The sequence below is a fragment of the Sorex araneus genome, chromosome 4 (assembly GCF_027595985.1).
Source record: "Sorex araneus isolate mSorAra2 chromosome 4, mSorAra2.pri, whole genome shotgun sequence".
Lineage (NCBI taxonomy): Eukaryota > Metazoa > Chordata > Mammalia > Eulipotyphla > Soricidae > Sorex > Sorex araneus.
The window spans coordinates 94,920,910-95,065,088 of NC_073305.1; positions in this window are offsets into that span (position 1 = coordinate 94,920,910).

The following is a 144,179-nucleotide window of genomic DNA, read 5'->3' on the forward strand; positions in this document are numbered from 1 at the left end:
GACCATATGTGTTTCCGGAGCTCAATCCCAGGTTGGTCACTTGAAAGACAAGTGTCCTACCCACTGTACTAGTTATTGTTTTGCCTTAAAACTGGATTATTTAAACGGGTGTTTTAAATATTTCTCCATGACTTGTAGACTCTTTCTATGGTAAATGGACAAGTGTTGGACAAGGTGGCATTCTTTATCAAGTGAGAGGGGAAGAAAAATGAATAGATTTAATATGTAACATTAATATAATACAATAGAACAACAAGTCAAAGTGTTTACTTATTTCTACATATGTAAAAAAATACTTATGTTTTTAAAAAAGAGAAAACATAGCATAGGAATTATTCAGGTGAATTAATGAACCTAACAGAGCATCACCTTTGTCAGTAAGAGTGGTAGTGGTAGGAGGGTGCCCTTTACCTCAAATATGCTGGTATAACTGATAACTGAAAGGTCTGATAAATATGAAAAAATATAGATGTAAATGGGAGGAGAAAGTTTTTCCTAAAAATGACTATTAAGATCCAATCATGTTCATGTTAACATAGAAGGAAGAGCTTGTCAAAAATTAGATAGTCCAAAAGCAAGAGTGCAGACAAATCTAAATATTGGTAGGGGCCATACCCAGCAATATTGAAGGATTAGGCCACTTTTGATAATACCAGGCCTGACAATTCAATGCTGGCTTTAGTATTCTAGTATTTAGGTCCAAAGCAGAAGTCAGGAGACACTAGGGCTATATTTGGCTGTGTTCTGGAGTTAGTGGCGGAGATCCAATTCAGAGAAAGAACACAGCTCAATATATGCTCTACCACTTGTATTATCCTCATGGCCCCAACAATATATTTATACTTCAATAAGTCTCTGCCCGATCACAGAGAGTCTCTTGCCCTCACGCCTGGCTGTCTTCCCCGGGGCCCCTTGGAGGGGATGGGTTCCAGCTTCCCTCCCTGCCATGAGCAGAGCTCCTGGTGGCTGAAGACCACCGGAACCTAGCCACAGCCATGCTCAAGGCCCCTCTTCACACGTTTGGACAGGCCTCACGCATGAAGATACCAGCAGAGGAACCCAGGTGTGTGTAATCCCATCAAAGGCCAACATCCAGAGACTTAAAAGCAAGCTCCCAGAAGTGTGCGGCCGCAAAGTGGCTGCAAGATATTTTATAACATACCTTTGCCTCTGGGAGAAACTCGCAAGCTACTGAGAGCTTCCTGCCCACATGGGACAGCCTCGCAAGCTTTCCATGGTGTATCTATATGCCAAAGCCAGTAACCAGCTGAATCTCATTCCCCTGACCCTGAAGCCATTAGAGGCTTCTAAAATCTCAGGGATAGTAGAGGTTGCTGAGACTGTTCGAGCCACTCGACGATCAATGGTATTTCGTGATTGTGATTGTGATCGTGATCGTGATCGTGATCATGATCAATAAGTCAGTGCCTCTGAAGGACAGGTTCAGGGATAACATCTTCGAGATCAGCAAGGTGGGTAAGTATTGGGAACAAAAACTAACATCTACTTATGGCAATAACCAGTTATTCCTAGAGAAGAAGGTGGCCCCCACGGGTGGCTTATGTGAGGTAGAGAGGGGAGAGATGGTCATTTTCTCCCGATCTATCTCTGACCAAGGCTCTCTGGGAAGTTTAGGACTGATAAATCTGCAATGAGCCCCCACACAACATGGGCCTGAGCACCAGAAGCCCCAGGAGGTGGCAGTCAAGCAACACCTGATGTCCACTTGGTCTTCTTGGCAGGGGAGTTGATTCCCACCAGCCAATTTCTTGGGAAGCTACAGACTTAAGTTGGGGTGAGGAATTGCTCTTGCAATTGAGGGAAAGAAAAATCAGCCCGTAGACTTACCCAGGTAAGCAGAAAAAAAATGTTAAACATTTTTTTTTTTGTTTGTTTAACAAGAAATTTTTTGTTTAAAAGAATTGTTAAACAATTCTTTTCTTGTCCGCTAGAAAACAATTTCAGGAATAAGTAGTACTGATTTTATTTAAAGGGTTTTAGGAAGGAGAAGGAGGGAAAGAAACTCTGTGTGTGTGTGTGTGTGTGTGTGTGTGTGTGTGTGTGTGTGTGACAGAGAGAAAGATAAAGAGAAAGAGAGAGATACAGAGATAGAAAGAGAAGAAATAGAAAGACAGGGAAAGAGAGAGAGAAAAAGAGAAAGAGAGAGAAGCTCAAGAGAGAATACAGATTTCTTTAGGTGGAAATAGCCTTGAATGGGTTTAGGACTGGCTTTTTATATGAACATTTTCTTGGGTTGCCTAGTTCTGGGATGTTCTGGAATCTGTGGGGGCTGAAACAATCTAAATGAATCAGATTAAAGGAGATGACCGAGGGTCCTCCAGTATTTTCTCTCAGGCCCTTTCTTCTAGGAAATGGTTTCATCTCCTCAGGGTGTGCTACTAGAGAAGGTCTTACCAGGTTTTGCTTTCTGTATTCACAAGGTGGATCTGCCTTACTTCCTCAAAATTTAATTGTTAATGCAAGTCTCTTTATTTTCCAGAAATTTCATTGCCATGGGATCTTTCCCTGTCTATCTGCCAGCCTGTATCACTAGGAAATCTAAGAATTTTGTTTTTAGTAAGTAGAGAAATAGATAGATTTGACTCAGGGCATTTTTGAAGTGAAATTTTTAGACCTCTTAGTGTTTTTATATCTTAAGTAGGTAATAGTTGTTTTCTCCAACTCAAGTTTTTATTTGGAACATTTATGACTTCATTCAGTTAATGACTTTAGAAGAAAAAGGGAGTCTACCAAAGCAGTCTGCTTAACTTTATTATACAGTAAAATCTTATTAACATATGAACCAAGGATGGAGTGCTGAATATAGGCTATAGACTCCATGTCTACTTTTAGGACCTGAGTAAATTTTGAAAGTGATTCAAATTATGCTATTAGTATATTGGTTCTTACTGTCTTCCTTTAAATAAGTGCATAAAAAATAATTTGGTGTCAGTACCCAGTACTATTGAAAAGAGGCAGAACATAAATCAATTGTTTCATATCAAGTAGAATTTTTGGAATGAAATCAATAAATGTAATTGGGATTGAGAATGTAGATTAAGAAAACTCTCGAAGGAAATGATTGCTCTCAGATCAGGATTCTGAGACTGATTCTGTACCCCACACTGAGTTTGACTATGGCAATTTTAGGATTCAGTGTTGTATATTCAACTGGATTTACCATGGTATGTATTTCCCTATGTTTTGTTTTTCATATGCTAAATTTAAATAAGTTTTACTTTAAGAAATTGAGTATATTTATTTAATAAATTTTATTTTAAGATGTGTACAAAAAAGGTTTGCTATAAAAAGTTGACTTATTCTAAATAAAAAGTTGAATTGTTCTATACCTAAATAATTAATAATGTTTATTGAAGCTTGCTTTCCAAATGTGTTGATTCTGAGACCAGAGAAAATAAAGAAACTCTAAATAATGGCATGTTAACCTTAAAACTAACCTTTAAAAAAGTACATTAGTGTAAAAATAAAAATTTAAATATATATGTATATATAGATGTATGTGCGCTTCTGCATTTGACTGTTGACTTATTTATACTTCTTAGCTAGAAATGCTGTTATTTTGCAAAGACTGAGGGATAATAGAAAGCTATGGGGATGGTTTTGATGTGTAAGCATTTTGTAAATGTAGTACAAATCACTGTGATTCATTGTGCTATCTATAAACCATTTTGATTTTCTATCCTCAAAGGGAAGTAAAAGGATTTATAAAGGTCTATAAAATGTTTTGAACATACTTTAGGCACAACATCTTATTATTTAACTTCTCCAGAAATTGTATAAAGTGAATATTGAATTTAAACTAAAAATTCCTAGGCATTATAATTCCTGGATATTTCCTTTGTTTGGGAAAATTGTTTAACAATTTTTTTCTGCTTACCTTTTTTATCAATAAAATAAGCGTAGAACACTGTCATCTGGTGCTTCTTGACTGTCTCATAAACATGCCACATAAAATTCTGATCCTGATTTGAGCTTTAGAAAATTCAAACATTTGCCTTCTGTTTCTATAGCAAAATGTTTGGAAATGTAGTGTGAAAAAATATCCTACATTTAATAATTCTCAGTGGGCATAATCAAAATTTATCATATTTTCTCCTGCCTTAATTATCTCCGCTAACAGGTAGAATGTTTAAAGATATTTTTTAGAAATCCTCGATATTAGTAAATGTGCTATGAGACCTGTGAATCTTCACACTGAACAGGTCAAAGGTCAGTATTGCCCCGCACCTTAAATTAGTTTGTCCTTTTTTTAACCTTTCTTCTCTAAACCTAATCCCTGTCTCATTTTAGAGGAACAGAGAAGGGAAGTGTTTCATTGTTCATTTTGCATCCACTACTTTGGAACTTACTCTTCCTAAGAATATGTTTCACCTTCTCTTTCCTTCTAACAACCCCTTCTGGTGTCCCTTAAGACTAGAGGATTGTTTTGAGGACATACGTAAGTCTTCAGTCTTTGGGCCTACCAGTTTGTTGTAAATAAAGCTCTTCTTCATCTGTCTTTTGTTTGATCACCAGGCAGCCGTGTAATAGAACCTATATGGTTGCAACACTATTAATAGAGTAGGGATAAAAATTATTTTGACTACAACTTTTAATTCCACCCACCTGCATCTGCTAAAGCAACGGGATTATCAGAATCTAAAACTTTATAAATTCTCCAGAGTAAAAGTAGCACTGTAGCACCGTTGTCCCGTTGTTCATCGATTTGCTTGAGTGGGCACCAGTAATATCTCCATTGTGAGACCTGTTGTTTATATTTTTGGCATATCGAATATGCCATGGGTAGCTTGTAAGGCTCTGCCGTGCATGCAGGATACTCTTGGTAGTTTGCTGGGCTCTTTCAGAGGGACGGAGGAATCGAACCCGGGTGATTAGCACAAAATTATGAAATTGATTCTCAAATGAAAAGACAAAGAAATAAGCAAAGGAAAAAAATAAACAAGGGACAGAGGGCTATATAATTTGTTTTGCTGTACAAATATCATGTTATTCATAAAGAAAGAATATTGTTTAGTTTAGTTTTATCTTTGATAGTCTTCTTATCCCGGAAGCGGATGGCCGAAATGCAGCCACATGACATCTAATAGCTGAGTTCTCTCTCTTGGAGAACCTGATAAGCTACCAAGAGTTTATTACCTGCATGGGAGACCCTGGCAAGCTCCCTGTGGTATATTCATATCCAAATGCAGTAACAGATATATACATATCTCTCAGAGAGCCCAGCAAGCTACGGAGAGTATCCCGCCCGCACGGACAGAGCCTGGCAACCTACCCATGGCATATTTGATAGGCCAAAACAGTAATGATAGGTCTCATTCCCTTGTCCCTGAATGAGCCTCCAATCATTGGAAAAGACAAGCAAGGAGAGGCTGCTAAAACCTCAGGACTGAGAGAAATAAAGACGCTACTGGTGCCCACTCAAGTAAATTGATGAACAACGGGATGAGAGAGATAGAGTTTTACAGTCTTCTTATAATAATATGAATAATGAAGATCAGAAAGGTTAACTGTGTTGATTATAATCAGTAGTATTTAGACAAGATTGTTCTGCTCTATATATCTATCTAGGTTTAAACTTGATTTTTATATTAAACAGTAGCTGATCAGGCAATTTTTCTCTTCTGACTCCTTGTCAACTGTATTGATATTTTTTTTTATTTGCAGTAGACAATATTTGACTTACTAATAATAATTAATATTACAGACTCTTTAAGAAAACATATGGATAAATCATGTTTATTTTATCTGATTTTTCATGAAACACTTGTGTCGAGTCTGAATAAGCAATTTAGATAAATTCAATATACAATGGTAATACTTCCAATCATGCCTTATACAGAAAAAGATAATTTAAAACATCTTTAAGAATATTCAGTTATTAATCAGATTCAATATATTAGTCCAAATTAAAGGAACATTAGAGTGATTAATAATTTGTTATTATTTAAATATTTAGAAGAAAACTGCAGTGCACATTTCTTCACTTTATGAATATTTAGGATAATAACATTGATTGATAATGGTAATGTAAACTTTTTTGTCTACGATAATTTTAGCAAAAAGACACAAAGAGTTAGCTTTTTATAAGATGCTAATAAATTAAGAGGGTCATAAAAAATGACAGGTTCCCCCTTCTGTTGCTTGGACTTACCTTGAAGTGATATTGCCTCTATTTAAAATTCTAAGTTTTGAGAATTTATAACCCAAATTTTAAAATATCTTTAAATTATGAAATGGGACAAATTTCATACTTTTGATATCTTATTTTCAATTTTTATAGATTGAAATTATTAATTCAGATCAGGAGGACAAGAGGTAGTGTTCTATTAGAAGCTTTATTTTAGAAAAATAAAGAAGATTAAAGAATTAAGTTCAGTGCTCAGTCATAGTTCATTTCACATAATTGAAATTAAATATTTCTGTGTGAAAATTATTAATTCTTTACTAACTCTTTAAGCACACATAAGACATAATTTACCCTGGTTCAAGGTCTAATATGACTAACAGAAAAGATATTTATAACAGGAATCAGAACGATGTTATAACGGGCAGGGTACTGGCTTTGCACAGAGTCAACATGGGTTCCATCTCAAGCATATGGTCCCCTGAACTCTCCAGGAGTGCTCACTGAGCACAGAGCCAGGAGTAATCCCTAAGTGGCACCAATCAAAACAAAATAAAAAAGATATTTAGGATAGCTTAGAAAACAAACGTTCAACCTACATAAAAGGCCTGAATCCATATGCTATCTAGCTACATAAAAATACATTGCTCATTAAATATCATGTCAGAAAAAGTTAGAAGTGCAATGTATGATTTAAAAAAATCAGTAGGGTTGGAATTTTATAGGAATTTCAATATTTTCCAAGAGATTTTCCTTACTTTAAGACCAAACAACTTCACCTTTATTATTGTAAGTATATTTTTTATTGTCTTATGTGAGACTTTAATAATGTTCTTATGTTTAGCTACTCATAAGAAAATTAGACTCATTTCTATTTTGAACAAAATGTTGACCATGTATGTGTCTGTGTGTGTCATGTATGTGTGTGTGCATAAAAACAAACATGCAAACACAAGTTCACAATACACATACATATATATATACACATATACATGTGTATATATATGTATATATAGAACATATATATATATATATTTGGAAGATCTAGAAAACCATCTGGCTATTCTTGGTTAATTGGGTCAGTCAATTAATAATTCAATGCAAAAGCCTGAATATGCAGTATTGCCTTAGCCCTGTAGTTATAGAGAATACTTTGGCCACCTCAGTGGTACTTGAGAGTTTTTAGGGCCATGACATTATTAAAGCTATATAGAGCAATTCTCAGGGGACCATGTGATGTTAGGGATTGAACCAGATTCTCTGCATGTAAGGCATATGCCTTAACACATATATTACCTCTACAAAGATAAATTCACATATATATTCAAGTCTAGAGTGATTTTTGTAAGTAAGCAATTCTATAAAAACATCCACATAGTGATTTTCAAGTTTTCTGAAATTTTACATCTCTTATTTCTAAGTACTATTCTTTGAATATTAACTAGCTTTTAGCCTCCTCTCTAGTCTATTTGATAAATTGTATCATTTCTTTAAATACAGTTCAAGTTAATATCTTTGTCAATTTGTACAAACTATGAAGTTTATAGTTATGGCTTATAAAAAACTTGCTAAACAATAGTCTGACTAAATAAGAAAATATATTTGAGTAATACCACATATCAGACAAGGGGATGCATATCTAAATCTGTAAATATTTCAGGAAACTAATCAGAAAAAAAACTATGTAAAATCTAAACAGAAAGTTGTGAAAAGACATTTTCTAAAAAAATCATGTGGATAATTATCAGGTATATAAAAAGATGTTCAAAATATTTTATTTCTAGCAAAATACAAAAAATCCCACAAAATATTATAATCACTATTAATGATCGATAAATAATTAAAATTAATAATGAAGATAACATGTTGACAAGAGAATTTTTATGTACTGATGGTGGGAATGAAAATGGCACAGATATTGAAAGGTAGTATGAAATTTTCTCAAAATATTAAATATATAAATTCCATGAGATCCAACTATCAACTATCCCTTGCTTCATAATTATTTAGAGTATAAACACTAGCCTGATATCTGGATATATACATTCATATATACATACATATATATACACACATCCATATATATAAATATATGCACACACACACTTAAGTTTATCAAAATTATTCACAGTACCCTACAGTTAAAAAGTTAAAACAGTTTAAATGTCCACTGACTGAGAAGAAGAGGAAGATTCAGTATATACAATGAATAAATTCTTGCCATTTACAATAACATGGATATACTTACAACATCTTGGTTAGTGAAATAAGTGAAAGGAAACAAATACCTCATGACTTCACTCATACATGGTAAACAAAGTTAAGTCTTAGAAAACAGTAAATGGGTAAATGCTGTCAATTGCATAGTAATAGGTTGAAGTTGAACTTCTTGTGACAAATTTTACATTGAGTACAGATGTTGTATTAATACATTAATCTGCACTGTCCTCCCGTTGTTCACCGATTTGCTTGACTGGGCACCAGTAATGTCTCCATTGTTAGACTTATTATTGTTTTTAGCATATTGAATATGCCACAGAGAGCTCACCAGGCTCTGCCGTGCAGGCAGGATACTCTCAGTAGCTTGCCAGTCTCTCCAAGAGGGATGGAGGAATTGAACCCGGGTCATCCACATGCAAGGCAAATGCCCTATCCGCTGTGCTAAAATCTATAATATAATAAACAAGTATTTTATTAAGAACAAATGGTTTATGAAAATATTCTTAAATTAATGCCTTAATGAAAGTCTAAGTTGGCCTCAGACAAGCAAAAACTGAGAAATTTATATGTATAATAATGTGCATATATAGTTATTCTTTTGGACTGCTATCTATTTTCATATCATTTTGAGGTAAAAACTGAATTCATCTACTAAAAAAGTTTCTCTAATGCTTATTAAATGACTTTATTATAGTTTCCTTTGATTAGAATTTTAGACTTCTAAATTCCAGGTTTATAATAAAATTTCAAAGCCATTTATGTAACACTAATATACCAACTACTAAGTTCAATAATTTTTGTTTTCAAATTTTCTCTCATGCTTTCGATAATACTTTCTTTGGTCCTGTTGGAGTTACCTCATTAATTAATTTCTCATTTTAGGGAGCCTTTTAGTATTGCTGCTTATGGTCTTTAACAAGGCTTTTAAAAACACGGATGTTCTTGGAGTGCTTCTTCGGCCTTTAGCTTTATCCTTCAACACGAGTGAGTTCCTCTATTTCTTCATTATACCTAGTTTAATGTGAAACAGAGAGGCAAGGGCAGAAATCTGGGTTTCATGCTCACTAATTCTAGAGCAGAGACAATGATTCTATGCTTTTGAGCACCTGGACAACTCTGCAATGACTATACCAAACTGCTCCGTGACCCAGGCTGAACTGTTGCTTGTATCTTACAGTGTTTCTGATGCTGAAATTCAGGGAGTGTGGGCATCAACCAAGGCTTCACTATCTTAAGTGCCCCATAGCAACTGTAGCATCTAGAAACTCAGCTTGACCCCAGGGTATCAGTATTTGCATACCTGGCAGCAATTGCCATCCTGTAGTCAAGCAGACCTGAGCAATGTCCTAGAATGCAAAGTTGCAGTTATTTGGAAAAGCCTCTGGTAACAGGTTTCCCTATACTTAATGCAACAAATATTCAAAACAAAAGGCAGTGGGTGCACACAATCATTGAGGATGGTTAGTGTTTCGTCGTCACAACTTTACATTAACAGATCTGTACCAAGCTCAAAAAAAGGCTTGTGAACCTACTTAGTGTACATGATTCTGAACTCCCAGGTCTCCTGTGAAGCAATATTATCAGGAAGTGACTGGTTAAGCAGGGTTCAAGTTTCTCAGTTCCTGGAATACACCATCCTGCCCTACTATGATAACCCAGGCCTGCTCATGTCTGTATTAATCAATGTATGAGGGGTGGGGTGGGTTCAGGTTAAGGTGCGACTTAAGACAGGCTAAATCTTTGGTAAAAGACCAAACATCATACTTTCAATCTGTCAGATGTTTGATAGGAACAAACTAAATATTTTTGGTTTTAAGCCCAACCAAAAAGATTTAATTACTTCCTAAATAAATGTTTATATATGACCCAAGTTGCTCAGTCCTTAGCTTGGGACAGGTGGATCTCACTTAAGAAGTTGGCCCTCAGGACCTGCTTATGTTTCAAAGAGAAAAGATCAGCAAAAGTAACTTCTTTGTGTATATATGTGTGGGGAAGGGTTTAAGTCATACCCTGTGATGCTCAGGAGTTGCTCCTGGCTCTGCACTCAGGAATCACTCCTTGTGGTGCTCTGGGAACCTATGGGATGCCAGGGATGAACCCCAGTAGGACTTGTGCAAGGCAAACTCCCTAACAACTGTACTATCACTCTGGCCCAGCCAGGTGTCTTCTAGCAAAGTTTCAAAAAAGTTCTAAAATTATAGCAAAAGCTGTGCCTAACTCTGACCCCAATATATATATATATATATATATATATATATATATATATATATATATAATATATATACATATATATTGTATATATGTACAATATATATAATATATACATAATATATGTGCGTATGTATATATACATACATATATATGTATGTATATGTATGTATATATAGTATATATACAATATATATAAAATATATATACATAATATATATGTATGTATATATGTGTGTGTGTGTGTGTGTGTGTGTGTGTGTGTGTATTTGCTTTTTGGGTCATACCCGGAGATGCACTGGGGTCACTCCTGGCTCTGCACTCAGGAATTACCCCTAGCAGTGCTCAGAGGATCATATGAGATGCTGGGAATCGAATACAGGTTGACCGCATGCAAGGCAAATGCCCTACCCACTATGCTATTGATCCAGCCCCGAGCCCACTATATTTCATGACTCTCATCAGTGCTGTAAGAGTTGCACCATAGATTTAGGATGATTAATATGTGGCTTAACCCCTACTTCCTAGGGAAATACATTTGTAATTTAGCATTCTCATCTTCACTGTTGGTCTTCACAGCAACATGTCCCTATGTCCTATACGGAGGATGTGGAACTTAGCCTTCCCTTGGGGACTTCAGCTTATTATAATATGACAAGTTTTCTTTCTAGATTAGGATGGATAGCACTTCTTCTGTACCATGACAAGAGAGGATTTTGTATTTTATCAACGTTTTGATGTAGATTTTGTACAATCACAAGAGAGTGATGTCTGTATTCTCCCTTGCTCGTTTCTTTTGGCTTGCCTTCTCTAATATTACTAATTAACAATCATTCAGTTCCAAAATTGACAAATCTTTCCTAACCAAATAACTCTATTGATAAGAATTATATGTAAAATTATGACCAGCTAATAATATAGGTTATGTATATATATGCATATATAAAAATATATACAGTTTATATATACATATAACCTGCATATTATTATATACACATCTATGTATATGTAATGTTCAAACCATATACATAAACATACATATATATGGTTTGAACAATACACATACATAGATGTTATGTACATCCCCTTGCTCATCGATTTGTTCGAGCGGGCACCAGTAACATCTCTCATTGAGAGACTTATTGTTACTGTTTTTGGCATATCCAATACGCACAGGTACCTTGCCAGGCTCTGCCATGCAGGCTCCATAGTCTCAGTAGCTTGCCGGGCTCTCCAAGAGGGGTGGAGGAATCAAACATGGGTCGGCCGTGTGAAAGGCTAACACCCAACCGCTGTAGTATCACTCCAGCCCTGTTATATACATAATAAATATTTATATCTATCTTTTGAACAATACACATATGTGTATATATTTATAGGTTTATGTTTATAATTTGGGCTGGAGCAATAGCACAGCAGGTAGGGTGTAGCCTTGCATAAGCCAACCTGGGTTCAATTCCTCCATCCCTCTCAGAGAGCCCAGCAAGCTATCAACAGTATCCTGCCTGCACAGCAGAACCTGGCAAGCTACCCATGGTGTATTTGATATGCCAAAAATAGTAACAACAAGTCTCACAAACAAGACATTACTAGTGCCCACTCAAGCAAATGGATAAACAATGGGACAACAGTGCTACAGTGTTAGATGTTTATAACTTAAAAATTAGTCTAAAAGCTACCTTGTTATGATATTAGCTATGAACACATGTCTATAAAATTCACCTGGGAAATCCTGCTGCCATTGTTTTAATGTTAGAACTTTAGATTTTTTTCAGATGTATTAGATTTATTACTTCTACTACATAAATTCCTTCTTTGCCTGCAACTTAACTTTATAATCATAAATATTCTCAGATTGGATCATCATCTGCCAAAAGCACTGGCAGAATGGAAGCCACAGGAGTCTCCTTCAAAAGTCACATCCTTTTGCATTTTAGCCTTAAGCAAGTAATTGTGATTGAAAACTGCCTAGCTCACATGACTGTAAATTAGCTTCAGCTGCAGCTAGAAAAGATCCTCAAGTAGTCTGTTCCTTCCCCCTTGGAGAATAGGGATTCATAAGTACGGAAATTTTACAAACATAGAAAGGATGTGCAAAGGGTGCATAATATGGCCCTTCTATAGACTTTGAGAGTTAATTTGGTGATAATGTCTCTGCAAATTCTAGCAAAGAAAACTGGATCTTTGCATGGTCTTTATAGCTGTGTCCATGAGCTCCATCTGAAAGCCTTTACTTACTAACATATTAAAGGTCTCTTGTCCCAAGAAGATGGCACCTTAGATTCCCAGTTTCTTTTTTATATTTTGGGCCAAAGCAATCTTTTCTAATAAAAATACCTCAGCCTGTTTCAAGCTTGTCATTTCACAGATATTCTCCTTAAACCTTAGGACACCGTATGTCTATTTACTTTTGTAAATAATTACTCTTTTATTATATTTAATGGGTATTTATATCGCTCTTTACCTGTCCAGCTTATTTGACTTTATTTCCCAATTAAATCCATATTGTTCTGCCACGTAGCCAGTTTTCTTCTTTTTTCCCCCTAATTCTTCCTTCTGACCTTTCCCTTCTTTCTCTCTCCCTCTGAAGTTGGCGAGTCCCTGCTGGTGACTTAGGTGAAGCAGAGAGGAGAGAGACAGACACTTTCTCCAGATCAGCCTCTGCCACCTAGCTGAGGAGGCGATACTGATAAAAGTCTGGAAAGTCAGTCCTAGGCCTTACACAGGGTCTTTAGGAACTTGTCCGGCAGAAAATATTTTCAGGAGTAGACAGGCAGTGAAATGAGAACATTTTATTTGGAGGGTTTGCAAAGAATGGGAAGGAGGGAGAGCAAAGAGAGAGAGAGTATCACGGAGAACTGGGGCTTTCCCAAAGGCAGAGAGAGCATCAAGAGGGCAAATGCAGGCAGCACATGTGTTGGTCCACGTAGGCACCAGCAGTACATGGGTTCTGGCACCAAATGCATATACATGCCCTTCCTTTCTTCAAGTTGGTTTTTATAGGTTTTTTTCCCACGGTGCCCCACCTGGGGCCAAGGAGGTTAGAGTTAGAAATGGTTGATGGTCCTGTTTGAAATTCCTTCCAGTGGCCTGTGGCCTTTGTTCCTGCTGGAACAAAGGTGGAGGGGTGTGGCGAGGGCAGGAGGCCGAAATCTCCTTCAGGTCCTTCATTGCAGTCTCTGTTTCTGCGATGTTTGTGTCTCAGTGGGGTCCAAACTCCTCAGCATCTGCCACTAGAGGCAGGAAGATCTTATGCAGCCTAAGCCTTAATTCTTGCAGTTTCAAGGCTATTGGACTTATTACTTCTCAGAATTGCTTTGCCATAGGCCCTCTCTTATATATGTATCTGCCCTGATTACCTATAATCTTGCATTACCCTTCTTCCATACAACCCTATTCTTTTTGAAAGGGAACATTCAGTAATTCTTGAGGGCACTCCCAGCTGTGTGCTTGAAGGATAATTCAGGCTGTACCTGGGAACTAAACTACCTGAGGGTCAACTTGGTCCTCCCTTTAAAGCATGCACGCAGCATCTTTCTGGCTCTGTATTTAATTTTCAATATCTAATACTCTAGAAAGATATTAGAATAGTAACAAATTAGCAAGTTGCCCACAAAATACATTTGATTCATTCATTACTGAAAATCAACATCCATACTATTTAAAACTATAAATTATGAAACAAATTTCTATCATCTGTTTTTATTGACCAATATATTTACCAACAGATGCATAATAATATTTAATTTGTAATATTAATAATGTTATTATATATTCAAAATACAATTTCTTTATCCTGAAAGCCACTAGTTTTCAGTAATTAGAGAAGGTGATAAATTGGATAGAGAATATCTAAAATAGTCACATTTGAAATTTTCTATAGGTAATAATTTATTACCTAAATTATTATAATATATAATATAATATTATATATAAAGTTAAAATGTAATATTAATATAATATTTTTATAGTTAGTGCTACTACTAGATAGAAAATATTTGGTTATTTTACTTATATCAAATGGAGCGATAGCACAGTGGGTAGGGTGTTTGCCTTACACGAGGCCGACCTGCGTTCAATTCCTCTTTCCCTCTCGGATAGCTGGCATGCTACCGAGAGTATCCTGCCTGCATGGCAGAGCCTGCAAGCTGCCCGTGGCGTATTCAATATGGCAAAAAGAGTAACAACAAGTCTCACAATGGAGATGTTACTGGTGCCTGCTCAAGCAAATCGTTGAACAACGATGAACAATAGGACGGCAGTGTTACGACAGTGCTACTTATATCAAATATATAACAAACATGCAATATTATATATATACCGAATGTTTTATATTTATTAAATAAACCATATATATGGTTTGTGGGGGCAGAATTGGCATTATTGTGGGATTATTTTTGACTCAGTGCTCAGCAATTACTCCGGGCTGTGCTCAAGGATCACTTCTGGTTGTTCTTAGGAGGGTGTATCTGGTACTGGAGATCTAATTTAGACAGGTTGGTGCAAGTCAAGCCCCGTAACTACCAATGTAAACTTGAGCCATAGCACAGCAGTAGGTCATTTGCCTTTCATGCGGCCGACCCATGTTCGATTCCTCCGCACCTCTCGGAGAGTCTGGCAAGCTACCTGTGGCGTATTGGATATACCAAACACAGTAAAAATAAGTCTCACAATGAGAGAGATGTTACTGGTGCCCGCTCAAACAAATCGATGAGCAATGGGTTGACAGTGACAGTGACAGTGAACTATATCTCTGACCTATATTTAGTTCAATTCTTTTAAGTCCACAAATTTGAGATGCAGAAATATTGTTTTATGTACAAAAATTATCTTCTTGAATGTATATCATTTTACTCAGCAAATACATTAATACCATTAAAGCAAAACAAAACAAAAAAACCTGTGTGCATCTAAATGGAGGATTATTTAACAAGGAAAAACAAAATAGAGGGGGATCTTATAATATAAATATTAAAAAAAGCTACTAAATAAATTGAATGGAATAATAATCATTACATGGACTGTATGTTTGACATCTATAAATGCATATAAAATGGTTTATAGGTGATACTATATGCATATATCATGTATATGCTATAAAATAGTATACAAGTTACATTACTGTTTTATAATATTTATATATATATGTATATATAATAGATCCTTAAAGAAGAGATCAGAGTAATAGCACACAAAATACTTTGTAAAACTTTGCCACTATGGTTGAATTAAAGATAATTTTCTTTAACATCTTTATTCATCACTTTGATATTTATTTTTTCCTTGGGGCTGGAGCAATGGCACATCGGGTAGGGCATTTGTCTTGCACGCTGTTGACCCGGGTTCAATTCCCAGCATCTCATATGGTCCCCTGAGCATTGCCAGGAGTAATTCCTGAATGCAAAGCCAGGAGTAACCCCTGGCTTTGCAAAGCCAGGAGTAATCGCCATATGTGACCCAAAAAGAAAAAAAAATATTTTTGCCTTTGAACACATTCAAATTCTCGTATAAATGGACAGTAAAGAAAGCCAGGGCCAAAAATAAGATCTGATTAATATTGTTACAGGCTTTTAAAAAACTGTCAATATTTCTCAATATTTGCCTAATAAACAGAATTGTTCATGAAACCATTGTTTTGACTTGCATTAGTTCAGTCTATCTTCAAGGATAAACTTACAGCACAATTGTAATTGTTACCTTATAGGCATCCCTTGAATAATATAGGATCCAGATAAATGACAATAAAGCATAATAATGAGAAGCTTATTTCAGTTTATTAACTCCCATATCACAAAATGTACTATTTTATGTACTATTATTTTATGAAGTTGCTTAACCATGCACTAATAGTTGCCTGCTTCCATTCAAGATGTTTGTTTTTAATTCTGGATTTAATTTTTCTTTTAATATGCACTTTCAAAAGTCTCTTGTCTCCGGGGAAGACCTGAACTTGACCTTTACTTTCATTTAAGCTAGCTCTGTCTCCTCACATACGCTCAATTAAACTCTTTGTTCCTCTTATCCATTCCATTATTGTCATCAATTACACCAGAAACTCCCATCTTCATTTTCTCAGGTAATTGAATTGGTGAATTATTTTCACATTAATCTGGATTTTTTTAAATGTACATTCCTTATAAAGCAACTTCCAAACTTAATGCCTTTTATCTTTTTCCCACAATTAAATTGGACATGATTTCTTAGAATCTCAAAAGTAGAAGATTGGAAAAGCACCATTGCTTTTCACGAGGTCAATGAAGTTTACTACCTTTTATTTTGCCAGTAAATTTCTACCTGTCTGTCTTTTTATACTTTCTTAAGAAACTGGAGTTAATGAATGGGAGAATAATTTAGAATCTTTCTACTTTTATTGTACACTTCTTTCAGTAATGATCTATAGTAATATCAACACTTAACCGAAAATTCAATGAGCCATGAAAGTCATAGAATATTTCAATACATTTTAAATAAATAATATTGCAGTTTTTAAATATTTTTGAGGTATTATTATAATAAATGCTCTTACTTATAAGGCAAAGTATTTCGATTAGAATATAGTTCCTTGAATGTTTTAATTTAATACTGATGTGGTCATATTTTCTACAAATGCATATGTAGCATTTATATTACAGTTAAGGGAGTGTTGCTGGGCTGTAAGAAATAATAATAGTATAAAGTAAAAATTTAAAAAGTACATATGTATCTCTCTGTACAGTTTGTATATATTATATAGAGGAATACTTATATAGAGTGAATATACATTTATATACATATAAATATGTATATATACAAAGAGAGAGAATAAGAGAGAGAGAGAGAGAGAGAGCTCATAACTGATTTCCACTGAGACAGTTTCTTCAACTCTTTTCTGCAGAGTTTGTCCCAGAGAATGAGACAAAAACAGTCATTGTATATGTCACTGCCCGGAAAAGGGACATATACAAAGAATCTGGCTTTGATTCTTTATTTAGGACAATTTTCCTCTATTATTCAGCATATAGACAATCTTATAAATGAGTACTTACAGACCATAAGAACAAATATATACAGTATGAATCCATATGATTGATAAGTAATAAATTGTATATTTTAATTCTAGTTTCAAATTTTTAGAACCATTCTATTTTAGTATAGTAAGATGTTTCCTGTTTAAATTGATGTTTTCAGCCCACTTCTTCTAAACTAGTCTAAATTTGCTTTGAAAAAAAAAAACTGCTCAGATATTAGGGGGCTGTTTACTAGATAGTAAATAAATAATTGCACACACACACACAAAGATTAATGGTTTCCCCTGGTTACAGGTGATGTGTTAACTTTTCTAGGAACTTAAAGAAAAAAACAAAGAATTTCAACCAACTGCAAGTCAACTTTAATTTTAATTAGTATCATTTTAAGTGGAGGCTTAAAATGTTCATAAGAAACAAACTAGTTCCTGAAGTTCCATTTGCTCTCAACAAAGGAACATCTCCCAATGTAGCAGCTATGTGTACCTGGGTTGAGAAAACTCAGCACGATGAATGACTTGGTGCCAGAACTGCACAGGAGGAAGAGAGTAGCGTGTATCGCCTTCAGGAGTATCGAAGAAGAACTCCACTGTTCTTACCGATCAAACATACACCTCAGAGACCTGGGCCCTACGAAAACTGGATGAGAATGCTATTCGGGTATCCCAAAGAGGAATCAAAAGAGTAATACTAGGAGTATCACGTTTCATTCAATTGAGAGAAGGAACCCGGGGTTCCAACCAACCTCCATCGCCAGTCTTGTTTGCCAAGGCGTCAAAAATCAGATGGGTCGGACATGTAATGCAATTTAGAGACGACTGCTGGACTAGAGCTGTAACTGACTTGATTCCATGGGATCTCAAAAGACCGAGTGGCTGCCCACCTAAGGAATGGTCAGATGTCTACATCAAAACTCTTAATGAATGGTTTGAGGCTCTTCCTGTTCCTGGAGCAAGTAGATACCATTGGACTACACAAGAAAGGGGCAAATGGAGATGTTACTGGCACCCACTTATGCAAATCAAAGATCAACGAGATGAAAAATGATACACGTGATATATTTATTTATTCATTCATTCATATATGTGGGGAGGGGACATGGAGAGAACTCTGTAAAGCTCAGGGATTACTCCTGGTTCTGAGCATGGTAATCACTTCTGACAGGCTCAAAGGTTATATAAGGTGCCTGTGAGCAAATCCAAGTGGGCCTTATGCAAGACAAGTGTCCTATCTCCAGCCCTAATTATTCTGATGCACTTTCCTCGAACTGTCCTGTATATTTCACATTGAAGGTAAATTATTAGATTTCTTAGAAAAGTATTTCAATATATAGATCTCAATAAAAGTTACATATTTTTATTGATTTAACTACCTTTCCAATTGATACTTAAAAATTTTATCAAAAACATATTTAGGGGACCAGAGCGATAGTACAGCCAGTATGGCATTAGCCTTGTACACGACCAACCCAGGTTCAATCCTCGGCATTCCATATGGTCTCCAAAGCACCGCCAGGAGTGAGTCCTGAATGTAGAGCGAGGAGTAACCCCTAAACATCTCTTGGTGTGACCCAAAAAGCAAATAAATAAATAAATATATATATAAATAAATAAAATCTTCAGATGCAGGAACTATAATCTTCATTTGTTTGTCACTATTGCACCGTCATCCCGTTGTTCATCAATATGCTGGAGCGGGCACCAGTAACATCTCCATTCTGAGATTTTTTTTTTGGCATAATGAATGAACCACGGGTAGCTTGCTAGGCTCTCCCATGTACAGAAGATAGAAATAAATAAATGGATGAATGGATGGATGATGGGTGGTGGATGGATGGATGGATGGGTGGAGGATGGGTGGATGGATGGATGGATGGTGGGTGGATGGATGGTGGGTAGTTTGATAATATCTTTCTCTTTAAAGAGCATCAAATTCATTTGTTTATTTTAAAATAATGAAATGTTACTTTTTCATTTGAGTAAATGATTTAGAACATATGTTTAGTACAAAATGATGAAAATACGATTTTGATGTATGTTGTATTATAGATATACAATTTTGATATTTGCATCAAAGGATGGTGAAACCAACCTCTTCACTTTGTTTATGCTCTATAATCTAAGTGAATTTATATAGATGAATCTATAGGATTTGAAAGCCAATTGTTAACTAAAAATTATAACAATTAAAGTCCATGTAAAATAAAATGTAAATGGAAATATAATTATGAAATATGATCATTTGAATTTAATATGAATATTATAAAACTTCAAAAGTACCTGTAAATAGCATAAAATTGCATCAATATTTTTATTGAAGTAGAAATATACTTTTAAAGAAAAAAACAAAATATTTAATCACAGACATTATGTAGAATTGCTTAACATGATCAGTTGTATCATTGTATCTCTTGTCATCCAGTTGATCATTGATTTGCTCAAGCAGGAGCCAGTAACATCTCCATTAACACTTTCAGTTTGCCAGTGTACCGTCCTCCTGTGCAGTTCTGGCTCCAAGTCTTTCCTCATGTTAAGTTCTCGACCCAGGTAAATATAGCTGCTGCGTTCAGAGATGTTCATTCCAGAGAGCAAATGGAGCAAATTATTCTTTTTCATGAACATTGTTTTGGTGAGATTCAGTTGCAGTCTAACCTTTCCACCCTTGTGGTCAAAGTCGGCCAGCATTTGTGCCTCGTTTCAAATATTTGTTGTTATTAGAACGATGTCATCAGCAAAGCAGAGGTAGTATAGTTGCCTACCATCTATCTTCACTCCCTTTCCTTCGATTCCAGTCATCATATGATGTTCTCGAGGGTAGCACTCAAGAGTTTCTATGAAATGGTATCACCCTGCCAAACCCCTCACATTATGTCGATGATCACTTTCTTGTAGAATGGTGAGATCCTTGTGGTGAATTCATAATAACAGGTCATGGAGGATACTGATGTACTGAGTTTGAACGCCCTGTTTGGTTAGGGCTACTATGACCATTTCAGTCTCAACAGAATCAAAGGCCTTCTTTAAATTAATGAACATTAGACAGAGCGGCATCTTGAACTCTCATGAAATTTCAATGAGCTTGGTTATTGTTGGATATGGTCGACTGTGCTGAATCATTTTCGGAACCCAGCTTGCTCAGAGGGTTGTCCTTCTTCTGGTGTTCTGCCTATTCTATTCAGGATGACTCAAGTTGTAGATGACGGATAATAGGCAGATTGGGTGATAGTTCCCGATGTCGTGGATGTCTCCCTTCTTGTACAACAGAATGTTCATGCTAGTTTTCCATTGCGACGGAAACTTGAATTTGGACAGGTAGCATGTAACAGGCAAGCCAGTCTATTGATGAGTACTGACTGGCAGCAGATTCTTCAAGTGTTTGGGTCTGATCTTGTCTGGACCGGATGCTGCATGCATCTTTATCGATGAAATGGCATGTTTTAATCATAACTTGCACATGCATATCATCCCATTTTAAGCATGTGTGTGTGTGTAATTTCATGACCCACTCATCTATATTTGGACCATGTATGGATTTTATCTGCCAGCTACTTCATTGAGTGCTGCAATGAACAATGATGATCTATTTGTCTTTTGAATCAAGTTTTATTTTGGCTTTGGGGTATATAGAAGAGGGAGTGGTAGGTCATAAGAAAGCTTTTAATTTTTATTTAATTACTTATTTTTAGAAAAATCTATATTGTTTTTCATAGGGGTTTAGCCAGAAAACATTCCCACAACCAGAGGATAAGAGTGATGCAGGCAAGTCAGAAGCAGAGGCGGTGGGTCTCTGTGTTCCTTCAAGATTTTCAAGAATGAAAATATTGAATCATAAAGATGCTCAGACTCAGTGAGAAGGCAGAAAAGTTTATTGAAAAGTAGAAGAGAAAAGTAAAGGAGCTCTCTATGTGGGGAGGAACTTAGTATAGGTTAGACTACATTAACTTGGCTCCTTTTGTGAGATTTTTATAGGAAAGCCATATCTTTGTGTGACAGAGAATTAGGGAATCTACAGGGTGGTCAGACCGGTTTGTCTTTTTTGTCACCTGCATCTGGTATTGTTAATTATCTTAGACTTGTGACTTCTACTTCTGGAACAGAAGAATGTGGTCCTGGGGAACTCCAGGAAAGTCAAGATAGGGCCTTGGGGATGAGGTGTGGTAGGTTGATGGGGAGAAATTGAACTGCTGGCAAGGGAAAACTTTGGGCTCCCCTCTTGTTGGAAAGGTTAAACTGAGGCTTCCTTTTTCACCACTTGCCAGCCAATAACACGTTTTCAGATTTTGATATTTCTTATTCTGATTGTTGTGAGATAGTATCTTATTGTTTTCTTGACTTGGATCTCCCTAATAGTATTCAATGGATGCATTTATATATGTCTTTTTGTCATTTATTGTATTTTACAGATAAATGTCTGTTCATTTGCAATCCACATTATTTTTTTTTCTGATATCTTCATGTTTTGTTGCCAGTGACCATTGTAGAACATTATATATCTTGGATACTAACCCTTTATCTGAAGTGGTGAGTACAAATATTTTCTCCCATTCTGTAGGGATTCCCTTTACTTTTAGTCTATGCTGCTTTTTTCATGCAGAAACCTTGCAGTTTGATGTAGTCCCTTTAAAAAACAAAAAGTTGGTCAGAACAAGTAAATACCAATTAGAGAAAAAAAAAAGAAACAAAGCAGTATCTAGTTATATTGTACATTTTTGGATTCATGTAAAACCTTGTGTTAAATAATAGTACTATCTACTTGTCCAAGTTCCACACAGTTTTGTAATTGAGGAAATAAATTATCATATGCAGATACAATGACATATTTTAATATTTCTATGAAGGTACATTTAAATGATTTTTTCCACTAGTATTTAATGTAAAAATTCAACAGTTTTAAGGATACATATACTTTAATAGAATCTGGGTATACCCTAACCCATATTTTTAAAATATTTTACTTTTTTCTTTGTTATATGTAAATGTTATAATGTAATGTAAAATAATGTAAAGGGGAATACTGTGCATAGAAATAATGTAAAAAGAAAGTCTATGTATAGGAAAAATTTTAACATGGACTAGTTTAAAACTATGAGTAAAGTATATTTATTTTATGCAGTATATGTGATAATAAAACATTCTTAGATTTTGGAGTAGAGTTAGTTTCCCTGATATAGATAAGTTAGTTCTTAGTTATTGAAAGATAATTTGTAGTTAAAGAAATTATACAATAACATATTTTTTCTAAGTCAAGTTACCAGGGAATAAATATTCTGCGTTTCTTTAATAATTGGGTATAGAGAATATTTAGATGATGATAAAGAGAGTTGGCAGTATATTAGCAATTTATTATCAATATAAATATTGTATTGAACATGATCATATAATTTCAGATATAAATTACTAATACATTCATATAAAATCACAAAGTTTAGATAAAATTATTAATTATTAAATCATATAATTTCAGATAAAAATGATAACATATTTGCCTGAAAATAAAAACAGAAAAAATTATAAACCTTTTACTTTTATATTTAAAATATTGTATTTTTAAGAATATAGTATCACATTAAAATATGTAAAGTTACAGCCTGTAGTTGTTCATTAAATCAAATAAAAAAAATGATTCTATCACAATTAATGATTATAGCTATTATTCTTCATATGGTATCATAAAGCAAATGTATACAAAGAATGAGACCTGACAGCTCTAGTTAATTTAACAAAAGTAATATTAATAGAATATTTACATTCATACCACTCTCTCAAATAAAATCTCTAGGGAAACACAGAAGTGGAATGATAAATATTTCAAATAGCCTTTATCTGGTAGTTCTAACAGTTTCTTATTGACAATATAAGGGCTTTAGGGAGGTGTTCTGCATAATAAATGTGCAAATGCAGTTGCATAAAAGGTATTTGAAGGATAATGCCTTTTAATTTAATAGATGGGTTATAGGAAAAGTAGAGAACAGTTTGCCAGGGATTTTAACTCTAGCTAATGAAACAGTGCCAACTCTATGACTCAGAATGTTTGAATGTAAGTTATTCAGAATATTCTGAGAAGTGATCTCTACATAGAAACACCTGAAACTTCAATATTGAATCCATTTGCATAAATCATATCAGGAAGCCTTGTAATCTTAATACATACACCCTGTAATATTCATGCTGAGACCTTGTAGAGGAGGTAGATCATTGGTATTAGCTTTAAATAATGTAATTCTATGTAGGTGAATGATCTTTTAAAAGTACTTGATATATTGACCCAAAAGTTTTAAGCAAAGCATAAGAAAGTTAATAAAGGTAACAAGATCTACCTGTACTATATATATATCTATATAGAATGAGTCACTGTTACTGTCACTGTCACTGTCATTCCGTTACTTATCGATTTGCCCGAGTAGGCACCAATAACGTCTCCATTGTGAGACTTGTTATTGTTTTTGGCATATCAAATATGCCACTGGTAGTATATATGTCATATAACTATATATGTTACAATGTATATTACATGTATTGCAAAGTCTGCATGGTAATTTCCAAATACATTATTTTTTCACAGCTTAACTATCTAATACTATTAACCAACACTATAACTTCAAACAAATTTAAGGAATTCACTGAAAAATGAAAAATCAGTCTTTGGAAATCAAATCACAGTCATTCATTGAAGATAAGTAGGAAACTTTTACACTACAGCCTAAGTTTTGGGAATAGAACTGGATAAAACCTGGTGTTTAAAGCTTCATTCTCAGTTTTCCTTTGTGGTAATATAACAGGAATATGTGGTTGAATATATGTTTATAGTCTAGCATCAGTTATTTTCGACAAGAAAGTTAAATATACTCTATCTGAGTGAAAAAAAATATTTTTAGTCCATACAATGTCTAAGATAAAATAAAACACTTAAAATAGTACTTTAAAAAGTACTGGTCTAACTTTTAAAACTATATATTTTTTCTTCCTGGCATAGTCAAAACAATTCTGGAAAAAAAGTGAAGCATTGTGTTCTAAGACTTTAACTATATTAAAAGTCATAGCAATCAATATTGATAAAGGCTGTTCAATATTGATGAAGGCTGTCCATCTGCAGAGAATTTCTGCAGATGGAGAGATAGCTCAGTGGGTAGAGAGCTTGCCTTAAATGTTACTTCCCTGGATTTTGTTTCTCCCACCCTCTATGGTTCTCAAACAGGAATAATCCCTGAGAAAAATATAGGCAGGACTCTTCATCATACTGTCTTCAAAGTAAACTTCAATGAGATGACTTCACTAGCAAAAACAACAGCAACCTAAAACAGCAGGACAAATAAACAAATGGGGCTTTATTAATGTTAAAAACTTTTCACAGCAAGATATGAGGCCTATTTCTTTAAACAAAGGAAAAACCCCTACTGATTGGGAGAAAATTCTTAAGAAAAAAGATAAGATCTAAGATAAATAAACCACTGAGAACTTTCACATTTAAAAAAAAATGAAAAACTACACTACCATTGAGGAGAAAGGGTGTAGAAACATTTTGTCACAGAAGACATTTTGATGACCAATTGGTATATAAATCAAATTATTCATCAGTTATTATTAGAGAAACACAATCAAAATGATAAAGATGTGTCACTTGTTTCCCCTTTTCCAGCTGCCTTCTGGAGTTTTGTCACAGAAACCTTTTGTCACAGAAACCTAGCTGATCTTTGACCCGCAGATCTTAGGTGCTAGCCAGGCTTGACCTGACATTGTAGATTCCAGGCTCTGACCCAGCCTTTGGGATGTAAATTTCAGGTGTGGTCTAGTTTGTAATTGACATGTAGATTTCTTGCTGCAGCCTAGCCTAGTCTTTGGGATGTAAATCCGAGTGCTTTCAGCCCAATGAAGGCTTTTTTATCTTCTTTCCTGGGGCCTAGATTACCCGCCTGCAGATACAAGAGAATTATGTTGCCTCAATGTTCTTCCTGTAAGATCTTTTAGTGCCTTTGGTGCCGTCAATGTATTGCGCCTTTTGGAAGGGCCATGATCAATAAAAGGGGTTCAGAGAGAAGGTGAGAGGGGCAGAAAGTGTATAGAGGACAGAGAGTGTATAGAGGGAAGATTGGAATAAACTGCAAGTGAGACAAACCATCATGGCTTCGTTCCTTCCTTCGCCTGCCACATCATCGCCACCAACCTCCCCGGGGTGGGGGAAGCGGCCAGAGGCTACCGAACTCTGGCGGGAGAGACAGCTGCTGCCCTAGGCCCTGTGCCTGGCTCGGTGTGGTGAGGCGTCCCTTCCCTCGCCCGCGCCCTTTCTTTTTATTTTTATACATCACTTAATACCAAGAGAATGGTCTATATAAGAAACAGTAGGAACTGGCAAGGATTTAGAAAGAAAGAATGCTCCTTCAATGATAGCAATGGGTTATAATTATAATATGTTTTGGAGACTTGCCAAAGAGTAATCATTAGATCTCTACTTAACATGAGACTATACTCTTGGGAACAGCAAGAACACCAGCATACTTAATCAAAAGCATATATGTTCACCTAACTTCATCACTACATTATTTACAATTGACAAGAATTGTAAATAGTCAAGAGCTTAAAATGGTGCCTTACATACTTCATGAATGCTAGTGAAATATACCTGCATTGTTTAATCATTATGACGAGTGAATTAGATAGTTAGAAATAGTTAGAACATTAGCTGTAAGTCAAGGGTTAGTTATTCTTAAAATGTCCAACACAGTTTTAGAATTCACCAGATATTCTGCAAAAAAGATTTTTCTTATGAGTAAAAATCACTATGTGGTGATGATAATCTCCTCTTTGAATTAGCAATATTTTAGTTTATCTTTAAAAATTTTAAATTAAGAAGTGGCATATTCCTACAAGAGTTTAAATTTTTAATTTAATTTAATTTTAATTTAAACTACAAGAGTTTTAAATTTTTCATATAAGATTATACAACTAAAGGTTATGACAGGACTTGTCTCTTATTCTCCAGAAATAAAATATTTATCAAATAAATCTGTCAGAAAATGGGTCACTTTATATCATGTGTGGGGCTGGTAGAGGGTTCTTTCATGAAAATTTAACTCTGCTTATTATCCATGTACCTTAGTTCATAAAAATACAAAATTGATCTTAATTTGTTAACTAATTTTTGGTGCCCAGAAACAAATCCAGACCTCAGAAATGTGAGACATAATCTTAACTACTGAGCCATATTTCTGGTCCACCCTTGCTAACTGAATTTTTTTTTTTTTTGCTTTTTTCCCTTTGGACCATATCCATCTGTACTCTGGGACTCTATCTTGCTCTGTGCTTGGCACTCATTCCTGGCGGAGCTCAGGGAACCATATGTTGGGTGTTGATACAATAGAGGCAGCAATATGCAAATGCCTTAATATCTTTAATATATAGCTAATTTTTTCAATGCTAATTCATTTTAATATTAACCATTCTTGACTTGTGCTCACTTCAATTCCTCAACCTCTTGTGGTATTTTTCTCTAGGCAGTTTTAAATACTCTTGGAAAGTCCCAGGCATAGGATTTGAAAAACAGCTACTCTCAAGAGTTAGTAACTGTGTTTTTAATGTCCAAAATTCAATTAGTTTTATGCCCTGAATGCCATTAATCATTTATTATGATTTTTGAATAATTTAAACAACTTTATTGTTTTGAGATTTTGATTGGCAAGAAATTATATAGGGTGCTACTAAAATTAGAGATAATAATAGGTGTCTGTGATTCCACTAGGTGTCTATTGTTTGGGTCTCAAAGCAATGCTTTTGGGTCCCAAAGAAAATATATTTTAGTGCAAATAAAATATTCAGTTACTATTTACTTCTATCTCTATTACTTTGCTTAGATGCAAATGCATAGACGTAGATTAGGTACCCATTTATAGACAAACTTTAATGCTCTCAATTCACTTCTTTTAATTACAGGATATGAACATTAAGCTGTCTTTCACACCAAGCTTGTGAAAATTAACTAGTTTCAACAACTTCTCTTCAACACAGAAGCAGGAGAAATCTTATATAAATCCTAGCCAAGAAAAGGGCTTTGACAGAAGTTGTATGTATTGCTAATTGAGCTCTATGAATATCTCAATTTTGAGATTAAAAAACTAGTCCACAATTTTATATGAGATACATTGCAATAAAAAAGATTACCCCAAAGAAGCAGCATAATACAATAGTAGGAGAACACTTCTGGGGCAGGTTCCTCGTATTTAAATTCTAGATAGAGACAACAATAAAGTTACTTAAGCCTTCTGTATATCAATTGTTTCACCTTTAAATATGGAATATCTCGGTTTTTATATATATACAAAACTAACTCAGATTTTCTAAGAATAAATTTGACATAAATTCTCAATGAACAAAAGTTATTAAAATTCCTTTGGTTTTAATATTAACAAATTGCTAACTGATAAAAACTAGGAAATATTTTAAAGCCATTTATAATTGTAGCTTGCTGAGTCTGATAAAAGACAATGAATAGTAAAGTATGAGCAAAATCACTAAAAAATTATGGCAAAATATTTATAAATACAATCTTTGTGATACACTAAACAAACTGATATTTTATCATAGAGATAGCACTGTAGTTGTAGCACTGTCATTCCGTTGTTGTTCATCGATTTGCTAGAGCGGCCACCAGTAACATCTCCATGTGAGACTTGTTACTGTTTTTGGTGTATCCAATATGCCACAGGTAGCTTGCTAAACTCTGCCCTGCGAGCGGGATACTCTCAGTAGCTTGTCTGGCAATCTGAGAAGGACGGAGGAATCCAACCCAGGTTGGCCATGTGCAAGGCAAACACCCTACCTGCTGTGCTATTGTTCCAGTCCGTTATCATAAAGATGTACATATTAATCAAGTATAGAGTCTATTATAAAACAACAAATATTTTATTATTTCATATCATAGCAATACCAGTACACATTTGGGACAAGTATTGATATGTACAATCATATAATATTAGTGTTTATGGGTAGATGTCCTCATTTTAATTTTACTCTTTGATCTTTATATGTTTTTAAATTATATACTGTATGTAATTAGAAAAAGAGTTTTTATTGTACTATAAGGATAAGGGCACTTTTGTGGTGAAATATATCTTAAATATTTTTAAATTATTTTTAATGGCTGTGAGGAAAATACTCTTGTAATAATTAAATATAGCTTATTTAAATTATTTTGTCATAGACAAAATGTCAACATAATAATACAAATGATTGGATTTTATGTAAAAAATACAGAAAAAGTTGTTTTAAATCCAGCTTTTAAGAAAAAAAAACATAACTATTTAATATCCTAAATGCTTCCAACTTCTGTTTTATGAAATGCCACTTCATTTGACAAAAGGTACAGATAAAAAGATTTCATCAGACTTCTAGACTTCTGAAGAGAGTTACTACTGCAAAGAAGCTATAAAGTCTGTATTGCATGTTAGCAGTTCAAGTATTACTTTGAATTACAACATTTTCAAAAGCTGACAAAATCTAATGCAGTCTCTTTGAACTGTAGTCACTAGTAATTCACACAAATATTTTCTGGAGGGCAGATGATCTAGTACAGTTAAAAATTTGGGGCCAAGGACATAATGATTTCTCTCTGGCATTCAGGTATTAAACATGAATTATAGAAAGTGATTATCCTTGTCACCTTGCCTGAAGTAATGATGTTCTGTTTTTTACAGAGCTATCAAAAACCTGCTGTGTCAGAAATGAGTATGATTTCAGGTTATTATCAAGCATACAAATGTAAGGTCTTGATTCAAATCATACTTTGAAGATCACTGAGAGCATATATAGCTAATTTAGAATTCTATACCATAGTTTTTATATTTGATATTAAAATTAGAATTTATCTTTTAGATATTTCACATTATCTAGGGTGACTACTTTTGACATAAACATCTAAAATTGCTAATGTTAAGTAGAAAATTTTAAAAAGATTCTATTAAGTAAATTATTTAAATCATTATGACAGTAGAAGCTTTGCTCAGATTATTTCATAAGTCATTAGACACATAAATTGTTAGGGGCGGCAGATCTCTGCCCGGGGGAGGCTCGGAGAGACAAAAGAACAAAACCAAGGCAACTCTTTCTGCAAATGCATGGGGTTTATTTAAGCCAATATAGCTATATTGGGACCTTCAATTGTGCCTCAATAGCGTGGCATAACTGAAGGCCCCGACCTCCAAAAAGCAGGCTGTATTTATACCCTTTTGGGGGAGAAATGAAAATCTCACATATCAAAGGGAATCACATAGGTCACTTAATTTGCATATCTAAACATTTGTTGACAAATGAAAATCTCACATATCAATGGGAATCACATCTATATATCAAAGGGGATATATTGGGGGAAAATTACATGTATTGAATCAAAGGAGAATCATACATATCAAAGAAAATCACAGGTATTGGATCAATAGGAAAACCATAGGAAACCATAGGAAAACCATACAAAAGGGAAAACCACACCTATTTCACTTAATATGCTAATTTCAACATTTGTTGACCATTCCGAGCAAATGTTTGTTTACAGTTCCTCGGGGCAGTTTGTTGACCCATTTGGTGACAGAGTCCTGCCCAGCGGAAGGTCCTGAAGACATCTTTCAAAGCAGTCAAGTAGTTACAAAGGGCAACTTCAGCGGTTAACCCTTAACCTGCCCTTCAGTTCTTGACTCTTAACTTGCCCTCCTCTTCAAAATAAAAATATGATAAAAATGAGATATTTTTGTTTTATATTATTTGTAAATGTTTGCAACATTTGTTTCATGCTGGAAAAATTGTAAGATGAAAGTAATATTTGCATGTAGTAGTATACACAAATTTCAATTGAAAGTTTGTAAATATTGGTGACTTGCAAGTAAAATATTTAGATTCCCGTTTAGTCATACAATTGTTAGAGTATTTCAATTCTTTTTTGTATCTTACTCTCAGTATTCTGTTTAATTATTTCTTAGGCTACAAGATTTTAATAAATCATATTGTTAAAACATTATCTTTTTAAAATACAATTCAAAAATTTCCCATGAAAGGGAGCTATTATTTTAAGAAAACAAACACATGTTCTTTGATTTTTATCATTTGAACTTATCCTCTACAAAAATATTTTAGAAAATATCATGTTTTGACTACACATATCAAGTTGACACAAATTTAAGAGATATAAATTATACACAAATTAATTATTTAGGGGAGTATGAAATGCAAATTCCTTCAAAATCTTCCTTTATTGTGTTTTTCCAAATACAAATATCATTTGAGGCATAGAAATTGAATAAGTCATTGTAAACATTTTGACTGGCGGGACTGGAGTGATAGCAGAGTATGTAGGGTGTTTGCCTTTTGCGAAACTGAACCGGGTTTGATTCTCAGCATCCCATATGGTCCCCTGAGCATCACCAGGGGTAATTCCTGAGTGCAGAACCAGGAGTAACCCCTGTGCATCACTGGGTGTGGCCCCCAAAGCAAAAAAGACAAAAAAAAAAACAGATTTTGACTGAAAAGATAGTAGGGTGGTAAAGTACTTGTTTGTACATGATTAACCCAAGCAAGATTCCTGCCACTTCATCTAGTCTCATGATCATTATCTTTATTTTTTTCTGTGAAAAAGTTGTTTATATGGTTGATAACAAGGTGTAAGATAATTAATGAAAATGAGAAATAATCCTGGGTATATAAGTCTTTCTCATATATATATACATATATGTTTATATATGTATATGTATATATGTGTGTAAGTATTTACATATATATGTGTATATACATACACACACATATATATGAGAAATTATTAAGTTAAAAATCTATAGAAAAGAAGGCTAAGATGGGTTATCTGTGTGCTTTGACCATATTGACATAACTACTTATAAGAAAGAAGCAGAGTTTTAAAGCAAATGCACAGAGAAGACAGAATTGGAAGAGACAATGTTTAAAACAGAAATGTAAATAGTCATTGATCATCCATCAAGGAAATCTCATGAGCTGAAAAGATATATCGCTTCTTTTTTATTTTAAAATAAGACAATGACCTGTACCTTTCTTAAACATCTTTATAGATGGCATCTGCTAGAATAGACAGTATGGCAAAACATTTTTCTTTAAAAATAAAAAGCTGCTTCTGAAGAAAAGAAAAAAAAAAGAAAAGAAAACAAAATCTCCCTAAAATCAGGCCAGTCCTGTTAACAGCTAAATGTTATGCCCTGCTCTTATTAAAAGCAAAAATTCTATTAAGTACTCATTGTGGTCATTTGTTACAGGGCCCTGGAAAAATACTACAGATTTTAATACCAAAATTACCAAAGTGGAAGTGACTTAGAATTGAATAGTAGATTAAAATCAGAAGGAAATGTAAAGTATGGAAGATAATGATGCTATCATCTCAGAGGATAATGCATATGTCATAAAGAGTTGGTGAGGGAAAACACTCATCAGTGCTCAGTGCTTACTCCTTGCTCTATGCTCAGATATAGTGACTGGAAGGGCTTTATGTGGTATTAGGCAAATGCCCTGTCCACTACGCTCTTGCACTAAACTTTGAGTTTTTGTTGGATTGTGAATTTCATTTTTTTCTCCATCAATTATGCTTCTTAATGAACTATTAATAAATATTTCCTTGTACTTGGAGCACCTCTGTCCAAGATAAACATCACATTTATTTCAAAATAAACCCAAAGGTTCAGAACTTTAGAAACCAAAAGTTTTCAAATTTGTCATAGTTGTCTACTGCAACATCTATAACAACAAACTAATAAAAATAAACCTTAATTTTTTACTGATTTATAAATTATTCCTAATGTATTTAACCTTCTATTAATACTTTATTACACAATGTATCAAATTTAAATAATTTAAACTAATATGGTATAATCTCTATTGCAGTAAATAAAAGAGGTATAAAAAGACAAAATATCATAAGCTATTCACAGCTTTTAAAAATATTACATTAAAATCCTTATTGCCTAAAATTTACTAGAAATTTAAAATTTCTAAAATTTATAAATTTAAAGTTTTATTTTAAAATTTTAAAATTAAAAGTTTTAGTCTGGGAATGTAGCTTAGTGGAAAACACTTGCTTTTCATTTTTGAAGCTTTGGTTTTAATCCCTAGAGAAGGAAAAAATAAAAATGAACATAAAGAAAGAAAAATAATTAAAGGTCTGATATTCCTATTGTCTTCCTACTGATTTTGAAATAAGGACTGATTTAAGATATAACAAATGTTAAACTAGTAGACATAAATTGTAGCTATTTCACAACTGTAGCTATATATTGTAATATGTTAAAATTATCATAAAATAAAATATGTAATAAAATATTTTACTTTTGCATTCCAAATAGTGCAATAGTGACTAAATATAATGATAAATATATCATTTATCATTTTGCTAAATGATATATTGGTGGTTAGAGATAACTGATTTTTTTCTGATATGTGAATTCTTGTCCCTAATTAATTATGAAAATATAGGGTATTATCAAAGAAGAAATCACTAGGAAAATAAATTGAAAATGCAATTTGGATTTTTAAAAGTTTATTAAATAAAATTTTTAATTAACATTGACATTTTGTAAATATTGGTAAAACCAGATTTTACAGTAAAATTGAAAAAATTATATAGCAATTTTTTTGTGAATTCTTATTTTGTGCAGTTAAAAATCCTTGAGAGCAGATGAACCCAACAGATAAACAGCATCCCAAATATATTTGATCATTTACAATGCCTGACTAGTTTATATATTTTAAAATGCTGTAAATAATACCTTTGAGTCCTTTCTGCTTGTTAGGCCATATCCAATTTTCTTGGTCTAGTGTTTTTAGAGATTTGCATTGCTTCCAAATTCAGAATAAACATACTGTTACCATATGCCTCTGAGTGCATATAATTCTACTTTGTAGATTCTTGAAATAATTTCACTTTACTCACAACTTGAGAAAGTTAAAGTGATGATAAACATCTTTGTTTTCTATTTGGTATTTCAAAAGATTTTTCTGCTTTCATAATCATGGAAATAGAGCTCTTTGTTAAATAGAATATTTGAACAATTATATAACCATAAGGGTTTTTTTCCCCAAAACTGTATGAACATCATGTGAAAGCAAGATTTTATGATATACACTTTGCAATTATCTCAACTAATCATGTAATGTGTGCACTTGATTTAATAACCTCATTATCATGTTTTTGTTGGGTCAAAACAATACCATTTCATTAGAATTAGTAAAGAAAAAAGAAAAGAAAAACAAAAAAAACCTTGTCAGCTTGAGAAAGAGAATAATTTAGTATTGTGAATTATCTTTGCATGTGTATGGGAGGGGTGTGGGGGGTGTGTAAGTCTGCATGTGCACATATTGGAAAGTATAAAAAATTATCTCTAATCACTTGGCAAAGTTACAGAAACATATATTTTTAGATATAGACAAAAGAATTGTTGATAAGTGGTTGATAAAGAATATAAATGGTCCCCCAAACTCTGTTATGCTGCATTTTGCTAAAATTCACACCAAAGTCCTAACCCCCAATGCCATAATATGCAACTATTTGTAGACAGGTCATTAAAGAGGGAATTAAGTTAAGATTTCAATAAAAGTTGGGGTTGTCCAATATGAGTGGTGTTAAGCTTTCCTATTAAAACAATGCCACCATAATTTATAAAGTTATTAATAGTTCTCACCTTGCATGAGGCTGACCCAGAGTTCCATTCCTCCGCCCCTCTTGAAGAGCCCAGCAAGCTACTGAGAGTATCTTGCCCACACCACAGAACCTGGCAAGCTACCCATGGAGTATTCGATATGCCAAAAACAGTAACAAAAAGTCTCATATGGAGATGTTACTGGTGCCCACTCGAGCAAATTGATGAGCAACGGGATGACAGTGACAGTGACAATGATTAATAACACAGTTATTTTTGGCATTCAGTGTTCTGATACCACCAAAATGACTTTCCCTCCACCAATGTTCTCAATTTCCCATCCATTCTGAAAGACTGACAAATTAGCAGGCATAGGTAATTTTACTTTATATTACTTGTTACAAAAATAATAGCAAATTATAATATCAGAAAATATATTAATAAAAGTGGATGTGTGATTATTGCTATATCTCACGATGGAATTACTAAAATCACTATCTGAGAATTTACTGAGCCAGTTGGTGCTGATTGAACGTTCTGTGTTATATTTGCTCATAGAGTTTGGTGGCCTACTATGCAACTTGCCCATCAAATTTTTCAGGCTCCTACTGAACTTTTGGAGCTGCAAAATTTGAAGAAGGTGTTGTGCAACCATGGAAGAGACTACATACCCCAGGAGCTGTGTAGCTAAACTGTTTATCTCATGCAGTAGGTAGGGTGTGGGGGCTGCTGAGACTAGATTTAATGGATGGTATCTGCTTATTTCCATTTCAAGAAGTACACAGAGTTTTCAGTCTGAAAAATAATCTCTGGGACAATTTGGCAGCATGGCAGCTTGTTGACTTCCAGTTGTATAGATGGTGCAATGTTAAGAAGAAAACTTTTGATACAGAAAGATAAGGATGGAGTACTATAGGATAACATTGGGTTTTCCCTAGCACTACACTCAGGAATTACTACTGGCAATGCTCAGTGAATAATATGGGCTGTCAGACATGGTGATTCTATAAAAGAATAAAAAAATTAAAAAATATGGGGCTGTCAGGAATTGAACTGACATTGGCTATGTGCAAAGCAAGAGCCCTACACAGTGTACTATCACACCAGGTCCTCTCTTATATTTCAGATTCTTTCTCTTGTTTTTTCCTTATCATAAAAAAAGGCTTTCGACCTTGAGTTTTACATTGTACTAGCTCTTCCTCTGCCCCACTCCCTACAACACACACACACACACACATACATACACACACACTCTCTATCTCTCTCACACACACACACACACACACACACACACTGTTTTTTCCCCTTGTACAATGTTTCCATTACACCAGAAGCTAGGGCAATACTTCACTCAACTCAAAGCACAATCTCACAACTATAAATAGGTTAATAGTTGTGTTCTCTCTCTCTCTGTCTCGCTCTCTCTCTTTCTCTCTCTCTTCTTCCCATTTTAAGTTCAATTCCTCTGAATTGCTTCATCAGTAACAAATTTTAAAGTATTCATTATCATTTGCAGACTAAATTTTTTATTCTGAACTTCAAAAAAAAAACTCCCTTCAACTCCTTTCAAAAGAGTAAATCTTTGCTTCCATTAGAACAGAACTAAATTTCAGTTCTTGTACAAACATAAGTATTTGCAGTTATACCTATTTTGCCACTAGTTGAAACATCTGTACTATTATCTAGGGAGGTATAGCTGCAGTTTTTACCTTGCTATGCCAGCCTAAGAAAATATACTACCATATTTTATAATAGTGTTCTTGAGAGTAACATACACTAAACAATAATTGATCACTTTTCCTTTCTATCAGATGAGGAAATATCTGATCAAAACACCCATAATTATCTCAAGATAGAAATTCAACAGGTCATTGTTTTTCTTTCAATCTGTGTTACCCTCAGTGAGGTATTTTATTTGTGCCAACTAAGCTTATTGGTATTTGTCAACTTGTTAACTGCATCTTTTTACCTAGATAAGCTGACAGTGCCTGATCAAATATTTACCGGTCAAATATTTACCAAATATTTTTCTCACTCTGGCTAGTCTGTTATGACAAATCTAAATTTTCTGAGCAAAACAGAAGTCAGAAACTCAATAATTATGTTAAACCTATAAATTTGAGAAATAAATCTACTTGCGGAGGAGGATATGGATTCCTTGTGTCACCAATTTATAAAATATTGATAGAAATAAAAAAATATAAAGAATAAATGGTGCCAGAAGAGGAAGGACTCTTGCTGGTCTTAAACACAGCTAACTTGGGTTATGATCATCGACAGCACACACATATTCCACCAAGTTTTGCAGAAATAATCCCAAGAGCAGAGCCAGGAGTAAGTCCTCAGTGTGACTGAGTCTGCCCCAAAAATGAATAAAGAAATAAAGAAGAGTACATTAACATAAATAGGAAAACTAATTAAATCATTTGAGTAAGCTAAAAGTGCTAAAATTAATATTTCTTTTTTATGTGATCAAATATCACTATACTATTTCAAAGAAATAGGGATTTTATATTAAACATGGCAATGTTATAATCATTAATAAAGTCATCTATTTTAGTTGATTGAGGTATGTAAAATTTTCTATTGAAAGTAGGAATGTACTTTTTTCTTAATCTTTTAATTAAAATATTTCTATCTCATCAGGATATATTAAAATATTTTAGGTTACCACGTTTTATTTTCACAACTAATTTATATTTTCTGATATCTCACTGGTCACTTAAAGTATGGTAAGATGAATTTTATTTTAATATTTCCAATTTTGTGATGAGGAATAAGAAACTTCATATAAAATTTTGATTTTCAGCATAGTGATTACTGAAGATCATTCAGTGTTTGATAAGAAACTGTACTTTTTTAATCCATTGATATTCTGCCATTTTTTCACAAAATAAATGCATTTAAAAATTTGTTCACTTCAGCATCTGACATCAGACAACATAAAGAATTATTTTCTCTGGAGAGCTATTATGATAAGAACATTATCTTTATTATGATTAATTGCAGATTTTACATTAAAAGGCAAATTTTCTGTTTTAAGACAATAACTTATATCGTACTTAATAATAAATGATTGAGTGACTCTACTTAAATAGACTAGTTTCCCACTTTTCTTTTATAATACCTAGATTTGATTGTGATTTATTTTAGAATCTTGGCTTTAGAACTTTGTCTTAGGAGAGTCTGAATCATCTATAATTAATTTCTGAGTACAATAATATTTTCTCCTCAAGTAATTTTTTTTCAATTAAAATGTTATTAAAAAATTAAAATTTAATTGCACATTGAGTGTATTAGGATATTTGAAAGACTATTTTTATTCTTATTCTGTAATGAAGAGAGAAAAATCATATTAAAAAGTACATACAAAAATGCAATATAACCACAGTAAAATACGATTTAAACCTTGGGATTCAGACATTATAATTTATGATCTGAAATACTGAACTAGAAATTCTACTACTGAAGAAAAAGTAAAATAACTGGTATCAAATGATAATTAAACTAGAAATTCCAGGAAAACACATTATGCTTATTTTCAAAAAATATTAATTCCCTATCTTGTTCTCTTTTTTTTTTTCTTTTTTGGGTCTTTTGGGTCACACCTGGCGATGCACAGTGGTTGATCCTGGCTCATGCACTCAGGAAGTACTCCTGGTGATGCTGGGGTCCATTTGGGATGCTTGGAATCGAACCCAGATCGGCCACGTGCAAGGCAAATGCCCTACCCTCTGTACTATCGCTCCAGCCCTCTTGTTCTTATAATAGTGTCTAATCTCACTTTTCTAGTCTCTAGGCATCATGTGAGATAAATGATGTTGGTTTTTGCTATCTAATTTGATTCTCTTTCACGCTTATATTCTAAAGAGAATATTGTTAGGGTATTTTATTCTCAAATATAAAGAAAAATAAGATTGCATCTGAAACAAATAACTAAAATAAATTGTGGAGTTTCCAATAATTCTAGAGGTAAAAATTGTAAATAACGTTCTATAACCTATATTTTCTTTTTTGACTATAATGCCTGGAAATTGTATGCTCAGTTTATGAATAAACAGAAGTCATAAAAACTAATGGTATCACAAAATAATAAAACAAATATCAAATATGAGAAGAATAAATAATAATAAATATATAATGATGAAATTTGTTGAATTTCATGCATAGAAAAGTTAAAATATTCAGTCAAAAACTAGTGAATAGATTTACTTTTAAAGAAAAAGCAATTATATTGCTGAAGAATGTATACATGTAGCAAAAGCAAAAAGAATAAAAATGCTTCTACCATAAATTAAATAATTATTTATGACCTTGTTTGGGGGACAAACTCAGCTGTACTCAGTATTTATTCCTGACTCTGAGCTCAGGAATCGCTCCTGTTGGGACTTGGGGACCATACATGATGCCAGGAATAGAACCACAGTCAGCTAAGTGCAAGAGAAGTGTCTTACCTTTTGTGCTTTCATTCAGGCTCCACTAATTTTATTTAGAGGCATGAGTGGGGAGTATCTAATTTACAAGGCATGATATTTCATTGTCATTGCTTAGGTTTTTATATAGCAACTGGATTTATTTATAATCAGTTGTTGTTTTCCACTTTCATGATTGCTTTATTGTTCTGCATGTGTTCTGACACAATGAACTAAATACGCAAATTACAATGTACCAATCTTAGTAAGTATACTAAAAATTAAAGAAATAAACATGAACAATGACAGAGAAAGATAAAGAATATTTGTGAAATATGGAGATTTATTTTAGGGAAGAGTAAGTTTGGCTTCATACTACAAACCAGCTTATGAGATTTAATGAAAATACAATACTGAATGTTTAATATTACAGAGGAATTTTTTAAAACAAACCTTTCTAAAATCACATCATACCTTTTCCCTTTCACAAGTACATTTAAAAGATAGTTTATTTACTGAAGGTTTACTCACTAATTGATTTTGATTGTGTGTATATTTTGCTCCACTGCATGCAATATCTGTTTTAGTAAGCTATGGTGCCAAACAAAATACCACAAAAGTAGTGTTTTAAAAAAATTCAGATGATCAAAGATTTGAAGAATAGTGGTCATTAAATAGATTCGATTATTTAAAATGCTGTGGCCTCTGACTGACATTTTAACTTATCTGATAATATATGTTCCTTTCTTCATTTATATCCCCAAATAAAATTAGTACAAAGTTTTCATCTTATATGTTCTATTATTGCATACCCTAAAGGCATAATAATATCTTTAATTAGTATTGCTATTAGGTTAAAAATAAATTATAAGCCATTTTATTTAATGTATAAAATATGTACTTCCTGCTTAATTTATTATACTTCTGAATGGTCAAAAATGATAGAGATGTTATTTTATTAATTTTACGTTTTCAGCAAGTTTATTACAGTAAATGTTTAACATAAATAATCACTGTATCACTATATCACTATATCATCTTGTTGCTCATTGATTTGCTCAAGAGGACACCAGTAACATTTCCATTGTGAGACTTGTTGTTACTGTTTTTGGAATATTGACTATGCCATGGGTAGCTTGCCAGGCTTTGCTGTGGGGGCGGGATACTCTCGTTAGCTTGCCGGGCTCTCCAAGAGGGACGGAGGAATCAAACCTGGGTCGACCACGTGCAAGGCAAACTTCCTATCCATTGTGCTCTCACTCCAGCCATAATAATAATAGATAAAATTTATTTTACCCATTTTTGTATGGGTCAGTCCAACCATCACTGGAAATGTGTTTCTAAATGGTAATTTCTAAAAGCCTCTTATTGACTTATTTTTACTAATGATATTTAAAAAAAATCACCCAAATATCTCTTATCACATTAGATTGAAATTGTATATTAAGTTTATGCTTATGAACATTTTAATCTTTGTTTAACAATTTGCCTTGTGCACTGAGTCTGTCTTGCTTTTTAATTCAAGACAATCAAAAAAATATAATATGAAAATGATAGCAGTGCCTACTTTGCAAATATTTTTGTAACATATTCAAACATTACAGTGAGATAGAGTATTATTCAATTATTTTACTTCACCATTATATCTAAGCTTTATTAATTTGCAAGTAACATATCTATTATAAGATGTAATGTACCCAATCCTCGTTTTTATTGATTGTTCAATACTGTTCAACACTTCAAATTTGTAGTTATAAAATTATCTAAAAAATTTAGAATTTTAAAACCTAGTATCAATATTAATAATATTCAAATCAAATGTGCATATGGAATATATTTTATGTAATATGTGTAACTGGATTTGGTAAAGAGTGGGTTATGTGTGAACATAATAAAAGATTGTCTAAGATTTTGAGTCAGTGAATTGTGATTCACTCTTTTTATTACATATAATGCTTATATTCTTGCTATGAATATGATGCTCTACTAGATACCATGGATTCAATAGTATGCAATTCACACACGTTCTCAGTCAACTTGGGGGACTGGCAAGACAATTATATCAGTGATCAAATAGGCATAGGTGACTAATAACTTTATTGGCAGTGTATTATGAGATAATTTTAAAAATCTATAAATATGTTCAACCAGGTATTAAAAAGTAACAGAAAGATAATCTTCCATGTACCAAAGCAGTAAAATCATTGAATATTGTCTTTTCCTTGTTTTAAATTATAATGTCTAACTAGAAACTATAATTAGAAATAATAATTACCAAAAAAATTAAAGAGTCAATTATTTAAGTTGAGTTTTAGTAATAATTTGGTTTTAAGGCACAGTTCAGCAATTACATAGTAATTGCAAATATTAGACTTTAATAGGCAAAATTCACATTAATGAATCTTCAAACATTTTAACTTTTGTCAAGCAATTTAACCCTCAATTAACTTAATTTTATCAATATTTCTTTATAATGCTCAGTGCCAAGTGTATATTTTTAAATTCTTTATGCATTAGAAGGTAAACTATCATTTATTGATGAAGTTCCACTCATATCAAGATGCAAAAACTATAATACATGAGTATGTTATATTAAAACTGAAGTTAGATCAAACATTCCTAAACACTCCTGGCAAATTTGTCCAATCCAGATATCCAAGATAATTACGTTTATAATTTTGTCATCAAGATTATATCTATCTTAAAAGTTGTTTAGGGTAAACAAAAACCTAATATATATGGAATAGAAACATTTACAAGTGTTTGCACTAAATGCATTATCATATAATATAATATAATATTTAAGCAAAAGTGAACTTTATTCCAAAAATTTTGTGTATTTATTTTACTACATATAACTAAATATAAGCAAAAATGACAATAATAATACAGAGTTTTATGAGGCTAGAAAGATAGTACATTGAATAGGGCAATTTGCCAACCTTACTCAGGTCAAATACTTTCCATCCCATATGTTCTCCCATGACCCACTAGGAATAATCGCTGAGAACAGAATCAGGAGTAAGCCATAAACACTACAATGTGTGGCTCCAAAACTCAAATAATGTCAATATTAATAAAAATAATAAAAGGAATTTTTGTTTTTCACTTTAATCAATGAATGGATAAACCAAACAGAAAAGTAGCAAAAAATGTTGCATTTGAACTATATACTATATCAAATGCAGCAGAGCTATGTGAAACTTAGCACTCTAGAGCTGCAATAGCACAATTTTAATTATTTTAATTACTAAAATAATGTATAAGATTTATTTTAAATTTGAATCAAAGTAGTCACACATTAACACATAACAAATGGCTTAGTATTTGTATAGGAATATGAGGAAAATAATTTACTTTTGAAGGAAAGAAATCATATTTTATATATATGTACATTGAAAACCCATGTTTTTATATTTTCCCTCCCAGAATAACATGTAAGAAGCTTGTAAGTCATTGAGCTAAGCTGCCAATAAATAAAATGCTGAACTGAATGAAAAATAAACAACTCTGGAGGGACCTATAAAGGAGAAAGGACACAAGGCAAAATACTACTCCCAAGATTGGAGAGACAGGCTTAGAGAAAAAGAGACTCATGCAAAAACCTCCTGGGAACAAGTGTCAGGGTAAAAAACCTGAACTATAATTGATGAATTGCTGCAGGCTCAGTGGGGACAGTATGAAAGTTACTAAGATACATGGGGACCTAGTAATAGGGAGCCCTGTATACCTCGTACCCATAACACACACCACGTTGTGAAATTTCCTTCCAGGATCTTGACTACATTTTTATAGTAAATGCCTGATAAAAAAAATCCCCTGGTGCTCCCAGCAAGCACAGAAATTAAAAAAAAAAAAAAGCATTTACAGAAATATTTCAAAGCACTTTGTAGTTCTGAAGAAATCCTGTCCTTAAGGTTAAATCAGTTAATCAGATACTATCCCACCGGGGTATTATCAGAACCAAACTGATCTGGGAGAAGAAAAATATGGAATCCCAGTCCCCTCTAGCCATCCTGTCTCTTGTACAGAAAAGAAAATAAGTAGGAAACTATGAAGCGTATGCCTCAGAAATAGACTGTCAATTTTGGCTTAATTATTGGACTAAAAAATCACAGAACATAAGAAACATACTGTGATATTTGACATAGACCATCAAATCTTAAATACAATTATATTAGTCACAATTAAAACTAAAGATACTTGTAAGATTTGTTTAAAATAATGAGGGGCCAGGTAGGTACTACAGATATCAGGGAACATTGCATCAGCATGAGTAACCCATGTTTGATCCCAGCACTACTAGTTCCACGAGCAACTCCTGGGTGGCCTCACAGAATTGAAGGGGCTGAGTAGAACAGCCTACTCAGGTGCCCAGGTCAGCGAAGTGGCCAGCTTTGTCAGCATTACCAGGAATTATTTCCGGATCCCCTGAAAACTTCTTGAGAGTGCCCTCTTTCACCAAACAAGCATTCCAATACTTAAAATAATACTTAAAAAAAAGATACATACTCAAAAGTAGGTAAAATAATAATATGAGTGAAAACATTTTGATTGCTAAAAACCAGCAAGTTCAATTCGCTCAAATATGACAGAAAGTGGACTCTCAGAAACTTGAATATTTAGCTACCTAAACCCTCCCATGAATGTTGGATATTTTTTCTCATACATAATAAGATTTGTGAAGATAAAATTTCAGGAAATTTTATGAATATTGTTACTACTCTGCAAAATTATCTCATTTCAATTTCACAGTATAGTTATTAATAGTAGGGTTTTTTTTAATGGGTATATACTATGTAATGTTTTGAGCACATTACAGTTTTATACTAGTAGAAAGGCAGGCACAAAATTGAGCCAACTCTGAAATAAGTTTAATAACAGAAATAAGAAAGACATGGATGGGTTGGAAATGATAAAAAGTTATCAGTAGAGGAAGGAAGACATATGACAAGAGTGAAAGCCAAAAATAAGAGGATTAAGAGGATTAGTAAGCAAAGCTGAGTTTATAAAAAGCTAAAGTGACAACAAGCAAAAACAGTGTTGTAAAGAATGCCAAAATAGACACCGGGATCTGTTGCAGTTACATTATATTCAGTTTACATGTACCCTTAGCTTTAACTATTTTGTTATTAATTTATTAGCTATTAGAAAACTTCTGATTTCTATTAGCTCTATTACCAAAATTGTCAAGATTTTTGTTTGCTTCATTGAAAGCTAGTTTTTACACACTCTGACCTCTGTGTATTTTGTGAAATGAATAGGTACAGTTTTCTGTTTTAATCATTTCTATGTGGTGGTTGCTATGTTAATTTGGGGTTTTTGATCCAACTCTTAGTAACTTCTAATTGAATTGATAAGACATGTGGCAGTTTACTAACTTGAGGCCCAGTTTCCCCCACTACTTCCCAGCTTCATTCTCTCCAGTAACATATTTAGGACTACATATTTAAAGATACTTATTTTAAGTACTCTAATTTTTTTCCATAAAAAAAAGGCAGAGGCAATGCTACACTTTTTTTTAATAGTATCAATACAACTATTGCTACAACTACTTAATATTTCTGTTATTGCTATGCCATTTAAGTAACTGGAAAATAAAAAATATTTAAAATAATAATTCTAGAAAACTCACAGGACTCAAGGAAATCTTCTGGACATTTTATATACAATACAAAGTGAATATAATATCATCCTAACAGGGTAAATTTAGTAAGTGAACAGAAATGTCACAGAAATACATGGTTGGTGGAGATTATTAAAGGTCATTTGGCTCATATTCTCTTTTCTTTAGAAAAAATTATACCTAAATCTTCCCAGATGACTCACATCTTTAAAACCACCTTGGAGTTCCATGACCTCACTGTAAAAAAATCACAGAGGCTCCATCTGTGATTTAAAAAAAAAAAAAAAAAAAAAAGTCTTTATATCTCTTCACTCAAGAAACACCTATTTAAATTTACAATGGATTGAAAGGAACTGGATTAGTCCTGTTTATATTGATGAATAATGCTTTTTTTTATTCACTTTAAGTCAAATACACTTTAAAAGTTTCAAAAATAATTTGAATGACAAAAAAGAATTTAAGAATAGATGTGAAAGAACAGACTCTTGAGCAAGATAAGTTTTAAAAGTTATTAACTAAAATGTGTTATTCATCTAAACAGAACTTGGTCCATCATTGACTAAAACTTACCAAAATAAACAAAATATTTAATTTTGAGAACTCTAGTAAGCAGTGATTTTCTATGGCACAAAAACTAAATGAAATCTCAAAACAAACAAAAATACTTATTTTCACTGAAGCCAAACTATATGCTGAATAAATCACAAACTTCAGAAATAAGGCCATTGAAGGAACAACAAGTATAATTTTTTTTGGCATCTTTGATGTTAATGATAATTCAGTATGCATAATCAGAAGATAAGTTAATAACAATAGGGGAAAAAATAAATCTTTCCTAAGTATCTGAGCTTATGACACGTTGGGAAATAAATGAAAAACTAATATATCTAGAAAACTTAGGGTATGTCCTAAAAGATTGAAGATATATTTTAAATATACGACACAAGGACCACAAGGACTGGAGCGATAGCAGGTAGGGCATTTGCCTGGCACGCAGTCCACCCAGGTTCAGTTCCTCTGTCCCTCTCGGAGAGCCCAGCAAGTTACCAAGAGTATCCTGCTCGCACGTCAAAGCCTGGGAAGCTACCTGTGGCATATTCGATATGCCAAAAACAGTAATAACAAGTCTCACAATAGAGACATTACTGGTGCCCACTCGAGCAAATCGATGAACAACAGGACGACAGTGCTACAGTGCTATATGACTCAAACTTTCTAAAAATATTACTTGATCATGCTAACCTTTCTTTCTTTACTTTCTACTTCATTATCTACATGCTTTACTATCTACATTCATTATTCATGAATCAGAAAACCCTAATGTCTCTCTTATCAAAACATAGCCCACATATTACTACTCATTAGTCATATCTATTGTGAATATCTGTTCAGTCACCATCATTTATCTCCAAGTTTATTTTTGTCTGTTTGTTTGGGGGCTATACCCTACTGTGCTCAGGGCTTATTCCTGGCTCTGGGTTGAAGAATGATTCCTGGTGTGCTTGGGGGGCCATATATTGTGCAAGGGATTGATCTCGGGTGTGCCACATCCAATTCAAGCACCCTACTCTTTCTATGGACACCCTGGACACTTTTGTGATCCATTTTATGCAGAATTACAACTGGTCGTTTCATTATATTTGAAAAAAAATGCCTTCCATATTGTGATATCTCTGACTTCTTTGACTTCAATTATTACTAGTCCCTTCATTAAATCCTCATTGCTTTAATAAAACATCTGCAGTTCTTCAGGCTTTTTTCCTTTATTTTCTTGCCAGCATGTCTGCCTAAGATGAATACTCTTTAAATAGGTGTGTGTTTGTGTGTGTGTGTGTGTGTGTGTGTGTGTATGTGTGAAAGAGACAAACAGACATACAGACTGACAGACAGATGCTTGACAGGAGAGTAATGGCAAAAATGCCTTAAGGAAGGACTGCTCAGATGTTGAGAAACCTACAAAAATGAAAAAAAAAAACCATATTCTTTACCCATTTATATTATCTTGGAAGTTATAACAGCTTACAGAATAGTGACTTTTCTTTCTCTTATTTTAGAGTTTAGAAAACTGAGATGAAGAGAATAACATGAATGTAGCAATAATGAGTCCAAGATGTCAGTAAAGTAAAGCAAACTGAAAAACTTTACTTTTTTCCTAGTGCATCTTTCTGTTTCTTACTTAATATTAAGTTTTCACTGCATCTGAAAAGTAAGAACTTTTTTTTTCAAATGTAGAGTGTTAGTTAACTAACTAATATATCAGTTTCCTGAAAATCATCTGTTTTTCCCCCACGGTTAGCACAAATGATGTAAAAATTATATGATATATGAAAAGGAAAAATTTATTTGTTCACAGTTCAATAATCCAGAAGACCCATATTATGTAAATTTATTGAGTCCACAAGAATAACCCTCCATTATCTCTTACAGTTTCTGTTGAATACAACATCTGTTTCAGTGGAATAGTAGTAGTATTTGCTTTTATAGTCAGAAGACCATTATGCTTAAATCTTTCTGAGCCTTTTCTATTAGATTTGGAACCTCCATATTACAATATGATTACAGCTTTGTACTTTAATTACATTTAAAGAGATTTATTTCTTTACATTCTTTGTCACAAAAAAAGTCAAAATCTGCATTTTAGGGTGGACTTCAATTGAAGGGTAATTATTCAAGTTTTTTTTTTTTTTGCTTTTTGGGTCACACCTGGCAATGCACAGGGGTTACTCCTGGCTCTGTATTCAGGAACCACCCGTGGCTGTGCTCAGGGGATCATATGGGATGGTGGGAATCCGGCCCACCCGGGTCGGCCGCGTGCAAGCAAACGCCCTACCCGCTGTGCTATGGCTCCAGCCCTATTTAAGTTTTTAATTAAAAAATTTTAACAACCAGAATTTTGTTGTAATTTTAAATTTTAAATCTAAATATCAGTGAGAATTAAATTCCAGGATTAATCAATATCTCTAGGACACGGACTCCATATTATGCTATTACCTGAATTCCTTGTATCACTTGGTGATTCAAGTGATACCATCCATACTACTATTCATTCTGGCATTAAACTTGATTCGCACACCAATAAAGATCCAAAATGAAAATTCATACTTAAAAATATAAAATTCATAGTTAGTACTTTCATTTTTAACAAAAAGTTGTGAGGTTTAATAATTCATTCAACTAAACTGAACTCTTACATATTTGTTTGCGGGGCATTTAATTACTGACTCCTAGCTCTGTGCTCAAGGAACATAGGTAGAAGGGCTCTGGGATAAATATGTGATGCAAAGAATCAAACTGTTATTGACCATGTACAATACTTTTTCATGACCCAGTACTAAAAGTTTAGCTCTTAGAAATTTCTTAATTTTTGGAAGCATAATTTTTTTAGTATGAAAAGTTGAAAAATATTAAAAAGTCAAAGTAAAATCTTTTTCTTAAATCTATGAAATGTAAATAAATTCTGAATGTGGGACATGTCTTGGGAGCACAATGATTTTGAGTATGGCAGAAATTTCATTTTAATTATTGAAAGAATAAAAAAGATAAAACGTAGGGCACTTGAAATCAAGAGGAAAAACGATTTTGTGATACCTGGGGGAAATTGACCTCTAGATTCTATAATTCTCAGTTAAACGATTAAACAATTAGCAAGATGTTATGGCACAAAGCAGATGATGTAAATTCTTTGACTATATATAATCTTAATCAAGTCCTATATGTATATCATAATTTAGCATTAAAATATAGTTTCAGTACACTTAATGGACATTTGATTATGAAACGCGGCCAAAGAACTTTGAATGCATCAAAAATATTGGCACATATCTAAAAATATTTGTACATAAAATAAATTGAATCAGTCTATTTCTAAGTTGAATAATGGTTGGATAAATTGCAATATGAAATTTTAAAAGACTGTGTAAAACAGCATTGTGGAAAGAAGAATGAAGCCCTTATTTTCCAGAACAGATACATAAAAAATACAATCTAAAGTTATTAAATTAAAGAGTCTCATGGGGTTCTGAAGATGAGTAACTTTGTCATCATGTGGATAATTACATTAGACAGCAAAATCTGTCAACACTCAGAAACCATTAATTACAATGTGGACACAAAGTAACTGAGCTGCTCCAGCAGACAGGGACAGAAATCCACAGAAGTCCTCAGCTTTGTCAAAATCCTCAATCCAGGACAAGTTGGAACTTAATTCAATTCTCCATATGACGGTATTGGAAAATAAGGAGCCATTAGAAGAGAAATTCAAGCAATTCAAAGAAAAAATTATTCAGAATATGAAATAATCAATTTAAACAGAACTAAAGGAGTTTAATACTGAATGGCAAGGACAAAATACAAGTCATAACACAATCAGTATGAAGTGAAAGAAAAGGACAGATTAAAATAGAAGAAAATGTAAGCTGCTTGAAGGACAACAGTTAGAATAATAGTCTCCAAATTATAGGAATACCAGAGAGAGAGGAAAAAGATAAAGGGGAAGAATGATTGGTGGAAGATATAATAGCTTAGATAATATCTCAGTTACTGGAAGGAATTTTCTGCACTGATTCATAAGTACCAAAAAGTCCCCAAAAAATAGATTCAGACAGAAATAATCAACAAGTCAACAAGTCATATTGTAATCAAAAGTACAAGAACCAAAGAAAGAGATAATCTACTTATACAAAAAAATAATGAACACCATGAAATAGAAGGAATCTGATATAATAAATCACAACTAATATCCTATAGGAAACAATATAAGCAAATAAAATGGTTCATTTAAATGTATGGGAAAAAAAGAAGAGAAAAAATTTCAATCCCAGCATCTACTAACTACCCTTGAAAAGGTATTACTTAGTTTTGATGGAGGTATAAAAATATTATCAGACGAGGAAAAACTAACATTTATTACATATAGAACATTCCTTTCATGCCTGCCTGAAAGGCAACCTAGAAAAAGTAAACGATCAATTGCAAACAATGCAATACCAAATAGAAAATTGGCAACAGTCCCTTATATCAGTAATCTCTCTGAATTCAATGGTCTCAATCCCATATAAAAATTAATATATTAGAAACATCATACTGCTGCTTACTCGAAATGCACATTAATTTGTAAGATGAACAAGTTCAGAGTTAAAGATAGAAAAAAATGATATGAACTAATGGTAGGGATAGAAAGACATGAATAGTTATATTATGTCAGGTTAATAGCATTCAAGCTATGCAAAGTAATAAAAATTTGGGATAGCCAATATGTACTAAGACACCAGTACAGCAGTTTGTCTGACATATAGCTCTTATCTATCTATCATCTCTCTATCTATCTATCTATCCATCTATCCATCCATCCATCATCCATTCATATGAAATGAAGGACAGAAGACATCATAAAAATACTATTCACAGAACCAAATGCACATCTTTGGAAACATAATAGTAGTTGAATATCCCAGCACCATATTTTGCCCTTGTACATACAAACTAAGGAGAATATAACAAAAGAAACAAGATGAAATGAGGAATTAAAAGAACTGAGATTATCAAGACATAAAACCCTTTCCACCCTCTGAATCACATATATATACACATCTTATCTGGTGCATATGGGAGATTTTTAATTGTAGATTACATAATAATTTGTAATGCCAGCACACATAAAGTAAAAAATATAGAAATTTTATCTAAAATGTTCTGAGACCACATGCGGTCAAGTGGACGATGAAGAGAAGCTCCAACTCTTAGAAACTGAATAGAAATTTTGTTAAATAACAACTATGTCATATATGAAATCAAAGAATAGATTAAAAAGTTTCCTCAAAATAAATGAGAATGAAGAAACAAACTACTACATATGGGACAAATAAATAAATGTACTCATATGGGACACAGCAACAGCAGCATTAAGGGAGAACTACAAAGCAAAGCAGGCCAACATTATTCCGCAAGACAGTAATAGATACTTGCAGCAAACCCCAAAATAGCCTTATACAAATTCTGTAAGGCAGGAGGTAAGGATGTCCAATTTTCTCCTATTATTCAATATAACAGTGAAGACCTACAAGCAGTAACCATGCAAGAAAAAGAAATTGAAGGATTCCAAAATCTGAATGTGAAACAAAGTTAAATTTTTCACTGCAGATAACATGATTTTATAAAATATAGAGAAATTATATATTATATACTATATGTATAAGTACATTATATATAAATATATATATACATAGAGAGAAAGAGATAAAACCTAAAGACCTTCTGAGAAATAAGAAATTGGGAGATATTGCATTTCCTGACATGAAATTATTTTATAAAACAATAGTAATAAAAAAAAGCATAGTGCTGGAAGAACAATAGACTTTCTAACCAATATGTTAGACTGAGAATAAAATGATAATCCCTCAGTTATATGAAAATGTAGATTATGACAAAGAATATGGTCCCATAAATTTGAATAATGATAGTTTTAATGCATGGTATTGGGAACATGGAAAACTACATAAAATATGAAGATAAATTCATATATCCATGTTATATAGCATAAATTTAAGAGTAATCACCAACCTTAATTTGTCCACAATTCCATTAAATATATTTAGGAAAACATTGGAATAAAATCCAATATTTGGAACTCAAATATATTTTGAATAATATAATCCTATTGAGAAAAACAATAAGGATAGGAATAGACATACAGGACTACATAAAATTAGTAATTTCCTTCATGATAGAAGAAATGTGGGTTAAAATAAAACTATACCCTACTGAATGGAGAAAATATTTGTACACAATACATCAGGTAAAGGATTACTATCTAAGACATAGAATCTCTCACTAAATAAATCCCAAACTCTATATAAATGGATAGAGGAAATGAACACATTATTTTCTGAAGAACATAGATGGAAGGATAGTAGGTATATGAAAATGAGTTAATTGTCAGGTAGGTGTTGGAAAATTGTGAAACTAATTCTAAACAACTTTACAACTATATCTCATGATGATTCAATTAAAAATTGTTAGTTGTCACTATTATAAGATACATCAAAATTTAGATGACAATGAGATAAAAATCTCAAAACAGTGATAATGGCACATAACAAAATAGATAAGAACACATTTGCTAGGATTGGGTTATGTGTTGAAAAGGAACCACCATTTTCCGCTGGTTGGAATGCTGTATCTATGTATCAGTGTCTATGGAAATCATCTGCAAATTCCTCAAAAACTAAGACTACACCTCTCATAAAACCCAGTAATCCCAATGATTAGTGTCTATCTCCAACACACACACATACACACACACACACACACACACACACACTTCAGTCAAAAATATTTGCATACTGATACTCATTTAAGCACTTAATATAGTCACAAAGGAATGGAAAAAACCCAGTTGACTAGTGACAGAAGAATGAATAATAATGGTATGGTATAGAACACACAATAAATTCTCTGCAGAAATGAAACAATTTATACAGTTCTCTGCAAATTTCATAAAACTATACAAACAACCACATCAAACAGTGGGAAGAGGAACATGCCAGGAACTTTATCAAACAAAATATAAATGTGGCCTAAAGGCTTATGGGAAGCTGTTAATTATAATTGATTATCAATAAGTGAAAATGAAATGAGAGTGAGATACATCTCACATAAGTTAGAATGTCCTACAATCAAAAAGAATGTAAATGAAAAACACTAAGTTTAATCCAGTATAAAGCTATATATAACCCAGTATAAAGCTACATATATAATATATATATATACACACATATATATATACAGTATCACTCTACCACTGCCATCTCGTTGTTCATCAAGTAGGCGCCAGTAACGTTTCCATTTGTCCTGTCAAGTGCTAATGTAGCCCTATGGTACATTGGGAGCTCCTTCAGGATCAGGGGAATGAGGACCATCATTATTACTGTTTTTGGCATATCGAGCACACCACAAGTAGCTTGCCAGTCTCTACTGTGCAGGCAGGATACTCTCGGTAGCTTCCCAGGCTCTCAAAAAAATGTATACATTATTTCTAAATTTCAGAGTATTTGGCTGACTTATTTAATGCATAAACAAATTATTCAATCCAATTTACAGATGCACAAATCTGAACTTAAAATAACTGTTTCATAATAAATTCTCACATGTAATTTAAAAAAATAATTAAAATATAAAATGTTTAATTTAGGTCATTGAATGCTTATTTTAAAAAATTGTGTTTCTATGAATGAGTGTTCCCTTTGTTAACATAAAACATCAGTGAAGATTAGACATTACTTCAAAATAATATCCTTCTGCTTGTAATTTATGGTGTTATTTTAGCATTTTGTAATTCTTTGTTTCCAATCAAGAGAAAAGGCAGAAAATGAGTATGAAATATAAGTCTCTTTTACTTTTTGGTGGAAGCAGACAACCTTTTAATCAATTTTTATTACTTCTGGGTACATTTTATTTGCTATATAATCTTATTTAATAGTGCAAATCCATATACAAGAGATTAAAAATTGTAATCAGATGAAGAAGAATTAAGATTTGTTAACATATAGATAATATTTATCAAGCAACTGTAATTTTCTGCTTCCATCCTAACACCAGATATAGGAAGTGCTTATTTGCTGCAGAAGTTCTGTGTGATTTAAATATGGATCAGAGATTTACATTATTCTTCAATATTAGTATACTATATAGTTTAGTACAGGTTCCTATAAAATCTTTCTCAATTTTAAAATGTGTGTTTTATTAGAGGAAATATACAAATAATATATTTTTCATAGAGTGGGAGCCTGCATATTTATTTATAGTGAGGTCATAGAACCTCAAGGCCTTTTTAGAAATAAAAGTCAGCTAGGAAGATTTAGGTACAAATTTTCCTTGTACCTTGGGCCAGCTGACCTTTAGTAATCTTTGCCAGCCTTGTAAGCCTGTGAAATTTATGTTAGCTCTCTAAATTTGCCTTGTTAGGTTTATATTCATGAATATATATATATATATATATATTTATATATATATAGTATTTTTCTGTGGTTCTAGAAGTTTTTCTTACCCTTTTAGGGAACTTCTTGTAATAACAGATTAGCAGAGTATTTGCATTTGCTTTAGTGTCATCATCATCATCATCATCATCATCATTATCATCATCATCATCATCATCATCATCATCATCATCATCATCATCATTATCATCTGCACCATCATTACCATCACCATCATCATCACAGTAATGATAACAATGTTAATGAAAAATCTGTAGAGTGTGTCCTTGCCTTGGTCTCCCTATTTAAATTTCTAAACCACCAATAACAAATGCCCTAAAATAAATAGAAATAAATCTCTCAATGGAAAATATGTGCTTCAGAGAATTTCGCCTTCACAAGATCCACTTTTCATTAAATTATTAAGGAAATAAAAATAATAATCTATCCAGTCTTAATCACAAACTTTTCAGAATTTAGCTAAGCCACAATTACTTAGGATTATATATGCACTTTGTATTTTAAACCATTTTATGTAGATTCTGGGATTTACAATATTGTCATTCAGACTTTTGATTAACCCATCTTCCTAACACCATACCGAGACCAGAGAACCCACAGACCTCAACTGGTGTCCTCTTATACCCAACCATGTAAGATCAGTACTATAGACAAAATGTTGTGTTCTGATTATTTTTACCATTTGTTATTTCTTTTTTATTCAAAGCTAATTTTTTAGGTATACAGATTCTAAATTAATATTATGACTAATTGTGTGAATACATTTCAATATTTTCGTGAACTAAATATACCCTGCAAATGCCAAATTAGTAAGAATAAAGAGAGTTAATAAAAAAATTTAAGAGGAGAATCTTAAGAGTTCTATAGTAGTATAAAAGTGTGTTTTAGGGGCTGAAGTCACAATACAGTGTATATGGTGTTTGCCTTTCATGTGGCTGAGCCAGGTATGATCCCCAACATCCCATATGGTACTGCAGTATTGCCTGTAGTAATTCCTTAGTGCAGAGCTAAGGGAAATACATGAGCATTGTTTGGTGTGACCAAAAAACAAGTTTGTTTTATCCTAGAAACGAAGAGATAACAGAGAAGACAGGGCATCTGCCCATGTGACCTACTAGGTTCTATCTCTGACACAGCCAGTAGTGATCCCTGAGATCTCAGTCAGGAGTATGCCATGGACATACTCATAAAACAAACAAAATGTATTTTATTCTAAGGAAAAAAATTGCTCTCATGTTTGAAAATATTACACTATAATGCTTCAGTGCCACATTAATAAACTTAAGATTATAATTCTAAAAAACCTCTTGATGTAATAAAACCTGATCAGACATATAATAATAATAATTTTACATGAGATATTAATTCATTATTGAAAAATGTATATAATCCCTTAACAAGATAGAAGTAAACATACCTTTCTTAATCTAGTACAATGCAAAAATATGCACCAATGATGAGTGCCATAGTCACTCATATGTGATATATGTGCAGATGTTTGTCCCATCCATTAAAATAGTTCTTTTCACACTTTTTTATAAAACTGGTTTCAAGACTATCACTTCACTACGCTGTTGCCTGTCCATGAAATTCTGTATGGTTCCTTAAACAATGAATGATAATTTAGTACTCTTTGTGAGGTGTTCATTTTGTTGAGTTTTTGTTTGCTTGTTCATTTTAAGTATGTCCCTCAATTTTCTTCTGATTGTAGAGTTGTAGAGTCTCACTTGATAGGTGTGCTGTGCATCTTACAGACTTTCCTTTGTATGTAGTTTTCTTTCTTGATCTTGAGGTTTCAATATGGTGTCTCTTGTTTTATATTTGGTAACTTTGCGTATGAGCTAGCTGCAGCCATGCTGGAGGCCCCTCTCCACATGTTCCGAGAGGCCTCATGCATGAAGGTACTGGCAGAGGAACCCAGGTATGTGTAATCCCATCAATGGCCAACATCAAGAGACTTTAAAGCAAGCTCTCAGAAGAAAGTGATGCAGAGAGTCTCTTGCCCGCACACCTGACTGTCGTCCCCGAGGCTCCTCGGAGGGAATGGGCTCCAGCTTCCCTCCCCACCCCGAGCCGAGCTCTCAGCGGCCGAAGACCACCGGATCTAGCTGTAGCCATGCTGGAGGCCCCTCTCCACTCGTTCGGACAGGCCTCATGCATGAAGGTACCGGCAGAGGAACCCAGGTGTGTGTAATCTCATCAACGGCCAACATCCTGAGAGACTTAAAAGCAAGTTCTCAGATATCTTTAGCCTACTTCTCTCTCTGGGAGAAACGAACAATCCTCTGAGAGTTTCCTGCCCACATGGGACAGTCTTGCAAGCTTCCCATGGTGTATTCATATGCAAAATCCAGTAACAAGCTGGATCTCATTCCCCTGACCCTGAAGAGCCCCCAGTGCAACATCTTTAGGAGGGCCGAGTCGAGATAGACTTCTAAGATTTCAGGGGAAGGACGAAATGAGATGTTACTGAGCCCACCCGAGAAATCAGTGATTAACGGGATATCGTGATTGTGAATTTTGAGTATAATTTGTCTTGGAATTTTTATCATTCCATGATGAATTTTTATCATCATGATCACCATGATCATCATCATCCCATTGATTGTTGATTTTCTCGAGTGGACTCAGTTATGTCTCCATTCATCCTAGCCCTGAGATTTTAGAAGCCTCTCTTTATGCGTCCTTCCCATCATTGCCACATTGGAGGCTCTTTCAGGGTCAGGGGAATGAGACACATCATTGTTTCTGGTTTTGGCATATGAATACGCCACGGGGAGCTTGCCAGGCTGTCCGAGAGGGAGAACTAGGCTATAAGATGTTCCGGGAACCTGGTTTTATAGTCTCTGGATATTGGCCGTTGATGGGATTACACAGTGCCAGAGGCAGTTTGTGGGTGTGAAACAGGGGATCTGGGTGGAAAAGGCCCAGGTCCCAATCTGAGCAGGTTTGGAGATCTCAGCCCTGAGTTCCACACACCCGGGTTCCTCTACCGGTTCCTTCATGCATGAGCCTCGTCCAAACGTGTGGAGAAGGGCCTTGAGCATGGCTGTGGCTAGGTTCCGGACGTCTTAGGCGGCCGGGGCTTTGCTCAGGAAGGGGAGGGAAAGTCAACCCGCCCCGCTCCGAGAGGCCCCAGTGAAGACAGCCAGGCGTGGGGGCAAGAGACTCTGCAGAGTTATTAAAAAGGATACAAATATTTCTAGAAAGGCCTTTTTCAATTATTTTAATATGTAACTGACCATAAGGATCATCAAATTATGTGACAATTTTATTTGGGAGTTTAATGTCAAACCCAGTGTTGCTTGAGGGCTGGTCCAGGCAGTGCTCAGCTTAATCTGCAGTGCTAGGCATGAACCCAATCCTCTTATATGCAAAGCATACTCTCAACCCACTGACAACTCTCACTCGCAAATTCATTTTTATTTAAGAAGCCACCTTAAAATTACTTTCTTTTCCATTGCCATTTTTAATTTTTTTAATTTGTTTTTTAAATTTTTTTAAATTTGTTTTTTTAAATTTCTAACAGCTTGTAAGAATTCTAAAGTCCACACATCCTTGCCAACACGCTGTTTTGTTTTATTTGGGGGCCACACCTAGACATAATCAGGGCTTACTCCTGGCTCTGATTACAGGGACTCATCACTTCTGTCTGGGCTCAGGGGACTGAGTTATAACAATGCAGGGTGATGACAATAGAACTGGGCTCGGCCATGTGTAAGGCTTACCTACTCTACTATCTCTCTGGTCTCTCCAACATATAATTTTATTGTTACTATGTGTGTTGGCCTTGGGATCAACAACCAGCAGACAGCCAGGGACTATCTACTGCTGGGAATTGAATTTAGTGTTCCAGCATGCAAAACTGGTATCCCATTTTAATTCTGATTTGTAGTTCACTGAAGATAAGTGATGTTAAACATCTTTAATGTACTTATCAGGTATTCATATAACTTTGGAGAAATAAACCTCTCTCCATTTTTAAAATTGTGTTGCTTGCATTCCTATGGAGTTTGAGAATTTGTACATACAGTCTAGATATTAATCCCTTAACAAATCTATAATTTGAAAATATTTTCAGCTGTTCTATGGGCTTGCCCTTTTACAATGGGAAAATTATATTTGGAGGCAAATCTCTTTTTAAATTTCATGAAGCACAACTTATTTATTTTTAATCTTAGTACAAGGTCTTTGATGCTTACACCAGGAAAAAAGTAATACAGATTTTAAAGAAAGAAAAAAAAAAGTGACTCTTTCTTGATGATATGACTTTATTTTTTGAAAATCCTGTGGTTTACACATAAGCAAACAAATCCTTCAGAACTAATGATGAATGAATTTTGTAAAGTAAAATGGTACAAAAGCAATTTTAAGAAGTACTGTGCTTGAGCAGTTCTGAAAATCACAAAAGTAGTTTCATTTCATCAACATATGAAAGATTAAAATACTTTGAAATTAACCATGATGAAAGGTTTATATAATGGAAAATGAAAGCTATAAAATGTTAAAATATATATATAACATTAGAACTGACCTAATATTCATGGGTTGGGTTATTTAAAATTATTAAAATGTCAATACCCAAAAAACCTCACAGATTTAATATGTTGTTTAAAATCCCAAATATCTTTGAGCATAGAAAAGCATTCAAAATTTAAGCAAACTCCAAAAGGACCTTATACATTTATTTTGGGATCACATCTGGTAGTACTCAAGGTTTATTCCTGACTGTGCTTAGGGATCAGGCCTGGCAGGCTTTGGGTACCATATGGGTTGCCAGAGATTGATTACCCAGGTATTTGCATGTGAAGCAAACACCCTATCCACAGTATTATTTTTCCATCCCCCATCCCTTAGTTAATCTTACAAAAGAAGAATCAACCTTGAAAATTCTTATTTTCTGATTTCAAAACTTGCTTTAAAGCTACAGTAAACAAATCACTATATTACTAGCATAATGTTAGATGAACAAAATGATAGAAAATAATAGTATCCAGAAATAAACCCTCTCATTAGTGCTCAAATGATTTTTGACAAGGAAGTCACTATTCCATTGGGAGTTTCTGAAGCATAGGTCAAGATAGAGAAAGGGCCCTGGTGAATTGTACTAGTACATGAAATGATCGGAACAGAAACAGCATTCAGTTCTGTAAGCATCCCGATAGAGAAAAGAAGTATTATTCAATAGGGGAAAACAGTCTTTTCAACAAATTGTGCTAAAAAAACTGAGTGGTGACATTAAAAAAAAATTAAAAATGATTCTTACCTAACAATGCACAGAAATTAAATCAAAATCGATCACAAGTTTACACATAACCAAGCTGTAGTATTTAGAAGAAATGCTATAGCTTTTCACCAAGCTATAACATTTAGGAGAATCTAGCACAGGATAAAAGTTTCATGCTACTGAATTTGATAATAACTTTTTGGATGTAGCAGCAAAGACTTTGCAAATTTTCTAATTAAGTTAATTTTCTAGCACTGTTCTGGGCTGGAGCAATAGCACAGCTGGTAGGGCATTTGCCTTGCACGCTGTCGATCTGGGTTCAATTCTTCTGCCCCTCTTGGAGAGCCCAGCAAGCAACTGAGTGTATCTTGGCCGCAAGACAGAGCCTGGCAAGCTATTCATGGCATATTCAATATGCCAAAAACTGTAACAACAAGTCTCACAATGGAGATGTTACTGGTGCCTACTCGAGCAAAATAATGAGCAACGGGATGACTGTCAAATTAATTTTCACTTGCACCCTTTAGGCCTCCTGAGCAAATTGATGAGCAACAGGATGACCGTGATACAGTGATACAGTGATTTATATACATAATCATTGCTTAAGTAATACATTTACAAGAGTCACTATAACATATATAGTGATATATACAGAAACAATTTTTTTTTCTTTTTGGGTCACACCTGGCGATGCACAGGGGTTACTCCTGGCTCTGCACTCAGGAATTACCCCTGGCCGTGCTCAAGGGACCATATGGGATGCTGGGATTTGAACCCGGGTCGGCCGCATGCAAGGCAAACGCCCTACCCGCTGTGCTATCTCTCCAGCCCCACACAGAAACAATTTTTTAATAAAGATGATGTTGTTTTCTTCATATATAAAAAAAATTCTTAAGAAAGTCTGAAGTATTTTATCCCATGCTTCTTTATCCTCCCAGAACAATTCTAAAGCTATTGAAAGACAAGAGTTTATACTATTTATCTCATGATGTGTATAAGTTTTAATTGTTATAAATTGTCACATTTTTGTACTCTTAAAATTGCAAGCTACATTGTATTATAATTTCCATAAATAGGAAATCAAACATAAGCAAATTTTCACTTCTTGTCAGGTTCTCATCTGGGTGAAATCAAAAAGCTATGATCTCTTCTACTCTGTTCTTTTCCAGTTTTTCAGTGTTATCCATCTTTAGCTCTTTGCAGTGATATGATCAATGCCTCATTTTCCTTCTTATACTTGTTCAGAGAACAAGTATGCCTACACTGCCATTCTCTTTATTCATTCTCTCAGCATATCAGTTAACTTCTTCAGAGCTGAAAGTACAGTCTTCATTTTGGCTAGTTTGTTATAATTTGGAGGTTTAGTGCACAGCACTTTCCACATATAACTTGAACAAATCAAAGAAGTACCCATCCCATTTTACTCACAGATTGACTCAAAGTAGAAGTTTCTCCATGGTACCCTGAGAGCACAGATATTGAGGAATATTTTATAATTCTTCCCAACACAGAATTTCTTAATGTATTAGGTGAACTACAACCAATACTAATGAGGGTTCTTTTCAAAAAATTAATAAAACATTTACAATTTTAGTAATATTGATTGTTTAATGACATTTTTAGAATGTCTTAAGATACATAAAATGTAGAAAATATGTTGCAATTTAAGCACTGCACTGTAGTATTTTCTTCCTGTTCTTCATCGACTTGCCCTTGCAGGCACCAGTAACATCTCCATTGTGAGACCTGTTGTTACTGTTTTTGGCATACTGAATACACCATGGGTAGCTTTCCAGGCTCTCCTAAAAGGACAGAGGAACCGGACCCAGGTCAGCTGTGTGCAAGGCAAACACCCCACCCACTGAGCTATGGCTTTAAGGACGAGTCAGTTTAAATAAACAAGAAAGTTAGAGCAGAGGAAATGCTACATAAGATTCTAATTTAAAATTTTTATTTCAATATATTTAAGTCTATATAAACTAACCATTCTTTTCCATAAAATATTAATAATTATTTTTGCATTGGCATGCTTAAAGAAAATTAGTTAAATGATATCATAATGTAAAATAATGAAAGGTAGTTGAATTCTTGAAATATTTAGAAAAATTATGGGTTTTAGACACATATTCTAAAATGAAATAATAACATTACACTTAAGAGTGGGAATTGGTCTCCTCCCCTGCCCCAACAAGATCCCCAAGATGCTGCCTATGAATGGCCCTGTCGCCTGATTCTTAGGCTCCTTAACGATCATGATCCCAGAAGCACACAAACAAATATCAGAACCCAGCGGCTTTTGGCAGAAATCTCTTCAGACTTAATTATTAAAATTTCAAAGTTCCAAACATCATATGCTACTCATCATAAGCAATACAAAATAAATTGTCTATTGTTGTCTTTTCAGCAGGTCTGAGCTTTGGGGAAAAATTCCAAATAATAATGGTGGGACTGGTTTCAAAATATTGAATGTAATCAAAGTAGAGAGTGAGAGTAATGTGGAAATTATCTTCGACACAGTAGGAGTTGGGGGAGGGGGATGGGGTATACTGGGTATTTTGTTGGTGAAAAAAGTGCACTGGTGAAGGGATGGGTGTTGGATCATTCCATTACTGAGACATAAACCCAAAAGCTTGGTAACTGTTCTCACAGTGATTAAAAATAAATTTATAAAAATAAAAAAAAGAGTGGGAATTGGGGGACAGGACAATGGTACAGTGGGTTGGGCTTTTGCCTTGCATGCGACTGACCTAGGTTTGATCCCTGGCATCCCATATGGTCTCCAAGCACACCAGGAGTGATTCCTGAGTACAGAACCAGGAGTAAACTCTGAGCATCACTGGGCATGACACACAAAATCAAAAAAATAAAGGGGGGGGATTGAAAAACACCATTGTAACTGCTAGTTTTAAATCTTCTTAAAGTTTCAATAAGTGAAAATATTTCAATTTCAATAAGTGAAAATATTAACTGAATATTTTGACCAACATCTATGCATTAAATACTTATATTTGAACTTCATATTCTTATGAATCTGAGCTTCTCATAACTAAAGTATAGTAAATATATTCTGATTTCTTTAGGTTTAAATAATATTATTTACACTTTATATTCAAATGCGGGCTTCAAAAGTAGGTTATTTTGTTTTTTTTTCTTTTTGGGTCACACCCGGTGATGCACAGGGGTCACTCCTGGCTCTGCACTCAGGAATTACCCCTGGCGGTGCTCAGGGGACCATATGGGATGCTGGGACTTAGACCCGGGTCGGCCGCGTGCAAAGCCTACCCACTTGCTATCTCTCCAGCCCCTATTTTGGTTATTTTTAAAGACAAACATGTAAAAAATATCTAATCATTTCTGATTTACTTTTGCACTTCTCTAGGAAATTAAGTACATGTTTAAAATATTGATAGCATTTTAAACTGTAGTCAATGTAATATTTTGATTGACCCTCTTTGGCTTTCTTATTTTGTTAAAATATATGCAGCATTTTAACATATAATCATTCTATAGGTGCCATTTAAGTAACACTGTAGCACTGCACTGTCACCCATTGTTCTTCAATTTGCTTAAGCAGGCACCAGTAACACCTCCACTGTGAGACTTGTTACTGCTTTTGGCATATCAAATATGTCACTGGTAGCTTTCCAGGCTCTGTTGTGAGGGCAAGATATTCTTGGTAGCTTGCCAGGCTCTCTGAGAGGGACGGAGGAATCGAACCTGGACCGGCCATGTGCAAGGCAAATGCCCTACCTGCTATGCTATTGCTCCAGCCCACCATTTAAGTACTAAAAATAAATATTCAGAAGGCTGGACATGTGGTTCAGTGGGGAAGTCACTTTTATGTGCCCTGGTTTGGCAAGGGTCAACAATGCATTGACCCTGTTGTAGGGCATATGATTTGTGGTATGAAGATTCTATTGGAAAGCATATTTGGAAATAAAAGTGAAAAAAATGTGAATCAATTTCAACAATTACTCAAGTTCCACAAATGAATTCACAAAAGAAAAAGATAGAACTCTATTTAAGGAAATTTACAATTTGAATCTAAGTATAATAATTTCACAATTAAAAATATGCGTGCCGATTATAGACTAGAGACTGAACGCAATGGCCGCTCAACACCTTTATTGCAAACCACAACACCTAATCAGAGAGAGAGAACGAAAGGGAAAACCCTGCCATAGTGGCAGTTTGAGGTGGGGGGAGACGGGACTGGGGAGGGTGGGAGGGTTGCTGGGTTTACCGGTGGTGTAGAATGGGCACTGGTGAAGGGATGGGTTCTCGAACTTTGTATGGGGGAAACATGAGCACAAAAATGTATAAATCTGTAACTGTACCCTCACGGTGATTCACTAATTAAAAATAAAAATTAAATAAAATATGAGACTTAGAAACAGACCATTTATTTTGTACTTTGAGCATTTTTTGTGGAGGTGAAAATTTGAAATTAAGGTTTTTAATTTTTTCAGATTGAAAATAAATCTTAGTATCTTAATTTTGATGCCACATCAGTTATCATTGTCTTAACACTCAGAATTTCTTATATACTAATATAAAATATACTTTAATAATTAAAAATATTATCTTCTGGAAACTTTGATAACAATTTCTCCTTAGTAATTACAGTAGTCGAGTTGTTTTAGCAAGCAATTTATACTAACATTTTGCATCCATTTAAAACTCAGTAAATGCTAATACTTCCATTATTTCATAGCACTAATGGATTAACCCCAACTTCCTGGTTTTTATTAATTCTATAACATAGAGCAGTATAAATATTTCTGTTACTTTCAGCATTATAGACAAAAGCTGTGAGCCTCTATTTTTTGATGGGTCATTCAGAGACGGCAGTTCCCCCCACTACCTGCCCATTTTAGAATCATAAAAGATGATAAGAGCAATTTTTTAAATGGGGTTAAATAATTTTTAAATATAGATTGCATCCTTATGAGAAATAAAATAACTATTTTCTATGTTAAATCAGAAAGCATTTATACTAATGATGCCACTATTTGTCTACACAAACATACTATGTACTGTTAATCATTATTTAATTTGTAATTTCACATAGGTAAAATACTCAGTTCTTTGTATTAGAATTGATATGTTTAGTAATAAAATCTTTTAAAATGACAAAAATTCTATTATAATTACATCCAAGAAATGAAATAAGGACAGAGTTTGATTTTACAGAGCATTTTGTAGCTCTGTTAATAAAATTTCAAGACAAATATGGTAATTTATAGAAACTGAATTTTTAGATCTTGGGAAAATATGCTTATGAAATATAGAACCATGGAATCTACTTTGTATGTTTCAGAAAGTAGTCAGTTTTCATTTTCTCTTATTGAGTTTTCCTTCTTGCCATATAAACTAATATATTATACTTAATTTTATAAGAAAATTAATAATACAAACTATTTGAAACAAAATATTTCTTTTATTGAACACATTTATTTTTATGCCATGTGCATTTATAGAGAAATTGTATTACAAAGCAAACTATGTAAACTGTCATTCATAAATATTCTACTCAGACAAACTACAGGAAAAAATATTAAACCTATTTATTTTGAAATGTACCTTATACTCAAATCTAGAGCAAGAATTTAAAGATTATATAGGAATGTGTAGATGCATAAAATCTTCTGATTTAGTGGCTAATGTAATTTTTTTCAGGGGGACAGATCAAAATATAGCATTAGACTTTTTCTCTACTATACATCATATTTGGTACAAATTAGTTATTTTGTCAGCATGTAAATTAGTATGCAGGCAAAATTTCTTTGCAAAAAATCCTTTTTGGAACTTACAGAATAATAATAACAACCAAAAAACACAGTAATTAGAACAAAATAACTTCCTAAATTATACTGAAATTCTAACTTCTACACTCAAATCCTTTAAATGTTCAAGCAATTATTTAGTCGAAAGGAACAAATTATGAGAGATAATTTATAATAAAAAGAAGTTCTTATAGTCTGGTAATACTTGTCCAAACATATAAAATAAGTAGTTGAAATAGAAACCTTTAACTACATTTATATTAGACTACAAGTGTTAAAAATGTTCTATAAACAATCAAGCTGTTAGAGAATCAAATTGTATGAAATGGAGACAGGTTTACCATTTTATTCCACAATCATAGGTTGTCAGTATTATTTAGTATGATTGGAGGAATTATGGAGAGAACTTTGCAGAGAACAGTAATTTACACAGGACAAAACTCTAAAATCCTTCATATTTGACAGCAAGCTTCTTAGAAAAAAAGTCACATATGTGAATCCTGACCCTTCAAATGTGGCTAAAATGAATTGTTTCCATTGGAAATGCTGAATGATATGGTCAGAAGTGGTCTTACATGGCAAAGCAGAGATGAGTCTACATTTGATTATAGCTGTACTTTGATTGAGAGTGAAGTAGATATGAATTTAGGAATGAAAACCTAATCTTAAATAAGGGTTGTCTCAAAACCTTAAGATCTCCAAATAGAATGACAGATAAAAGAAAAAAATACATAGACTAAATGATGTTTCAATTAGCTGGATATTTTTAATTATTATTTTAATGAATCACCATGAGATACAATTGCAGACTTAAGCGATTTTCATGGTTGTGTTTCAGTCAATGTTCAAGTACCCACCCTCCTATATTGCTTACAATGGATATTCCATTAAAGTTAGCTCTGAAAGATCTGAATACCTTGCAAAAGAAAGTGTTAAAAAATCAGCAGTTAAGTAAGGACAATGGAGAAAACTCTATCTCATAATAATAGTTGTAAGAAGGCAAGTGTGAAAATTGAATTTAAGTACCCGAAGTTTCTACGTTTTTTAGATTTTTTTAAAAGAAAAAAGAATTCTAGAATTCCTAATATAAAATTATTTGCAAATTAAATATTTGCTTAGGATAAGTTAGGGCATAGTAAATAACAGTTTTATCAGTTGATTCTTATTTTCCAACATGCCAACAAAGCTTTTAATTTATTACTTTTTAAAATTTATTTATCTTTTTAATTAGTGAGTCACAGTGAGGGAAAAGTTACAGATTCACACATTCTTGTGCTTGTTTTTCCCTCATGCAATGTTTGAGAGCCCATCCCTCCACCAGTGTCCATTCTCCACCACCAATGAACCCACTATCCCTCCCACCACCCCAATACCATCCCCCGATCCGACCCCACCTCTGTGGCGGGGCATTCAACTTTGATATCTCTCTCTCCTTTTGGGTGTTGTGGTTTGCAATAGGAGTATGGAGTGGTCATCCTGTTCAGTCTCTAGTCTACTTTCAGCTCGCATCTCCCTTCCCGCGCAGGATCTCCAATCACATATTATTTGGTGTTCCCCTCTCTATCTGGGATGACTTTCCCCCAGCGTGTAAGGCCAGCTTCCAAGCTATGGAGCCAACCTCCTGGTATTATATACTACTATTCTTGGGTTTTAGTCTCCTACTCTGTTGTTTTATATTCCACAGATGAGTGCAATCTTTCTATGTCTGTCCCTCTCTTTCTGGTTCATTTCACTTAGCATGATACTTTCCATGTTGGTCCACTTACATGCAAAGTTCATGACATCATCCTTTCTAACAGCTGCATAGTATTCCATTGTATAGATGTACCAAAGTTTCTTTAACCAGTCGTCTGTTCTTGGGCACTCGGGTTTTTTCCAGATTCTGGCTATTGTAAACAGTGCCGCGGTGAACATATAAGTGCAGGTGTCATTTAGACTATACTTTTTTGTTTCTCCAGGATATATTCCCAGAAGTGGTATTGCTGGATCAAATGGAAGCTCAATTTCTAATTTTTTGGGAAGTTTCCATATTGTTTACTAAAGGAGCTAAACCAGTCGCATTCCCACCAGCAGTGTAGAAGGGTCCTTTTCTCTCCACATCCTCTCCAATATTGGTTGTTTTTGTTCTTCTGGATGTGTGCCATTCTCAGTGGTGTGAGGTGGAATCTCATGGTTGTTTTGATTTGCATCTCCCTGATGATTAGTGATGCAGAGCATTTTTTCATGTGCCTTTTGGCCATTCATATCTTTTCCTTGGAAAAGTTTCTGTTCATTTCTTCACCCCATTTTCTTATGGGGTTGGATGATTTCTTCTTGCAGAGTTCAACCAGTGCTTTATATACCCTTGATATCAACCCTTTATTGGATGGGTATTGGGTGAATATCCTCACCCATTCTGTGCCAACTAAGCTTTTAAAAAGATTCTCAGAGAACTTTTGTATTCACTGGTATTTTTAGATTGCTGAATAAGAATAATGAAATACAACTTTAAACTGAGAAATTACTTTATACTTTGTCACCTTCAGTCCACAGAGATGTGTATTGGAGAAATTGAGGGTGTTAGGAACTTTGGTGGGGATGAAATGAGGTAATTAGGTAGAAAGATCACAAATGATAATTTCATTGCAATCACTATCTTAACTACAGTAAATTTTAAAAACAAGAAATAAAGTGTTTGGGGCAGGAGAGATAGTACAGTGGGTAGCCATTTGCCCTGCATGCAGTCAACCCGGATTCGATCCCTGGCATCCCATATGGTCCCCTGAGCATCTCCAGGAGTAAATTCTGAGTGCAGAAGCAAGAGTAACTCCTGATTATCGCTGGGTGTGACCCCCCCAAACAAAAAAAAAAGAAAGAAAAGTGTTTAAAACAACTTAATGTGACAAGCCTCATTCTTTTAAAATGTTGTGTGCATACCCAATAGTTTTTCAAGTAGCAGGAGGAAAGATGCAGCATATTATTTTTTGTCTTGTTAAGGCACCATCATGAACATGGGATACTAAAATAGAATCCAGGTTTGCAGTGTTAAAGCATGGGGAGAAGGGTCAGGTGTCTGTGGTGGCAGTTATGTTTCTGAAAACCAGTCTCACCAAAAGGAAAACCAAAAATGCCAAGCTTTATCCATCTCAGTGGAAGCTACTGTAGGATAACATTGGGTTTATCCTTTTAGCCTTGCCGCAGGGAACTTAGTTACCTTGAAGCAATGTCCTTTCTTTAGGGTCACAGGAAGACAGTTAATATTATGCTTTGTAACTTGGGAGTTGATGGACTCCAATAATGTTTACTCCTGGGCATCTGCTTTTCTCGACTCAGTTGCCCTTAGTTCCTAGCACCACAAAAGCAGGGTCCCAATGAGGGACAGAATGGACCCAGTGCAAGCTGTGAGCTACCCTGGCATCGAAATGGGCCAAGCCAAAGCACCAGAATACTCAACTATAAATTGAGAGCATGGTCATAGACAAATGCTTCCATAATCCAAAAGTAATGACGAGACTAGGACCCTGTTGGGGTTATGAAGACTAACCTGAGGACTGTGGTCTGGAAAATATAGTGAATATCCTCAGGAAGAACCAATCTTTAAATTTGATATATTTCTTTCTGTGGTAATCCAGTAAGACATTGCAAGAAATATTAGAGGTAGATATACTACAACTGATTAAGCAGATTACTAGCTGAAGAAAGAAGAAAATGATGGGATCCTATCCTTATGCAGATCTCCTAGTAATCTGGAGTAATCTCCTTAGATGAGATTCTGTTAATCTCCTGGAGGAGTAGTCTTACCATCTTTGTTGATTTGTTAATGTTCAACCCACCTTCGTGTTACCACCCTATGTGATTGCTATATAAACTAAGACTGAAGAGAAGTAGGGGGAGAAGACACAGAAGCAGAGCACAGAGTGAAAGAGAATCAAGGAGTGATCGGAGCCAGAAGCAGGTGAAGGAAAGAGCACAAAGCAAGTCAGAAATAAGGGTCAGAGTCAGAAGTGCGAGCAGGTCAGAGTGAGAAGTAAGGGGCAGAGTCAGAAGCAAAGGTTAGGGTCAGAAGTAAGAGCAAGAAGGGCTCCAGAGAAAGAAGCAGAAGGGCTTAGGAGAGAGAGATGGATAGAAGATCAACAACAGAGAGAGAAAAAGATCAGAAGAGACCAGAGGAAAGAATACAGAGACAGAGTCAGAGATAGAAGAGAGCACAGCAGCACACACGGAAGCAAAGCACAAAGGAGGAGCCATCCAGATCAGGTCCATACACTGTGGCTCGAGAGCACTGAATGTGAGGCACAGGAGAGAGAAAGAGCACTGCCCCGAGAGCCCACAAACACAACACACATATCACCTCTTCTGCGCACATGCGCCTTTGTATTTTTTTACAAGCTACCTTTCAAATTGGCTAAAGTAGCAGGTAAAAATTAATGTTGTCACAGATCATGCTAAGTTTTAAAGCAGTGTAGGTGCTGATTCATAGTAGTTTCAAAAGTAAGTTCAGAACTGTTTTGATACATCACTTGTATCACTTGTAGTCCCGTTGATCTTCGATTTGCTCGAGTGGGTGTCAGTAACTTTTCCATTTGTCCCTGTCGCATGCTAGTGCAGCCCGATAATATCTGCTTGCTCCAGGAACAAGAAGAGGCTCAAATCGTTCATTCAGGGATTTGACAAAGAAATCTGACCATCTAGTTGGTGGGCGGCCATGAGGTCTTCTGACATCTCGTGGAATCCAGTTGGTAACAGCTCTAGTCCAGTGGTCGTCTCTGAATCGCATTACATGACCGGCCCATCTGATTTTTGATGCCTTGGCAAAGGAGACTATCCCTGATTTTTGACCGTCGACGGAGGTCAGAACTCTGGATTCCATCTCTCACTTGAGTGAGACATGATATTCCCAGCATAGTTCTTTCGATTCCTTTTTGGGATACCCTAATAGCATTCTCATCCTGTTTGGCCATCAAAGCACTGGCCAAACAGGGCATTCAAACTCAATATATCAAAATCCTCTGAGAGCTATATTGTGGATTCACCACCAGGATCTCACCATTCTACAAGGAAGTGATCATTGATGTAAAGAGAGGGGTGCGGCAGGGTGATACCATTTCACCGAAACTCTTCAGTGCCCCCCTTGAGAACATCATGTGATGACTGGAATGGGAAGGAATGGGAGTGAAGATAGACGGTCGTCAATTACACCACCTCTGCTTCGCTGATGACATTGTTCTCATAACGCCATACGTTAGCCAAGCGGCACAAATTCTGGCCGACTTCGACCACGAGTGTGGAAAGGTCAGATTGCAGCTGAATCTCAACAATACGATGTTCATGAAAAATGAACTGGTCCCTGAAGCTCCATTTGCTCTCAATGGAACGAACATCTCCAAATGCAGCAGCTATGTGTACCTGGGTCGAGAAATCAACATGAGGAATGACTTGGTGCCAGAACAGCACAGGAGGAAGAGAGCAGCATGGAATGCATTCAAGAGCGTCGAAGAGGTGGTTAAGAGAATGAAGAACCTCCAATTCCGGGCACATCTTTTCGATTCCACCATTCTTCCTGCACTAACATATGCCGCAGAGACCTGGGCCCTATGCAAACAGGATGTTTTGATACATGTACTTATTAATTAAAAAAAAGTTTTCGATGAAAAAGTCAATGAACTTTTGTTAAAAGCCATTCATGTATGTTACATGTAACACACATGGTAAATATGTACGGTATTTGACAAACCATGCATATAAATTTAAATGAAATAAAAGAGAAATAGGTATATGGCTATGTGATTTGGAGGTTAAAATTAGTGTTAAAATGTGAATAAAATGTGCAACATGTCTTCAAAAAATCGCTTTTTATATTGCCAAACTACTTATCAAATAATATTCATATATCAATAGTAGTAGTTATATTTTTTCAGAGAAGTGCACTTTAGCCACATCAAACAAAATGAGAGGTTATGATTGTATAAGCATACTTTTACAACCAAAATATTAACATTACTAAAGTCAAGATGAAAAAAATTGTCAATTGCCACAAGTATCCCTGAAGTTGCACTTTCATAGACACTAACCATGGCCCCATCTACTTACCCCGGCAAATTTTAATCTATTTTCCTTTTTTTATATCAGGAATAAAACATCAGTACATAACATTTTGGTTACTTTTATCTCCATTCAAATAAATCTACAGCTACTAATCCGAGGTATTGAGTCTGTAATAAAGTGGTGTATCCCTTTGCGTTGCATAGTAATATGTCTTACTATGATTATACCAGAGTGAAGTTTTCACTCATTGAAGAACTTTTAAATTGTTTGGTAATTTTAACTTCTACAAATACAATGATTATAAATATTTGTATTACAGTTTTCTCTGTGTATTTTTTTTTGAGATAAATTGACAGGAGAGCAACTGCTTGGTTGCTTGTTGAAAAAAACTGACAAGTTTTTTTTTTTTTCTAGAGTGCCAAACTGCTCAATTTTAATGTCCCAGAGAAATGTTTGACTGTAACAGTGGTTTATGTACTTTCTAATTTATAATGATTTTACTATTTGGGGAATTACTTCTGGCTCTGCACTCATGGATTACTCCCGGTGGTTCCCAATGATCATATGGGATGATGGAGATGCACAAGTTAGGGTATGTGCAAGTAAGAACTCCATTTACTGCATTATCTTTCCTTATCTCTCCAGCCCCAAGTATTTTTACTTTAAAACAATTTTAGTCATTCCATAGGTGTGCCATGTTCAAAAATTTAATTTTTTATTTCCATTTTCTACAAAATATAGTTATTGAGCATCATCTCATGTGCCACTGCTATATGCATTAATTTTTGAAATATGTTTTTAATTTTCTAATTCTATAGTCTGTTTTTATACTATTAAAATTACTAATATGGAGCTAAACACAATGTGTTTCAAAAAAATACAAATCCAAAACATTATCAGATGCAATGAGAACAAGTGTTCAATCAGACAAAATTTATACCAGGAGATATAATAAAAAGGGATAAGGGTCTTGCCATGTACTCAGGCAACTCTGGTTCTATCCCTGACCTCCCTAACACAAAGGTAGGAGTAACACCTGTTCAATGCCAGATGTAGCCCAACACTCCTCCAGCACAACACCAAATTTAGTACAACTGAAATTAATCCACAGTGTCAGAAAGTAATTCAGTGACTAAAAAATTTCAGCCTAAAGGGAAGGGAAATACTGTCAATGTCTTAAGGGATATTAGTGCATCAATTGAAATACTTGTGTATTAACAACTCTCAGCTATGATTTGAAAAACACATATGACTGTGATTGTTTATTTGCACATCAATTATAAATCAGTTAATTTTTTTAAAAAGGAAAAATTCTTATGTACCTAGGAATACTGGAAATATAAATATTGGGTTGGAACTATAGAACAACAGTAGAGCATTTGCCTTCCATGCAGTAGACCCGGGTTTGATTCCTCTGCTCCTCTCGGAGAGCCCGGCAAGCTACTGAGGTATCTCGATCACAAGGCAGAGCCTGGCAAGCTACTCGTAGCATATCCGATATGCCAAACATAGTAACAAACAAATCTCACAATGGAAACATTACTGGTCCCTGCTCGAATAAATCGATGAGCAACGAGATGACACTGACAGTGTCAATGACAATGACTTTAAATGTGATTTTTATTTATTTTTTGGGGGGGTCACATCCAGTGATGCTCAGGCTTTGTGTTCATGGATTGCTCCAGTGGGTTTCAGGGCACCAAATGGAATTTCAGGGAACTGAATAGTTTAGCTGTATGCAAGCAAGCACTATTTTTCCAGCACCTAAAATGTGATTTTATTCTTTAACTCATGGACCTTATGATATAAAGTCTTTAATTATGATCTAATTTATCCAAATAATATCTGTGTCACTGTATCACTGTATTACTGTCATCCCATTGCTCATCGATTTGCTCAAGCAGGCACCAGTAACGTCTACATTGTTAGACTTGTTGTTACTGTTTTTGGCATATTGGATATGCCACGAGTAGCTTTCCGTGCTTTGCCGTGTGGGTTCAATTCCTCTGCCCCTCTCGGAGAACCTGCCAAGCTACCGAGAGTATCTTGCCCACAGGGCAGAAGCTACCCCTGGTGTATTCGATATGTCAAAAACAGTAACAAGTCTCAAAATGGAGACGGTACTGGTGCCCGCTCAAGCAAATCATTGAGCAATGGGATGACAGTGATACAGTTATACAAATTCTTACATTATAGACAGTTATAATATTATTAACATTAGATCATAAACCAAATATGGGTTCATTAACATTGAATAAAAAATTTAACTTAAAAAAGTAATTTGTGGTAGGTAGTGGTTAGAGATGTACCCTGTTTTATTTTCTTAGGAAACTTCAGTATATGCAGAAGTTAAGAACTCCCACTATTTATTGATAGGATGCTGACTGACAGGTATCATTTTTGTTTCAGTAGTATATAATGCTATGTTCAACAGCAGATAGTGCTTTATTTTATTTTAAACTAGCTACTGTATATTGGTTTTATTTTGTAATAATTACTGTATATTTAGTTCATACAAAATAAAAACTCATATTTTGTTGAAAAATATAACAATCAACAAAATACATATAAGTTTAATAGGAATTTATTTTTATTAGAGAAAATTCTAAATCCCTAAAACAAATAAAACCTTATTTTTTGTCTTCATAATAATCAACAAAAGGTATCCTTTGAAAGTACAAATTATTGTAAGCTTGATTTAATAGTTATTTCTGCATGTAAATGATTCTACAATAAGTAATATCTTTTTATAAGCAGAAATTTATTATTGGAGAAACCTCTACAATGAGTATGATTTAAGGAGGAAATTGTTTTTTAATAAATAATAATCAACTTTAGGAACATAAGTAAGTTAGTCTTTCTGATCAACGTTTCTAGGTCACTTTAATTATACAAATATACATGGATATAAAGGAACTTCACTTTTGCAGTTGTTTTATACAATGTATTCTTAAATTTCATTGTATGTTATTCCTACAACTGGTGCCTACTAATGTTTCATTATTTTTTATAAATACTTGGTGTTTTATTTTATTTTATTTTATTTGCTTTTTGGGCCACACCGGGCGATGCACAGGGGTTAATACTTTCTCTGTACTCAGAAATTACTCTGGCAGTGCTTGGGGGACCATATGGGATGCTGGGAATCAAACTCGGGTCAGCCGCATGCAAGTCAAAATGCCCTACCCGCTGTGCTATTGCTCCATCCCCTTGTTTGTTTTTAATGTTGTGGTCACACTGGCAATTATCAGAGCCTACTCCTGACTCTTCTCCCTCCTGGCTGGACTCAAGGTCTCAATGGAATGCCAGCTTAGCAGCATCCAAGGCTACTGACCTACTCATTGCACTATCACGCTGGCCCCACCCTTGTAATATCTTAAGAGAGTTGGAGTTTTTAGGTTTAGTTTTGAAGGGGATTTCCAAGTGGTGCTAAGAAGACCTTCGGGCTCATTCTCGTGATTCTTGTGAACTACCAATGTGGTTCAATGTGAGGACCTAAAGTATGTAAAATGGACAGGGTCGTGTAGAGCCAAGAAAAGCAAAGCTCAGAGTCCTCCGGTGCTAAATCTAATGAAGCTCTGGGGACCATGTCATGCAGTGATTCACAGTGGGATCAGCCTCACAGAAAGCATGTGCCTTATTTACTCCCACCCTGATTTTACATAATTTCCCTCTAAGGTAATTTCCAGTCTAATTTTCCATTTTGGACAACTAAAATATGTAGGAAGCTCATAAGTTTTGTCAAAATACATGTAGTGGCATTATCAGAAATAATCATATAATTAGGAAAATAATTCTAAAATTATGTTTAATGTTTTGTTTGTATCTTTTTGTTCTTTATTTTGGTAGCTAGCTTCAGTTTTTACTTTTACAGCAGTGCTGACTCACACAGTATTTTAAAAAATGCAACTGTTCAAGAAACACTTATGGAAATAATAAAAGATAATAAAATGATTAGATCTTGAATCAGTCCTTAGAACTGACAGAATAAAGAGCTCCATTATCTTTCAACATAGTGTCTAAACCATTGGATAAAAATGTATATAATTTTTCTTATTCAAGCAAAGTGAAATATCTGTATGTTCAGATTCTTCTTCGACCTGTCTATACTACTAAGAAAGATAAATGGAAAGAATACTCTGTCTTTAGCCACTGTCCTATGTCTGACCACAGAAGTTGTCAGAGTGATCTATTAATATTGTGGATTTCTTTCTTAGTCCAATTGACAAGAATGCTAGTTTGTGAAATAAGTTCTATCTTTTCGTTTCAGGCACAATGAATGATTAAAGGTTTCAGCACTGAAAATTGCTAAACCTTTGCCTAAGATTATTAAGGATATTAAAGTTGACTTATTGGGATAAGTAGAATAAGTAGAAAATTTACCTCATTTATCTACTCAAAGTGTACAAAGTTTAACATGGTGTATCATAATGAAAGGAAGACATTATTCTTTTTTCTACTTTCTGTGGAATTACCCTTTGTGAAGCAAAGTGCATTAACCTAAGTTCAGCTCAAGAAGAATATGGATCTATTCAAAGACACAGAATATATAGAACTTAAACATGCAAATATATCTATCACTATTTCATGTTCCACAGCTGAATGAAAAATATAAATGACTACTACCACTTCATTAATTATGTTATTGATAAAACATATTTTGTGTTATTTTAATCTTCTTCCAAGAAATATATTGGTCACATAATTTCCCCAAATATTCTAAATACGTTGAAACAATATGACGTGAATTTCTATTTGGACTTTTTCCTTACAAACAGTGAAATAAAAGGCAGAATTCTTTTTTTAATCTTCTTTAAAATTTTGTCTGAAAGAAACAAAGTGCTGGGAATTAGATTAACAAAATAGAAGGACAATTTATACAAATAAAATTATAAATCACAAACAATATAAAAAATAAAAGAGAATATGAGAAATGAAAACCCATTCATATTTATGGATTTGAAGGATTAACTTTAGTTAAAATGATGACACTACCCATACTGTTGTACAGATTCAACACGGCCCCTATAATAACATTCATTACATTTCTTACAAATGTGAACCAAACACTGTTGGCATTTTTTATGGAGTAACAAAGCCTTTCAAATAACCAAAGCAATAGGAGGTGGGAAAGAAAGAGAAGCTTTCTTTTTTCCTCAAAGTTAAATTATGCTATAAAGCTATAGCAATCAAAACAGTGTGATAGACAAATTCTCAGACTAGTGAAACAAAATTAAATATCTAAAAGGCTGGAGTGCTAGTGCAGTGTGTAGGGAACTTACTTTGCAACTCCTGGCACCACAAAATGTCACCTGAGCCCTGCTAGAATGGATGCCTGAGAGCAAGTCAGGAGTATGTTAAGAGCACCTCCAGGGAGTCTGACCTCAAAACCTAAAAAAAAAATTTTAATGACAGCTAATATTTTACAAAGGAACAAACAGAATGCAGTATACCAAGGAAAGCCAATTCAAAAATGGTGCTGGAAAACTATTAATTGATGAATTAAGAATTGAAAAAAGATAATTCATTGGTCTTTCCACACCATGCATAAAATAAATTCAAAATTAATTATGGACCTTGAATCCATAAATGATATTGAGAAAACCATAAGGAAAACTACCTAGGGAATTAAATTCAGAGACATTATCAATGAGACTTTGTCACTGACCAAGAAAGGAGAAGTAATCATCATCATCATCATCATCATCATCATCATCATCATCCCATTGATCATCGAATTTCTCGAGAGATCTCAATAACATCTCCATTTGTCCCAGCCCTGAGATTATAGAAGCCTCTATTTACACGTCCTTTCCAATGGTACCACATTGGAGGCTCTTTCAGGGCAGGGGAATGAAACACATTGTTGTTACTGGTTTTGGCCTATGAATATGCCATGGGAGTTTGTGAGGCTCTCCCATGTGGGCAGGAAACTCTTGCCAGTCTCTCCCATAGGAAGAAGTAGGCCATAAGATGTCATAAGATGATAAGATGATGAGATAAGAGTCAGAGAGTCTCTTGCCCTCACGTCTGGCTGTCTTCACCAGGGGCCCTTGGAGGGGTGGGCTTCAGTTTTCCTCCCCATCCAGAACAGAGCTTCCTTGGCCAAAGACTTCCAGAGCCTAGCCACAGCCATGTACAAGGCCCCTCTCCACATGTTAGGATGAGCCTCACGCATGAAGGAACCGGCAGAGGAACCCAGGTGTGTGGAACCCAGGGCTGAGACCTCCAAGCCTGCTTGGATTGGGACCAAAGCACACCGATGGGCCTGTGTACTCTCGGGCTCTCCAGGTGGCTCTGTCTCTCCGCCTGCGTTCGGTTCTCTGGAACCGCTGTGTATGGCTGTCGGTCAAGGGCAGGCGATGGAAGGAAGAAGGCCAAACTGGTTGCTTGATCAGTTTATTTCATTCTCTCTCTCTGCTTCTCACCCGGCTCTTGATCTCTCTCTGGATCTCTGGATCTGGCCCCCCAACCCACTCTTACAGCCTAGTCAAATCCCCCGAGCATGAGGGGTTTGAGGCGTACACATAGGTGTGGTCACAATTAATAGGGTAAGGTTCCTTTCCCTCAGGGGATGCTTCTCCTAGGACTTAATTCTCTTTCAGCAGGAGGATCCACCCAAGGGTGGAGTCCCATGACTGTGTTCCTCCTCTTCTCATAGAGCAAACTTATAGGCATTCATAATATTAATCATTTTGTATGGACACAATAAGAGATGCATTAAAGCTTATAGAATTGCTCTCCTGGGGCCATCTCAATCTCAGACTACAGTGCTGAGGCCAGATCCATCTTTCCTATCTCTAGCAGGGTCCTAGTCTTGTCATTACTTTTGGATCATGACAGTATTTGTGTATGATAAAGCTCTTAAGTTATAGTTAAGCATGCTCGGGGGATTTGACTAGGCTGTAAGAGTGGGTTGGGGAGCCAGATCCAGAGATCCAGAGAGAGATCAAGAGCCGGGTGAAAAGCAGAGAGAGAGAATGAAATAAACAGCTTGTTACTGGTTTTGGCATATTAATACACCATGGAGAGTTTGTGAGGCTCTTCCATGTGGGCAGGAAACTCTGGGTAGTTTGCCAGGTTCTCCCAGAGAAAGAAGTAAGCTATAAGATGCCACTTCTGGGAGCTTGGTTTTTAGTCTCTGGATGCTGGCTGTTGATGGAATTGCATTGGTTATACATTGATGGGGGAGGGAGTGGCGGTTAGAGGCCCAGTCCCTATCCGAGCAGGCTTGGAGCTTGGAGTTCTCACCTTGGGTCCCACACACCTGGGTTCCTCTGCCGGTACCTTCATGCATGAAGCTTGTCCGAACGTGTGGAGAGGCGCCATGAGCATGGGGGTGGCTAGGCTCTGCTCAGGGCGGGGAGGGAAGCTTGGAGCCCATCCCCTGCGAGGGGCCCCGGGAAAGACAGTCAGGTATTCGGGAAAGAGACTCTCTCATATAAGGGATGTGAAAAACCATAGTAAGAAAATAGCAATTTTTCAAAGTTAATATCTGAGAACTGGTCTATGAAACTTAATTTAACAAGGTGGGGAAGAATTCGGTAAGAAAGGGGAGGGGACACTGAGACAATGGTGGACAAAAACAGACTTTCTCCAATGGGAATCAAGAGAGACAGAAAAAAACACACAAATATATTAATGGGTGTCTGATTTGTATCAAAACACTTTCAATCACTTTGCTGGTTAGGAGTAGAAACATAAAAAAAAACATAAAAAGCATAAAAACTGTTGACTTAATAGAACAAAATATTTGTGGAATATACTGAAGTTTACATATGCATATATATTTATATGCACATATATACGTATACATATATGTATATTTATACATAAATAATATGTGCATATACACATGTATATATGTGTATGTATATATATGTATACACACTTGAAAGTAAACTATCATTATCCTTAATTACCTATGGTTGTCATTTCATGATCATGAAATAATAGTCATAAAACAAAAAATATGTGCTATAAAATCTTTTTCTGTTTGTTTGTTTGCTTGGTCTTGGGACACACTTGTCAATGTTCGGTGCTCTCGAACTGCTTCCCCACCCTGACAGCTGTTGCCTTCGATGGTCAAAGGAAGAACGAAAGCCAAGCTGGTTGCTGATTAGTTGCCATTTATTCAGTCTCGCATCTCTGCCAGCTCTCTCTAACCCTCTCTCTCTCTTTCTCTCTCTCTCTTTCTACTGTCTATCTCTCTCTCTTCTCCTGTCCTCTTCTGCCCCTGAAACAACCTTCTACCTCCTCCTAGCAGCCGCTCTTTTTCTTCTCTCCCCACACCTCCCCCAGCATGGCTCCCCATGGGAAGTGCAATCAAAATGTTTTTCCAGTCTTCCCGACCACTGCAGCCCACAAGGGCAAAACAGCTCTTAAGGCGTGTTTCTTCCCTCCTTATACCTGCAACTTGATTAATATCTCTAATCCTCCTTCCTAATATTACCATTTTGTATGGGCTTAATAATAGACACTTTTAAGCTTGTTAGGTGACTCTCCTAGGGACATCTTGCTACAGACTCAGAATACAGTGCTCAGGCCAGATTAATCATTCCTAATCCCAGCAGAGTTCAAATCTAGTTATTACTTTTGGATCATGACAAAATTTGTCCATGACAAAGCTCTTAACTTATAGTTAAGCATTATGGCTCTTTGGCCAGGCCCATTTCAATGCCAGGGTAGCTCATAGTTTATTGCTTGCCCTGGGTCCATCCAGTCCCCTGTCGGGACCCTGCTTTTGGCTATCTAGGATGTAAGGGCAACTGAGGCTTAAGTCAAGAGAGAAGGTAATATGATCCAGGAGGTAATATGATCTCGAGTCAATTAACTCCCCAAGCCAGAGGCTTGTCTTTTTAACTGTCTTCCTGTATCCATACAAAAAGCAATTGCTCTGAAATAACTAACCGTGCAAAGAACGGTAAGGAGAAGAGGGACACAATATTTTCAAGTCAGAGTCTGATCCGGAGACAAAGGTAACTGACAGGTTGGAGAGCAATCAACAATCACAAGCTCCCAGCAGCCAGTGAGGAAGGGCAAACCAATATTAGACTACATCATACTATCTCTCCAGTCTGATCAAATAAAAAATTTGAGAACACAAATTTGGTGAGTCCTGTTCTGTCTAAAAATTTATTATTTTTTATAGGTGCAACAAATGCTTAAGGACCTGATATTGCTCAGAGGGAAAAGATGCCTGCCCGACACCAAATGCGGTGAGTAGTCACAGTTACTGCAGCCCAGAGAGCTACAGTGAGTTCAGTTAAGAACTCATCATTATCTGGAAGGATTTTTATTTTAGCAGGTAGATCTATATCGCTAGATGGAAAACCTTCATTCAAAGTGCCTGTAGCTGAAGCTTGCCTGTGTTCGGGGAGAAAGGTAGGGAATTAAAAACAGTTTTATACACTTTGACATTCTACACAGTATTCTTTTGCTCCCAGCACTTTTCTTGTTCTTCATTTATTCATTCCCCCCTTACATAAAATGTTGAAGGCTTTAGTTTGAGGATCTCTGAAAATTAAACACTTTCTCACCTCCGCGGTGGTGTGCCTGATTCTCTGCTTGGTAAAATGCCAAAAAGGAAAATGGGCCTGAGTTTTTGAATAATAAAGCCATTACATATTATTTATAGTCTTTTTTATTACAATTTTTTGACTCATTTTTCAGGCAAAAATATATAAACTTAAAATTTATAATTAGAAGATTGCATTTTTTTTCCATTTTTCTTTTTGTTTCTTTCTCTACCATAACAAAATATCACTAGCGAGGTGACTTCATCGTCTGAAATTAATTTTCTCATAGCTTTATAGATAACAAATATTAGGTCAAAATTTCTCCAGGGCTATTTCTAATGAAGCCTTTGCCCTTAGATTACTGCAAATGCTCTCTTGCTATGCCTTCACGTAGCCTTTTCTCTGTTCACACATGGGAAGAGAAAAATGGTTATGGTGTTTTATCCTCTTGAAAAAAAAAAAAGCATTGCAATAGGGTCAGATCCTAGGACCTTAATTTAGCCTTAATTATCTCACCAGTTGCCCTATATCCAATTTTAAGATATAAAATCTAGTCCACCCTAGTTTAACCTCTAGCCCCCACTTCAATGAATCTGCCATATTTAAATTCTAATAGCCAAAATATCTTAATCTATTCCAGCATCAAAATGAGGTAAAAAAAATAATCTAAATAGCATCAAAAGCAGGCATGATTTTATTCATCAAAAGTTATGATTTACCCTGAGGCAAAATTCCTTTCCAGCTGTGAACCTGTAAAGAAGTATGTTACAACTGTGAGACACTATGAGATTAATGTTTCAATCCAAAAGAAATAAATCAAAAAAGGTGATGAATTATGAACAAATTTAAAAGCTACTGAAGCCGATACTATTGCATCTTAATTTTTTTTTTGGCTTTTTTGGGTCATACCCGGTGATGCACAGGGGTTACTCCTGGCTCAAGCACTCAAGCACTTCTGGTGGTGCTCAGGGGACCAAATGGGATGCTGGGAATCAAACCCTGGTTGGCTGCATGTAACGCAAACGCCCTAACCGCTGTGCTATTGTTCCAGCCCCTGCATCTTAAATTTTAAAAATAAATTTTATCATTGACCTGGGTGTGGTTCTCAAACTAAAAAATAACAAAAATGTATTTCATAAAATAACACAAGTGTAATCTATTGTATTCCTCTTATTTACCTCTTTCAATAGTTTTCTTTAAGGGACATAATTTCACCATCAATTTCTTTTAGACAAATAATGCTTTTTATGGTCATGTCCCACATATATCTTCTACCCATTATCCTGTTTAAAGCTATTTCAACATTATAAAGATATATTATAAAAGCACCCCACTTAACCAAAATCTGTATTAATCATCAGGTGTTCATAACAAACTATATGATATGATCAAAACTATATGTTCACAACAAACTAGACTTTATGATATAGACAGCTCATATTGTTCATAGTTCTGGATATTCTTATTCTATGGTCAAAGATCTGTCAGCATCGGTTTCTAGGGAAACCTCTCTCCTCAGTTTTAGATAGTGCTTCTAGCAATTTATCTCTGTTTTCCTTATATATGTGCAGAAAATAAAAAGGTAGTGCCACAGTGCCTTATTATAAGGACACCTATTCAATTGAATGGAGATCATACTTTGTGAATTCAGTTACACCTAATTTATCTCTTTAGAGTCTCATATAATCACATTTGGTGTTAGAAATTCTAAGTTAATTCAAATGGGCCGACACCATTTACTACCTAAAAGATATAATTAACTTCGTAACTTCATCCTAAATAAAAAGTCAGAACCTTATAGTTACATAATTTTATTTTTTAATTGTTTAATCAATAACTTTACTTTTATTTATGAACTTGAAAACGCCATGCTATAACAACAATTCTTGAAATAGCAGTGCATTAAAATATTTTCAAATTCTGCCTGTTCATGCATAAAAGAAGATACACTAGTTCTAGAAAACTTTTGTCTGACATAGACATATTGCTTAATTTAAAAAATGGCCACAGGTGATCAGTAATAAATGATTTTTCATATGTATTGACTATACATATTTATAAAATTTTTTCTATGTACAATATAAGTGCATAATATATTTTGATTATAAAATTATTTTATTGATGTGGGGAGGAGATATTACAGTGGGTAAGACATTACCTGACCTGGGTTTGATCTCAGGCACCCATATATACCCCAAGCTTACCATGAGTGATCTAAGAGCACAGAGCCAGGAGTAAACCTTTCGTACAGTCAGGTGTGACCTAAAATCAGACAGAAAAAACAAATTTCATCATGGTGTTTGTAATTAACTGAAGGTAATATGTGACCATTTATGAAACATCTTAATATATATAGCTTTCCTTCCAATTAATATATTGTTTATGTTAGTTGTCCACAACTAGTATTTTAACTATTATATTAAATATTAGCAACATTTCTTTGACTCATAGTCACAGTATATGCATATTTATTAACTTATAGTTTTTTGGACCATGCCAGATGGTCTTGGGGCTATTCCTGACTTTGTGCACATAAATCACATCTGACAGTGCTCTGGGGAGCATATGTGTTGCTGGGGATTGAAACATAGTTAGCTGCTTGCAAGGCAAATACTTTATCCTCATGCTTTCTATCCAGCCTGGATGCATGTTTACATAGTATGCTGCAATTTGCATCCTATTAGAAAAAATACTATATATTGGTTATAAAATACAACCAGATATTTGGAGAGATTGTGATATCACAAAATACACATCCTAGTATGTATTTTTTTATTCCTATTAAAGTATCCTGTATGGTCCACTGAGCACTGAGCACTGACAGGAGTGATTTCTGAGTGAAGAATTAGATATAACCCCTGAACATTACTGGTTATAACTCCAAACAAAAATAAACAAAACAAACTGTATATTCAGGTTTGGAGAGAATTGCTCTAATGAACACTACTTTTATGAAAACTAAATCTGAAAAGACAAATATTTGTTAGCAGCATCCTTGTATTTATGACTAAGTTATTAGGAGAAACTCTCTCTCACTCTCTGTCTCTGTCTCTCTATCTCTTTCTGTGTGTGTGTGTGTGTGTGTGTGTTTATGTGTGTGTTTGGTTCCAAGGATAAAATTGTTTTATCCTTGGAAAATGATTATGACAGCACTACTTGCTAAATGAAGTGAGTGCTGGATATTTTTATGACATTTTCTACTCCAAAACCAGATTGAATCATTAAACAAGAGTGAATAACCAAGGGTAAATAATATGGTCATAACCCTTTCTTTTTCTCCATCAGTGCTCTTTTGATTCAGAAAGATAAATTACTTCTATGTAAATTTTAAAACATAATCATAATACATTTTTTATATTTTCCCCAAGACTATTTTGCTTCTGCAACTGACAATATTGATAGTGTTTTCAGTATGTTTCTTCTTCACATTCATTTTAAAAATTATTTAAGCTTCCATAGTAGTTCCAGGACTTATCTTTAAATGTAAATGGCATACTTGTCAGAGGATGTCCCTAGAAAATAGCCTCACATTTTTCATATTCTAAAAATTTAAAGATTGCTCGTATCATCAATTTACAAACTAGTCTTTAATTACTAGCTACTAAATATTTTAATCAATATTTAATAGTGGCATGTGAGTAGTTTTCAGTTAGTACAGACAGAACAACTTAGGTTCCAAAAAAAAATGTGGGAACTGTTTTGTTAAAAAGCTTACCTGAGTCCTGAATGAAGTAAAGCACTTGCCTTACACATGGTTGACCAGCCTTCTATCCCTGGTAAAACACTTGATCCCTTGAGCCCTACTGGAGTGATAGCTGAGCAGAGAGCCAAGAGTATGTCCTAAGAAACATTGGGTGTGGTTCCCCACAAACAACAACAACAAAGCAAAAGTTAAAAAATATTTATTTATTTACCTACTACCTTAGTACCCATAGAGAAAAATATATTCTGTAAGGTTGTCTGTATAAATGCCAGTTAAGTATGAAAATATTTGTAGTGTTTATTTAGCCCATCTGGGCCATTTCATTTTCCTTTTCCTTTTAACTAAATTTAAGTACATATAAATTTAGTCTTCTAAACATGTTTCCCATTAAAATATGAATATTTGTAGGTAAATTATTTGAGTGTTCAATATACAATTTTAGAATTCTCTCATTCAAAAAGGAATGATTTAGGGCATATATTTTTGGTTATAAACTGAAATACAAAAAATAACCTAAATAAGAGGACTAGAAAATTTCTCAATTCTAATTTATACCTGCCTTAATTTCAACTAGACTTTCTAAAAAACATATATATACTGCTTTGGATCCTTATTAGAAGAAGTAGTTGAACAGCACAAAATAGCCAAAATATAAAATAGGTAACATTAAAAAGAGGAAAAATAAGCTGCACAAATAATTAAATAAGTAAATATGTGTACTGCCTTATATGCTATAAGATAAATATTCAAATCAATCTTCTCCCTGGGGGCCTAATAAAATATGCTGTTTAAAATATAGAGTAATTGAGAAAAGAAAATAGCCTTTTTTTATGGTCAGCATTATCATTATACAAAGCATAAAGAAACTTCTAAGATATAATAAGAGGAAAGCAATTGCAATATACTATTGCTATTATAGTGCAATTAATGTGTGCAACATGTAGGAGATATATAAATTTTATGGCATTTCTTTATATGAGTCTACACTCCCTTTTAAGTTTTTCAGAGAAATATTTCTATAATAATTAATGTTAAAATTATCTATGAAGTTTATACAGACTTAAAAAATAATTTTGCTTTTAAATCAGCTCAACTATATTTATGAGTTCTACAGCTTGAATTTTCTGTATTAATTCCTTCCACATATAACCATAAAATTCTTATGAGATTTTACTTTATCCTCACAAAGTATCTGGATCCACATTTATGATCTAGTATTCAAATATCAGCCTTTTTTAAAGGTATAATTCCACTGAAAATATTTCATCTTTTTTTAATAAACTAAGGGTTTTTTCCCTTCTTCTTTGCAGTAATTTTTTTTGCTGTAATTTTCTCATTAAAAATACTAAGAAAATATATATGCCTATAAATATCATCAAAAGCTGTGTAAGTATAACAGGAATTAGTTGACTGGTAACCACAAAAAATAATAATGCTTCCTGACAATTATACACAATTTGTGTTCATTTTTCTAATCTTTTTTAAATGATCAGTCAGATTATATTTTTTTCTCAAATACCCATTATTTTTCACTAAAATATCTCCAAATGTATTCTTACTATTCTAAGTAACTTAAGCTACTAGGAACTTTCCCCTTATATCTTGGAAGTTTCTTTATGCTTTGTATAATGATAATGTTGGCCATAAACAAGGGCTATATTCTTTTCTCAATTACTTTATATTTTAAACAGCATATTTTATTAGGCCCAAAGAGAAGATTAATTTGAATATTTACCTTATAGCATAAATAACTTATAGCACAGTGACCTCCACAAATTACTATGATCATAATGAATACTAATCTTAATCATTTTTCCAAGTCTTTCCTGTTTTTTAACTGAGCTACAGATAATTTTCCTCCTAAATGTCATCATTCTAGGGGTGAAAAAGATAGTTCGTGTGTTAAATAGCTTTCTTGCAGGTGACCATCTCCATCATATCATTATTTTTTATAATTTTATTTTATTTTGATAAAGTTGTCCAAATAATATGTTACATTTAGTATTCCAACACCAATGCCAGTACAATTGTACCTACCAACCAATATATTTCAAATGTTTCCACCCCGACCTCCAAATCCTGCCCTAAAGCAGGACCTAAATAATTTATTTTGTATTGCTTATTATGAATAATCCACTAAAAATGATCCAAAACTATTTCCTTAGAGGAGAGTGCATGAAGATTCTTGGAGCCATTAAACTCTTGTATAAGAGATTACTAACAAATTGTTAAAGATTGAGCCATGTGTACATATATATATGTATATATATATGTGTGTGTGTGTGTATGTATGTTGGAAAATATTGGGGTGTCCTTGCTCCTCCCATAGGGAGCCTACATTTATTGAACTACTCCCACAACAGTGCCCCTGGAGCACATCCAATTTCATCAATCACTAATAACCTCATATTGGTTTTCCTCTTTCCTTTATGTCATTTGCATGGTTTATTTAGCAATATCCTTTTTTTATAGACACAGGAAGACAATTCATGTTATGCTTTGTAACATGGGAGTTAATTGACTCCAAAATAATATTTACTCCTGGGCATCAATATTTGCTTGATTTAAACCTCAATTGTCCTTAGTTCTTAGCACTCCAAAAGCAGGGTCCCTATGAAGGGACTTGATGGACCCAGGGCAAGCTGTAAGCTAACCAGGCATCAAAAGCAGATAAGCTAAGCACCATAACCATAATAAGTTAAGAGCATGGTCATGGGACAAACTCTATCATGACACAAGAAGAAGTATGTGACCCGCTGAGGTCGGGGTATGCATGCCAAATGTAGAGTATAGATCAAACATAAAGGCCACTCAATGACTTTATTGCAAACCACAACACCCAAAAGAAGAGAGAGAATAAAAGGAAATGCCTTGCCACAGAGGCGAGGCAGGTGGGACGGGATTGGTGTGGTGGGATGGATTCTGGGATCATTGGTGGTGGAGAATGGGTACTGATAGAGGGATGGGTACTCGATCATTGCAGCTGTTAGGAGAGATGAAGTCATGAAATTTGCTTATAAATGGATAAACATGGAGAGTATCATGCTAAGTGAAATGAGTCAGAAAGAGAGGGACAGACATAGATGGACTGCACTCATTTGTGGAGTGTAGGGTAGCATCACATGAGGCTGACACCCAAGGACAGTAGATACAAGGGCCAGGGGGATTGCCCCATAGCTGGAAGACTGCTTCATGAGCGGAGGGGAGAAGGCAGATTGAATAGAGAAGGGATCACTAAGAAAATGATGGCTGGAGGAACCAGTTGGGATGGGAGATGCATGCCGAAAGTAGATAATGGACCAAACATGATGACCTCTCAGTGTCTGTGTTGCAAGCTATAATGCCCAAAAATAGAGAGGAATATGGGGAATATTGTCTGCCATAGAGGCAGGGGGAGGGTGGGATAGGGGGAGTATAATGGGATATTTGTGGTAGGGAATGTGCACTAGTGGAGGGATGGGTGTTTGATCATTGTGAGATTGTAACTATCTCACAGTGATTCAATAAAATTTAAAAAATTAAAAAAAAAGCAAACACAAAGTTTGTAAGTTATGTAACTGTACTTCACGGTGATTCACTATTATAAACATTTAATTTTTTTTTCAATTTTAAAAAATAAAATGAAGTAACTGAATAAGGACCCTGCTGGGGCTAGGGAAAACTAACCTGGCCTGAGGACTCTAGTCTGGGATATATAGTGAGATGTTCTCCAGAAGAGCTAATCTTTATGTCTAATATATCTCTTACTGTGTTAATGACTAAAACTATAAGAAGTAAATTTACTTTGATTGTTTAAATGGATTACTAGCTGAGAAAAGGTAAAAGCAATCCATCCTAGATGGAATCCCGCCCTTGAGTGGATCTCCTAGTAATCCAGAGTGCTGAACCCTAAAATGAGATTTTGTCCTTAAGTTAATTGCCTAAAACTTCCCCTGAAGGAGTGACTTTACCTCTATTTGTTGTTATGACAATGTTCAATCCCACCTATGGGTATCCTGACCCTTCACAATCTCTGTATTGTTGTGCTGTAAGGGGAAAGAGGGGGCTAGAAATATAAGAACTAGTTGAGGACTTTGAGGTCTGTGAGAGATTTGGATGATGGAACTATGATAACTGGGACCAGGACCAAAATTACAACTATTGTTGCACCCTAAGGGGACAGACTGGGCTATACTGAGGAGGAGAGATAAGTAAACTCACTACCAACAATCCTGAGACCCTGTTTCTCCATTCCCGGTTCTTCATCTTTCACTCGTCTATAGCCATGGGCCGGCCAGAAGAATGACACTCAGCCACCGAACGCTCAAGTCCCATGTGCACCAGTGCCTTTTCTTGGAAACACACACACACACACACACACACACACACACACACACACATGTGCTGGAGCTATAGCACAGCAGTAGGGCATTTGCCTTTGACACGGTCAACCCGGATTCGATTCCTCCGCCCCTCTCAGAGAACACGGCAAGCTATTGAGAGTAGCTTGCCCACACGGCAGAGCCTTGGTGGCAAGCTTCCCATGGTCTATTCAATATGCCAAAACCCAGTAACAATAAGTCTTACAATGAAAGACATTACTATTTCCCTCTCAAACAAATCAATGAGCAATGGGATGACAGTGACAGTGATATATATATATCACATATATGCACATATATATGATATATATCACACATATCAAATATATATCATAATGTGTGTATGTATACACACATATATGTATATATATGTGCATATATATATATATGTTTCACTCCCAAAGATGTGTTGCCTTCTATTTTACACCCCATCAAATATGGTGTGCTACACTTGGTACATCAGTCCACCACATCTTTAAGCTATTACATTGAATCAACTGTCAGGTTGGCTGAGAGGCCCAGGCCTCTGAAACTATTGGAAGCCATCTCACGCCCCTCCCCATGTCAGCATTCATCTTTTAGTAACTTTTCCAGCTCCTGACTATATAATTGAGTTTTCTGTGTCACTCAAATATAAAAATACTTATATTATTCTAATCACAATATGTTCAGTGACTCATTCCAATGAGAACTTTAGCTATTCATTCATCTCTGTCTTCTCCATCTTCCAACCATACTTCTCAATTAATTATATATTTATAAGATAGCTATTACTCAATGCTATTTTCACTTAAGCAAATTTCAATTGTAATTTTTCCCTCTACTGTTCCAGAGAAGTTTCCACTTTTTAAAGTAAAATGGTCAAGACTCACGTTTGTTACTTTATCTTTCTTGAATATATTAATTTTACTCAGGAAAACATTTTCTTTCCCCTTAAATGTTTATTCTTTTGATTTTAAAGACAACAGTGTATTGTTTCTCTTGCTTTAATATCTAATTCACACTCATGAGTTAATTTCCTCTCTTTTAAATCAAAGTATCTTAATTTTAGTGGCAATTTGATTGTTAAACAAAATGATACTAATGTCATATTTACTAATATATTATTGAATAAATATCAAATAGCTCATAATTTGATAAATATGTTTTATGAAGAAAAATATGACAAAATGCTGTGTCCAGTCAAAACTACTAAAAGCTTTGATTCCAAACCATTTAGGTAAAAGGCAAAGATCATTTTCCTCCATATGTAAATATCTCTCATATCTGAATATCTCTCTAGCAGAAAGTACTCTTATCCATGTGTATGTTGGTAAAGGTAATAAGTTAATAAATGCTAGTTGACCCCAGAGCAGGAAATGATAATCAGAATCTCTTCCTTCCTCCATTAGACTTAGAATGTGCATGTGCTTTCACTTCACAGTTCTTATTGACAAATTAATTTTGTCAATAAGAGCACAAGAATGGAGCTGTAAGCTGGTACTATGAAATTGAAACTATCTTAATGGTATACATTAGTGGACACAATTAAATTTTTAAGACTTTTGTGGGCTGATGCAGAGATCTTTTAACTTTAAGCTTATCCACATCAAGCATAATAAGTTTTTTTCTAATATATGTTTAAAATTTACTTATATGTTTAATATTTACTTAATATTTAAGCACCATCTACAAATATCACATGAATTATATTTTTCTATGAATTCTCCAGTTCTTCTATACATGCAGTCAGAATGTGAATCAACAATGAATTGGCATGCTTATTCAATCAAAAATAATCTGTAATTTGTAATGTAAAATCTCAAAGCACTGTAACTGTGTAGTTTTATTTTTTAGTAAATATTCATACTTGAAGCTATTTCTAAAATGTGTGCACAATATGCATTCTAACTCTATTTGGAATTTTGACCGATAATTGTACTTATGTGGAGGGGAAAATTAGTTTCATTGCTTATTGATATGAGTTGGCATGGAGCAAACTTTTCTTCATGTCTCTTCTTTTGTAAGAATCACAATTCAGTTATAATGTTATTGTCATTATCAAAAGATAGATATAATAAATTTTCACATAAAGAACAGCTTAAGAAAGGTGGGAAATCATTCTTCTGTCAGGGGCCTTTTGAAAATTTTAACATCATTTTCAGAGCATTCAATACAGTTTGACAAGCCCCAGACTACTTATAAGAAGTGTATGTACCTCTCTAGTCATGTATCAGGGTCAAACCAAATGATTTTCTGGTCACTATAGATTCCACATTGGACATTGCTTAGATCAGGCTTAAAGCCACTATTATTTGTAAGTTGAAAAAAAAAGAATAACTCATTGAAATGTAGAGTAAATCAGCTCAAATAATCTCTGAGCAGCATGATTCTCAGATATAGTGTCATTAATCATTTGCATCTAGTACAGTGATATTCACTACTTTATATCATATTTATATATTTATATCTAATGCTATTGATATTTTAATAAACGTTGTCTAGACTAGTCATATTTAAAGTATATCAAGGTGATATGCCTCATTAAGTATTGACTCAACCCTGCTCACTGCTGCTCTTCACATATTCAGGCCAAGACTCACCCATGAGTGCAACCCCAGAAAATCCAGGTATGCGGGGCTTGTTACTGAAAACTAGGTTTTCAACAGGACTGGGAATGGAGATCCTTTGCCTGTATAATCCCTCCCACCATCCATCCCTCATCTCTGGCAACTCAGTAGTCATGTCCATAAGTCAACCCTGGCTGGCGCCAGATAATCTTATTGGCCACCATCCAGATCACATGTCCTTCTCTCCCGGAAGCGAGAAACATGATGCTTACCATAACCTAGCTGCCGGAAATAGCACCTGGCTGTTTCATTCAGGCTGTTCCAGAGGGTGTCAGGTGAGTTGACTCCCCGCACCAAGGGACACAGCCCCAGCATCTGAAAACCTCCAGAACTCAACTGAGCCCTCCTCATGGCCACATTCCGTATGCTTGGACCGAGACCACCCACGAGTGAACCTTTTCCTGGACTGTGAAGCCGTATTTACGGTTGTCAGACACTTCATAGAACACACCCTATCCATACTCCAAGAGTACCACACTATATTTGATGGGGTTCAGAGTAGTAAGCAACCAACCTTGAAGGGAAATATTATATTAGTTTGTTTCTGCTTTGGGGGAGGGACTGGGGTTTGGGATGGAAACAGCCAGAATATGGTGGTGGGAAGGTGTAATGGTGGTGGGATTGGTGTTTGAGTATTAAATGTAATCACATATTGTGAACTACTTTATACAATTAAAAAAAGTAAAAAAAGAATTGACTTAGTCTGAAAAATCAGTTACTGATTTTCATCAATACTTTCAACTTTATTAGATATACCATATATAAGTCATCTGTTTTTAAACAAAGTTATTGCTTAATGACATGTTTAATATTTTTAAGACAGGTATTTTACTTTTCAAAACATACCAATTGTTAAGGAGAACTATATAACAAGGATTGGTTTCTTCAGTATATATACTAATGCATAAGAAACCAAGTAAAAAGTGTGAAAGCATCTCCATTATTTCTACATTTGGAAACATTTTTATGATAATATGATTTCTCCATCAGAATATAAGTACAAGAAGTGGGTGATTCTGTTTATGATAATATGCCTTCTCAGTAGATTTAGGTATATAGGTAATGACTAAATTAGTATCTTGCTTTTAAGCCATCAAAACTATATCATATTTCTTTTTTTAGTAGGAGACAAGCTTCAACCTGACCACAAATGTAATAACGATTATATTGTAAAGATTTCCTGTAATATGCCATACTGCCATACTCATAATCTGTCACTGTCATCATCACTGTCATCCCATTACTCATCAATTTGCTTGAGCGGGCACCAGTAACGTCTCCAGTGTGAGACTTGCTGTTACTGTTTTTGGCATATCGAATACACTCTTAATATTCAGTATAAATATTTGTCGCGTGTCAACTAATGAACAAATTAAAAAGTGTCACCTTGATCATATTTTTGTTTAAATATAATAGCATGTTAAATTGCACAAAAATTAACGTATTACATCTATTTCTAGATATATAGGTTTTTTTGTCTTTATTTTAAAACAGCAAAATGTCAACACAGCACATTTTAGTAAGATTTGACCAGTTCCTAAAATAACCATTAGTATGCTGAACAACTTTTTGAGTTGAAAAGGGTGGACTTTTTATTCCTAGCATTTGTGGCCCTGCACTCATGGAATTCCAAAAATTTTAATAGGGTGGTACAGTTGGAGTTAAAATTTTAACTGAATGGTGACTTTTGTTGCCTGGACAACTCAGTTGTTGATATGGAATCTGGAAGCATCTCTGCAGTTTGATGATCTCTTTCAAGATTCATTTATGAGTCTCTGGATCATGGCCTGATAATGAGCTTGCTTGGTACCAGAGGTAATTTATGGTCATGACAACTGAGGCTTCCAGAAGTACAAGGAGATGTGGGGAGGTAGCCCATATCTAACTCTGTAAAAACCTTGAGATTTTAATCACAAAACCTGCATACCTGGGTTTTTCAACAGATTAATTTCTGTATGAGGCTCGAACAAAGCAGTGGATTTCAGCATGAGCATGGCAGCCATTGTGGAGAGTGGTCGTTTCAACTGCTCTGTTTGGGTGGATGCTGGACTCATCTTCCCCCTTCTGGGGTGCCCCTGACAAATCAGCTTGTGCAGGGTCCGGAAGCATCTATCACAGTATATTTTGTTACATTGTCATTTGGCTTTCTTTGACAGATCATTTCTCAAACTTTAGGATCTACAACAATATTTAGAAGTTTTGGCCATGTATTTCATTGAATGCCTCTTAGGACTAATATATTGCTTTACAAAGAAAATGTACATTTCTTAGTTTTTTATAGTGGTGCATGCTATGAACATGATTTTCCTTCATGAATGTCAACTCATTGCTTGTGGTTGAGGCAGATTTTTCGCATGGTTTGGCCATTGTTTCTTCATATTTACTAGTCTTCTTTGGATAACTTTATTGTTCAGACCTCTGGTTTTTGAGCTTTTGTATTCAGCACCAGTATGTAAAAGGGTTGAAAACTTCTGGTCTACTGAAGTGGATGTTAATTGCTGGCTTGGGGAAAAATATGTAATGTTGATACTGTGGTATAAAAAGTTAAAACACTTAGGTTTAGACCACAATGAAAGAATGGGTAGTAACAATCTATTTCCTTGAGGAAGTAGTCTCAATAGGTTATTGGCATTCTTCTGTATGAGACATAGATATTTTCCCTACTGTTTAATTTATATTAGCATATTTTTGTGTATTTTTGTGGGCCTGGAGCAATAGCACAGCGCATAGGGAATTTGCCTTGCACACAACCAACGATTCCTCCATCCCTCTCAGGGAGTCAGCAAGCTACCGAGAGTATCCCGCCCGCACGATAGAGCCTGCAAGATACCTGTGGCATATTCGATATGCAAAAAATAATAACAAGTCTCACAATGGAGACATTACTGGTGCCTGCTCCAGCAAATCTATGAACAATGGAGTGACAGTGCTACAGTACAGTGCTATATTTTTGCGAATATATTTTAATTTTATTTAATCTATAATATATATGATTTAAACATCAAACACTACTATATTATCTTGCTTAGATTTTTCTAGTTTTAGTCCTTTCCATTAGCTACTGCGCATGCTTTGAAGTCTTTTAATTATTGTAGAGATGTATAACATGTTTAATCATTCATCTATGTAGAAAATTACTTAGTAGTAATCAGTTTCAGGCATAATGGATGAAGATGCTATAAAAATTTATCATTTTTATTGTATATTTTGTTTTTAGGCCATACACTTTTTAAAGGCCACACATAAGTTTCAAACTCATGTGTGAAATATCCAATAGTATGGTTGCATTTTTTAAGTAAAACTCTCCTATAACAAAATAGAAGTCATTAGGTTACTTGGCATTACCACAGCAAAGACATTTTAATAGCTTTCGTTCCTGTGCCTTTCTCTTTAGAAAGATAATCCACATTAGTATTCAGTGCTCTTAGTTTTAGTATTTTAACTATACGAGTTTTTAATCACATTTAAGGAAATTAATGGGATATTGGTATAAGATCATAAATGTGTATGATAACTGTTACTTAAATGATAATAAACTGTTACTGTCTTATTATATATGAATTGTTCATAATCTTCACTTGAAGAATTGTTTATAAATAAAAAAGTAGTACATCTCAGTTTCTTAAGAAGCCATTTCAAAATAGAAACGTATTTGGGTATAAGAAAGTTATTAACTATACATTATATTAATTAGAAATATATGGAATTATTTGAAACTTGATTGGGAAATAATTCTACAAGACAAGTTTATTCAATAAAATGTAAATCCAGTTTTTCTTCTGTAAAATGGGTGAGATCAAATGAGAAACTAGCTTGAAAGTATTCAACAAATAGTTTCTTAAGGGTATCATGTAACAATTAGAACTAGGCTGATGCCATTAATGATAAAAAAAAAACTTATTTTTAAGCATAAGACTATTAACAAAAGGAATCTTAAGTTTAAAAATTATTGAACTTTTATGTTTAAAGATATGAAAGTGTCACCGTTATTCCTACTCTTTTTTCCATTTTTATGACAGACATTCATTAATACCTAACAAAGAACTAAATAATTAACTTTGTAGTATACTATCCATAAATTTGTCATAGAACTGCATACACAAATTATGAGGTTGGCATAGAATTGCAAAATGCAAGGCAAACATTGTCACAATTTAACAAAAGATCATGTCAAACTGTTTTTTTTAAGTAAAGTCACTGTAATAAAATTTAATTGAACTTATAGTTGATGAAATTTGCTGAAATTTTATTTATTTTTTCTTTTGCTATTTTTATTTATTTATTTATTTATTTTTAAATTCTATATTCCTAATTTCTTTTTTTTAATTCTTTTATTGAGTCACCATGTGGAAAGTTACAAAGTTTTCATGTTTAAGTCTCAGTTATACAATGCTTGAACACTCATCCCTTCACCAGTGCACATATTCCACCACCAAGAATCCCAGTATAGCTCCACCCCGCATCCCCACACCCCTAGTCCCCCCCCACGCCACTAGCCCCCCCACCCTTAGCCCCCCCCTCCTGTGTAACTAATAAATTTCACTTTCCTTTTACTTTGATTGCATTCGATATTTCAACAAAACTCACTATCGTTGTTAGGAGAGTCTCTCCCCTAAAGTCAGACCTGCTGAAAAGGAAGCATTAGATAATTTGTTTTCCATTGCTGAGAATGAAGAGGTATGAGGTCGAGTGACCAAACTTAGTGGCCTCTCGGTTTTGGCTTTCTGTATTTTAGTAACTAAGTCCAGAGAGATATCTGCCAGAAGTTGCATCGTTGCCAACTTGTACTTCTCAGTTACATTATATTCCACATATGAGTGCAATCTTTCTATGTATGTCTCTTTCTTTCTGACACATTTCACTCAACATGATACTTTCCATGTTGATCCATTTATATGCAAATTTCATGACTTCATGTTTTCTGACGGCTACATAGTATTCCATTGTGTAGATGTACCAGAGTTTCTTTAACCAGTCATCTGTTTTGGGGCACTCTGACTTTTTCCAGATTCTGGCTATTGTAAACAGTGCTGCAATGAACATAGAAATACAGATGCCATCCCTACTATACCTTTTTGCCTCTCCGGGATATATTGCCAGGAGTGGTATTGCTGGGTCAAATGGAAGCTCAATTTCTAATTTTTTGAGAATCATCCATATTGTTTTCCAAAAGGGCTGAATCAGTCGGCATTCCCACCAGCAGTGAAGAAGAGTCCCTTTCTCCCTGCATCCACGCCAACACCGGTTGTTTTTGTTTTTTGGGATGTGGGCCAGTCTCTTGGTGTGAGATGATATCTCATGGTTGTTTTGATCTGCATCTCCCTGATGATTAGTGATGTTGAACATTTTCTCATGTGCCTCTGAGCCATTCGGATTTCTTTGGGAAAGTTTCTGTTCATTTCACCACCCCATTTTTTGATCGGGTTGGCAGTTTTCTTCTTGTGAAATTTGCTGAAATTTTAAAAGAAAATTTTCGAGTTTGTCACAGCTTAGAAAGGTCAAATGATTTTAAAAGGGTTAATTTAGAAACTCTGAATAATGATGTTTCTTATTTAGGTAGAAAAATGAAAGCGAAAGAAATATTTTCAAAGGAAAATACAGAATTACATTGATGGCAGGCAAGCTGTGAATTGTTTAAAATCATAGACACACAAGAATTTATATAGTAGGCTGGTTGAAAGCAGACATCTGGAGATCAATAATAATAGTGCAGCTGGGAAACAAAAAGTAAAAGCCCCATGAATTCCAATAAGAAGAGGGCTAGGTGGTAGAATAAATAAAGGGCCATGAAGACAAGAGTAATATCACTATCACTGTCATCCCATTGCTCATTGATTTGCTCGAGCTGGCACCAGTAATGTCTCCATTGTGAGACTTGGTGTTACTGTTTTTGGCATATTGAATATGCCATGGGTAACTTGCCAGGCTCTGCCGTGCGGGCGAGATACTCTCAGCAGCTTGCCGGTCTCCCCTAGAGGAGTGGAGGAATCAAACCCGGGTCTGCCGAGTGCAAGGCAAACAACTTACCTGTTGTGATATCACTCCAGCCCAAAGATAATATATGCAATATAAAGAGGTGCATATTCGAAAGAGTACTAGTGTTCACATTGCATATATAGTCATAGACGGTTTTTGTTAACTTTACTGTAACTATGAGTAAAAAGTATTTATGCAAAGTTCTAATTAAATCTAACTTTGCTTGATGGCAAGGTGCGCCTTTTATCCTTGTGTTAGCCAAAGCAAAGTCACAGAGTTTTTCATATAATACATGTTTCTACAAAGTGAGCCGAACTTTATGATTATGAATAAAAAACAGCTTTCACTTTTCAAGTTTACTGATTTACTGTATCACTGTATCACTGCCACCCCCTTGTTTGTTGATTTACTCAAGCGGGCACCAGTAACATTGCTATTCCTTCAGCCCTGAGATTTTAGCAGCCTCTCCTTACTCGTCTTTCCCAATGTTTGGAGGCTCTTTCAGGGTCAGTGGAATGAGACCTACCGTTACTATTTTTGGCATATTAAATATACCATGGGTAGCTTACCAGGCTGTGCCCATGCGGTGGGATACTCTCAGTAGTTTGCCAGGATCTCCAAGAGTTATAGATAGATAGATAGATAGATAGATAGATAGATAGATAGATAGATAGATAGATAGATAGATACTTCTCTGATATATATATCTGTCATCCTGATTGATTCGCTCAAGCGGGCGCAAGTGACGTAACCATTCATCCCAGTCCTGAGATTTTAGCAACTTCTCCTTACTTATTTTCCCCAAAGATTGGAGACTCTTTCAGTGTCAGGGGAATGAGACCTGTTATTGTATTTGGCATATCAGATATGCCATGGGGAGCTTGCCACGCTCTTTTATGCAAATAAATTTATAAAAAAAGATTCTTCTCATTCTCTCTTAAAGGTATTAATAATAATGAGTTAAAATAAAAACATAGCCAACAATAACTAACTCAACCTTTGGAAGACAGGCAATTCATACTTCTACTAGTAAGTAAAGAAAAAGCAGTGTTTAACTTACCTTTCCTTTCCAGAATAAAATGAAACTGAGGGGTAACCAATCAGAAGGAGAGAAAGTATATCTTTATATAAGTGTTGTGAGGTAATTAAGCCACATTTCAACTTTCACATGTTTTAAATATTCCACAATCATAGATTTTTTTTTTTTGCTTTTTGGGTCACACCCAGCGATGCTCAGGGGTTACTCCTGGCTTTGCACTCAGGAATTACTCCTGGTGGTGCTCGGGGGACCATATGGGATGCCGGGGATCGAACCTGATCGGCCGCGTGCAAGGCAAACGCCCTACCTGCTGTGCTATCGCTCCGGACCCAATCATAGATAATTTTTAAATAAAAATGGAAAGGACAACTTGAACTCTTAAAAAACTGACTACAAAATAAATTAACTTCCTTCAATAAATTCGTAAGTGAATACCTGGATGGAAGGGTAAAATTACACATTGGAGAGGGAGCAGGGGAAGGATCAGTAACAGAGCCCCTATGACGTGGACTGGTCAACCGTTTTAGGGGTGAGACTTATGTAACATCTATATATACATATATATGTCATATATATGTATATATACATATATATCTTATATATATCTTATATGTACATATATATTATATATATGTATATATATAAGTGGAAAGCTTTATTTTTCAGTTTTCCATATATATGTTTTGTTGCCAACTGTCTGAACATCATCAAATATGGTGTGGTAATTATTGGAATTATTGATTTACTAAATTGCTTATTTTATTTTAAATACTATTATAAATTGTTTGTTTTTTTGTTTTTATCAAGGAGAAATAAGTTCATTTAGCACTTATGGATAAGGCTTAATAACATATCAATTTCCTCATAGGAAAATTAATCAATTTTAATAAAGCTACTTGGAAGAATAATTTTTTGGGGGGGTTTTGGGTCATACCCGGTAATGTACAGGAGTTACTCTTGGCTCATGCACTCAGGAATTACTCCTGGCTGTGCTCGGGGGACCTTATGGGATACTGGGAATCGATCATGGGTTGGCCGCTTGCAAGGCAAACGCCCTACCCGCTGCGCTATTGCTCCAGCCCCGGAAGAATAATTTATATTGAATTTCAAATGACATTAATTGCAATAGTACATGTAATCTATGTTTGAATACTTTCTACTTATCTTCAGTTTCAACAGATACATGTTCTAGATAGAAATTATTGATATAAGCTAAATCGAACAAAGTGACAACTCCTCAGGTAATCTATTACAAAATGCATGAGAATAGCAAAATATACTTAACAAAATATTAATTTGGATCCATAATATTTGGCTCTAGAGATCCATCCCGAGTGATCCTGTCTGAGTTCATAATGTCGACCAAGACCATCCATCTGAACTCACAGTTAGAAAAGGCCGAATCTTGTAGGGAGCCATTTTGCCTTACTTATCTTATCCTGTCACTATTTGTTTATCACTAGCTAACCCCATGCCACACCTAGCAAAAGTTGCTACTCCTAATCTTACTGACTTTATCCTATTAGCATTTGTTTATCACTAGCTAATGCCCATTCCACACCCTGCATTTATATTGGGGGTCCCTGCATGCATACTATACCACCTCCTCCCGGCAGGGAGGTATAAATACTGTAATTGCTATAGAATAAATGCCTTTTCTCCCTCCTCCAGGCTCTGCATCTGTTCATTCGGCTGCATGCCCTTCTCAGCCCCACTAAGGGTTCTCCCTGATGAACAGAACGAGATCTCCACATCGACTTCCACAAAATCTAAACACTGTTTTCCCAAAATTCCAAACAGCTGTTGTCCCAAAATTCCAAACAGGATTGGACCACTGTATTCTTCATGCAAAATTCTTCTTCACAGACCAGGGAGAAAGGTCTGCAAAATTTAAGTTTAAGAAGACAACTCCCAGAATGACCAGCAACTGGGAGCTCTTTGGTACTATTGCAGCAACATGGGAAGTTGCTGTCATTGCCAACATCGACAAGGAATACGATAGACTGGTTCAGCACCTCCATGACTGCTCAAAGAATGCCAAGAGTGAGCAAACCATAGACTGATGCCTATCTTTGGAAACTCTCGAGCTCATTCATCAACGTTGTTTGGTCGAGCCTCAGGAAACCACAAGCTAACTTCCTAGCTCACAAAGCTGTGCAGAGAAGTGATAAAGAAGACCTCAAGGAGAGAAGAGCAGCAGTGTTGGTCGATGCGGCAGAAGCTGGGAAAAGTATTCGCAACCCTCTCCTGTCCTTTGCCAACTACAAGACCAAGATGACTGCCCTCCAATGTCCTGATAGATCTATCACATCTTCCAGAAAGGCAATGGAGAGGATTATTCACGACTTCTACTTGGACCTCTTTGACAGCCACGTCAATCTGCCTACATACAAAATTCCGCAGGATGCATATGTCATTCCCAATATCCTAACTTCCTAAATCCAACACTCCATTTCGTTGGTAAAAGTGCATACAGCACAAGGTAGAGACAAGGTCAAATCTGAACACCTGAAGAATCTGCCTCCAGTACTCATCAATACACTGGCTCTCTCTCCACACGCTACCTGTCTGAATGCAAGGTTCCATCCCAGTGGAAAACCAGCAGGACCGTTCTGTTGTACAAAAAGGGAGACATCCACAACATCAGCAACTATCGCACAATCTGCCTGCTGTCTGTCATCTACAAATTGTTCACTCGAGTCACCCTGAATAGAATAGGCAGAACACTAGGTGAAGGACAACCATATGAACAAGCTGGTTCCAAAAAGGATTCAGCATGATTGACCATATCCATGCAGTGACCAAACTCACTGAAGTTTCATGAGAGTTCAAGATGCTGCTCTGTCTAATGTTCATCGACTTAAAGAGGGCCTTCACTTATGTTGAGACTGAAGTGGTCATCAAAGCCCTGGCCAAACAGGGCGTTCAAACTCAGTACATCAAGATCCTCCTTGAGCTGTATTATGGATTCACCACCAGGATCTCACCATTCTACAAGGAAGTGATCATTGACGTAAAGAGAGGGGCTCGGCAGGGTCATACCATTTCACTGAAACTCTTCAATGCCACCATTGAGAACGTCATGCGATGACTGGAATGGGAAGGAATGGGAGTGAAGATTAACATTCGGCAACTACACCACCTCCGCTTCCTGATGACATTGTTCTCATAACGGCAAACGTTAGCCAAGTGGCCTAAATGCTGGGCGACTTTGACCTCGAGTGTGGAAATGTTGGACTGCAGCTGAACCTCAACAAGATGATGCTCATGAAAAATGAACTAGTCCCTGTCACTCCATTTGCTCTCAATGGAACGAAGATCTCTGAATGCTGCAGCTACGTGTACCTGGGTCGAGATTTTTCAACATGAGGAACAATATGGAGCCAGAAATGTGCAGGAGGAAGAGAGCATGGAATGCCTTCAAGAGCTTCAAAGAAGTGGTTAAGAGGATGAAGAGTCTCTGACTCTGGGCACATATTTTCGACTCCACCATTCTTCCTACGCTAACATATGCATCAGAGACCTGGGCCCTACTCAAACAGGATGAGAACGCTATTTGGGAATCCCAAAGAGAAATCGAAAGAGCTATCCTAGGAGTTTCACGTATCACTCAAGTTAGAGAAGGAATCCTGAGTTCTGAACTCCGTTGATGATCAAGAATCAGGGATGCTGTCTCACTTGCCAAGACATCAAAAATCAGATGGGCTGGACATGTAATGCAATTCAGAGACGACCGCTGGACTAGAGCTTTTACCAACTGGATTCCACGGGATGTCAAAAGACCTCATGGCCACTCACCAATGAGATGGTCAGACTTCTACATTAAAACCCTGGATGAATGGTTTGAGGCTCTTCCTGTTCCAGGATCGAGCAGATGTCATTGGGCTACACTAGAATGGGACAGGAACAAATGGAGATGTTACTTGCGCCCACTCGAGCAAATTGAAGATAAACGGGAAGACAAGTGATACAAATGATACAAGTGATCCTTCTCTGAACAACCTAGCAAATTCTGATTGATACTAATAAAAAGCATTTATAAATATGTAAGTTAATAAGTCTATATATTTAAACAAAACTTTCGATGATAATTTTAATAAATATAAACTGCTTCTTACATTGCTTTTTTCCTTTCTCTAATATGCTATTATGTAATGAGGAGATATTTTTAATTGTTATGTGGAAAATAAAAAGTTAAAAAGTAAGAGATAGTGTGTTCACTCCTTTTACTTAAATCTAAATGTTTATATCTTGGGAGTACATAGAACTAATGAAAAAGTTGAAAGTGGGGAGGAAAATTAAGTATACAATTACTAATTTTTAGGATCAGAGGTACAATATTGAGGCACTTTCCTTACGTGCAGTTTAACTTGGTTTCATCTCCAGCACTTCATATGAACCCCTGTGCATTACAAGAGTGAACCCTGAGAATACAAAACCAGGAGTAAGCCCTGAGTACTTCAAGGTATGGACCAACCTGCTCCCCAGCCCCCCCAAAATAAAAAAATCAATAGCAAACTTTGGTGGAAAATATTCATAATTCTTTCTTTCCCTGCAAGACATTAATTGTCTTAAATTCTGTAATATAGTGTTTATACATAGGTAGTTTAATATAAGAGGAAGCAATAAAATAGGGGAGGAGCAAAACTATAGGTGGATGAAAACATAATCTGTAAAATAAAATACAATGAAAAATCAAAGTTTCAACATTCTAAGCTTATTAGGACATTTTTAATGTATGGTGAGCTCAAGCTTTGCCTTCAAAATAGATGACAATATTGAGAATTATTTTATTCAGTATGATATGCTACTTGAATGCCAGTCCCATATGTTTTTGTCTTTTAATATTATTTAATAAACAGAACTGTGGAATTTTCCTCAATAGATATAGTGTCACCATTTTGAGATTAAATTTTCTAGCAATATAATTAAAGAGTGCTTTAGAAATGCACCATAAAAATATATTATAACTGCAATTCTTAAAAAGAACTCTTTCTTATATGTAAAGTAAAATAAGTCTGTATAATATTTGTTTTTCCTGAAACAAATATAAATATTTTATTATATTGTAAAGCATAATAATTTCAGCTACAATTTAAATCCATTTTGGTTTATAAACTAGTTTGCAAACTAGTTTATAGTCTACTAAAAATCTTATTTTTCAAAATAGCTTTCTAAGGTGTTAACATTACTATGCTTAATTTGACAATTAACAAACTAGATGTAAATCTTTTTAATTCAAGTGAAAAAAATCATCTAGAAAACAGAATCTTTTTCAATTTAACTTTTCTTCATCACTACCATCAAAATCAGGTGTTTGAAGAAACAAGAATATAGAGAATTGATATAAGTTACATAAACATACTAGATATAAATAGCTTAGTACTTGTTAAAAGTAAAACTTGAACCTAAAAGAGCTACATAATTTACATGTGAATCAAGTATGTATAGAGATTTAAGTAATCCATTTAGAAGAGGTTAATGCTGTTTATTACCCATTGTTTTCTGCTTGTATTAACCTTGATTTTATTAAAGAAAAAAGACAGTGTTTGAATGCTTAGCAGACAGGAAACACAGAAGCCAGGATACTGTACTAATAGTCAGAAAAACAGTTGGACTTTTCTATGTGCTGTCATTTTGTTCCTCTTTGATTCAGAGTAGTCTATTATACATTTCATATTTCATATCAAACTCACATTTCAAAGTTAGAGAATTATAGGGCAATTTGAGGAAATTAAGAATATTCAGATCAAAATTTAAAATTGCATAATTTTTATTTTCTAAATTTTAATAGTGCTGCGTGTTCAATATATTATGATTTTAAATATTCAATTTATATTTGCTTATTGATTCTGTGATGTCATTTTTCAGACTGTTGAGAGTTTCAAAACTTTTACCCTGAACCTTTAATATAGGGTTAATATCGCATTTTTAAATTTCATTTCAATAAAAATATTCTAAATAAATTTTACATAATTAAATTTATTCTTCAATATGAATTTGACTAAATACTGTAGTACTCACTACAGTAAACACAGTAAACACAGATATGTGAACCTCCACAGCCCCTTCCATCCCCCACATCCCCCAAGAATGTATTTGAAAGAATGTATGGCTTGCTGTTTTTTAGATAGTAATTTTCAAAATCCCTTTCATAGGATTGTTCAAATGAATCCTTTTTCAGCAGGTTATATTTCCACTTGAATTCCTAGTTACCATAGAAACAACTGGTTCCCGAAGCAATTTTTTTTAAAAAAAGAGATCATACTTAAGGGGAAAAGATAGTACTAATTAGAATTCTTACATTGGAAGCTAGCAACCTTAAAATATTTAGCAGCTACAACAATTCCCAGAAAGAATATATTTCTTTACTAGATTTGCATAAAGAATATTAAGTACAGAATTGATTATTCATATCTTGTATTATTTTCTTGCATATGGAAAATACACATTTTAAATAAAAATTATTTGTCATATGTGTTATATATCATGTATTAAGGTAGACATAATAATATTGAGCATGCTACCATGCATAGATAAAAATTATAATAAAACACTAAAAAATAATTCTATGAAGTAAAAAGGAACAGTGGTACTGATATACTTTCTGGCATTTTTCTCATAGACATCCTAACTGATATGAATATTCCTACTTAACCAAATATGGAATAATAAATTTTAGAAAAAAGGTAGTGGTAAAAGTAAGTCAATATAGAAGTTACGTTTTTCTAGAATAATGTATTAAAACATTGTCACTGTCATTGTCACTGACACTGTCATCCCGTTGCTCATCGATTTGCTCAAGTGGGCACCAGTAATGTCTCCATTTTGAGACTCATTGTTACTGTTTTTGGCATATTGAATACGCCACGGATAGCTTGCCAGGCTCTGCCATGTGGGCAAGATACACTCGGTAGCTTGCTGGGCTCCCCGAGAGGAACAGAGGAATTGAACCTGTGTCGGCCACGTGCAAGGCAAACTCCCTGCCACTGTGCTGTAACTCCAGCCCATTAAAACATTAATTTATAAAAAGAAACAGCCCATAACATAGTAACTTTTTTAAGACCATGAAAACATAAACCTGACAGTACATTAAAATTTTAAATCACTTGTATCACTTGTCATTCCGTTGATCTTCAATTTGCTCCAGCAGACACCAGTAATGTCTCCATTCGTTCCTGCCATGTGCTAGTGTAGACAAATGGTATCTCCTTGCTCCAGGAGCACTAAGAGCCTCAAACCATTTGTTCAGGGTTTTGACGAAGAAGTCTGACCATCTCGTTGGTGGGCAGCCATGCCATCTTTTGACATCCCTTGGAATCCAGTTGGTAAGAGCTCTGGTCCAGCAGTCGTCTCTAAATTGAATTACATGTCCAGCCCATCTGATTTCCGACACCTTGGCAAATTTACATATTTACATATTATTGAAATATAAATTTAGATACTATTGAAGTTGCTATAAATTAATATACTAAAATAAAAACGCACTCTCCCACAAGGAGATTATATTACAATTTGTTTGAAAATTTTTCAAGTTTCTGTCCCAGTGGAAAGCCAGCAGGACCATTCATTCTGTTGTACAAGAAGGGAGACATCCCCAACATCATCAACTATCGCCCAATCTACCTGTTATTCTGTCATCTACAAGTTTTTCACTCAGTCATCCTGAATAGAATAGGCAGAACACTAGACGAAGGACAACCAATGGAGCAAGCTGGGTTCTGAAGAGGATTCAGCAAAATAGACCATATCCACACACTGAACAAACTCATTGAAGTTTCTCGAGAGTTTGAGATGCCACACTGTATAAAGTCTATCGACTTAAAGAAGGCCTTCGATTCTGTTGAGACTGAGGCGGTCATTGAAGCCCTGGCCAAACAGGGCGTTCTAACTCAGTATATGAAAATCCTTCGTGAGCCGTATTGTGGATTCACCACCAGGATCTCACCATTCTACAGGGAAGTGATCATTGATGTAAAAAGAGGTGTTTGGCAGGGTGATACCGTTTCCCCGAAACTCTTCAATGCCACCCTCGAGAACATCATGCGATGATTGGAATGGGAAGGAATGGGAGTGAAGATAGACAGTCGGCAATTACACCACCTCTACTTCTCTGATGACATCGTTCTTTTAACACCAAACATTAACCAAGCGGCACAAATGTTGGCCGACTTCAACCACAAGTATGGAAAGGTCAGATTGCAGCTGAATCTCAACAAGACGATGTTCATGAAAAACGAACTGGTCCCTGAAGCTCCATTTGCTCTCAATGGAATGAACGTCTCTGAATGCAGCAGCTGTGTACCTGGGTCGAGAAATCAACATGAAGAAGGACTTGGTGCCAGAACTGCAACAGGAGGAAGAGAGCAGCGTGGTATGCCTTCAAGAGCATCAAAGAAGTGGTTAAGAGAATGAAGAATCTCCGACTACAGGCACATCTTTTTTATTCTACCGTTCTTCCTGCACTAACATATACCTCAGAGACGTGGGCCCTAACGCAAACATGATGAGAATACTATTAGAGTATTCTAAAGAGGAATCGAATGAGCTATGCTAGGAATATCATGTCTCACTCAAGTGATAGATGGAATCTGGATTTCTGACCTCCGTCGACAGTCAAAAATCAGGGATGGTGTCTCGTTTGTCAAGGCATCAAAAATCACATGGGCCAGTCATGTAATGCGATTCAGAGATGACCGCTGGACTAGAGCTGTTACCGACTGGATTCCATGAGACATCAGAAGACCTCGTGGCCACCCACCAGCTAGATTGTCAGATTTCTTCGTCAAATCCTTGAATGAACGATTCGAGGATCTTCCTGTTTCTGGAGCAAGCAGATATCATTGGGCTGCACTGACACGCGACAGGGACAAATGGAGACGTTACTGGTACCTGCTTAATCAAATCGAAGATCAACGGGACTACAAGTGATACAAGTGATGATAGAAACAATGGAACAGATAGATGAGAAAATATTGGAAGAAATGAGATCAGAAATAAAAAAGCTACAAAAAGAGGTGTCATAAATAAAGGTTTTATAGATGAAAATAAAAACACAGTGGGTGCCCTCAATAGTAGAATGGGTACAGCCGAAGTCCGAATCAGTGAGCTTGAAGATAAGCTGCAGGAAGCTTACAGGCAACAACAAGCAATGGGAAAAGACCTCAAAATAGCTCTTAGGATAATAAGAGACCTAGGCGATGAATTCAAGAGGAACGTTAGAATCATCGATGTACCAGAAGGACAGGGAGACAAGCCCAATGAAAAAAACGACAGTTAAAAGTATCATTGCTGAAAAGTTCCTAGGGCTGGAAAATGCAGGCATCCAGATCCAAGGAGCCCGAAGAGTGCCAGCTAAAAGAGGCTTTAATAAAAATAATTGAAGACATAGCATAATCAGAATGATTGCAAGAAGCAAGGTCAAAGATGGAAATAACATACAAAGGAACACCCCTTATATTTACAGCATACCTATCAGAGAAAACCCTCCAAGCCCCAAAACAATGGGGGGATATAGTGAAAAAACTCAACAAAATGAACACCTAACCGAGAATACTTTATCGGACAAAATATTAACTCAAACTCGAAAGAACAATACACTATATCGTGGATAAATAACAGCTCATAAACTTCATAGACTCAAAACAAAACTTAAAAGAAGGACTAAAGGGGCTAATGTAAGACAAGAAAAACCCCTGCAAGCAAAACAAACCCCTACAGGAAGATGGGTCAAAACCCCATGACAATAATCTCCCTCATTGTCAATGGCCTAAATGCACAAATTAAGAGACACAGAGTGGAACATGGATTCGGAAACTAAACCCAACCTTCTTCTGCCTACAAGAATCACATCTGACCAGTCAGAGCAAACACAGAGTCAAAGTCAAAGGTGAAAAACAATCCTGCAAGCAAATAGTTTCCTCAAAAAAGCCGAGGTGGCCATACTAGTTTCCAATAACATAGATTTCAGGTTGAAAAAGATTAGAAGGGACAGTAAAGGCCATTTTTTTACTAATCAAGGAATATGTACAGCAGGAAGAAATCACATTCCTCAACCTGTATGCACCTAATGAGGGACCAGAAAAATACTTAAAACAATTGTAACAGATTTTAAGGAGTATGTTGCTATCAACACAATAGTAGTTGGAGACATCAACAGCACTATCATGTCTGGATAGACAAACAAGATTAACACTTAGCAAGGAAACACTGGCCTTGAAGGAAGATATAAAAGAGAGAAGGCTATTAATTTTATACAGGGCTTTGCATCCCCAAAAGAAAGGATACACATTTTTTTTCCAATGCACACAGAACATTTTCCAAAATAGACCACGTGCTGGGTCACAAAGCTTACCTCAAAAGAATCAGTAACTTAGAAATTATGTCAACTATCTTTTCAGACCACGATGCACTGAAGATAGAAGTTAATCAACCATAGACACGGAGAACCAAATCAAACAACTTGAAATTAAAAAACTCAATGTTGAACAACAAGTGGGTCAGGAAGGAAATAAAAGAAGTAATCAAAATATACCTGGAAACAATTGAGAATGAAGACACAAGTTACCAGAAACTATAGGATGCAGCTTAAGCCATCTTAAGGGAAAAATTTATAGCTCTGCAAGCATTCCTCATGAAGGAAGAAAGGGTCTACATAGATAACTTGACTTCATAGCTCGAGATCTTAGAAAAGGACCAACAAAAGGAGGCCAAACCAGGCAGAAAGAAAGAAATAACAAAACTTAGAGCCAAAATTAACGACATGGAACCCCTCAAAAATCTGAAAGATCAATGAAACCAAGAGCTGGTTCTTTGGGAAAATAAACAAGATTTATAAACCACTAGCAAAGTTCACAAAGAAAGAGAGAGAGAACTTTAATAAGCTGAATCAGACATGAAAAGGGAGGCATCACAACAGAAAACAAAGAAATTCAAAAGGTCATCAGAGACTACTATATGTTTCAAGGCTATATGCCATGAAACAAGAGAAACTAGAAGATATAAATTCTTGCATTCTTATCATCTCCCAAAGTTGAACCATGAAGATTTGAAATACCTGAATAGACCTATTCATATCAATGAAACTGAAACTGTAATCAAAAGTCTTCCGAAAAACAGAAGCCCAGGTCCAGAAGGATTCACTAGTGAATTCTTCCAAATATTCAAGAGGATCTGTTTCCAGTTCTTCTCAAGCTTTTTCAGAAAATTGAAGAAACAGAAACTCTCCCACACTTTTTCTATGAGGCACCTATCACCCTAATACCAAAAGCAAACAAAGACACAACAAAAAATGAAAACTACAGGCCGATATCCCTGATGAACACGGATGCAAAAATCCTCAATAAAATATTAGTAAATAGAATCTAACAACTCATCAAAAAGAACATACACCAAGACCAAGTGTAAGATTTATCCCCGGGATGCAAGGATGGTTTGTTCAGAAATCAATTAACATAATCTATCATATCAACAAAAGAAAAGATAAAAACCTTATAATCATATCAATCAATAGATACAGAGAAAATATTTGACAAGTTCCAGCACCCATTTATGATGAAAACTCTCACCAAAATAGGTACAGAAAAGACTTTACTCAATGTAGTCAAAGCCATCTACCACAAGCCTATGGCAAGTGTCATCCTCAATGGGGAAATACTAAGAACCTTTCCTCTAAGATCAGAGACAAGACAAATTGTTCCACTTCAGTTGAATATAGTACTGGAATTACTTACAATAGCAATTCGCAAGAAAAAGATATTAAGGACATTCAGGTAGGAAAGCAAGAAATCAAGCTCTAACTATTCGCAGATGATATGATACTATATTTAGAGAACCCTAAAACCTCTACCAAGAAACTCCTAGAAACAATAGACTTGGATAGAAATATTGTAGGCTATAAAATCAATACTCAAAGGTCATGGCCTTCTTATAAAATAATAATAAGAAAGAAGAAAGCGACATGATAAAAGCAATTCCCTTCAAAATTATGCCTTAGAAAATCAAGTACCTCAGAATCAACTTAACTAACTTGGTAAATGACCTGTACAAAGATAATTACAAAACGTTACTTTAAGAAATAAAAGAGGACCTGAGGAAATGGAAACATATCCCCTGTTCATGGATTGAGTTAACATTGAATTAACATTTGAATTAACATTGTCATAATTGCAATACTCCCAAAAGCATTATACAAATTCAATGCAATCCCTATAAGGATACCCATGACATTCTTCAAAGAAATGGAGCAAACACTTCTGAAATTCATATGGAACAATAAACACCCACAAATAACCAAAGCAATTCTTGGGAAAAAGAAGATGTGAGGCATCACCTTTCCCGACTTCAAACTCTACTACAAAGTGGGAATAATTAAAACAGCATGGTACTGGAACAAAAGCAGAGCCACAAACCAATGGAACAGGGTTGAATATCCCGACACAACCTAAAACATATGATCATCTGACCTTTTTTAATTGAGCAAAAAGTGTGAAGTGGAGCAAACAAAGCCTCTTTAACAAATGGTGCTGACAAAACTGGACAGCTACATGCAAAAAAAAAAATAGGCTCAGACCTCTACCTAACACCATGCACAAAAGTCATAACAAAATGGATTAAAGATCTCAACATCAGACCAGAATCTTTCAGGTACAATGAAGACAAGGTCTGCAAAACCCTCCACAACATTGAAGCTAAAGATATCTTTAAAGGTGACACACCTTTGGCCAAACAAGTGGAATCAGAGATAAACAAATGGGACCACCTTAAACTGAGAAGCTTCTGCACCTCAAAAGATACAGTGACCAGAATACAAAGACAGTCTACAGAATGGGAAAGATAGTCACCCAAAACCCATCTTATAATGGGTTGATATTAAAGATATACAAGTCACTGGTTGAACACTACAAGAAGAAAACATTCAACCTCATCAGAATATGGGGGATAAAAATGAACAGAGATTTTCTCAAGGAAGAAATCCAAATGGCTCAAAGACCCATGAGAAACTGCTCTACATCACTAAGCATCAGGAAAATGCAGATTAAAACAACAATGAGGTATCATTTCACACCACAGAGACTGGCCCACAATCAAAAGAACAAAAGCAACCAGTGTTGGCATGGATGTGGGGAGAAAGGGACTCTCCTTCACTGCTGGTTCAGCCCTTTTGGAAAACAATATAGACGATTCTCAAAAATTAGAAATTGAACTCCCATTTGACTCAGCAATACCATTCCTAGGAATATGTCCTGGAGAGGCAAAAATGTATAGTAGAAATGACATCTGCATTTGTGTGTTTATTGCAGCACTGTTTACAATAGGCAAAATCTGGAAAAAAACGGAGTGCCCAAAAACAGATGACTGGTTAAAGAAACTTTAACCATCTACACAATGGAATACTATGCAGCTGTTAGGACAAAACAAGTCATGAAATTTGCATGTAAGTGGTTCACTTAACACTTCATTTTAAGTAAAATGAGTTGGAAAGAGAGACATAGACAGAAAGATTGCACTCATCTGTGGAATATGAAGTGAAAAAATGGGAGACTAAAACCCAAGTATAGTAGAGAGAAGGACAAGGAGGTTTGCCCCAAAGTTTAGGAAGTGGTCTCACACGCTGGGGGAAAAGGCAGCTGAGAAAGAGACGGGGACACCAAGTAGAGGATGTTGGAAAGACCTATTCGCTTTGAAACATGTGTGCCAAAAGTAATCTATAGACCGAACATGATGGCCACTCAATACCTCTATTGCAAACTACAACTCCCAAAAGGAGAGAGAACAAAAGGGTTCTCTTTTTTCAGCACAGAGCAGGGTGGGGTGGTGGGGGAAGGGGCTAGGGTAGTCAAGGGAAAAAGAAAAAAGAAAGATTGTTTCTTTTTTTTTTTTTTGGAAGCGGGTTAATTCTTATTGAACAAAACTTTCTTGGAAAGATGTGAGATGAGAGGATGACAGACAATAGAAAGAGAGAAAAGCAAGTTAAAGGTCAGCACAAGAGATAACACTGGTTTAGAAGCAAGCAAAGTCCTTTTTTTAAAAAAAGTATGCAAATGATATTGTCTTCTTACTAGAGTTTGGTAGTTATAAATGTGTTCACATTAGAATAGGTTAATTTTACTTTTTCAAAACTTATAGACAAAGGAGGATTGAGAAATACCTGAAAAACATTGTTAAGATATTCTAGTTTTGAGGCTAGAGCAATAGCACAGCAGGTAGGGCATTTGCCTTGCACGCGGTCTACCCGTGTTTGATTTCCAGCATTCCATATGGTCCCCTGAGCACCACCAGGGGTGATTCTTGAGTGCAGAGCCAGGAGTAACCCCTGTGCATCACCAGGTGTGACCCAAAAAGAAAAAAAAAGATATTCTAGTATTTCTCTGTTTCCAGATTCTTGATTTTTTTCTCTGCAAAGATTAAGATGCAGAAATTAACTATGATTGAGATAATACAAAGTGCCCGCAACTGGGAGTGGTAGAAAGACTTTTGTGTCAAGGAAAAGAATCAATAATTTAACAGACAAGAAATGAGGAGATAGGAAAGAAGAGTTTAAGAATGAAAATATTTTGTCCAATCTTCTCTTTCAGAGTCTGATAGTGGGGGATTCACAATGATGTCAGAGTGCACTCATTTGCAGAGTCAATCACGACCTGACTTAGATATCCACAATGAAAATGTTTCAAGAGGACCACTGGGCTATGTAATTAATTATGTGGAAGATGTGAAGAAACTGAGTAATCATACAGGAAGCTCAATATGCAAAAACAAATTGTCAATTGCACTCTAGAATTTTGCATAAGATAAATAATAAAAAGCCAAGCATAACAGTTGTCAGTGTCAGAGGTTAACAAAAGTCTCTGAATCCCATACAATTCTCTAATGAATGTATTTGACTTAAATGATTCAGCTAATCACCACTCAAGTTTAATTAATTGGCCTCTATTCATCACTTTTTATATGTTGACTCTAACTATTAAAAAAATAGAAATGTTAAGTGCCAACCTTTTGGCTCCGGTTGCATAATTTCTATTCTTTTAAAATAAACTTTTTATGTCGATGTGGATATCTTTTTTCTCTTTCTCTCTCCTCTCTTTTTCACTCAATTTCTCTTCTCACCCTCTTCTCTCTTTCCTTGTACCTTTCTCTCATTCTCTTTCACTTTCTCTCCCTTTCTCTCTCACTTTATCTCTCTCCCCCTCACTCTCTCCCTCTTTCTCTTTTCCTTACTCTCCTCACTCTGTCCTTTCCTCGTTCCTTTGTTTCCCTGTTTTCACTACCTCAGAATAATTATCTTTCTTTACTTTTTTTATTTCCACCTTCCCATCTCTCTCATCTTTTACTGTCTCTTGCCTTCTTTCTCCTTTTCATCCTACCCCTTATCCTTGACCTCTCTTTCCGCTTTCACTTCTCTCCTTCTTACATCCTCTCTCCAAGTTATTTCTTTTCTCTCTCTTATCTATCTCTGTCTCTCAAACTCACAATACCTGTTCTTTATAAATAAAGCTAACTTTAAAGTAAATTAGTGTAGTAGAAGTGAGGAAAGAGCATATAGGATTTCAATAGATTCTTGTATGATGTTTTCTTCAAAATGTTGTTTTCATCTATATATTATTTGCATTTGTCTGAAAAAAATAAAACTGTAAGCAACATTTTCTTCATACTCTTAGTAGCTTGGCAGCCATACCCACAAACTGCTCCCAGCACCGTCTAGTCCCATGAATGACCAAGATCAGACTATAAAACAACGTTCCCAGAAGCAACCTCTCGTAGCCTAGTTCTCTCTCTCAGAAATCTTGGCAAGATACCAAGAGCATCCTGCACACAACAGAGCCTCGAAAGCTCTCCGTGACATATTCCATATACAAATACAGTAACAATGATGGGTCTCATTCACTTTACCCTGCAAGAGCCTCCTATGCAGCACTGCTGGGAAGAACAAGTGAAGAGAAGTTGCTCAAATCTCAGGGCTAGGATGATTGGAGACGTTACTGGTGCCTGCTCCAGCAAATCGATGATCAATGGGATGACAGTGATACAGTAACATACTTTCTTCACAGTGAACTCAAATTTTCAAATGATTTAATTCACTTCAAAATTATTTAAACATTATTTTATGCATTTTATTCCTTATTTGTTTTCTCTCTTAGATTATACATTTTCTTTTTGCTTCTGTTTTCATTCTATATATTCCTGATGTATTTTTTTGCTTTTGTTTTTGGGGTCACACCCAGCGATGCGCAAGGGTACTCCTGACTCTGGAACAGGAATTACCCCTGGCAGGGATCAAACCCTAGTTAGCCCTGTGCAAGGCAAACGCCCTACCTGCTGTACTATCCCTCTGGCCCCTATATTCTTTATTTTATGATCACATATTTGTTTTAGGATATTTAGAAATTACTAGTAAATTAGACATATAAATTCTCTATATAATGATTAAATTGTTTACATTTCAATATTCTTTCCTTTATTTGTAATGTATACAATCATGTAAGTACCAAAATTGCTAAGTACAATCTATGCTATGATTAGATATGCAATACTTTTATCCATAAATATTTTTTATTAAATTCTGGGCCGACCTTGTCTTCATTGTTCCTGAAGGATTCTGGTCTAATGTTGAGATCTTTAAGTTTTGTTTTGTTTTTTTAAATGAAAAACTTGAATTATCATTATCTAAATAGCTTAGGAAAAATGGTTAAGATATAATACATATTTGCTTAACTATAAAATTTTGAATATAAATTTAAAAATAATTAAAATATGTTTAAGTTAAAATAATACATTAAATTTTAATTAAAACAATAAGTTTTGAATACATTGTTAAAGTAACTAATATTTTTTATGTTTTTAGACAAAAAGACATTGTAAAAATATATTCAAGAAGTCTTTTTCAGAAGCAATTTAGTAAGCTTTCTCCCACACCTATAAAATGATTAATAAAAATTTTCTTTTTATTAATAATATAAAAAATTGCCTGATTTTTTTTACATTTATTAAAAAAATGCTTCATAGCTGATGTGTTTTTCTTGTTCTTTCAGTCAGACAAATAAAAAACAAACCAAAAAAATAATAACCTTGAAATTTGGATTAAAGAAATCCCTTGATAAGAAAATGTGCTATTTGTTTAACTGATTAGAAGTCAAGGATATAAGCTAAGGATATAGAAATTAAAATGGACTCACAGATGAGAGGAAGATGAACATCAAGGAAAGCTATAAGAAACAAATTTATGTCCGTAGAATCTTTAAAAAAATGAGGTGATTAGGGAGACAAAATATGACTTGGAAAAAACCAATTCAAGATGTAGTAAATAATTATAATTATTACATTATTATATACTTCCTATAATTGAGGCACTAAATATATCTTATGTATAATCAAATTTTGTCGCTACAATGATCTTATGATGACTGCACTGTCAATCCAAATTCATATAGAGAAAATGCAGTGTGAGAGTAGTTAGCTTAAGATTAGTGTTAGCAGTTAGCACACCAGTGCCGAAAAGAAAATCTAGCTGTGATTCTTTGCTTAAATACATTCTATTTCCCTTTAGACAGAAATAAGAGGTGGTCTTTACTAAAAAGAAAAGACAAAGGAAAAAGGGGTGATAATGACAGATATGAGAGAAATTGTAAATCAGGAAACTTGTCTTGCATGTGGCCAACTCCTGATTGATCCTCAGTACCTCAAATTGGCCCCTCTGAACACCCTGTCAAAAGCAATCCCTGAGTACAGAGACCCAGGAGTATGTACTGAGCACTGCTGCCTGTGCACCCCCTCCAAGAAAGCACAGCAACAACAACAATTGTAAACAGACATTATGTCATAAAAATACGTAAGCATATTTTAAATAAAAATTTCTTCCTCTAAATAGTTGATTGAAATGTTTTCCTCCTACTGAAAATTAAACTAACTTTTTTACTAATACGCACTACAGATTTCTGTGTTTAACTGACTTTGTTATATCTACCAGAGAATTTTACATTGAAACTCTTACCTTTTTTATATAGTCTAGTGCTCAAACTGGATACATAGTAAAAATATTTGTTTTGGGGGCCAGAGCAATATCACAGCGGGCAGCGTGTTTGCCTTGAATATGACCAACCTGGATTAGAGCCTCCAGCATCCCATATGATGCAGGAGTTATTTCTGAGCGCAGAACCAGGAGTAACACCCGAGCATCACTAGGCATGGCTCTTTTTCTCTTTTTCTAAAAAGTAATTTTTATGGTCATTCATTAATTAAACACTAATCTAAATGTAAATAGTATGTAAATTGTTGATTTATAGATTGTCTTGTGGAAGAACCAATTAAAATATCAAGCAGTAAAAGATTTTAAATAAATTAAGGAAAATTCATTAAAATAGTTATAAATAGATTCTTAAAAAGGTGGCTGAGTTCAGAGGTGACAAAGACAGGCAAAGATAAGTTATGAAAGTAAAAGTGAGTCCATAAGAAAATATGTAATTTTTTCCAAGAGTTCATTTAGAAAACAATGATTTTAGGCTAACTAAAGGCAAAATGAAATTTTGAAAATACCTTGCAAAATATTGTAGTATGGGTAAGTATTAAAAGGTATTGCTGTTGGGGCTGGAGCAATAGCACAATGGGTAGGGCATTTGCCTTGCACGCGGCCGACCCGGGTTTGATTCCCAGCATCCCATATGGTCCCCTGAGCATCGCCAGGGGTTAATTCCTGAGTGCAGAGCCAGGAGTAACCCCTGTGCATCGCCGGGTGTGACCCAAGAAGCAAAAAAAAAAAAAAAAAAAAGTATTGCTGTTGGCATACTTACTCAAGTGAACTATATGTCTGTTTGCTACATTCTTCAGGCCTACTTAGAATTCTGGTCATGTAGTAGAGATTTATATTTGACTACATTAATGCAAACCTTCATGAATGATCAGCAGTTAACTTGCAATCCATTGGAGGTCATGTATTGCTAAGGATTATACCCAACATGTAGAAACTATGATGCTTATGCTCTAGGGCTTTGAGTAATGTCTTCAACTTCAAGAACCATATTATTTTCATTTATTGTTTAAAAATCACATGATTCTGTCTACTAAAAGAAATTATTTTGTTTAATAAAAGTGTCACATTAAGAATATTAAAGACTCATATAAAGAATATTCCTTATATGAAAGAATAATCTATTAATTAGAACATAAGATAACTAGAGAAATGAAAAGAGCAGATACAGAAGCAAAATTAGGTAACATAAAGCTAATACTACTGTAGGTATTAGAACACATGTCAGAGAAGACCCATGTTACAAATCAGAGAAAGTGAAATATTGAAGGAGATAGAGAAGTAGTAAATCAGTCAGATTTCTAAGGGTACAAATAGTAAGGTAACGTAGTGATTAAAATTTTAAAATCAGTAAGATAAAGTAGTTAAAGTCATTTGAACCTAGAAAAACTCCCTATAATTGCAAAATCTTGAATAGTGAAACTATATATATATGAAAATTATTAGGAAACATTCAGTCTCAAAGTGACAGGATTAAATTTAATCTATAAATTGATTAGTTTTATATAGACATGCAGGTATAATCTGTACTGGTAAAATCAAGCTGTTATATTTTAATAAAATATAAAAAAATTCTAATTTTGAAAATATATAAAAATATAGCAAACGAATTACTAACTAAAATTATGATTTTTTTGGATTTCTGCTATATTATTTTAAAGAGTAGAGATATGATAGAAAAATAAATATAAGGTGATCCTAGATTCTATATAATTAATGTCATAAGAAAATTAATATAGTAATTGATTTTACTTAAAAGACTTTCATAATTTAACGAAAACTACCCCGAAAATGGATGTGTATTGAGTGTATGTGAGTGTGTGTGGTGTCTTCTCTGTGTGTGTGTGTGTGTGTGTGTGTGTGTAGACCAAGATCAACAGAGGTTTGATTAGAAAACTTTGTAGACTATGCTAAGATTCTTGCAATTTACCTTAAAAGCAATGAAGGAGCACTGTTCAGAGGATAGTAAGAAAACATTATTTTCATGGTTATGAAGAATTAAGAATCAAAGCTGCGAAAAGTGATACAAGGTCCATTTTAGTTTTAAGGAAATCCTATAGAAACAGTAAAAGAGACTGTATACTGGGTACATCTATATGCATATCTAAAATTATTCTGGAATCATTTCACCTCTTCAATTTTACTGAGGAAAAATATAGTAATTCTCAATGATAATTGAGTAAACATAATAAGCAATACTAGAAATTGTGTATTACATTTCTTTACCAATGTGTGCAGAGTTAGTAGCTTGCCATACCAGAACAAAATTATGAAAACTGTTCAGATTAACTGTATTTTCCCTAAACACTTCAGAAGCACTGATGATTAATTAATATGGTTCTTTTTATTCTAAGGTACACTTTGTTTTTAAATTGAATCACTGTGAGACATACAGTTGCAAAGTTGTACATGATTGGTTTCAATCATAGAATTTTCTTGTCCAGAGTGATCACTTCTATAACTGTCATAGTGGTTCATTCTCTTTCTGAACTACCCTTCCTCATGCCCTTCCACTTATGCCAAGATTCCATCTGTGGACCAATCCTTCTGGCCCTTGTTTCTACTCTCCATGGATATGTATATCATGTAAGATATTTTTTAACACATTTTCCTCTTAATTTTTAAAATACATTTTAATGTGTACATAAGCCACAATTTCTATAATTCTACAATTGAAATTAATTAAATGACAAAGCTCCAATATTGAAATCAATAAGAAAAAATAGTTTTTATATGAAAATTTTATAACTCATCACTGGGTTTTTAAATCCTTGTCTAAGAATTTAAGCTGTTAGTTGCTAGTTGAGCAATCTGTATTATTGTTGTTTTTTGTTCAGTATAGTTGGCTTCTATGTTATTTTCCCATCTGACTATGGGTGCTCTGACTGGAATTTCAGTATGGAGGAATTAGGAGATGTCATGGTCCAGAGACTTGAGGAACTGTGGTCTGGGCCATTGAGGGCCATTGAGTTTACAGGGCAGCAACTTGGGAGGGATGAGGGTCTCTGGCTTCAAGAAGCAGAGTGTGGTGGGTTGGGAGGCTGCCCGTCACAACTTGAAAAAGATCCCAGAGTTCTCACCCTGGACACTGTAGTACTGAAATTATTCACAGTTGGGTGTTTCTGTGGAGGGTATTTGTGAAGTGGTGAAATTGAGCCTTTAGCATGGCTGCAATGGAGGGCTCCGGCAGGACGAGTATTGAGCCTCCTGAGAACACGTTGGAGTTTTCACCTGTGATGACCAGTGAATCCATGAAGTTTAGTTGCTTGCCTTGAATTCTTTTAGAGATAGAGTTGGAAACTGGTAGACAAGCTGGTCTGTGTGTGAGTCACATGGTGATGGCTGTGGGAGGTGCGCATGACTTCCAGGGCTTTTGAGAGAATGGTGGTGGAATAATCTAGCACATTTCCGAAGTAGAAAAAGCATGTATTAAGGTACTTTACCATTAAAATGGTGACATAATTTCTAGAGAAATAGAGATAAATGGCCACAATTAAAGACTACACAATTCAAAGACAGGGCAGGCACTTTTCTTCTTATTCTCTCTCTCTGCTTTGGAGCATTATGGTTTACAATACAGACAGACCCTAAGAGATCATAATGTTTGGTCTTTTACCCACTTTTAGCACACCTCTGACTCTTTTCATGTAGCTCCATGTCCATTCATCCATAAGAGAATTTCATGACTTAATTTTTTCCTTTATAGTACTTCATTGTGTAGATGTACCAAGGTTTAATTTTTAGCTTCATAGTATTTCATTGTGTAGATGTACCAAGGTTTCTGTAATCTGTTGTCTGTTCTTGGCACTAGGGTTTTTTCCAGATTCTGGCTATTGTGAAAGTGCTGCAATGAGTATACAAGTGCAAATGTCATTTCTGCTGTTATTTTTGAACCCCCAGAATATATCCAAAAGGCATTGTTGGGTCATATGGGAGCTCATTTTCTATTTTTTGAAGGATGTCCATATTCTTTTCCAAAAAGGCTGGACCAGTCAGAATTACAACCAACAGTGAATGAAAGTCTCTTTCTCCCCGCATTCCCACCATCACTGGTCATTCTCATTCTTTTGGCTGTGTTCCAGTACTGATACATTTTTTAATTATTTGATTTAACTCTTGGTTTCTCAATTACGTTCTGCTAATCACATTTTTTTATTTATTTGTTTCTACCTAATCGTTCTGATTGAGTTTGTTAAATTGTTTTAAATTCCAACAATATCTTAAAGGCATATACTTCTTTGAGATTACTTCACATAATCAAAAGAAACAATGTTTCTGATAGTTAAAAATGTGAAGAGTGAGAGAAAATATTTTACTTCAGAAGCTAAGCAGGCTGGAGCCATAGCACAGTGGTTGGGTGTTCGCCTTTCACGCGGCCGACCTGAGTTTGATTCCTCCGCCCCGAGGAGCCCACGAGGCAGAGCCTGGCAAGCTACCTGTGTGTATTGGAAATGCCTAAAACAATAACAATAAGTCTCTCAATGAGAGACGTTACTGGTGCCCACTCGAACAAATCAATGAGGAATGGGATGACAGTGACAGTGACAGAAGCTAAGCATATTTTTTGATATAAGTAAGCTATTAACAACCCTGAGTTTTATGTTAATAAACTTGTATATTATGCAGCTCCATAAAAAAGCTCTAGGAATAAAACCTAATAAAATGGCACAAAGATGCTTTAAATCAACTATTCTCCTCCAAAATATCATAATATATTGGCAAATGTCAATCTTAATCAAATAATAAAAAATGTTTTGCCTTTCATATAAAAAGAGTGATATTAAATATTAAACAAAAACTACATTTTTTAAGAGGAACATTCTAGCTATACATAATGTCCTCATTCATTGGTATTTGTATACCCGTTGTTTGCAGAAATTTTTCAAAAATAATGACTCAATAGGTTACCTCTTCTACTACCAGATGCTAATACATAATTAGCAGTTGGAAGGTGTTGTTTTGGTTCCCTCCAATTTTATAACTTTCCCATAGAGCACATATTTTGGGACATCAAATTTCACACATAGGTGTTCTAGTTCTATTTTTAAGACCAACATCCTACTTCTTGGTTATCTTGATTTTAAATTACATATTTTAACTTGTTTCTACAATGTGAAATAAACAAAATTAGAAAGTAGAATTATATACACAATTTGAGATCAGTATGGTATTCATTTAAAAAGTATAATTTACACTTCTGAATACTTGACTATTCAAATCACTAAACACACATCACTATAAGTAGTTGAATTTTTACTTTGTTTTTATATATTTTATTGTAGTTTAGGTATTATCATTACAGAATTGTTAAGTTTTATCTTTTTGATGTACAAAGTTATTACACCTTAATCTCCAAAGTGGCCAAGTCACTCCAATACTGTTTTAATGTCATTTTAAATCCCATCTTCCCTTTTCCTACTGTATTTCTAATCTCAGTTCTGTGATTCTTTGTTTGTCTTAATTCAATATTTTTATTAGCATGTTCTACTAGCATAAATATTACAGATGAATATCACCAGTAGGCATTTTTTCTCTCCATATATTTCATTTAGCAAGGCATTTTCCATTTCAACCAAAGTGATAGCAAATTAATTGAAGCTTTTACGAGAATTCAGTTACTGATTGCCATCAACTTTTAAAAAATCTCTGTATACCTATATATTGAGCTATCTCTTTATCAATTTATCCATATATATGTTCATGTTTATCACCACCATGCCTCTTTAACTGTGAATTTAGTCATTTATTCCAACTAGTGGTGACAAATTATTAATATTCTTTTAATTTTCTGTAATTCTGTAACACATCCTGATGTTGTTAAATTAAATTTTTGAAAAGTATTTAACTCATAAAATAATGTCAAAAATATATTAAATCAGAGGGCAAACTCAACTATAATTATATATTTGCCATTTCAAAAGTATAATATTTAGACATGATGATATAGAGTGGGAATAAATATTCTGTATTAGAATATGTTAAATATTCTTTGAAGTGAAAATAATTTGGTATACGCAAAAACATAAGACTGTACTATATATTAATTGCACTGCAGGTTCTTTATACACATTCCTGTCTTTGGGCATTTAAATTACTACAGAGAGTGACTACTGCAAATAATACTGCAGTTGACATCAGTGTGTACATTTAGTGTTTCAGGTTCTATTATCTAAAAGAATAGTCTTGTGTTTGTTTTTATCAGATTGAAGAGTTCCATTAGACCCCACTATATTATTAATTATTGCATTAGACATTTAAAAGATAGCTTTTTGCCTAAAATAAATAAATGGTTAACAGTCATGTCGAATCCTTTTGCCTTAACAATGTCAGGGTCCTGGGATTATTTTTTGTATTGCTCTACCTTTTCCTGCCACAATAAACACTCTTATGTCCTTTTCCTTCATATGGCACGATATAAACCTAAACAATAAATTTTCAGGCAATAAGATATATAAGTATACAAAATCTGCCACATACTTATATTCAAACAATACTATAAACAAATCAGAAAAACGATCCCACTTATTATTACATTATAAAATTGTGTACCTAGAAATACATTTAATAAAGGCAGTAAAATATTTAACATGTAAAATCAGGTATCTACACATGAAAGGGTGTGCTCCACACCCAGATCTACTCACGGCTTACTTCTGGCTTTATAGTCAGTTTTAGAGTTGCTGAGAGGTCCAAAAGAGATGCTGGTATCAAATTATGGTTGACCTACAATGAAAGCACATTTCCCCCACCCCAATCTCTTACAATTATACAGTTCTCAAGCTGAGTTAGAAAAAATGGAGTAAAAAGTGTGATCTTAGGTTATTCAATGATTTCTTTAATATAGCCTGAAAACACATGTACCTAGAGAAAAAAATAAGTTGAACTGCCACAATCAAACAAAGACACCACTAAGAAAGAAAATTATAGACCAATATTCCTGATGAACACCGATGTGAAGATCCTCAAAAAAAATTAGCAAATAGGATCCAAAAACTCATCAAAAAGATGGGTTTTTTTGATGACCAAGTGTGATTCATGACACCATGACCAAGTGGGATTCATCCCGGGGATGCAAGGATGGTTTAACATTTGGAAATAAATCAACATAATCCATCATATCAACAAAAGTAAAGATAAAAACCATATGATCATATCAATTGATGGAGAGAAAGCATTTGACAAGATCCAACATCAGTTCATAATGAAAATCCTCACCAAAATGGGTTTTGGAGGAACTTTCCTCAAGATAGTCGAAGCTATCTACTACTAGCCTACTGCAAGCATTATCCTCAATGGGGAAAAACTAAGGGCCTTTCCTCTAATATCAGGGACAAGACAAGGATGCCTACTCTCACCACTTCTGTTCAACATAGTCCTGGAAGTACTTGTGATAGCTGTTAGGCAAGAAAAAGATATCAAGGGCATCCAGATAGGAAAGGAAGAAATCAAACTCTCCCATTCACAGACGATATGATACTATATATAGAGGAACATTAATATCTAATATCTAAATAAATTCTAAAGCCTCTACTAAGAAACTTTTAGAAACAATAGACTTGTACAGTAAAGTTGCAGGCTATAAAGTCAATACCCAAAAATCCATGGCCTTCCTATATGCAAACAATGAGACAGAGGAAAGGGACATGAAAAAAGCAATTTCACTCACAATTGTGCCCAGAAAATCAAGTACCTCGGAATCAACTTAACTCTGGAAGTAAAAGAACTATACAAAGAAAACTATAAGACGCTACTCCATTAAATAAAAGAAGAGTACATGAGGAAATGGAAACATATCCCCTGCTCATGGTTAGGGAGAATTAACATTGTCAAAATGGCAATACTCACAAAGCATTATACAGATTCAACGTGATACCTATAAGGATACCCATGACATTCTTCAGGGAAATGGATTAAGCAATCCTGAAATTCATATGGAGCAAGAAACGCCCACGGATTGCTAAAACAATTCTTGGGAAAAAGATGGGAGGCATCACGCTCCCCAACCTTAAACTTTACTACAAAGCAGTAATAATCAAAACAGCATGGCATTGGAACAAAGGCAGAGCCACAGGCCAATGGAACAGGGTGGAATATCCCTACACACAACCCCAAATGTATAATCATCTAATCTTTGATAAGGGGGCAAGAGATGTGAAGTGGAGCAAGGAAAGTCTCTTTAACAAATGGTGCTGGCACAACTGGATGACCACATGGAAAAGAATGGGCTTAGACCTTGAACTGACACCATGCACAAAAGTCAGATCAAAATGGATTAAAGATCTCAACATCAGACCACAAACCATAAGGTACATTGAAGACAAGGTTGGCAAAACCCTCCATGATATTGAAGCTAAAGTTATCTACAAAGATGACACGGAACTGACAAACCAAGAGGAAACAGAGATAAACAAATGGGACTACATTAAACTAAGAAGCTTCTGCACCGCAAAAGATACAGTGACCAGAATACAAAAACAATCTACAGAATGGGAAAGGATATTCATGCAATACCTATCAGATAAGGGGTTGATATCAAGGGTATATAAGGCACTGACTGAACTCTATAAGAAGAAAACATCCAACCTCATCAGTAAATGGGGCGAAGAAATGAACAGAAACTTTCCCAAAGAAGAGATATGAATGGCCAAAAGGCACATGAAAAAATGCTCTGCATCATTAATCATCAGGGAGTTGCAAATCAAAATAACCGTGAGATACAACTTCACACCACAGAGAGTGACACACATCCAAAAGAACAAAAGCAACTGCTGTTGGAGAGGATGTGGGGAGAAAGGGAACCTTTTACACTGCTGATAGGAATGCCGACTGGTTCAGTCCTTTTGGAAAACAATATGGACGCTTGTCAAAAAATTAGGAATTGAGCTCCCATTTGACCCAGCATTATCACTGCTGGGAAAATACCCCGGAGAAGCAAAAAAGCATAGTAAAAATGACATCTGCACTTACATGTTTATCGCAGCACTATTTACAATAGCCAGAATCTGGAAAAAAACCGAGTGCCCAACAAGAGATGACTTGTTAAAGAAACTCTGGTGTATCTTTATAATGGAATACTATGCAGCTGTTACAAAAAGGAAGTCATGTTATTTGCATATAAGTTGATCAACATATAAAGTATCATGCAAAGTGAAATGAGTCAGAAAGAGAGAGACAGACATAGAAAGATTGCACTCATATGTGGAATATAAAATAACAGAATAGGAGACTAATATCCAAGAATAGTATAAATAATTACCAGGAGGTTGGCTCCATGGCTTGGAAGCCAGTCCCACATGCTGGGGGAAAAGGCAGCTCAGATAGAGAAGGGAACACCAAGTAAAATGTGGTTGGAGATCCCACGCGGGAAGGGAGATGCGTGCTGAAAGTAGACTAGAGACTGAACAGGATGACCACTCAATACCCCTATTGCAAACCACAACACCCAATTGGAGAAAGAGATCAAAAGCAAATACCCTGCCACGGAGGCAGGGTGGGGTAGGGGGGAGATGGGATTGGGGAGTGGGAGGGATACTGGGTTTACTGGTGGTGGAGAATGGGCACTGGAGGAGGGATGGGTTTGCGAACATTGTACGAGGGAAAACAAGCTCAAAAATGTGTAAATCTGTATCTGTACCCTCATTGTGACTCACTAGTTAAAGAATTAAAATATAAAAACTTAAAACATAAATTTAAAAAGTGTTTATCCCAAAGGATGCTGTTATGAAAGCAAAATGATGTACTAGAAGAAAGTATTTAGAAATAATTTTTATATATTTTTTGTTTTTGTATATATTATATATTTCCTCCGTCCCTCTTGGAGAGCCCGACAATCTACCGAGAGTATCCCGCCCGCATGTCAGAGCCTGGCAAGCTCCTTGTGGCGTATTCAATATGCCAAAAACAGTAACAACAAGTCTCACTATGAAGACGTTACTGGTACTGGCTTGAGGAAATTGATAAACTGGATGAGAGTACTAAAGTGCTATATATTATATATTATATTAATATATATAAAATCATATATGTGATTGTATATACATATATATAAAAGAATTGGTATCCGGTAGAACTCATGCCCACTTCAGTCAGCTTAATCAGTGGCTGAATAAATAACACTACTTCTGTATTAAAAAATTAAAAGAATAAAAGGAACTGGTATTTTTAGTGTCCAAATAAAGTGGGCTTAAAATATAATTCGATTTAGCATACAAGGTCGAGGATGATACAGTGGTGGAGCATCTGCCACAGTCATAATTCATTTCTTAACACAGTAACACAATCCCACTATAATCATGGTAGCACTCCAGTTCTGGGTGTCTTGTGTAACAAGAGAAGTGCATGATCTTTGGAACATTGTAATCAAGTTGTGTGAGCATTACAACTAACAAGAACCATAACTAAACTCTGCATCTCCAGGTCATTGTAGCAACAAAAATGGGAAGGATAAAAGTCAAACAAAAAAGTCAAATTAAGTACTCAAATAATTGAGTAGACATTTCTCATTATATATATATATATATATATATGTCGATTATACTGAATAATAGTGGTGAGAGTGGGAAATTTTATTTATGCCTTATCTTAGAGGAAAGATTATCAGATTTTGAGCATTGAATATATTTGCTGAGTGTTCAGAGTGAATGGCTTTAACTATGTTAAGGAAGGATACATTTACCCTTTCTTTTAATTTTAATGTAAATGCTTTCTCTGAATCTATTTTTTTTTTGTACTGATATGGTGTACTGTATTTAATGACGTGTGTACATTAAACTATACTTGCATTTCTGGAAAGGATCCCATTTTGTCACGGTATGTCAACTTTTTTATGAACTGTTAGACATGGTTTCCTAATATTTTTTGAATAATTTTTCACCTATGTTCATCAGGGAAATAGATTTATGGTTTTATGTCTTAATGATGACTGTCTGCTTTTGGTGTTAGGGTAATGTTTGTCTCATAGAAAGTGTTTTGGAGAATTTTTTTTTCTGCTTTCTGGAAGTCACTGAAAAATTATTGGAAATAGATATTTTTTAAGGGGTTAGAACCTTTTTGACATAATGTTTGGAACAATTTCCTAATAAACCACTTTGTTCATTGCAGCACTATTCATAATAGCACAAAACCTGGAAAATGTCCAACTGTCTAAAAACAGGTGATTGGATGAAGAAACTATAGTACATATACTCAACATAATTCATTCAGCTATAGGAAAAAACAAAATCATTGTTTACTGCTACTTGGATGGAACAGAAGTGTATTGTGCTGAGTGAAATAAGCCATAAGGAAAGGAACAGAAACAAAAGAATTTGTCTCATACGTGGAACATAAGTAAACCTTGTAAGGAAATGAATGTTGAAGTGCAATAAAACCTGAGAAGTGATCTACAAAACCGAGCTTGGTCAGGGCCAGGCAGGGTGGGAAGGATGGGTACTGAGATCCATGTTGGGGATTGAAAGTGAGCATTCTGGTCGATGATGTGGTGTTGGAACAATGTATGCACAAAATTTATGCACAAAACACGACCAGTAGCAGCATTGCAAATCAGGGTGCTAATGACTATCAAAGGCAGAGTGAGGTAGTTTAGAATAAAATAAGAAGACAGCTGAAGTCTAGAAAAGTAGATTTCTGGTAGAATTTTTAATGGTACACTGATGTGGGGAATTACTTTGAAAGTTCCACAAAATATTAAATCTAAGTTTTTAATATGGCCCAGAATTTTCACTCTATAGTAAATATCAGAGATAATTACAGAAAAATTTCATAAAAATTTAACTGTATTAATAAAATGATAAATGTAATATGATATATAGCTATACACATCACTGGAATATCATTTGACAATAAAATAGAATGTAGTAGAGATAGCATAAAAATTTTTTAAATATTTATGCTGATAAATATCCAGTTACTAAATGCCTTATTTTTATGATTTCATTTATATTACACATCCCTATATAGAAAAATCCAGAGAGACAAACTAAAGGTAGATTAATGATTTTAACCGCAAACCTAAATCTGTATCTTTAAAAATACAAAATATATGTAGTTTTATTTGTATCTCAATGATACTGTAAACTAACAATAGTTTCAAAATTCCAAATTAGAGTACCTCAGGAAAAATTTTGCTGTGCAAATATTATATTTTCAGAATTTTTAGCTATGCTATTAATGAAATGTATTATCCTATGCAGTGTCCAAAATAGCATTATATTATTATTATATTCAATTGACCCTAACTAAAAATGTTAAAAAAAGTTCAATTTCTAAAAGTATTATTATCATCTTTATTATCATTTTTCTATTGTATCTCATTGTTCCACTCTTGGAAGATTTATAAATCAGTCAACAAATATATATGTTGTAATATAGTTCTAAATATTTTAGGCCTAAATTTTGTTTGTCCTTTCCCACTTGCTATAAAGAGTTTAGGTTATTCTGATAATAATCTCTAAACATTTTAAGACAACATTGTTATGTCCTGTTCCCCTTGCCCTAAGGAGCTTAGGTTTATCGGGTCACACCAAAGATCAGGTCTGAAAAGGAGAAGCTACACACAGCGCGCCCTACATTCTCTTTCCCCTAAAAACCTATTCCTGGTAATAATGGTAGTCTTGTTCTGCAGTCCCGTGGTAAGTGAAGCTAAACATGTCTGTTGGACTTACGTTCCCCACCCTCCACTTTTACAGGTTGTGGATTGGACCATGCAAGGACCCCGTGTCTGGACTAACAATTCCTTTCTTTCACCCTCTCTATGGGATTCACAGATGTCTCAGTTGCCGAATGAAGAAATGAAGAAGGAACACCTTTTAATTTTTCTCTAGGATACTCACTCTATCCTGTTTGCATTGGAGTGCCTACCTGTCTCCCTCTTCACCTTCAGACTTGGATTCATACCAAGCCCCTAATTCATACTACCTCTGATCACTAGCAAAAAGATTTTTCTTTTACACGTATCCTTTCCATTGATGTTATACCCACTAACTTAACCTCTCTAGGTCAACCTCCCATTCCAGCTTGTGAATTCATCTCTATGAAATATTGGAAATACTCTCCCAGGGAGTGGACGGAATGCCAGTCCCCCTAGGCAAACTGTCTTATGGTGAAAATTATGAGTTGGTAGATTGGGGACCTAGAGGCAAGTTCGTCCCTGACTGTGCTGATGATTCTGATTATGCTAAATGTCATTTTCTCCCTGCAGTCAAGTGGAGTATCACCTTTTTTAGTTCTCTTCCACGCTTACACATTCAGACCCACAAACTGCTGGAATGGCACAATGGGGGATATGCCCCCCCACACCCTCGAGCTACACGTAATGGAACGCTCTCTCCTCAACACATGGACTTATGGAAAGTGGCTGTAGCCTTAAGCACTGGCCACTATTGGAATGGTTAATTATGTGGCTCTAAGCAGTTCAATTTTACTTATTACATCAGTTATAGCTCCTCTTTCTACATGCAAGCATGTGTCAAGAATCCTTATGTGATAGCTCGAGGGACCCTCTCTTTTGACTCTGCCAAAAAAAGAGTTTCTTGTTGTGGTTGTGCATTATTTACCTGTCTCAATTCTTCCCTCTCAATCCAAGATTCTCCCCCTAGTATAATTTTGTTAAAGGCCAGAGTACATATATGGTTACCAGTGAACCTGACCAGGGAATGGCAAAGCTCCCCGCTGAAGGGCTCCTGACTGAAGTCCTGAAATGACTGCTCTGGTGTTCCCGATGATTCATTGGGCTCCTGATTGCAGCTATCCTGAGACTCATGGCTGTAACCACTACTGCTGCTGTTGCAGGAATAATTCTTCAAACCTCGATCCAGATGCAGGATTTCATCAAAACATGGCAGAATGAGTCTCACCACCTGTGGACAATGCAGACTGCTGTCAACCATAATGTTGAGCAGCGATTGTACACTCTACAGCAAGCACTACTTTGGGTCCAGGGCCGGGTTGATATCTTAGAGCAACAAATGAGACTGTTTTGTGACTGGAATAGTTCCTCTTTCTATATCACCCCCCATAGATATAATGGGTCTGCTCACACTTGAGAAAAAATTAGATACCATTTGCAAGATCTGAAGGGAAATATGTCTCTAGTCACTCTTACCATTCAGAATATGATTGAGTGTTTAAGGATAAACTCCCAGGAGTTCAGTATGAAAACTTAGAACAGGGTATTGCAGATGCATTACAGGGTCTTGACCCTAGGTCATGGCGGCAAAGCAGTACCCATGGTATTGGTAGTGCTGGTATAGCCTTGTTGATCATGTTCATTCTATTGGTTATAGGATTCTGGGTCCTTTGTAAAAGAGTGGTCGATACTAAATCTATGACCCATCGGAACTATTATGATCTTTGGCGCTTTGTAAACAGAGAAGCGGGAGATGTTGGGATATAGCTCTAAATATTTTAAGCCAAACTTTGGTTTGTCCTTTCTCCCTTGCTATAAAGAGTTTAGGTTTATCTGGTAATAATATTTAAACATTTTAAGACAATATTGGTATGTCCTGTTCCCTTTGCCATAAGGAGCTTAGGTTTATCGTGTCACAACCATGAAAGTGCTCCTGAGTCACTCCCATTCCTTTGTCTATCTGTAACCACTTCTATATGCTCTATTCCCCCACCAGTTAATCAGCATTTCCCCCTAATCAGACTCTGTTAATTTGTAAGGTCAGGCCTTTCTAGGACACTGAACTCGTATTGTAAGTTAATATTGCCTTTCTCCTATCTTTGTGTCTTTTGAATAGTTTACTTTAAAGCACTGTTCTTTTTATTGGCAAAAGAAAGACAGTTGTTAGTATGCTTTTGTAACACAGGATTTAATTGGCTTCAAATATTATTCACTCCCGGGCATCTGCTTTCTCAACTTAAGCTTCAGCTGCCCTTACTTCCTAGCACCCCCAAAAGCAGGGTCCCGACGAGGGGCGGGACGGACCCAGGGCAAGCGTGAGTTGTGTGCTGCCCTAGCATTGAGATGGGACTGGCCAAAGTGCCTAATGCTTAACTATAAGTTAAGAGCTTGGTCATGGACCAATGCTGTCATGATCCAAAAGCAACTAGGAGACTAGTACCCTGCTCGGGATAGGGAAGACTAATCTGGCCTGAGCACTGTAGTCTGAGATCAAGATGACCCCAGGAGAGCAATTCTATAAGTTTAATACATCTCTTGCTATGTCCATACAAAAGGATTAATATTATGAATACTTATATGTTAGTTGGACAAGGAGAGGAGAAACACACCCATGGGATTCCTCTCATTGGCGGGTGTCCTGATGAAAGAGAATCTGTCCTGGAAGCAGCATCCCCTGAGGAAAAAAACTTTACCCCTATTGATTGCGACCACACATATGTGTAAGCCCTGACCCCTCATGCTGGGGGATTTAAGGAGGCTATAAGAGGGTGTTCTGGAAAGAACTAGAGAGAGAGATGGGAGTGTATAGAAAGGAGATTGGAATAAACTGCAACTGAGACCAACCAGCCTGGCCCTCGTTCCATCCTTCGCCTGCCTCATCATCACCATCAACCTCCCCGGGGTGGGGGAAGTGGCTGGAGACTACCAAATGTGGGCAGCGGGAGATATAGAGCACCCTGACCTGTGCACGATGTGTCCCCTTTATTTTTTGTGTGTTTACACATACACACACACACACACATATATATATATGTATACACAAATATATATATATACAAATATATATATCACTGTATCACTGTCATCCTGTTGTTCATCAATTTGCTCAAGCAGGCAGCAGTAACGTCTCCATTGTTAGACTTATTGTTACTGTTTTTGGCATAATGAATGGGTAGCTTGCCAGGCTCTGCACTGCGGGTAAGATACTCTTGGTAGCTTGCCAGGCTCTCTGAGAGGGATGGAGGAATCAAACCTGGGTCGGTCGCAAACAAGACAAACGCCCTACAGGCTGTGCTATCGCTCCAGCCCATATATGTAGGCATATATATATATCTATATATATAGATATATATGTTGACTGATATATATATACCTCTCTATATATCAGCATACATATATATATATTTAGGCATACATATGCCTATACACATATATAAGTAGGTATTTATCACTCGTATCACTTCACTTGTCCCATTGATCTTCAGTTTGCTCGAGCGAGCTCCATTAATGTCGCCATTTGTCCCTGTCGTGTGCTAGTGCAGCCCAATGATATCTGCTTGCTCCAGGCAAAGGAAGAGTCTCAAATCGTTCATTCAGGGATTTGACGAATAAATCTGACCACCTAGTTGATGGGCCGCCACTCGGTCTTCTGACGTCCCATGGAATCCAGTCAGTAACAGCTCTAGTCCAGCGGTCATCTCTGAATCGCATTACATGACCAGTCCATCTGATTTTTATGTCTTGGCAAACGAGACAGCGTCCCTGATTCTTGATCGTCGATGGAGGACAGAACTCCGGATTCCTTCTCTCACTTGAGTGAGACATGATACTCCAAGCATAGCTCTTTCGATTCCTCTTTGGGATACCCGAATAGCGTTCTCATCCTGTTTGCATAGGGCCCAGGTCTCTGAGGCTTATGTTAATGCAGGAAGAATGGTGGAATAGAAAAGATGTGCCCAGAGTTGGAGGTTCTTCATCCACTTAACCACTTCTCCAATGCTCTTGAAGGCATTCCATGCTGCTCTCTTTCTCCTGAGCAGTTCTGGCACCACATCGTTCCTCATGTTGAGTTCTTGACCCAGGTACACATAGCTGCTGAATTCGGAGATGTTCATTCCATTGAGAGCAAATGGAGCTTCAGGGACTAGTTCGTTTTTCATGAGCATAGTCTTGTTGAGATTCAGCTGCAATCTGACCTTTCCACACTCGTGGTCGAAGTCAGCCAATATTTGTGTAGCTTGATATATATCTTGAAAGATTGCTATCCTATTTGGCTAGTAATAATTTTGTGTTAAGCCAAAGGGATAGCACATGGTTAAGGAGCTTGCCTTTTATGCTTTTGAAACAAAATTATCTCCCTGTACCTCTTATAGTCTCCGAAGTACCTCCGGGAGTGGTCCATGAGCACAGAACCAGGAGCAAGTCCTGATTACCAAAAACAGGCATGGTCCTAAATGGACAAAACTTAAATTCTCTGTCAGAAGAGTAGTAATAGACAAACTGCACTGTGTGCCTTTACATATAAAGATGCAACGAACATTATATATTAAGATATAGCTCTGTAGCACTGTCATACCGTTGGTCATCGATTTTGCTCAAGTGGGCACCAGTAACATATCCATTGTGAGAATTGTTTTTGCTGTTTTTGGCATATTGAATACACCACGGGTAGCTTGGCAGGCTCTAGCATTAAGGCAGGATACTCTTGGTAGCTTACCGGGCTTTCTGAGAGACACAGAGGAATCAAACCCGGGTCAGCAACATGCAAGGCAAATGCTTTACGTATTTAATCTACATTATTATATTTTGAAAAGCATTTTTGTGAAAGCAGTCTCTGAGATGCCAGATTTGAAGGATGAATATTTATAATAAAACTTCTCATGGATTTAATAGTTCAGTTTTTCAGTTGTTCTGATAGACTCTCAGATCGGCAGTCTCTTAGTTCATGTATGAGCTCTTTACTTACACATGGACTGGAGCAATAAAGATATAATGAACATTAAATAATATCTATGTTAATATATAATGAAGATTTATAATACTGTTCAGAATATAAATAATTTGGGGCATGTAGGAGAAAAATTAGGGTCATTGGTTTTAGAAATATGGATGGATGTTGGAGTAGTGATGACTGAAACTCAATCATAAACAACTTTGTAACTGTGTATGTCATGGTGTTTCAGTTGGAAAATATTTCTTAAAATAAGAAGAAATAATTTGTTGAAAGTTAATACTACATATGTCCCGAACCCAAAAGATTTACAAATGAATCTTCATAATTACAGCTGGTGATTAAATATCTTTCATCACTTTTGAGACATCTGAACTTCAGCAGCGTGTATTGAAAGGACAAGGATCCGATAAATAGAATCAATATAAATAGAACATAGACATCACAGTCTCTATTTATTCTTATATTTTGTTTTATATTATTTTTTAAATTTGTATTATGGTATACATGCAAAAAACAGTAAAAACAAGTCTCACGGCGGGTGTGTGTGTGCAGCAAAAAAAAACCTAGTCTCACAATGGAGATGTTACTGGTGCCCACTTGAGCAAATCGATGAGCAATGGGATGACAGTGATACAATCATAAACTAGAATATCTAGAATATCACAGAACTCATTTTGGAAAGAATTTCTGTCCTTTTGGCCCCATTATAATGTTTCCTACATCTTGGATGTAATGGTGCGTTCTTCTGGCTGCAATAAATTGAAGGTCTAAACTATAGAAAGGGCATTCCAAGTTGTTGAAATATTCTTAAGCTACAAACCCATTTCTCTACTATATCACTAGAAACAACTTGAAATGTTCAACAATGTAACTTATAATTGTTCATCTGTGTTTCAAATGATTCTGCAAATTTGAAAACGTTGCGTATCATTGGATTACAATGATAAATTGTTTACATAAATATTTACTCAATGATAGTTTTCTTATTGTACTTAGAAAAACACAATTACTGGGAGCTTGACATATAACAGTAAGTTTGATCAAAAAGTAATTTGTCCCAACATGAAAAATTCATTTAGCATTAAAGAGAACAAATTTTCTCTCCAGAAAAAAATAAAAGAAATACCAATTTCAATGTTCATGGAACAAATTTTTTTAATCATAAAAAGGGCCATGTTTAAGGTAAAGCCAATATATACACATTAAAAAAAAAGGCAAAGCCATACTAGGAACCTAAGTCAGTGAGAGTCAAGTACCCAGTGAAGCCTTCTGTATAGAAAATCTGTCATATTACTGACTCAGTCTTTACTAAAAGTCTTTTAAGCATGTGATGTAAAATTATGTATTATTTGTAGAATACTGTCAGTAACAGAAATAAAATATGAATTAATTCATTGTAAGAATTAGAATTATAGGAGAGACCTCATTATTTCTGCCTGACAACTTGGCTGTGAAGCTCATTAGATTTCTAAATGTTTTCATTTTTGATTCTGAAAGTCAACCAGGAATTTGACATTTGTTCAAATGTTATATAAATTATAGACTGTTGTTACATACTCACAAGATTTTTGACCTTTGACAAGTTAGTAAATAATTATGGCTAGTTTCATCTGAAATTGTTCTTCTAAAAAGTAACAACACATAAAGTACATTTGTAGTAACTTGAAATGCAGTACTTGATTACAATTTGACTGAAATTTACATGAAACATTTTCAGGTTTGATAAACTTTGAATATTTGATATCATCTAAATTAATTGAATCAAAAAATATCCTAAAATGTGTGCTAATTTTGAACTTTTCAGTTGGAGATGAAATGCAATAACTACTTACTAGATCTTTCTCAGTATTTTATTCTTATTAATAGTTATTATCTTAAATAAAACCACAAAATAATATTTTCTCTTTCACTGATAGGAGTTAAGACTCCAGAATACCAGCTAGGGCTGGAATGATAGCACAACGGATAGAGCGTTTGCTTTGCACAGCGGCTGACCCGTGTTTGATTCCTCCATCCCTCTCTCGGAGAGCCCAGCAAGCTACCAAGAGTATCCCACTCACACAGCAGAGTCACAATGGAGATGTTACTGGTGTCTGTTCGAGCAAAGCAATGAACAATGAGACGACAGTGCTACAGTGCTATAGTGCTTTTGTATTGCCATTGATTTACACAATAATTTAGACATGATAATATTTAAATATTGGTTAGATAAAAGATGAACCTAGAAAGAATTTGGCAGAGTATCTGAATCTCAGATGAAATGCTGAGTTTCACTCACAGTAGGGCATACTTAGACAAAGGTATAGGGGAATATTCACTATCCCTACTAACATGACATTTGCATTTTGTAAAACATTAGAAGATACAGTCACAGAACAAGTCAAGACAAAGTCAAGGAAATCAATGATGTGATCTTTTCTTGGTCAACATATGTAGTCCTATAGCTTTGGTATGCTAAGGGTCACTAATCATCCACATTAAATGTTATGGTAAAGTAGCCTCTACTGACATTGTTAAATAATTAAATCCCGATGAATTTGCTGCTTATTCCTGTAGACAAGATAATATCTATGGCAAGTTTGATTTCCTATTAAATACAATGCAAAAATACCAACACAGCCTTAGTCATCACCAGCACTGCAATTGATGTTTGTCATTAGTCTCTACCATATTTTCTCACTGAGGTACACATTGCTTACATTCACAGATATAATTTCATCCCAGAGAAGAAAATTTGGGGGGATAAAAATTTAAAAAATTAGTGAAGAAGACAAAAATCAGGCTTCCATCAATTTGGCATCACAATGAATTAATAGTATAATATTTATCGACTCAATTAGATAAGGTCATTTTCAGTGTAAGTTTAAATTCATAAAACCAAATTGTGTAGCCTTGTTGTTTTATTGTATGTGTATGAAAGTACATGTTCATATAAATGTAGGAAAGTTAGCAAGGATGACTGGTGGAAAAGTAAACTTAGTTATTTTTTCTAACGAGGCCCCATTAATTATTCTTCCTTACAGATGAAATAAAAATAAATCAGGTTCCATGCATTACTGATCATTCTCATATCACTCAGTGTCCATTACTCAGGAATTAAAATGTGCAGCCCAAAGTTTAAGTGGACACTGCTTTTATACTATGCTTTTTCTCTAGTTTTCGAGGCATGGGAGGGGAACACTTAACGATGCTCAGGATTTACTCCTGGCTTTGCAATCAGGAACCACGCCTTTGGTTCTAGTATGATCATATGGAGTGTTAGGGATGAAATCTGGGTCAAATGCATGTGAGACATACTTTGTCTGCTGTGCTACTGCTTTTGTACCTATTTCCATCAATTCTTAAGGAAATTTCCACCAATAAAAAAAACTGTAATTGCAAAAAATCATCATTTATAAAACCAGACCAAGTTATCTCATTTTTCTTTCAGTTGTGTTATTTGGGCACAGGACTCAAATTTGTCTTGAGTCTTTGTTCACTGTATGACTGTATCACTGCCATCCCATTGCTCATCGATTTGCTTGGCGGGCACCAGTAATGTCTCCATTGTGAGACTTGCTTTGCTGTTTTCGGCATATAAAATGCACCACAGGTAGCTTGCCAGGCTCTGCTGTGTGGGCGAGATACACTATTCCTCCGCCCCTCTTGGAGAGCCTAGCAAGCTACTGAGTTTTGTTACCTGACTACAAATCTGCAGTCATCGAAAAATACTCTATTGTAATTAAATGCACTTAGATACTTTTAATTTAAAATAATGAAATAGATGGGAATTGATTTATATTTTAAAAGTTAGTGACTAAACAGGATGGTGAATAAGAATGTGTCTTGTGTAAGAACAGGTTCAAATAGTCTACGTGGTTTTTGTGCTAGTTAATCATTTTCACCTTCTTTAGTAAGGTTCTGGTCGATTATTTTAAGACATGACACATAAATTTGGCATCAATGGCTAATCTTTGATGTTAATGCAAAAAAGATACTAAGCCGTTAATAATATGGAATTAATTTACAAATAACAAACACTCAACATTTTAGCTGAAAATATGAATACACATTTTAAAATAAATGACCAAGTGGTTGAATAATTACCCTTAATTTATATGACACTCAAAAGCAGAGTTGAAACAGTTAATAAAGAAAAAAAAGAAAAAAAAAGAAAAAAAGAGAAAATATGAGGAAAACTACACATAAGGCATCTGATGCAAGTAATATGGAATCTTGAAAAAACCAAATTGGATGAGATTTAACTATAATGATACATTGATCGGAGAATCAAGTCTGCAATATATGTGGTCTACAATGATACTTTAGATGTATTAAATAAAAGAATAAAATAATTCAGAAACTTCACAGGGAAAATATAAAAACACCGTTGTGAAGAAACTGCAGGGATATTAGAGAAATATCTACTAAGATATTTAGAAATATTATAATATTCTCCACCACCAATTTTATCCACATAGATGCTAAAAGCATTATTTTTAGAAATTAAAGATTAGATTTGGAAGTGTAGCATGCCTGTGTTTGGGTCACATCATTGTTACAGATAATTTATGTTCTTTGAAAATTTTTCTCATAACTAATTGAGAATCCAATTGATACTTCCACTAAGAGGTATAACCTCTAATTGGTAGTAGAAGTACTACAGTTCCTCATTAAATGTCACTTCCATTAGTTCTCTAGGCACAGAATTCAGAAGAATTTGTACTGTAGAAATCCTGTGTCATTATTTCTTTCAAACTTTCAAAGCACAATTTTTAAAGCAGAGGTTTTTGAAGCTGGTCTCCTTCCAACAAAAGGCCGTTTAAGCAAACTTTAATGAAAGTCATCCATTGATCATATCATCAGTGATTACTAAACAATCAAACCTGATGAGTACTTTTTCCAATTATGTCTTTAATTCTTTTTATGTAAACGTGTGTGTTGGCTGGGCAGGGGGGGGAGTAAGACAGTTGTTGTTTTTTTTTTTAAATTATGTCTACCAATACCTTTATTGTGAATTGCCTGTGAAAAGGAACTAGAAGAGGTGTATGGTAATCTGAGCCAAATTTTAGTAGGTTACATTTTATAAACTTTATAAAACTCTAACAAGTTATAACCTATTTTTTTCACTTATTTATCCCAGTAGCTAGGTGGTCACCCCCAGGGCCTTGTAATCCTGTCAATGGCCAGCATCCAGAGACTTAAAAGCCAGCTCCCGGAAGTGTGCAGCCTCTTGATATCTTATAGCCTACTTCTCCTTCTGGGAGAACTTGGCAAACTACTAGGAGTTTCCTGCCCACGTGGGAGAGCCTCGCAAGGTCCCAATGGCATATTAACATGCCAAAACCAGTAACGAGCTGGGTCTCATTCCTCTGACCCTGAAAGAGCCTCCAGTACGGCATCCTTAGAAGGACGAGTAGAGAGAGGCTTCTAAAATCTCAGGGGTTGGACAAATGGAGATGTTACTGAGACCACTAGAGAAATTTGACAATCAATGGGATGATGATGATGACTTATCATTCTATCAGCTTAAATGCTACTGGTTTACATAGGAGTGTGGTTATATATTTTTATTACATAATATTGGGAAAATATATGTGAAAAATTCTATTGTAAAGCATGAATCATATAAGGGGTCAAAACTGTAATTTGGCATAAATCAAGTGTGATTTAATAAAATTATCTATGAACATATTTTTTTTTTGCTACCTTTAAAGTGTCACACATTCATGTATGAAGAAACGGGACAATATATTTTCTGGTTGTGGATTTATATGTTCTTATTTACAGGACTTTTCTATAATTATTGCCAATGTTGTCTCTCCATATAAGGTAATTAACTTGGCTTACTTTGCAGCATTGTCTTTATTTCTCAGTTACCCATAATTGAACACTTTTTTAATACATTCCATTTTCCTCAGTATGATTTGGCAAATTATCCTGTTAAACTTTCATTCAAAATCACCTTTAAAGTCCTCTTGTATATCAATTTCTTCACTGTATTGATTTCATTATGCATTATTTGAGCCTACTATTGCAAACCCTTCAAAACAATGTTTTTCCTTATCTTAACACTTCGGTTTGGTATAATTAGCCAAATTGTTTCCACCCTTTAGACTTTTCTTCAATTGCTAAAGTTTTCATAGAAAAAAAGCAATTCTTCGTTGGATCTATTATGTATTTCTGTTGAGAGGTTCCACCCCACTAAGTTTTTCAGACCTCATTAAAACAGAGAAAACTTAAAACAATTTGATCAACATTGTATTGATTTCTATCAAATTTTGTTTTTAATATGGAACAAATGTTGGTATATAATTATTATAACTGATATAAAAGATATGAAAACATATCTTTTCCTAGGCTGAGACTTCGAGGGAAGAAGGATAGTGCAGAAGGTAAAGTACATACCTTGTATGTGGCCAACCCTGGTTAGATCCTTGGCAAGGCATTTGGTCCTCCATGCAACTCCGGGGGGACTCCCTAATCAAAGTTTAGAGTAAGATTGAACGCTTATGAGTATGGCTCAACTGTCCACACAAGATTGTTTTTTCTAAGAAATTGGATCAATAAACATAAACATCTCAAAAGAGAAAGTAGCATCAAATATGCACAGTTATTACTCTTCAAAATATGAGTGATCAAAGATTTTGGACACTGATATTACATATGACTACTAGGTGGAAGATACAAGATAAAAAAACCAATTTACTTCTCCATTATTTATTAAATATAAGAAATGCTTGCATGAAAGTACTTGAGAAGCAAACTTGTCTAGCATGCTGCTCACCCAGGTTTGATCTCTGAAACACAAGACAGTCCCTTAAGAAACACCAGGTGTGAACCCAGAGCACAGAGCCATGAATAAGCACTGAGAACAGAAGGTGTGGCCAAAATGCAAAAATAAACACATATAAAAGTTGTATTATTTGTAGGTATGTTTGAGTGTGTGTGTATGTGTGTGTGTGTGTGTAGAGGGATAGAGAAACAGAGAGATGCATTTTAGAGCTTATACATTTATGTATAAATACTTATGCATACATGTAAATTATAGATGCATGTTTAAGTTTATAAGCTTATATATAGCAGTGCAACTTAACTCCACATTAGTAATGAATATATATGTACACACATATATAAATGCATATTAATACAGTTGTTGTACATGTAAACATTGTAAATTTGTATAATATAAATACCTTAAAAATACCTTAATGTTTTTTTCAGCCTCAATCTTCTTTGAATTATATATTCCAAAGTATTGCAATAACCATGATGATATTAATTGTCAAGTCTATTCAGTTGAGTTTTATTCATGTTAAAGACAAAATGACATATAAGGCATAATGTAAAATGGTTAAATGTTAAGTATATTAAACTGGAGAAATAGTACAGAAGATAGGGCACTTGTCCTGTAGGCAGTTGACCTGAGTTTAATTCCTAGTATCTCATATATTCCTGTCAGTATAGCCAGTAGTAATTCTTGAGTGTAGAGCCAGGATTAATCCCTGAACACTACTGAATTTGGCCCCAAATTAAAAACATATACATATATATTTGAAGATAATCAGCTATGTATATTAGAATATATTACTATCTCTATATTCTAATATAGTGCATTATGCATATTATATTATAATGAATTGTATAGAGCTATATTATTATACATATATTAGAAGATAATCAGTTATAACATTAGAAGCTATAATGAGTTATAATAATTATATGCTGACATATATATGTAAAACAACATATGCATACATTGTAGTAATAGTATATATTATTAACAGCTTTATGAATTTATTGTATACTAACATTTGAATTTAACCAAGGTTATAATTTCTTCTAAAAATTTGTAATTTCTATAACTTCCAGTTGATAATGGATGAGTTTTGAAAATAAAATAATAAATAGCACTTTTAAGTTGCATACACACAATAAAAATGCTGAATTAGTTTTTGTAGTTGTTGTGGATATAATTGTACTCCTAAAATGTAATTTGTCTGTGAAAGATTAAAAATTATTAAATATATATTTTCTGGCATGGGGTATTGCCTTATTTTATTTAAACAAATAGAATCTACAGCTTACCAGCTAAGAGAAGAAATATTACTTCAAAAAAGACTTTTAGGGCCAAAGATATAATAAAAGCTTTCCTGGATATTTCCAGAACCACATGCCAGAACATCTCAGTATTCCCAAGACACTTTCACTGAACTGATGGCCCTAACAATTTTTTTAAAAATAAAATATTATTATTGCTATTAGTTTCTAACTCCCATGATTCTATAGTAAACTAATGAATAAACCAGTAATTTTAATAGTGAAAGTTAACCTTTTAAACTGAATATGCACAATATAAAATATTTAGCTGTCTTTTTTTGCTTTTTAGAATGCTTTTTATGCTTTTTAAAATAATTTAAATTCACCACTCTGGGGGTAGACTGTGAGCGATGCAATTATGTATGTGTTTGCATATAATCTCAGTATATAATTTTGAAACAATATGCATGCATAGGCAGAGTCTCTTTCCTCCACACCTGGCTGTCTTCACCGGGGTCCCTCCGAAGGGGGCAGGTTCAGTTTCCCTCCCTACCCTGAGCAGAGCGCAACAGTTGAAAACCACTTAAACCCAACTACAGCCATGATCAAGGCCACTCTTCACATGCTCGGAGGAGCCTCATGCATGAAGGAACTGTCAGTGGAACCCAGGTGTGTTGGACCCAGGACTGAGATCATCAAGCCTGCTCTGATCAGGACTGGCCCTCAATCACCCAGATCTCCCTTTTTCCAGTAGCTAGCCAGTCACACCCACAAACTGCCCCCAGTGTCGTATAATCCCATCAATGGCCAACATCCAGAGACTATTAAACAATGCTCTCGGAAGGGACCTCTTATAGCCTAGTTCTCCCTCTTTTTTTTTTTTTTATTAGTGAATCACCATGAGTTACAGTTACAAACTTACAAACTTTCATGTTTGCATTTTGTTTATATCCCTACACCAGTGCTCAGTCCCCTCCACCAATGTTCCCAATGTTCCCAGTATCCCTCCCACCCTCCCACCTGATCCCCCCACCCCACCCCACCTCTGTGGCAAGGCATTCCCCCTTGTTCTCTCTCTCCTTTTGGATGTTGTTTGCAACAGAGGCACTACGTGGCCATCGTATTTGGTCTATATTCTATTCTCAGACCAGCACGGGATGGGAGATGCACTCTGAAAATAGAATATAGACCTAGTCCTCCCTCTTAGAGAACCTGGCAAAGTACAGAGAGCATCCTGCCCGCATGGCAGAGCCTGGCAAGCTTTCCCTGGTGTATTCAATATGCCAAATACAGTAACAATGATGGGTTTCATTTACCTTACCCTAAAAAAGCCTCCAATGTGGCACCACTGGGAAGAATGAGTAAAGAGAGGTTGCTAAAATCTCAGGGCTAGGACGAATGAGATGTTATTGGTGCCCATTCAAGCAAATTGATGATCCATGGGATGACAGTGATGATGACATATGAATACATACACATATACACATATAAGTATATATATATACATATATACACTTAAAATTACTGGTTTATTCATTAGTTTACAATAGAAACATGGATGTTAGAAACTAATAACAATAATAATATTTTATTTAAAAAATAATATATATATCCATAGAGACACATCACATAAATTGGTAAAACAAATAAAAGTTAAAAAGGAAAAAAGCAGCCCAGGTCAGATAGATAATACAAGAGGTAAGGCATTTGCACTGTACGTGGTTGTAATGAAAGTTTAGTACCATAGATGTTTCCTTCAGTACTGCTTTGGGTCCCTTCTGAGCACAAAGCAAGGAATATCCCATGAGCATATAGGTCCCAAAAGCCAAACAAAGAAAAAATTCTTCACTAAAACTTTTAAAACATGATTATATAACAATAAATATATTTAAAATAGAATATAAGATGGTGATAAAATGTTGATGTCTGACACAAAAGTGACACTAGGGATGAATGAGAGTTAAATTGTTCAGGAATGATCCACATTTTAATAATGCATATAAAACACATAAATAATAAGCAAATACAGGAAGGGATTTTATGGCAGTAGATATATAATGCTAAGTAATTCCATACTTTATAGACTCATCTTGCTAATGTTCTCCTAAAAACTTTTTTAAATTTTTCATAAAGATATTAATATGCAGGTTTTTTATTAAGATTTATTTTGTATTATCGCTACAAATTATCTCTCTGTCTCTATTTTCTGAAAGGCAATAAAAAGAATTACTCTTTCCCTGGATGTTTTGTAAACTGGTTAAACCACCTAGATTGGCTATTTCCTTATTTGGAAATTTATTAATTATCAATTTAAATATCTAATAGTCATAAACCAACTCATTTTATAATTCCCTTTCTCAGTTTTGAAAGTTCCTTCAAGAAATTGATTTATTGCACAGAGATAGTAAAATTTATGAGAATAGGAAGTTCTTATAATTTTACATTATAATTTAAATGGCTGTGAGAGCAATGTTAATGACCTTTTTTTATTTTTGGTAAAAGTTGCCTCCTTTTTCTAAGTTACACTGGTTATAAATTCGTGGATTTATTTATCTTTCTGAGAACAATTCATTAGTTTTTCTTATTTTTTATTAATTCTGTTTTTATATTTTAATAAATTTTTGTAGCATTTGATGCGGGGGGTGTGCATCCCAACTATGTTCTAGGGGCCCAGTATCACTGCTAGAAAATTTAAGTCAACTGAACTGGCATTTCAGTGTCAGGGTTTGAGGATCATCTGGTGCTAACCCTGCTCTGTGATTTTAGGGACTATCCTAGCTACACCAAGCAGTGCTCAGAAATCCCCAAGGATGGCCTTGGGAACCATTTGGTGCTAGAGAACCATTTGGTGCTAGAGAACCAATAATAGGGAACCATTTGGTGCTAGAGATTAAATGGGTCTGACTGCATGCAAAGCATCATCTTTAGCTACATACTATCTTCCATGTTGCAACTATGTACACTTTTTTCTTTAACTTGCCCTGAGCTAAAATTTCTCTTTTTATTTTTTCCTGATGTGGAAACGTAGAATATTGATTTTAGATTTTTTTCTATTGAATGCATTGCTACAGTGTATGCACA